The sequence below is a fragment of the Bos mutus genome, chromosome 7 (assembly GCF_027580195.1).
Source record: "Bos mutus isolate GX-2022 chromosome 7, NWIPB_WYAK_1.1, whole genome shotgun sequence".
In the NCBI taxonomy this organism is placed as follows: domain Eukaryota; kingdom Metazoa; phylum Chordata; class Mammalia; order Artiodactyla; family Bovidae; genus Bos; species Bos mutus.
In genome coordinates, this window is record NC_091623.1 from 80,685,542 (window position 1) to 80,829,720 (window position 144,179).

General features: G+C 37.8%; 5 protein-coding genes across 5 annotated transcripts; all 5 read left to right on the forward strand.

The window, feature by feature from the left end:
- The first annotated feature begins 16,635 nt into the window (after nucleotides 1-16,635).
- GCSAML (germinal center associated signaling and motility like) lies at nucleotides 16,636-73,528 on the forward strand. Its single transcript, XM_070374203.1, has 5 exons — nucleotides 16,636-16,754; nucleotides 43,046-43,105; nucleotides 46,532-46,581; nucleotides 65,931-65,959; nucleotides 66,926-73,528. Exons 1-5 carry the CDS (start codon nucleotides 16,726-16,728, stop codon nucleotides 67,157-67,159), a joined length of 402 nt encoding a protein of 133 aa, XP_070230304.1. The 5' UTR covers nucleotides 16,636-16,725; the 3' UTR covers nucleotides 67,160-73,528.
- Nucleotides 73,529-90,704: 17,176 nt separating this feature from the next.
- On the forward strand, nucleotides 90,705-91,634 carry LOC102267108 (olfactory receptor 2G2). The gene has a single exon (XM_005891113.2). The coding sequence runs from the start codon at nucleotides 90,705-90,707 to the stop codon at nucleotides 91,632-91,634; it is 930 nt and encodes a 309-aa protein (XP_005891175.2).
- Nucleotides 91,635-105,816: 14,182 nt separating this feature from the next.
- Nucleotides 105,817-106,770, forward strand: LOC102267382 (olfactory receptor 2G2). Its single transcript, XM_005891114.2, has one exon. It carries the CDS (start codon nucleotides 105,817-105,819, stop codon nucleotides 106,768-106,770), a length of 954 nt encoding a protein of 317 aa, XP_005891176.2.
- Nucleotides 106,771-119,034: 12,264 nt separating this feature from the next.
- LOC102267669 (olfactory receptor 2G3) lies at nucleotides 119,035-119,979 on the forward strand. The gene has a single exon (XM_005891115.2). The coding sequence runs from the start codon at nucleotides 119,035-119,037 to the stop codon at nucleotides 119,977-119,979; it is 945 nt and encodes a 314-aa protein (XP_005891177.1).
- A 14,903-nt stretch (nucleotides 119,980-134,882) lies between these two features.
- LOC102267949 (olfactory receptor 8U3-like) lies at nucleotides 134,883-135,806 on the forward strand. Its single transcript, XM_014476787.2, has one exon. It carries the CDS (start codon nucleotides 134,883-134,885, stop codon nucleotides 135,804-135,806), a length of 924 nt encoding a protein of 307 aa, XP_014332273.2.
- Nucleotides 135,807-144,179: the final 8,373 nt, after the last annotated feature.

Consider the following 144,179-nt stretch of genomic DNA (forward strand, 5'->3'; position numbering starts at 1 on the left):
AGGAGAGCATCCAAGGGATTTGGAAGCCTTAAAAATATTGGAAATCTTCATGTCATTGGTGGCAGGTGTACTAAATTCTATTCTAATGCATGTGTAAGCACACAGTCTTAATTTTTAAATTAGAATAAGTTTAAATTACAGAGAAGCACTGATATTTTCCCTAAGAAAGTGGTTAGCAAAAATAATGAGGATAATTCACAGTATCTTCAGAACAAGAAATATATGCCAACCCCCAAAGGACCAAATATGTCATAAAACTCTTAAAATCACAAGACATTCATGCTATTGCCAGAGCATTCAGGAATGAGACAGAGGGTGGTTACATCAGGGGAGTGAAGTTGGAACAGAAGAAGCTTTGGGATTTTTTTCCCTATTGAATAATTACAATTCTATTATAATTTCTGTACACACAGAATTGATAATGTGTGTACAGAGTAATATTTTGAATGTTATTTCAATGTTATTTTAGGTTTCTATACTGCCAAACATTGATTGCAGAACATAAGATTTGTGTGTCTACACAAAGGTGTTTTCATGTAGTGGAGGAGACAGCCTGAAATATTTGTTCACTACAGTAATTTTGGTACATGTCCTACAGATTTAAAAAAAAATCTAATTATCCTACTCTGAGTGTACAATACAGTAATAAACTAATACTTTTCTTGATGGAACAAGCTTATTTTTACTGTAGTAAATATGTAACACATTTGGTAATGTACATATTTCAATGCCATTCTCTCAAATCATCCCACCCTTGCCTTCCCCCACTGAGTCCAAAAGTCTGTTCTTTACATCTGTGTCTCCTTTGCTGCCCTGCATGTGGAACCGTCAGTACTGTCTTTCTAAATTCCATATATATGCATTAATACACAGTATTTGTCTTTCTCTTTCTGACATATTTCACTCTGTATAATAGGCTCCAAGTTCATCCACCTCATAAATTTGCCACTGTAATGATTTTAAAGTGTACAAATCAATTGAATTAAACTCATTCACACAATAGTACAACAATCACCAATATCTTGGAGAAGGAAATGGCAACCCATTCCAGGATTCTTGTCTGGAAAATCCCATGGACAGAGGAGCCTGGTGGGCTACAGTCCATGGGGTTTCAAAGAGTCAGACACAACTGAGCGCAGAACACTTATACTTTCACTTCACACCTTTTATAAATTAATTTTAATTGGAGAATAGTGATTTTACAATGCTGAATTAATTTATTGCTCTACAGCAAAGTGAATCAGTCATACATACACGAATACTGACTCTTTTTTAGATTTCCTTCCCGTTCAGGTCACCAGGGAGCACTGAGTAGAGTTCCCTGTTCTATATGGTAGGTTATAAGTAGTAATTTTTTAAATACATAGTACAGTATATATATCAGTCCAATTTCCCAATTTATCCCACTCTCCATTCCTCCCTTGGTAACCAAAAGTTTGTTCTCCACATCTGTGACTCTGTTTGTGCTTTACATATGAATTCATCTCTACCATTTTTTTCTAGATTCCACATATAAGTGATATTGTGTGATACTCATTTTTCTCATTCAGACTTACTTCACTCTGACAATCTCTAGGACCATCCACCTCTGCAAATAGTAGTAATCTGTTCCTTCTTTTGGCTAAGTAATATTCCATTGTATATACACACCACATTAAAAAAAAAGTTTTTAATTGAAGGAAAATAGCTTGGCAATGTTATGTTGGTTTCTGCTATACAACAACATGAATCTGTCATGCATGCTTAGTCGCTCAGTCATGTCCAACTCTTTGGGACACCATGGACTGTAGCCTGCCAGGCCCCTATGTCTATGCGATTCTCCAGGCCAGAATACTGGAGTGGGTAGCCATTCTCTTCTCCAGTGGATCTTCCTGACCCAGGGATGGAACCAGGGTCTCCTGTATTGCAGGCAGATTCTTTACCATCTGAACCACCAGGAAAGCCATAAGTATATATTTATCCCTTTCCTCTTGAGTCTTCCTCCCATTCCCTTCCATCCGTCCTTCTATGTTGTCACAATGGGCTGTGTGAATACTCCACGAGAAGAAAGTGTAGTCTGCCATTTTCAGATGGAATGTCCTATAAACAGCAATTATTAAATAAGTCTATACAGTGGTCATGTATGGATGTGAGAGTTGGACTGTGAAGAAGGCTGAGCACCAAAGAATTGATGCTTTTGAACTGCGGTGTTGGAGAAGACTCTTGAGAGTCCCTTGGACTGCAAGGAGATCCAACCAGTCCATTCTGAAGGAGATCAGCCCTGGGATTTCTTTGGAAGGAATGATGCTAAAGCTGAAACTCCAGTACTTTGGCCACCTCATGCGAAGAGTTGACTCATTGGAAAAGACTCTGACGCTAGGAGGGATTGGGGGCAGGAGGAGAAGGGGACGACAGAGGATGAGATGGCTGGATGGCATCACTGACTCGATGGATGTGAGTCTGAGTGAACTCTGGGAGTTGGTGATGGACAGGGAGGCCTTGCGTGCTGCGATTCATGGGGTCGCAGAGAGTCGGACACGACTGAGCGACTGAACTGAACCGAACTGAACCGATACATTCTAATGTATCATTTAATGATTATGTTTTCTTTTTAATTTTCTATCTGGATGACCTCCCTGTGTTATAAAGCAACTTCCCACCATCTATTTTACAAATGGTAATGTATATGTTTCAATGCTACGGTCTCAATCCATCCCACTCTCTCCTCCCTCTGCTGTGTCCAAAAGTCAGTTCTCTTATAGTTGTATGTCTATTCTTGCCCTGCAAATAGGTTCAACAGTACCATTTTTCTACATTCCATACATACGCATTAACACAAAATTTTTTTTTCCTTCTGACTCACTTTACTCTGTGTAACAAGCTCTGGGTTCATCAACCTCAGTTTAACTGACTCAAAGTCGTTCCTTTTTATGAGAGTAATGTTCCATTGCATATATGTACCACAACTTCTTTATCCATTCATCTGTTGATGAATATCAAGGCTGTTTCTGTGTCTTGACTATTGCAAACAGTGTTGCAAGGACTATCCAGCTGCAAGCATCATTTTGAATGATGGTTTTCTCCAGTTATATGCGTAGGAGGGGGATTGATTGGTCATGCGATAGCTTTATTTTTAGTTTTTTCAAGTACAGATCTTTTGCCTCCTTCAGATCAGATCAGTCGCTCAGTCATGTCCGACTCTTTGCGACCCCATGAATCGCAGCACGCCAGGCCTCCCTGTCCATCACCAACTCCCGGAGTTCACTCAGACTCACATCCATCGATTCAGTGATGCCATCCAGCCATCTCATCCTCTGTCGTCCCCTTCTCCTCCTGCCCCCAATCCCTCCTAGCGTCAGAGTCTTTTCCAATGAGTCAACTCTTCGCATGAGGTGGCCAAAGTACTGGAGTTTCAGCTTTAGCATCATTCCTTCCAAAGAAATCCCAGGGCTGATCTCCTTCAGAATGGACTGTTTGGATCTCCTTGCAGTCCAAGGGACTCTCAAGAGTCTTCTCCAACACCATCTACAAATCTCCCTACCTCTGCATATCCTATTGGCTCTCTTTCTCTGAGAACCCTGACTAATACAGTTTCTATCAGTACTTTCCAAAAATCTTATATAAAATTAAGTATGTCTCAGTTAACCTTTGCATAAGCTTTATGTAATTTTCAAACCCTAAATTCTTTAGGTTTTTACCCAATTTCATGTTTTCCCCGCATATTCAAATAGCTGTTTATTCAGACAAGATAAAATTTGTCTTTTTGTTTTTTTGCTCAGATTTTCTCTTTGAATTGTCATAAGTTAAAAAATTGTGGGTACTGCAGAAAATAAAGAGGACAAGTGAGCCTACGTCTACAGTACTATTTTTATTTTTTGATTTCTCCACCATCCTCTTGTTGAGAATTTTTGCGTCTATGTTTGTTCATCAGTAATATTGGCCTGTGATTTTGTGTGTGTGTATGTGTGTGTGTGATATTTTGTCATGTTTAATATCACGGTGATGGGCTCATAGAATGAGTTTGGGAATGTTTCTCCCTCTGCAATTCTTTGGAATAGCTTCAGAGGGATAGTTGTTAGCTCTTTAGCTGTTTGATAGAATACACTGTCAAGCCATTTAGCCCTTGACTTTTGACTTTTGGAAGATTTTTGATCACAGTTTTGATTTCAGCTTGTGATTCAGTTCAGTTCAGTCGCTCAGTTGTGTCCGACACTTTGCGACTCCATGAATCGCAGCACGCCAGGCCTCCCAGTCCATCACCAACTCCTGGAGTTCACCCAAACCCATGTTCATTGAGTCGGTAATGCCATCCAACCATCTCATCCTCTGTTGTCCCCTTCTCCTGCCCTCAATCTTTCCCAGCATCAGGGTCTTTTCCAATGAGTCAGCTCTTCGCATCAGGTGGCCAGAGTATTGGCGTTTCAGCATTAATATCAGCCCTTCCAATGAACACCCAGCGCCGATCTCCTTTAAGATGGACTGTTTGGATCTCCTTGCAGTCCAAGGGACTCTCAAGAGTCTTCTCCAACACCACAGTTCAAAAGCATCAATTCTTCGTCCTCAGCTTTCTTTATAGTCCAACTTTCACATCCATACATGATCACTGAAAAAACCATAGCCTTCACTAGACGGACCTTTGTTTGCAAAGTAATGTCTCTGATTTTTAATATGCTGTCTAGGTTGGTCATAACTTTCCTTCCAAGGAGTAAGCATCTTTTAATTTCATGGCTGCAATCACCATCTGCAGTGATTTTGGAGCCCCCCAAAATAAAGTCTGACACTGTTTCCCCATCTACTTGCCATGAAGTGATGGGACCGGATGCCATGATCTTCGTTTTATGAATGTTAAGCTTTAAGCCAACTTTTTTCACTCTCCTCTTTCACTTTCATCAAGAGGCTCTTTAGTTCTTCACTTTCTGCCATTAGGGTGGTGTCATCTGCATATCTGAGGTTATTGATATTTCTTCTGACAATCTTGATTCCAGCTTGTGCTTTCTCCAGTGCAGGGTTTCTCATGATGTACTCTGCCTATAAGTTAAATAAACAGGGTGACAATATACAGCCTTGACGTACTCTTTTTCCTATTTGGAACCAGTCTGTTGTTCCATGTCCAGTTCTAACTGTTGCTTCCTGACCTGCATACAGGTATCTTAAGAGGCAGGTCAGGTGGTCTGGTATTCCCATCTCTTTCAGAATTTTCCACAGTTTATTGTGATCCACACAGTCCAAGGCTTTAGCATAATCAATAAAGCAGAAATAGATGTTTTTTAGTCTGTTATATTTTCTATTTCTTCCTGGTTTAATCTTGAAAGGCTGTGCTTTTCTAAAAGTTTCATTTTCATTTCTTCAAGGTTGTCAAATTTATCGGCATTTAGTTGCTCATAGTAGTCTCTTTTTATCCTTTGTAGTTCTGCATTGTCTGTTGCAACTTCTCCATTTTTGTTTCTAATTTTATTGATTTGAGTCTCCTTTTCTTCCCTCAATGACTCTGGCTAATGGTGTATCAATTTTGTTTATATTCTTAAAGAACCAGCTTTAAGTTTATTGATCTTTGTTCTTGTTTTCTTAGTATTTTTTGTTTATTAATATTTCTTACCTGATTTTGTGAGTCCTTTCTTTCTACTAACTTTGGGGTTTTTGTTTTCTTTTTCCACTTGTTTTAGGTGTAAGTTTAGATTGTTTATTTGATTTTTTTTTTCATTTCTTGAAGTAGGCTTTTATTCCTTTAAACTTCCCTCGTAGAAATTTTCCTGTATCCCATGGGTTGTGAGTCATCATGTTTTTATTGTCATTTGTTAGTAGGTATTTTTTTTTTTAATTTTCCTTTTGATTTCTTCAGTGACCTCTTGATTTTTAGAAATGTACTGTTTAGCCTCCATGTGTTTGTGTTTTTACACTTTTTCCCCCTGTAATTGATACATAATCTCATAGTGTTGTGGCTCAGAAAAGATGCTTGATACAGTTTCAATTTTCTTACATTTACTGAGAGTTGATTTGTGACCCAAGATGTGAACTATCCTGGAGAATGTTCCACGTGCACTTGAGAAAAATGTGTATTTTGCTGTTTATGGATGGAATGTCCTGAAGATATCAATTAGGCCCATCTGATCTAATATGTCATTTAAGGCTTGTGTTTCCCTTATTAATTATCTGCCTGGATCATCTGTTCATTGGTCTATGTAGGGTGTTAGTATTCTTGCCTGGAGAATCCCATGGACTGAGGGCCTGGTGGGCTGTAGTCCATGGGGTTGCTAAGAGTTGGACACGACTGAGCGACTTCACTTTCATTTTTCACTTTAATGCATTGGAGAAGGAAATGGCAACCCATTCCAGTATTCTTGCCTGGAAAATCCCAGGGATGGGGGAGCCTCATGGCCCGCCGTCTATGGGGTCGCACAGAGTCGGACATGACTGAAGCGACTTAGGAGCAGGGTGTTAAAGACCCCTGTTATTATTGTGCTACTGTTGTTTCCATATTTATGGTTGTTAGCATTTTACTAATGTATTGAGGTGCACCTCTGAAAGTGAAAGTGAAGTCGCTCAGTCGTGTCGGACTTTTTGCGACCCCGTGGACTGTAGCCCACCAGGGCTACAGGAATCCTCCGTCCATGGGATTCTCCAGGCAAGAATACTGGAGTGGTTGCCATTTCCTTCTCCAGGGGATCTTCACAACCCAGGGTTGAACCCAGGTCTCCTGCATTGCAGGCAGAGCTTTAACCTCTGAGCCACCAGGGAAGCCCATAAATATTTATAACTGTAATTTCTTCTTGGATTGATCCCTTTTTCATTATGCAGTGTCCTTCTTTATCTCTTGTAAGAGTTTTTACTTTAAGTCTGTTTTATTCCAGCTTTCTTTTGATTTCCATTTGCATGGAATATCTTTTTATATCCCCTCATTTTCAGTCTGTATGTGTCTTTAGGTCTTAAGTGGGTCTCTTGTAAGCAGCAGGTATATGGTTCTTATTTCTGTATTCATACATCCAGTCTGTGTGTTTTGATAGGGGCATTTAACTCATTTACATTTGAGGTCATTATCAATATGTATGTTCCTATTGCCATTTTCTTAATTATTCTGGGCTTGATTTTGTGTGTCTTTTTCATTTCTTGTGTTTCTTGCCTAGAGAAGATTTTTTTAGCATTTGTTGTAATGATGGTTTGGTGGTGCTGAATTCTCTTAGCTTTTGCTTGTCTGTAAAGTTTTTGATTTCTCCATCAAATCTGAGTGAGATCCTTGCTGGGTAGAGTCATTTTAGTTGTAGGGTTTTTCTCTGATCACTTTTAATATATCCTGACACTTCCTTCTGGCCTACAGAATTTCTGGTTCTTTTATATGTTATGTTTTGCTTTTACATTGCTACTTTTCCTCCTTATATTTAGTTTTTGTTAGTTTGATTAATATGTATCTTGGTATCTTTCTCCTAGGATTTATCCTGTTTAGGACTCTCTGTGCTTCCTGTACTTGGGGAGCTATTTCCTGTCAGATGTTAGGGAAATTTTCAACTATTATCTCTTCACATATTTTCACAGACTCTTTCTCTTCTTCTTCTGAGACTTTATAATTCAAAAAAAGAAAGTAGCAGAATGACAAAAAAGAGTAATAAATGTAATACATTTAGAATGCTAACAGATATGCTATAAAAATATGAATTTGTTTGAAACAGGCACTGTAGCTTAAAACCAAACTCCAAAAACAAAGAAGAAAAAAAATAATAAAAACAAAAGGGAGCAGAACAGGAACAAAGAATAAAAATAAAATGGACTTAGAAAATCAACAGATATATTAGAAAAAACAATACTATTATTGATGAAACAATCCCTGGAGGGTAAAGCTGTACTCCAATAGAAAAGAGAGAGAGAGAGAAAAGTATACATATATGTATGTTGCTGTTTAGTTACTAAGTTGTGTCTAACTCTATTACCCCATGGACTGTAGTCTGCCAGGCTCCTCTGTCCATGGGATTTCCCAGGCAAGCATACTGAAGTGGGTTGCCTTTCCTTTTCCAGGGGGTTTTCTGGGCCTAGGATTTGAAACCATGTCTCCTACATTGAAAGTAGCTTTTTGATCACTGAACCACTTGGGAAGCCTCTCTCTCTCTCTCTCTCTCTAAATCTTAAATGTTCTCATCATGAAAAAAAAGAAAGAAATGGTAATTATGTAATATGATGTGCTGACTATGTCAACAATGTTAAGTATGGTGGTACTTATATTTAATACATGAATGTATCAAATCAATACAACTTAGATTTACATGTTATGTGTAAATTATATCTTGATAAAAAGAAAAAAAAATCCTAACAAAGCATCTGGCATGTTTAAAACAAAATGAGAGAGAAATGCTTCATACATGGGGGATTTAACCTATAAACCAGATAATTGTCTTCAGTATGGTGTGTCTCTCAATTAGAAATACATAATAAGAAAGGATGTTTTAAGTTGTTATTGAGCATGGTTCAAAGTGCATTTGAATAATAGAGATTTTTATAGTTATTCCAGAAACAATGCTAAAATTAAGATTAAACTATATATGCTTAACCTTCTACTTTAAACAATCCAAACCATCTGCTTCTCTGCCAACTGACAATCTATCATGACATCAGTTTCTGCAACTTAACCTCTAATCTTACTAGGTTGTAAAAATATCAGAACTTCTAATATTTGCTAATTCTTAGTGCCAGTGCCTGTCAGGTCATTCAAGAAATCTGATTTTAGTAACTGCTAGGTAAAGGACCATAAACAACAACAAAAGGACCTTATGTTAGGAGAAAATGTGCCATGCAACTTGTTGAAGGAATACTTTCTGGTCGGTGATAGGGCACTCATGATGATTATGCTAATGAAAGGTTGAATATTTGCATTCTGGATGGAGAGAATGAGACCACAGATCTGTACACAGATTGTTAAGCCAAATTACATCATTCATTGTTCAGGAAAATGTTTTCAATTAGGTCTTGAATCTAAAAGAGATGTAAACAAGACCTCCTTAAGTTCTTACACTGTTAGCTTTGGCTATTGTATCCTTCAGTGTTCCTGATTATTTCTGGACAGCAGCACTGGAGGAAAAACACTGAGTTGTAAATAAGTTGTAATTTATAGCTCAACATTCAGAAAACTAAGGTCATGGCATCTAGTCCCATGACTTCATGGCAAATAGATGAGGGAACAGTAGAAACAGTGGCAGACTTTATTTTGGGGAGCTCCAAATTCACTGCAGATGGTGAGTACAGTCATGAAATTAAAAGATGCTTACTCTTTGGAAGAAAAGTTATGACCAACCTGGACAACATATTAAAAAGCAGAGACATTACTTTTCCAACAAAGGTCCATTTAATCAAGGTTTTGGTGTTTCTAGTAGTTATGTATGGATGTGAGAGTTGGACTATAAAGAAAGCTGAGTGCTGAAGAATCGATGCTTTTGAACTGTGGTGTTGGAGAAGACTCTTGAGAGTCCCTTGGACTGCAAGGAGATCCAACCAGTGCATCCTAAAGGAAATCAGTCCTGGGTGTTCATTGGAAGGACTGGTGCTGAAGCTGAAACTCCAATACTCTGGCCACTTGATGTGAAGAACTGACTCATTTGAAAAGACCATGATGCTGGGAAAGATTGAAGGCAGGAGAAGAAGGGGACGACAGAGGATGAGATGGTTGGATGGCATCACCAACTAAATGGACATGAGTTTGAGTAAACTCTGGGAGTTGGTGATGGACAGGGAGGCCTGGCGCGCTACAGTTCTTGGGGTTGCAAAGGGTTGGACACGACTGAGTGACTGAACTGAACTGTAATATAGATATTTAGGCAAATGATGTCATAAAGGGAAATTTTCCTTCTATTATTGAAAATATGTTGTAGCAACAAAGGTAAACTTCCTACAAGTTTCAGATGAGGATCAGTTAAGATAATTATAGCTTTCTTGAAATTATCATCATCATCACCATCATAAGGGAGGAAATCTTTCCATCTGTCTCTTTCTACTTAAGCTTAGTGACTGAGGCCCTATAAACTGACAATAGATTGAGAGAAGGAAAGATATGCAAATTTATTAAATTTTAATTTTATATCCATGGGGGGCATTTTTTGGAAAGTGAATATTCAAAGGAAAAGTGAGATATGAGAGCATACATAAAGGGAGAGAACAAACACTACTTCAGTCAGTTCAGTTCAATCACTCAGTCGTGTCCTACTTTTTGCAACCCCATGAATTGCAGCATGCCAGGCCTCCCTGTCCATCACCAACTCCCAGAGTTCACTCAAATTCACATCCATCAAGTCGGTGATGCCATCCAGCCATCTCATCCTCTGTCATCCCCTTCTCCTCCTGCCCCCAATCCCTCCCAGCATCAGAGTCTTCTCCAATGAGTCAGCTCTTCGCCAAAGTATTGGCATTTCAGCTTTAGCATCAGTCCTTCCAATGAACACCCAGGACCGATCTCCTTTAGAATGGACTGGTTGGATCTCCTTGCAGTCCAAGGGACTCTCAAGAGTCTTCTCCAACACTACAGTTCAAAAGCATCATTCTTCAGCGCTCAGCTTTCTTCACAGTCCAACTTTCACATCCATACATGACCAGTGGCAAAACCATAGCCTTGACTAGGACCTTTGTTGGCAAAGTAATGTTTCTGCTTTTGAATATGCTGTCTAGGTTGGTCATAACTTTCCTTCCAAGGAGTAAGCGTTTTTTAATTTCATGGCTGCAATCACCATCTGCAGTGATTTTGGAGCCCCCCAAAATAAAGTCTGACACTGTTTCCCCATCTATTTGCCATGAAGTGATGGGACCGGATGCCATGATCTTCTTTTTATGAATGTTGAGTTTTAAGCCAACTTTTTTCACTCTCCTCTTTCACTTTCATCAAGAGGCTCTTTAGTTCTTCACTTTCTGCCATTAGGGTGGTGTCATCTGCATATCTGAGGTTATTGATATTTCTCCTAGCAATCTTGATTCCAGCTTGTGCTTCTTCCAGCCCAGTGTTTCTCATGATGTACTCTGCATAGAAGTTAAATAAACAGGGTGACAATATACAGCCTTGACGTATTCCTTTTCCTATTTGGAACCAGTCTGTTGTTCCATGTCCAGTTCTAACTGTTGCTTCCTGACCTGCACACAGGTTTCTTAAGAGGCAGGTCAGGTGGTCTGGTATTTCCATCTCTTTCAGAATTTCCCACAGTTTATTGTGATCCACACAGTCCAAGGCTTTGGCATAGTCAATAAAGCAGAAATAGATGTTTTACTGGAGCTCTCTTCCTTTTTCCATAATCCAGTGCATGTTGGCAATTTGATCTCTTGTTTCCCTGCCTTTACTAAAATCAGCTTGAACATCTGGAAGTTCATGGTTCACATATTGCTGAAGCCTGGCTTGGAGAATTTTGAGCATTACTTTACTAGCGTGTGAGATGAGTGCAATTGTGCAGTAGTTTGAGCATTCTTTGGCATTGCCTTTCTTTGGGATTGGAATGAAAACTGACCTTTTCCAGTCCTGTGGCCACTGCTGAGTTTTCCAAATTTGCTGGCATATTGAGTGCAGCACTTTCACAGCATCATCTTTCAGGATTTGGATTAGCTCAACTGGAATTCCATCACCTCCACTAGCTTTGTTTGTAGTGATGCTTTCTAAGGCCTACTTGACTTCACGTTACAGGATGTCTGCCTCTAGGTGAGTGATCACACCATCATGATTATATTGGTCGTGAAGATCTATTTTGTACAGTTCTTCTGTGTATTCTTGCCACCTCTTCTTATTATCTTCTGCTTCTGTTAGGTCCATACCATTTCTGTTCTTTATCGAGCCCATCTTTGCATGAAATGTCCCCTTGGTATCTCTAATTTTCTTGAAGAGATCTCTAGTCTTTCCCATTCTGTTGTTTTCCTCTATTTCTTTGCATTGATCACTGAGGAAGGCTTTCTTATCTCTCCTTGCTATTCTTTGGAACTCTGCATTCAGATGCCTATATCTTTCCTTTTCTCCTTTGCTTTTTACTTCTCTTCTTTTCACAGCTATTTGTAAGGCCTCCCCAGACAGCCATTTTGCTTTTTTTGGCATTTCCTTTCCATGGGGATGGTCTTGATCTCTGTCTCCTGTACAATATCACAAACTTCCATCCATAGTTCATCAGGCACTCTGTCTATCAGATCTAGTCCCTTAAATCTATTTCTCACTTCCACTGTATAATCATAAGGGATTTGATTTAGGTCATACATGAATGGTCTAGTGGTTTTCCCTACTTTCTTCAGTTTGATTCTGAATTTGGCAATAAGGAGTTCATGATCTGAGCCACAGTCAGCTCCCGGTCTTGGTTTTGCTGACTCTATAGAGCTTCTCCATCTTTGGAGATCTTCATAGAACCATTCAACTTCAGCTTCTTCAGCATTACTGGTTGGGGTATAGACTTACCAGACAGCAAATGAATTTTAGGTTCTTAGGAGAATAATGGGGGGTATGGTAGATGATGATGATATCTGTTTGAATGTGATGGTGACTTCCTATCTCCTTTCCTGTGATGATTCAATCTTCCCTGTGATAAAACTCCCAGGGAAGGGATTTACTACAATTGAATTCTTTCTTTGAAGAAATTCTTTCTTTGTGTTTAAGTAGATAAGGGGAGCTCAAAGAAAGCTTTTTCCTGCATTTATTGATTATAAAATGTCTTCATTACACCAAAGTGGCATACTGTGATTTCCTATACAATCATTATTTTACCTTTTCTCAAACTTGAGATAACTTTGTTCCATATAATAAATATAACAAAATTTAAATCTAGTCAAGTAATGACATTAAAAACATTTTAAACCAAGTATCTGGTTTGTTGACCTGTTAACTTTTCCAGTAGTAAATTTTTATCTTATTGGTCTGTCCTTCCACATAAAGTAATTGAGTTAGATTTGAGAGTCAGTTTCCTTGCCCAGGGCTTGGGTAAGGATCCATTTTGGTTCCAGTATTATCTACAAATAAGCAGAAACTAGCTGTTAACAGATAAGAATCTTCTTTCACCTCACATGCGTGGTCTAGCTCCAAGCTTTACGGAAGTAACTGATAACAAATCTCCCACACGGATGGCTGATGTAATTTAATGTTACAAATATCACTATTTTTGTGGAGGGAAATTTCCAGTTAAAATTAGAAATTTTAAACAAACATTATCAATAATGTAAAGATTTATTTATGTAAAACATGCTAATTTTTTAGCTAATTGTAGCATTGTTATAATAGAAATACTGAAGTAACCGAGAGAGAGAGAGAGAGAGAGAGAAGACCAAAAAACAATCATTACATGATTATATAATGGGGTACTTTGTATCATTAGTGGTGATATTATGAAAATATAATAACAGTCATCTACAAAAGAACTTTACACAGAAAATTACAAGATACTGAAGAAAGAAATCAAATATGACATAAATAGATGGAGAGATAGTCCATGTTCCTCGGTAGGAAGAATCAATATTGTGAAAATGACTATACTACCAAAGGCAATCTATAGAGTCAATGCAATCCCTATCAAATTACTAATGAAATTTTTCACAGAGCTAGAACAAAAATTTCAAAATACATATGTAAATACAAATATACGAGCAGCCAAAGCAGTCTTCAGAAAGAAGAATCCAGGTGGAGGAATCAACCTTCCTGACTTCAAATTATACTACAAAGCTAGTCATCAAGACAGTATGGTATGGGCACAAAAACACAAGTATAGACCAATGGAATAAGATAGAAAACTCAGAAAAAAATCCATGCACCTATAGGTACCTTATTTTTGACAAAGGAGGCAAGAATATACAATGGGGCAATGATAGCTTCTTCAATAAATGGTGCTGGGAAAACTGGACAGCTACATGTAAAAGAATGAAATTAGAACACTTCCTAACACCATACACAAAGATAAACTCAAAATGGATTAAAGACCTAAATGTAAGACCAGAAACTATAAAACTCTTAGAGGAAAATATAGGCAGAACACTCAATGACATAAATCAGAGCAAGGTCTTCTATGATCCACCTCCTAGAGTAAAGGAAATAAAAATAAAAGTAAACAAGTGGGACCTGATTAAACTTAAAAGCTTTTGCACAGCAAAGGAAACTATAAACAAGGTGAAAAGACAACCTTTAGAATGGGAGAAAGTAATAGCAAATGAAACAACTGACAAAGGATTAATTTCCAAAATACACAAGTAGCTCATACAACTCAATGCTAGAAAAACAAGCAACCCAATCGAAAAGTGGGGAAAAGACCTAAAGAGACTTTTCTCCAAAGAAGACATACAGATGGCTAACAAACAAATGAAAAGATGCTCAACATCACTCATTATTAGAGAAATGCAAATCAAAACCACAATGAGATATCACCTCAAACCAGTCAGAATGGCCATCACCAAAAAGTCTACAAACAGTAAATGCTGGAGGGGGTGTGGATAAAAGGGAACACTTTTGCACTGTTGGTGGGAATGTAAATTGATATAGCCACTATGGAAGATGGTATGGAGAGTCCTTAAAAAAACTAGGAATAAAACCACCATATGATTCAGCAATCCCACTCCTAGGTATATACCCTGACGAAACCAGTGTTTCATTGCAGCACTATTTACAATAGCTAGAATATGGAAGCAACCTAGATGTCCATCGACAAATGAATGGATACCGAAGTTGTGGTTCATATACACAATAGAATATTACTCAGCCATAAAAGGAACGCATTTGAGTCAGTTCTGATAAGGTAGATGAACCTTGAACCTATTATACAGAGTGAAATGAGTCAGAAAGAGAAAGATAAATATTGTATTCTAATGCATATATGGAGAAGGAAATGGCAGCCCACTCCAGTATTCTTGCCTGGAGAACCCCAGGGACGGGGATTACAATAGCTAGAATTCAATTGAACCTGCATCTTCTGTGTCTCCTACATTGCAGGTGGATTCTTTACCCTTTAAATCCTTATCTTTTTCCTGATAGACTCATGCTAGTGTGAGCAGAGGGGACCTTAAAGAGGCTGAAGAAATTGGAGACCTTGGGTGTTACTACATCTTCATCACTGAGTGTCTGGTTCCCAGTGGGGACCTACTCAAGCATTTAGGGACTGATGAGTTTATTTGTGAGTAATAAATGGTTTATGGCACTGGTTCTCAAATCTCAGCAGGCAGTAGGAGGAACACATCCCAAGAGTCTCTGATTCAGCAGGTGTGAGCTGGGGCCCCAAAATATGTATCTCTAACAAGTTCTCAGGTGACATGGATGCTCTTGGTCTGGAACCATGCTTTGAGAATCCCTGGTGGGATCAGCACGAGTGGCATCTACCCAAGAGTTTGTTAGAAAGGCAGATTGTTGACCCCAGCTTGACAATCAGAATCTGCATTTACAAGATCATCAGATGATTATTATAGATGTGAAAGTTTGGGAAGCAGGGCTTTAGTACACGTGTTCTCAAATATGAGTTGGGTAAACCATAAATGCAGAATGGGATGTGTGACAATCTTGTTGCAGATATATTTTTATCACAATTGTGACTGAAACATAAACTAGAATTTAGAAATTTCTGAACCAGAATTTGGGCTTTCCCAGTGACTCAATGCAGGATCTGCCTACGATGCAGGAGCCACAGGAGACATGGGCTCGATCCCAGGATTGGGAAGATCCCCTGGAGGAGGAAATGGCAACCCACTCCAGTATCTTTGCCTGGAGAATCCCATGGACAGAGAAGCCTGATGGGCTATAGTCCACAGGGTCACAAAGAATCAGACACAACTGAAGCGACTTTGCACGCACATACAGGGCCTGATACTTCCTGAGCTCTGCCGATGGCTAAGTTAAAACATCCTCAGTCCTGGTACTTTCAGAAAAAAAGAATTGGAACATATGAGTGTATAGTTTCTGAATTCAGCAGATCAATTTCATGTTGGATGAGAACTGAAGAAAAGTGGCTACTTGTTCTCTACTCTATTGCGTGAGAACTATAACAAAAAAACTGTTTCACTCTCCCAGCAACAATGGCTCAGAGTCAGCAGTCAGCTCATTGCTGCCTTGAAATTATCACTGTGGCCAGCTTGTGCTTTGTGGCTCTGATGGGTGATGTAGGGGAGGAAGTGGGGGACCAGATGGTGGAGATTGTATGTTCGGCCCTTTCACCTTCCCCCTTGTAATGTTAGTCTTGAAAAAACAACAGGAGGAAAAATTTCTTTTTACTTATCTTGAATAATGTCCAGTCTTTTCTATTTTTCTTACTCTTTCTCTGCAGTCTTGTCTTCTGAAGTATCAGATCACTAAGGAAAGGCATTTACATTTAATTTTATTTTTATCAACGGAAGAACAAACAGACGTTTGTTCTGTTTTTAACTTTATTTCTTTTCCTTATAGGAGGGTTTCTTTTTGTGTGTTTGGAAGAGGACAAAATATTAAGAATCTTGAAATCTAAAATTTGTGAGAAATAGGGATAGTCCCTGCCCTATCTGACTCTGAAATCCTGAAATTTTCTTGAAAGTAAAATGAACCCAGAGTGTTAGATTTATTCTTTCATGTTTCAGCCTGATTTTTCCACACCACACACACACACACACTCACTCACACTCATATCTCTTCCTTTTCCCCTCCCCTGCCTTCTCTACCATGCCTATGCCCATCCTCTGGCAACTTGTCATTGGTGAAAGCATGAATCAGTGGTCAGATGTAACATCCTGTCCCGTTTTTTGGCCACTGTTACTTTGGTCAAGACACCCCAAGTGGAATTAAACTCAGGATCTGAGAAACAGAGTCACAGTGAGAGGATGGGAAATAATCTCATGAGAGAAATCAGGTGAGTCCTGACTCTGGGCACAGCCCTTCTTGGGAGAAGAGACAGGAAGAGGGAGGTGGGGTGTGTGCATTTGGAATGGTGGATCAGTTGTGCTTTAAGAAGGTTGAACTTAAGGACAGCATCTCCTAAGAACATACAGGAACCTTCCAATCCACTTTCTCTTGGCTTACTTTGGAATTGTGGTAGGTTTCCAGATTTAGAAAATAAAAATACAAGATGCCAGTTAGATCGGAATTTCACATAAATACATGCATTTTTTTTTTTCAGTATAAGTATCCCTCGTGCAATATCTGGAGCACTATTGCACAGATCATGCTCTGTGCATGGGTCATTCTTAAACTGAAAAAGTTGTTTATCTGAAATTCAAATTTAACTGTGCATCCTGTCTTTTATCCAGCAACCTGGGTCTGTGATCACTTGAATCTTCCTACAACTCTTTCTTCATCTGGGTAGAGGGCTTATCTTGCCATTCATTGACTTCATGGGATCAGTGTGAAAATAAACACTCAGGTTTTTACAAATTGTGGAAGCAAAATAATTCACTCAAGTGTTTTTAATTTAAGTAGTGCCTTTTGTGGGTGATTTTTTTGTTTGTTTTCATTTTATTTATTATTTTTTATGAGTTTTTTAAAATTTTATTTTATTTTTAAACTTTACAATATTGTATTGGTTTTGCCAAATATTGAAATGAATCTGCCACAGGTATACATGTGTTCCTCATCCTGAACCCTCCTCCCTTCTCCCTTCCCATACCATCCCTCTGGGTCGTCCCAGTACACCAGCCCCAAGCATCCAGTATCGTGCATCGAACCTGGACTGGTGACTCGTTTCATACATGATATTATACATGTTTCAATGTCATTCTCCCAGATCTTCCCACCCTCTTCCTCTCCCACAGAGTTCATAAGACTGTTCTATACATCAGTGTCTCTTTTGCTGTCTCGTATACAGGGTTATTGTTAGCATCTTTCTAAATTCCATATATATGCGTTAGTATACTGTATTGGTGTTTTTCCTTCCGGCTTACTTCACTCTGTATAATAGGCTCCAGTTTCATCCACCTCATTAGAACTGATTCAAATGTATTCTTTTTAGTGGCTGAGTAATACTCCATTGTGTATATGCACCATAGCTTTCTTATCCATTCATCTGCTGATGGACATCTAGGTTGCTTCCATGTCCTGGCTATTATAAACAGTGCTGTGATGAACATTGGGGTACATGTGTCTCTTTCCCTTCTGGTTTCCTCAGTGTGTATGCCCAGCAGTGGGATTCTGGATCATAAGGCAGTTCTATTTCCAGTTTTTTAAAGAATCTCCACACTGTTCTCCATAGTGGCTGTACTAGTTTGCATTCCCACCAACAGTGTAAGAGGGTTCCCTTTTCTCCACACTGTGGGTGATTTTTTATCCCTATCCTCATCAAACACTTCCCTCTTATAGGTAAATAATTTTTTCTTTGCCTAAGATATATAGACATTTTTTTGTTGTTGTTGGAATGACTTTTATTTTATTCTTTATTGAAATATAATTGCTTTAAAAGACACAACTTTTTTATCCATTCATCTGTGGTCTTAGATTGTTTCCAAACAAGATATATCAAGAGTTGGCAAGGGTGTAGAGAAAAAGAAAGACTTGTATACTGCTGGTGGTTCAGTCACTGTGGAAAACAATTTAAATAATTAAAAAATGCAACAATCATATGATCTAGCATTCTTGCTTATTGGTACATATGCAAAAGAAATGAAAATAGGATCCTCCTATGTTTGTTGTAGCATTATTTACAACAGCCAAGACATAAAAATAACCTAAGTATTGAGCAATAGATCAATGGATAAAGATTATTTTTTCTTTTTTCTCTTGTTTTTCTTGATAATAGCCATACTAATGAGGTGATATCTCATTGTGGTTTTGATTGATTTGTATTTCCCTGATAGTTAATGATTGTTGTTTTTCAGTCTCTAAGTTGTGTCTGACTCTTTGTGACCCCATTCACTGCAGCATGCCAGACTTCCCTGTCCTTCACTGTCTCCTGGAGTTTGCTCAGACTCACATCCATTGAGTTGATGAACCATCCAACCATCTCATCCTCTGTTGCCCTCTTTTCCTCTTGCCTTCAATTTTCCCCGGCATCAGGGTCTTTTCCAGAGAGTAGTTGGTGGCCATTTGGATGTGATCTGTAATACAGGTAGATTGATCTGGCCTTCCAACACTCAACATATTGCTCCTGTGTTCCAATGAATATATCCATTTCCCACTAGCTAACATCTAAACTGTGGAACATTTGTTTTAGAATTTAAAGTCCTATATATTGTTTTAATCACTCCCTCCTTGTTCTCTTCTCCCTTTGGGCATTGCCTCACTGTCTTGCTTAGCAACCAGCCTCTAATTAAGTAATTTCTACTTACTAATGGAGTCTCTCCAAAGCAATTTTTACTTTGAATGTATCTTTACAGCCCCTATAACTGTCTAGAATGTAGAACAAAATAGAAATCTAAAGAATGTGTACTTAGTTAAATATATCTTTTTTCCCCCTTTCTGTCATAAATATGTTGTATGGATTTTGTCAGTTTGGTCTCTTGGCCCATTTGAGTTCAAGTGTGCCTTGGCTGTCAGAATGCTTGCTCCAAGGTTCATTTTCAACCATTTCTTATTTGTCAAACCATAATATTCATTCTACAGTGCTGTGGCCAGATATTACATCTTCCTGGTCTTTGCCAGAAATTATTCTTTCACTATTCAATGACTTGTAAATGGTTCATACACACTGATGACACTAAACGCATCTTGCTCTGTCATGGTTATATGGGTGTAAGACTTTTAGATAATGTATTCTCTGACCATGAGGATAGTACTCTTAAACTCTGAAAATCCCTGAAATTCTTGCTAATGATCTGCAGAAAGAAGGCTCTCAATAAATGTTTTCTGGCTAGTATGAAGAAGCACGTGCACTCATTGGAGGAGGGCAGAGGGTACAATTTTCCTCTTCAGATTACTGAGACTTAAAAGGAGCTTTCCATTTTTAGCTGTCTTCCTTTCTGTATTGATTTTTGAAATATCCAATTTTATCTGTTACCATGTTCTGATAAGGTTGGTGGTCTCTTTCAAAACAGCCATTAATTTTGCTTACTTTACAAACATGAAAGCATCATGAAGATGCTGATTCAGTTCAACCATGTTGTAAATGAAGCCAGTTAGACTCAGAGAGATGAAAGTGTCTTGGTTTTCTTACACTTGTCATTGCAAAACCCCCTTTTTATTCTCTTCATGGGATCGCAAAGAGTCAGACACAACTGAGCAATTAACACACACACACACATATTCTACTCTCTAGCCATTGCTCTCTGCTTAGGATCCTAGTCCCATCTTCTGGAGAAGCCTATCAGCTAGATTTCTGCTGCTACTGCTGCTGCTAAGTCGCTTCAGTCGTATCCGACTCTGTGAGACCCCATAGACGGCAGCCCACCAGGCTCCCCCTTCCCTGGGATTCTCCAGGCAAGATCACTGGAGTGGGTTGCCATTTCCTTCTCCAATGCATGAAAATGTAAAGTGAAAGTAGGAAGTCACTTGGTCATGTCCAACTCTCAGTGACCCCTTGGACTGCAGCCCACCAGGCTCCTCCGTCCATAGGATTTTCCAGGCAAGAGTACTGGAGTGGGGTGCCAAAGTCCAGGAAGATGTGAAGAGGAAGTAGACAAATGTTGTCTTAGGATTTCTCATGGTTGTCATCTGTGAATGATGCCTCCACAGTAAGAGAATATTCTAGGTCCTCCTGAATGCCCACAAACTTCAAGGCAACCAGATTCTATAGTACTCAAGGAACTCACAGGACTGAGTGAAGTATTCAACTTTCATTTATAGTAGGGACTAATAATTATCTCAGGCTTGCTCTCTGCTCTATACACTATTCAGAAGTTCATAAGATTATCTCATTATTTTTCCATACCAAGTGGTTATTTTTATCCTTATGTATGGTTTCATTGGAAAAATGCAATACTATATATAAAAGTGTTGGATTTTTGAATACATTTATAAATTGGTGATGGGAGATTATTTTATTTCCAGTAAGTAAAATACGGGTAATTTCTGTCTAGAGTATTCTTTGTCTTGGTGAACTTCAGAAGGCAGGTTAGCAGCACTGTTTGCAGTTCATACAACTGGATAAAGGAGGAAAGAATAATTTCTAATAAATAATTCACCTGAAAAATCATGAAGCTAGATTAAGCTTATATTTGATAATTGTCCTGTTTTTCTTGTGATCCTGGATAAGCTCCTTGGTTTCTATGATTGCATAACTGTATGTGCACTGTGAGGGTAATAATATTGCCAGATTAAGTTTTAGTCACAACTAGATTTAGTTGTGACAATAAAATGAAACAATGTATATGTGTTAGTGGGCTTCCCTGATAGCTCAGTTGGTAAAGAATCTGCCTCCAATGCAGGAAACTCCAGTTTTGATTCCTGGGTGGGGAAGATCCCCTGGAAAAGGGATAGGCTACCCACTCCAGTATTCTTGGACTTCCCTTGTGGATCAGCTGGTAAAGAATTCACCTGCAACGCAAGAGACCTGGGTTCAATCCCTGGGCTGGGAAGATCCCATGGAGAAGTGAAAGGCTACCCGCTCCATTATTCTTTCCTGGAGAATTCCATGGACTGTACAGTTCATGGGGTCTCAAAGAGTCGGACATGACTGAGCAACTTTCACTTTTCATATATGTTAGCAGGAACATCAGTTCAGTTTAGTCTCTCAGTTGTGTCCAACTCTTTTTAGCAGGAACATAGTAGCTGATTAATGAATGATACCTATTATTTAATTCCATTAGTACTGAAATCAACTTTATTTTCAGATTCTTGAGTTACAGTGCATTTTGCCTCAGTGAATTACTTATAGAAATTATTTAGTTCACAACGAACCCCATTCAATGTACTGCTGATATGATTGAGAACAAGATGGAAAAAAAAATTCTACCTCATGGAACTTGTTCTAGCAGGAGAAATGGGTTACAATGATACAAATTGTGCACTTCAGGGAGTTATAACAACTATGAATGAAATATAGCAAAGGGAGGGGTATGATGTCATGGAGAGCTAATATTAGAGTGACATGGGTATTTGGGAATAAGAAGATTAGGCAAAAATCTGTGGGATTAGCTTCCAGACAGAGAGACCATGTGTAAAGGCCCCAAGGAGAGTCAGAGTATGGTGTGTAATGGGATGAGGAGGGCAGAGGACATGAGGTTAATAGGGTTACCTCTTGGCCACTCCACATTTTATAACTGCTTGTCCTCGGTTTTTTTCTCTAAGTGTTATTGAGATATAGTTGTTATGCAAAATTCATATATTTAAAGTATGTATTTTTAAATTGATACATATTTACACTTCTGTGATATCATCACCACAGTTAAGGTACTAATATCTTAATTAGTGGAGATAATTAAGAGTGAAATAGAGGAGAGTGAAAAAGCTGGCTTAAAACTCAACCTTCAGAAAACGAAGATCATGGCATCTGGTCCCATCACTTCGTGACAAACTGATGGGGAAACAATGGAAACAATGAGAGACTAGTTTTTTTGGGCTCCAAAATCACTGCAGATGGTGACTGCAGCCATGAAATTAAAAGACGCTTGCCCCTTGGAAGAAAAATTATGAACAACGTAGACAGCATATTAAGAAGAAGAGACATTACCTTGCCAACAAAGGTCCTCCTAGTCAAAGCTAAGGTTTTTCCAGTAGTCATGTATGGATGTTAGAGTTGGAGAATCGATGCTTTTGAACTGTGGTGTTGGAGAAGACTCTTGACAGTCCCTTGGACTGCAAGGAGATCCAACAAGTCAATCCTAAAGGAAATCAGTCCTGAATATTGATTGACTGGAAGGACTGATGGTGAAGCTGAAACTCCAATACTTTGCCCAACTGATGCAGAGAACTGACTCATTTGAAAAGACCCTGATGTATGCGAGACAGCAAAAGAGACACAGATGTATAGAACAGTCTTTTGGACTCTGTGGGAGAGGGAGTGGGGGATGATTTGGGAGAATGGCATTAAAACATGTATAATATCATATAAGAAATGAATCGCCAGTCCAGGTTCAATGCAGGATACAGGAAGCTTGGGGCTGGTGCACTGGGATGACCCAGAGGGATGGTATGGGGAGGGAGGTGGGAGGGAGGTTCAGGATGGGGAACACGTGTACACCCATGGCGGATGCATGTTGATGTATGGCAAAACCAATACAATATTGTAAAGTAAAAAAAAATAAATAAAAAAAGAAAAAAAAAAGACTGAAGGCAAGAGGAGAAGGGGATAACAGAGGATGAGATGGTTGGATGGCATCACTGACTCAATGGACATGAGTTTGAGCAAGCTGCAGCAATTAGTGATGGACAGGGAGGCCTGGCATTCTGCAGTCCATGGGTCACAAAAAGTTGGACACAACTGAGCGACTGAACTGACTGAATCATCACCTCTAGTTTCTTTGTTTTGCCTGTGTGTATGTGTTTTGTGTCTGAGTTAAGAACACTTAACATGAGATCTTAATATATTTTAACATGCACAATAACTTATTATTAACTATAGGAACTATGTTGTGCTGCATATTCTGGAACTAATTTATATGGTATAACAGAAACATGATATTATTGAGCAGCAATTCTCCCTTTCCCTTTCTCCCCAGCCCTTTGCAACAACCACTCTACTTTCTGCTTCTATGAGTTCAACTATTTTCTTTTTTTAAAAAAATTAAAACTTGCTTAGTTTTCATTGAAGAATAATTGCTTCACAATATTGGTTTGATATCTGCCATAAATGAAGTAGCCATAGGTGTACATATGCCCCCTCCTTCTTGAACCACTCTCCTACCTCCCGCCCTTTCCCACCCCTCTAGGTTGTTACAGAGCCCCAGATAGAGCCTTGAGTCATAAAGCAAATTTTCATTTGCTATCTATTTGACATACGGTAGTTTATATGCTTCCATGCTACAATTATTTTCAGTTTCACATATAATTGAAGTCGTGCAGTATTCGTTCTTCTGTGACTGGATTATTTTACTTAAGCATAATATACTCAAGATTCATCCATGTTGTTGTAAAAGGTAGAATACTTTCTTTCTATGGCTAAATAATTTTAGATAGTATGTATATGCTACATGCCACATTTTCTTTATTCATCTGTGAATGGATTTGTGTTGTTTCCATATCTTATTTATTGTGAATAATGCTGCAGTAAAGATGGGAAGGCAGATATCTCTTTGAGACCCTGATTTTGATTTCTTTGGACATATATTCAGAAGTAAAAGAATATATGTATACTCAGAAATAACTAGTTTGTTTTTAATTTTTTGAGAAGTCATCATACTGTTTTCCACAGTGCGTGCATAATTTGCCTACATACCAACAATGCACAAAGTTTCTAATTTCTCCACACCATTGCCAATATCTGCATATATACATACATATATATATATATGTATATATATATTGGCTTCCCTGGTAGCTCAGCTGGTAACAAATCCACCTGCAATGCAGGAGACCCCAGTTCAATTCCTGGGTTGGGACAATCCACTGGAGAAGGGACAGGCTACCCATTCCAATATTCTTGGGCTTCCCTGGTGGTTCAGAGGGTAAAGAATTTGCCTGCATTGCGAGAGACCTGGTTTGATCCTTGGATTGGAAAGATCCCCTGGAGGAGGGCATGACAGCATACTCCAGTATTCTTGCCTGAAGAATCCCCACAGACTGAGAAGCCTGGAGGGCTACAGTCCATGGGGTCACAAAGAGTCAGATATGACTCAGCTATAAAACAACATACACACACACACTATATATTTTTTATAACAGCCATGCCATTTTAATAGGTGTGAGATGATATAACTCACTGTGATTTTGATCTGCACTTCACTGACAACTAGTGATGTTGAACATTTCCAGGCAGCTGTTGGCCATTGGTATGTCTTCTGTGGTGATGAAGGTGAAGTGAAACAGTTGTGCTCAAAGAGTTGAATTCACGTATGCCATGATGAAAAGTGTTTCCCTCTTTTAAGGTCAGTCAGACTTTATGGGAAGCCTATATGAGATAGCACTCTTGGCCTTAAGAAAATAATAACATAGAAGAGGGACTACAGTGGGTGCCGATTAAAAAGTTGATAAACCCCTTGAACAAATACTGTACCTAATGGCTGTTCTATACTTTAAAAAATTAGAAATTATATAGCTGAGAGATGATAAAAGATTTTCAAGGTCACTTCTGCTATAAAATGATGAAACTACAGTGTACAAATGATGATTTAACACATGTATATGTTGTGAAATGTTTACCAGGATATATCAGTAATTTCTGATATCAAGTCATGTGTCATTTCCACTATACCACAACAACCTTTTTTTTTTTTCCAGACAGGGCAGATGTTAACGTATTCTTCATAGAAGCCCAAATAGTGTGCTATAGAAACAACAGGAAGGGATGAATGGAATTCTAATTTGAACTGGCAGGGACGTAGGGCATGTTTGAATAATTGCAGCATGGATTGTTCTGCAAATGTTAGGCAGGCTGAACAAAGTGGAAAAGATTGCAAACTAAAGGGACAATGTGTGAAAACATATAAGAGTTTGAAGTACATGGTGTTTCAGGAACTACAGTTGTCAAAAGTTAGAGCATATTGCTCAAGGATAATCCCTATGGGGAAGAATTTGAAAATGAGATTTGGCATTTGATGATTAAAAAGTCTTCAAAGGCATCCAGGAAGTGATAATGCAATGAACATGAGTGGAGAAAGATGTAATGTGGCTTATATGTTAAGAGAATTGTCTGTCCTCAGTGTGTAAGGTGAAATGGAGAAAAATGGACAAAGTTAAGAAGTTCTAAAAAATAGATGAATTAAAAGGAAATGAAGAGCTAAAATTCAGCAGGACAACCAAAATGGAAAAAAAAGAGGTTTGGTGAAAATAAATGCACTTCACTTTGGTGTTTGTCAGTCATTTACATCACAAATGTGGCATGAGAGAAGGAAAAAATTATCCCCCCGAATGACATATAAGTCTCTTCCTGGCCTCTCCTGGGGACCTCTCCATTATTAGAGACTCTTGGGATATGCTGCACATATTTGGAGATGAAGGAGACACAGAAACAGAGAGAGCAGTGACGAATCTTAGGCGAGGTGGTACTTCCCAACTTCCTCCCGTAACTGTCAAATAAATCCCCATCAAATCTGCCAGACAGAGGAAACAGAAATGATAAGAATCAGACTCAGCTCTCCCCCTTTCCTTTGTCTTTGATAACACTTTTTTATTCTCCAGACTCAGCCATTACCCCATGCCTCTGTGTGGTCATTCATGGAATGAAAGAGCCATGAGACTTGTGCCAAAGATTTTCCAGCTTTCACTCTCAGACACTCTAATCCAATGGCATTGAGGGGAAAGGGAGATAACATTTAACAAGCAACTGAACAAGTGCTGAAATATTGTATAGTTGAGCTAAATCATTACAATGATACCACAAAGGAGATATTGTTATCCCCATTTTTATATGTTTTGAAATTAAGACTGCAAGGGTTTCAGTCTCTCAGTTAGAAGGGGTGGGTTTTTTTTTTAATTTAATTTTATTTTTAAACTTTACAAATTGTATTAGTTTTGCCAAATATCAAAATGAATCCGCCACAGGTATACATGTGTTCCTCATCCTGAACCCTCCTCCCTCCTCCCTCCCCATACCATCCCTCTGGGTCGTCCCAGTGCACCAGCCCCAAGCATCCAGTATCGTGCATGGAACCTGGACTGGCGACTCGTTTCATATATGATATTATACATGTTTCAATGTCATTCTCCCAAATCTTCCCACCCTCTCCCTCTGCAACAGAGTCCATAATACTGTTCTATACATCAGTGTCTCTTTTGCTGTCTCGTACACAGGGTTATTGTTAGCATCTTTCTAAATTCCATATATATGCGTTAGTATACTGTATTGGTGTTTTTCTTTCTGGCTTACTTCACTCTGTATAATAGGCTCCAGTTTCATCCACCTCATTAGAACTGATTCAAATGTATTCTTTTTAATGGCTGAGTAATACTCCATTGTGTATATGTACCACTGCTTTCTTATCCATTCATCTGCTGATGGACATCTAGGTTGCTTCCATGTCCTGGCTATTATAAACAGTGCTGCGATGAACATTGGGGTACACATGTCTCTTTCCCTTCTGGTTTCCTCAGTGTGTATGCCCAGCAGTGGGATTGCTGGATCATAAGGCAGTTCTATTTCCAGTTTTTTAAGGAATCTCCACACTGTTCTCCACAGTGGCTGTACTAGTTTGCATTCCCACCAACAGTGTAAGAGAGTTCCCTTTTCTCCACACCCTCTCCAGCATTTATTGCTTGTAGACTTTTGGATCGCAGCCATTCTGACTGGTGTGAAATGGTACCTCATAGTGGGGTGGTTTAAGTCATCAAACATGTAGCTAGCAAGACTCCAAAGCCCACGATCTTCGTTTGATTACTTGAGAGAGGTTTTCTATAAGACTTCTCTTCTTTCCAAGAAGAGGGTACTTTGGACCTTCTGGAACATGGGAAGGTGGGAAGCCTGCTGGTGGTTCTCAGAGGTGTATGAGGGGATGACATGAAGCCCTCTGCCTGTAGCTTGTCTATTGTTCAGCATTAAATGGATAAAAAGAACTGTTTCCTTCTTCTGGAAATCTATAGCTGACACATACATTATATTGAGAAAGTGTGAATCTTCTCTTCATCTGTCCAATGATAGGGTTCAGGATGTACTACCCTAAAATATGGTGCCTTGGTATATTGACTATCTCAAGCTGAAGGAATTCAAGGACAGCAGAAGCAGGATGGTTGTTCTGACTTCCCAAAACTTGCCTTTCTTCCCTGAAAGCAGGAGATGAATCTCTTATGTGAAAGGGAAGAGAGAAATTCCTATCACCAGAGACAAGGAATTTAAGGTCAAAAAGCTATGTTAACAAAACTTGTTACACCTTTGTCATTTATTAGCTCTAGCTCAATCCCTCTGCCTTGTCAATGTTTTACAAGCTTATTGTGCCTTTGTCTACAAGATATACAAGCTTCCTGCCCTGGTCACTTCTTCTGGTTTTCTTTCTTAAGTGAAGGCTCTCATATGCATGTAAAAATTAAATAAAATTTGTATGTTTTTCTCCTGTTAGTCTGCCTCATGTCAGTTTAATTTTTAGGCCCAGCTGGAGACCTAAAGAAATTAGAGGGAGACTTTTTCTCCTCTACATCATCTATCTACTTCAAGTTTGTATCTATATATGTACACAGCATGCAAACAGGCCCATATTGACTAAAAATAATAAAATTTCTGAACAGTGCAAGAAAACTTTAAAATTATAAGATTAATAGTTTTATTGTTCTTTATCATCTTAAATATTTTATGATCTCTGTATGATGCAGTCTTTCAAAGATGATAGTTTAAAGGAAAATTCAATAACGGAGAATCTATATTGCCTCTAGTGGAATTAGACCCAGTCCATATTTCCTCAGGCAACATGGATTTATAACTTACATTTTGGACAGAATTTTATAACCAGATCTCCACAATTGTTTATGAAGAATTTTACATTCCTGCTAGAGCTAAAGTAACTAAATTAAAAGCTTGGATATTCCCCAGAGAATAAGACTTTAGTATGCTTCTGTGTTCAGAAAGGGGAAGTAGTAAATTGACTAAAGAAAAGGAAAATGTACCTTAAGAGGAAATTCATTTACCATCTCATCATTCTGCTCTTACTTTTAAAATTGTGTTCTGGGTCAAGTGCTTAGCCAGGCATCAGAGACTGAAGTACCTGACTTTGAAGCAGATGAATTTTTCATGTGTAGATGATCATGTTTTTTTTTTTTTTCTCTTTATCCTCATTAGTTAGTAATTAAGTGTAGAATTTGATGACTCTTGGTGATGCTTTTCTGCTTTCCAAAAAGTAGAAAGAATGTGTTAAAGATTTTCAAAACAAACTACTCTTTGTGACCATTGAAAAGTATTTTGCATTGTTATCTTCATCTAGGTTCTAATAAAGTGGCAGGTGCTTTAAAAGCAGAGAAAGGAACAAAAGAATCACCACTAACAGGAAGACTGAGTAGAAGGCAATAGCACCCTACTCCAGTACTCTTGCCTGGAAAATCCCATGGATGGAGGAGCCTGGAAGGCTGCAGTCCATGAGGTTGCTGAGGGTTGGACACAACTGAGTGACTTCCCTTTCATTTTCACTTTCATGCATTGGAGAAGGAAATGGCAACCCACTCCAGTGTTCTTGCCTGGTGAATCCCAGGGACGGCAGAGCCTGGTGGGCTGCTATCTATGAGGTCACAGAGTCGGACACGACTGAAGTGAATTAGTAGTAGTAGTAGTAGTATTAAGGGGTGGTATCTTGTTGTTGTTGTTTAGTCACTAAGTGGTGTCTGACTGCTTTTTGACTTTGTGGACTGTAGCTTGCCAGTCTCCTCTGTTCTTGAGATTTCCCAGGCAAGAATATTGGGGTGAGTTGTCCTTCCTTTTCCAGGGGATCTTCCCAACTTGAGACTCAAATCCACATCTCCTACATTGACAGGCAGAGTCTTTACCACTGAGCCACCTATGTAAGACCATTTTCATCATGTTTTCTCTTTCCTCCCTAATTAATTTATGTCATCTGTAGCCTTAGAGTGTTTGGATCTGAGTCTTTGAAATGTTAATAGATGCAAACAATAACAATATCAACTTAGTCTGTTTTCTTCTATACTCATCAATATCTTTGAGATCTATATTTATTAGAGTGAGTGTATCTGCCTTGTAACTTTGTATCTGCACTTGCTTCACACCATCCATTCATTGCCAACCCGCTTACCAAAGTCCTGCTGTGGATATCTAAAACATACCTCTTATATCCCTTTGGAAGGAGTGACCTGGAATATACACCATTTCTTTACCAGAAGGCTACACCTTCTACTCTCCCTTTCTGGAGTTTTTGGATCTTCACATCTGTTCCTATACTTGAAAAATGCATGTTTTCTAATTTTGCCATATATTTTAAATGTAAATTTGTAACCAATTGTTATTTTAATTTTCATTTCTCTGGTTGTTTATTGGTGATTTTGTGTATCTATTCAGGTGCTTCTTAGGCTCTGAAGCTTCTTTTAAATGTTTACTATCCAAAGCCTCTGCTCCCAGAGCAGCAAACTGAGTTCCCTGTGCTACATAGCTGCTTCCCACTAGCTAGGTTTTTTACACAGGGTGCTCTGTGATGACCTAGAGGGCTGGGAATTGAGGAGTTGGGTGGGAGGGAGGCTCAGCAGGGAGAGGATATATGTATACTCATGGCTTATTCACGTTGTTGTACAGCAGAAATCAACACATTATTGTAAAGCTATTGTCCTCCAATCAGAAATAAATTAAAGCAAAATAAAATACCCAAACAAACAGAAACTTTTTTGCTCATCTTTTTCCCCCTCTTTGGTTTCTTGAATTCTTGTGGATTAACAAACACCTTTTGAATATTATAGACTCACCTCTTGAGTGTTAGCCAGGTTAAAGAAAAAAGTAATGACACTTGTTGAAGATGGCAAGGAAGACTTGATTTTATAGCTGGGGAGAGAGATGGGGCTGAAAGAATTTACAGTCAAGGAACAGGGTATGGGTCAGTGGATGACAATTTACTAAGAGGAAATAGGGTTAAAAGTGGTTCTGGCTCAACCGACCTAACAGAACTCCTGTTGAAGACAGGCCATGATGATCAGAAATCTCTTGGTGGATGGTGGAGGATGAGGAGCTTGGTGGGGTTCTGGTTAGAGCATCTTGGCAGGATTTTTACTAAAATTGGATTTTATAGGGAAGTGCACAGATAGGACTAGGAAGAGGTTCAGGAAACTGATTCAAGTTTGTTAGCCATAACAAGTATCTAATCTTACCAGGCATCTATCTACTTGCTTCATTTTTATTTATTAATGCCTGAAGTCCTAAATGTTGATGTAATAAAATTTGTCAAGTTTTTGCCTCATGGTTTGTGGTTTGGTTCTTTTAAGATAATTTTCCTTTAATTGATTTCTGTATTAAGGCAAAATTTGCATATGGCAAAATGAGCAAATTTTAAGTGTAACACTTGTTGAGTTTTACAAATGTGTATACCTATGGAACGTGGTATATATCTATAGAACATGTGTATAGTCATAGAACATGTGTATACCTATAGAATACCCCAATCATGACATATAATTTTTCATCATCACAGAAATTGTCCTCATGCCTCTTCTCAATCACCTCAAAGTACTCTTCTATTCCCATTTTTGTTTTTTTTACAAATGAGCTCATAAAATATGTACTTTTTTTGTGTTTGCTTTTCAGTCAACATTAATGAAGAGACTCATCCGTACTGCTGCATGTGACAAAAGTTCATTCTTTTTTGTTACTGAATATTCCAGAGTCTGTTTAGGTGCAAATACACAAGAGTATGATTATACATTCTTCTATTCATAGTATTTGAGTTACTTTCTATTTTGGGCTATAATGAATAAAGCTACTATAAATATTCATATTTAAATGCTTTTGTGGATATATGTTTTCTTTTCTCTTGGGTAATTCCTTAGGAAGAAGTTTTCTCCCATTTTTATGTAGCAAAGCTATTACTCTGAATTTTCTTGTACTGATTTTCTTCATTAGATCTTTGATCTCTATTAGTATATGGGTTAAGTTAAGGATTTTGCTTTTTTTCTCTCAAAAAAAATGACCCAGATTTTGCAACTTCAATTACTAGAAGATCTATTCTTTTCCCATTGAACTCTAATTACTTCTATATTATATATGAAGTGTCTACATATGATTGGTTTATGTCTTGTATTCCTTTACTAGCAGCATATAGATTTTATTATGATGACTTTGTAGTATGACTTGATATCTGGTATGATGTTATTCTCTATAACATCACAAAGGTTTGAGGTAATAAATACAAACCATAGCAGAATGATTTTAGTAGGATAGGTTTTAATGTAAAGAATTTGGTACCTACGAAATCCTTGGAATGGCTGCTCTAGTTGTGGCTTTCAGTCTGGGCCTCTTTATAAACATACTTTTACCCTACAAAATTGACCAAGCTACCCTGTCTAAGAGGTTTCTAGGGTGATTCTACATTAAAAATTTCCCCACCGGTACTGTCTATGAGGCTTGAGAATGGACACCAGAAAGCTGATGCACAAAAACTTCTTGTCTGTGAACCTGACTTTTGGAGGAAGAGCCACAAAAAGGCCTCTTCACACTTTGAGCAGCATATAATTTGCAGCTTCAATATTGGTGGCAAATGATTCTGAAGAAGGCAGTCATCACTTTCCTTTTTGCAGAAAGAAGATGGAATAGATATTAACAATGCCCATTAACTATGCTCAGAACATGCCCGCTTTGTTCTTCACTTCAAAATTGATATAACTTTTTGAGGACTTTTACCTCTCATATTTATTAAAAACTAAGTTGAGTTAATCAAAAGTGTCAGCTTGAATTTTGATTGGGAGAACATTGGCTATATAGATTAATTTCAGGACAAAAAGCTATGTTAATGCAACCACTATTACAGTCAAAACAGTTGTGTGTAACTTTAATCAAAATTTTAGTGTATTCTAAAAGAGTTGTAATTTTTGTTTTTCTTGCATTCTTTGTTTAGGTTGATTTCTAGGTACTATTTATAATATCAGATAAAGTACATTCTACTCTAGCCTAGTGTTGTTAAAATGCTATTGAATTTTGTAAGATAGTTTTGTGTCTACCAGCCTCGCTAACTTTGTCATTTAATAGTTTGTTAAGTTAATGCTACTGGGTTTTACATAGAGTTAATATGTAAACTACAAAAAAGACTTCTACTTCTTTTCATTTTTTACAACTCCTGCCTTTTTCTTGTTTTGTTTTCATTAACTTTGCTGTATGCTTTTGATATATTGCTTTTATCAAAATAAAGAAGTTCCAACTTATAATACATTTTATGAGAATTTTTATTATTAATGTGGCTAAATAGTATCAAATGAATTTTTGAAATTGTTGAGATAACCTTTAAATTTTTTGGTTAGATTTCTAAGATGGTAAATATGTTAATAGTTTTCTTTCATTTTTTTTTTAAAATTAATGGCTTAGAGTTCTGATAGCAATCAGTGTTTGATAAACAGAGATGGTAGTGAGAAAGCAATCAAATAATGAACATAAAATCCATTATCAATTCAGAACTGTATTAAGTTACTGACTTTACCGTCCTGTCTTAGCAGTGTCTAAGTAAACTTTAGGCTTGTGAATAAGAGAGATTGTTAACAGTAATAGGAAATGATTAGGAAAGGTTTTTCTCCTTGTCTTTTTTTTTCTCTATTATGTGAATTGGAAACACTGTCAGTTGCATGACCCATGTCCATTCCTCAAGACTCCTTACTAATACAATTTTGATTTTATTTATTTTAGCAATATAATCAGATTTATTATCCCTTGTAGGTAGGCATATCATTAGATGTTCAATGAGATGACCTGGAGCTTCCTATGAAATCTTTTTCTTTTCTAATAAATATGTTCAGTATAAATGGCATCTACTTTCCCTTTTATAGTTACTTTGAACATGGACATGATGTCTGAGGTTGTGATAATAACAAGACAAGCATGATAGTGACACCAAAAATGTAGGCATGGCAAAAGTAACAAGCGTGTCTGCCAGATAACACCCCTGAATGTCTCAACCCAATATCTGTAAATGTATCTGTCTCTAATTATTTTCAGAAAAATGGACAAATAATGGACAAACAAAAATCTATTTGCTTAAACTTATAATTTTTCTGTTAGCAAATTAATACAAGCTAAGTGAAAAATATAGTACAAGTCAATAATGGCATTGAAGTTCAAATAGTTGATAATACAGTTCTTTTTTTAAACTTTTAATTTTAATTTGAAGTTGATTAGCAATATCGTATTAGTTGTAGGTGTACAGCAAGGTGATTCAATTATACATATTCATGTAACTATTCTTTTTCAAAGGATTTTCCCATGTCAGCTCAGTTCAGGTCAGTTGCTCAGTCGTGTCTGACTCTTTGCAACCCCATGAATTGCAGCATGCCAGACCTCCCTGTCCATCACCAACTCCTGGAGTCCACCCAAACCCATGTCCATTGAGTCTGTGATGCCATCCAATCGTCTCATCCTCTGTCATCCCCTTCTCCTCCTGCCCTCAATCTTTCCCAGCATCAGAGTCTTTTCCAATGAGTCAGCTCTTCGCATCAGGTGGCCAAAGTATTGGAGTTTCAGCTTTAGCATTAATCCTTCCATTGAACACCCAGGACTGATTTCCTTTAGGATGGACTGGTTGGATCTCCTTGCAGTCCAAGGGACTCTCAAGAGTCTTCTCCAACACCACATTTCAAAAGCATCACTTCTTCGGTGCTCAGCTTTCTTTATAGACCAACTCTCACATCCATACATGACCATTGGAAAAACCATAGCCTTGACTAGACAGACCTTTGTTGACAAAATGATGTCTCTGCTTTTTATATGCTGTCTAGGTTGGTCATAACTTTCCTTCCAAGGAGTAAAGGTCTTTTAATTTCATGGCTGAAATCACCATCTACAGTGATTTTAGAGCCCAGAAAAATAAAGTCAGCCAGTGTTTCCATTGTTTCCCCATCTATTTGCCATGAAGTGATGGGACCAGATGCCATGATCTTCGTTTTCTGAATGTTGAGTTTTAAGCCAACTTTTTGACTCTCCTCTTTCCTATGTAGGTTTTTACATAACATTGGGTAGAGTTCCCTTTGCTATACAGTAGGTCCTTGTTGGTTATCCATTTAAAATACAGCAATGTGTACATGTCAGTCCCAAACTCTTAATCAGTCCCTCCCCTAGACCCTTTCCTTCTGCTAACCATAAGTTTGCTCTGTAGGTCTGGGAATCTGTTTTTGTCTTCTAAGAACATTTGTATCATTTTATTTAGATTCTCTATATAAACAATATCATACAATATTTGTCTTCACTCAGGATAACAATCTGTATATCCATCTATGTTGCTGCAAATGACATTATTTTTAGTGGCTGAGTAATATTTCATTGAATATATGTACTGCATCTTCTTTATCCATTCATTTGTCGAGGTACATTTAGGTTGCTTCCATGTCTTGGTTATTTGTATTGATAACCTACCCCGTCTGGGATAACACCTAGTTGATTGTCATGTGCTTTTTTTGATTTTTTAAACTTTATTATTTTTATTTAATTATATTTGACTTCCAATACTTTATTAATTTCAAGTGTACAGCATACTGATTCAGTATTTTTACAGATTATACTCTATCTAAAGTTGTTACAGGAAAATGGCTATAATTCCAGTGCTCTACAGTATCTTCTTGTTGGTTATCTATTTATAATAGTAGTTTTTCTCTCTTAATCCCATATCTCTAATATGCCCTTCCTTCTTTTTCTCTCCCTTTTGGGAAACACTAGTTTGTTTTCTATATCTGTGAATATCTTTTGCATATATTCATTTGCATTATATTTTAGATTCCATATATAAGTGATATAAACATTATTTCTTTGTCTGACTTACTTTGTTGTTGTTCAGTTGCTCAGTCATGTCTGACTCTCTGCAACCCTGTGGACCGCTTGCAGCTTTGCGACCCCATGGACCCCCAGCAGCATACCAGGCTTCCCTGTCCTTCATCATCTCCTGGAGTGTGCTCAAACTCATGTGCATTGAGTTGATGGTGCCATCTAACCATTTAATCCTCTGTCATCCCCTTCTCCTGCCTTCAATCTTTCTCAGCATTAGGGTCTTTTCCAATAGTTGGCTCTTCCCATCAGGTGGCCAAAGTATTGGAGCTTCAGTTTCATCATCAGCATCAGTCCTTCCAATGAATAGTCAGGGTTGTTTTCCTTTAGGGTTGTTTTCCTTGATTTGATCTCCTTGCTGTCCAAGGGACTCTCAAGAGTCTCCTCCAGCACAGTTCAAAGGCATCAATGCTTCGGCGACCAGTCTTTTTCATTGTCCAGCTTTCACATCTGTACATGACTACTGGAAAAACCATAGCTTTGATTACACAGACCTTTATAGGCAAAGTAATGTCTCTGCTTTTTAATATGCTGTCTCGGTTTGTCATTGCTTTCCTTCCAAGGAGCAAGCATCTTTTAATTTCATGGCTGCAGTCACCATCCACAGTGATTTTAGAGCCCAAGAAAATAAAGTCTGTCGCTATTTCCATTGTTTCTGTAGATCCATCTATGTAGTAGCAAATTCAGTCTTTATTAAAGACTGAATAATATTAATATTGTGTATTATGCACACACATCTCATGTCTTCTATATCCATTTATTTGTTGATGAATACTTAGGTTGTTTCCATATCTTGGCTATTGTAAATAGTGATATTGTATGTACACAGCATACAGCATCTTGTGTCTTTTGCATACAAGTTCTTGTGTCTTTTGCACACATGTTCTTGTTTTCTCCAGATGTAATACCAAGGAGTGGAACTTCTGGATCACATGTAGTTCTATTTTTAGTTTTTTGAGGAATCTTTATACTGTTTTTCATAGTGATTGTACCAATTTGCATTTCTACCAACAGTGTGCAAGGGTCCACTTTTCTCCACATCCTTTCCAACTTTTGTTATTTGCAGTTTTTTTGATAATGGTCATTTGACAGGTGTAAGATGATACCTCAATGCTGTTTTGATTTATGTTTATTTAATAATTTATGATGTTGAGCATCTTTTCATTTATCTGTTAGCCATCTGTATGTCTTTGAAGAAATGTCTGTTCAGGCGCATTTTTTGGTTGGGTTGTTTGTTTTTATGATACTGAATTGTATGAAGTATTTATATATTTTGGATATATGAGCCTTTAGTTGAGCTCATCTTTTGCAAATATTTTATCCCATTCTTTAGGTTGTATTTCCATTTTATAAATGATTTCCTTTGTTGTGCAAAATGTTTAAGTTTAATCAGATCAAATTTGTTTATTTTGCTTTTATTTATTTTGGCAAAAAATGTTGCTGTAACATGTCAAAGAGTGTTTGCCTATATATTTTTTTAGAAATTTATGGTTACAAATCTTACAATTAGGTCTTTAAATCATTTTGAGTTTATTTTTGTGTACAATGTGAGAAATTTTTCTAATATCATTGTTTTACATGAAATGTCCTTTTTTATCAGGAAAATTTGTTGAAAAGACTGTTTTATCAATTGGTATATTCTTGCCAAGGATTAGCTGGGTATAGATATATGAATTTATTTCTAGATTCTCTTTTCTGTTTGACCTATGTGTCTGTTTTTTGGTGCCAGGACCAACCCGTTTTGATTACTGTATGTAAGTAGTATACTCTGAAGTCTGGGAGAGTGATACTTCCTGCTTTGTTCTTTTTTCTCAAGAAAGCTTTAGAAATTCTGGGTCTTTTATGGTTCCATATAAATTTTAGGATTATTTGTTTTAGTTGTGTGAAAAAAGTCATGGGTATTTTGATAGAGATTGCATTAAATCTGTAGATTGCTTTGATTAGAATGCTCATTTTAACAATATTAATTATTCTAATACAAAATCACAGTATAGATTTCAATTTCTTTGTATCATCTTCAATTTCTTTCATCAATGTATAATTTTCTTAGTATACATCTTTCACCATCTTGATTAAATTTATTCCCAGATATTTTAATTCTTTTTGATGCAATTTTAAACAAGATAGTTTTTTTTTTTTAAACTTTCTCTTTTGAGAATAGGTATTAGTGTACAGAAACACAAAAGATTTCTGAATATTAATCTTATATCCTGCAATTGTGAGGAATTTGTTTATTTTAATAGACATTTTGGTGACATTAGGGTTTTCTATATAAAGTATTGCAAATAGGAACAGTTTTACTTCTTCTCATCTAATATAGATGTATTTTATTTCTTTTTCTTACCTAATTGCTTTGGTTAGAATTTCCAATACTATGTTAAATAGAAGTGGCAAGAATGAGCATTCTTTCCTTGTTCCTAAATTTAGAGAAATGGCTTTCATCTTTTCACCATTGAGTATGATGCTAGCCGTGGATTTCTCATAAATGTCCTTTTTTATGTTCACTTATATTCCATCAGGGATCTTAGTTTTCTGAATGCTGAGCTTTAAGCCAACTTTTTCACTGTCCTCTTTCACTTTCATCAAGAAGCTCTTTAGTTCTTCTTCACTTTCTGCCATAAGGGTGGTGTCATCTGCATATCTGAGGTTATTGATATTTCTCCTGGCAGTCTTGATTCCAGCTTGTGTTTCATCTAGCCTGGCATTTTGCATGATGTACTCTGCATATAGGTTAAATAAGCAGGGTGACAAAATACAGCCTTGATGTACTCCTTTCCCAATTTGGAACCAGTCTCTTGTTCTATGTCTAATTCTGACTGTTGCTTCCTGACCTGCATACAGGGTTCTCAGGAGGCCTGTCAGGTGGTCTGGTATTCCCACCTCTTTCAGAATTTTCCAGTTTGTTGTGATCCACATAGTCAAAGGCTTTGCCATAGTCAATATAGCAGAAATATATGATTTTCTGGAATTCTGACAGTCTACAGTTCTTGAGGTTGCAAAGAGTTGGACACGTCTGAGCATGCACATACACTCATGAAAAATACTGTCCAGCACCTAAGATATTCTATTCAATTAGAATAGAAGGTGAGATAAAATTATCTCAGACAAGCAAAGCTAAAAGTTTTCATCAGTAACAAACCTACGCTAAATGAAATTTTGAAGAGTCTTCTTGAGGTGGAAAGAAGAACTTATGGAAAATAAAAAATCTCAAATTGGATGGAGAAATATTGTACAAATTATTGAGTTTTGGTGTTTATTTAGATTTCTTTTGTGAAGCTACGATGTATTAAGAAGTTAAAGTCATACATTTGGGACATTTTTAAAAAGAAAGAAAAAAGCACAGAAAATATGGAAAAATCAGCCCTTGTCTCAGGACTTTGGCCAGCATACATTTTAAGCTTAATACATGGTTTTTAAATGATAGAAAATTGACAATTTATTAATTCGTTCAACAAATCTTTGTATGTCATCAATGCCTGATGGTATCTGAATTCTGTTTGATTAAAACAAAATCTTTTACTTTATGTATGACAATTCATAAATGCCTATTTATGTACGGTAATTCTAATGACATGGAATTCTAACTAAGTGCCTTCTAAATTAGGAACTTTATGACCCTGTTTTTTTAATTTTGAAATACAAACAGCCTTTAAAAGGGTAAATTAGAGAATCATTGAAAACCTCAAGGAGAATCTTCATTGATCAGATTGGAAAAATAAAATCATGAGAAACTGGATTCTGGAGAAACAGAAAAAGAACAGAAGATAGAGGACACCAAAATTTTTTCCTGATTCACAATCTATACTACTAAGTAATTATAACTTCCAAATTTCAATGACATTCTCCCAAAAGCCTCTAATTAAAATAAATAAATTTAAACTTAACTTCCAAACTTGACAGTTTTTGAATATTATCCAGAAATCTCTACATCAGAATCAAAAGAAAAGGTTCCCTTCTTCTGCAAATCTGATTTACTTTGTATTTAACAAGTTCTACTCTTTGCTTAGTAGTCCTGTATGTCAATATCTAACAATGTTTCTTGAACTTAAAACACTAATACTGAAGAAATGACTTCTCTCAATAACGTCAGTAACAACTATGAGGCTCATAGTCTGAGGTATTTTACATGAACCCTTATATAGAAACAAGAGAATACACTATTTTTGAGGATTTGATACTAGTGGGAAAAGACCATTCCAAGAAATGATATGTTTGTACAATGCACATAGTGAAAAATTTGATTAACGGAATCACAGGCTTTGGTCTATGATGAATTATTCTGTAACCATTATATAATCATGCAAGTTGCTGGTTTCTCCCATTGTAGCTTCATCATTCAATGTTTGCTTGATTCTCATAATAATGATTTTAATGAGAATAAACATAAGAATAATATGCACAACATACACTTCTCTGAATGTAGGTGAGGATTACGTTGCTCTACATGTACATGAATGGCAAAACAGAAGGCTTTAGAGAATCTTACTCTGGCTCAGAAGGCCAGGATCAGTAGTCCTAGTACTCCACATAGACACATATAGCATGCTTATGCTACCTGGACTCACTGGAGAGGCTGCACCTTTCCATTGTAAGGTGCTTTCAACCTTCTTGGCACCTCCTATCTCTTCTGGAGAACTCAGGAAATTTGCATGCCAGATCATGATCAGTCCAAGCCCTGGAACTTTCCTGATTATAAAAATTAAACTGAGAGAATCAAGGATCAGATTATAGAATTTTGTTCCATCATAAGTCTGGCTTCTGGTCAATTTCCAAATTGCATTCTGTATCTATGACTGTCAATTTCAAAGGAAAAGAAGTTTAACAAAAAGGAAAAGCAGGCTTCTTTTTAATAGTAAGAGAAGTGTACTCACTCTTTAGTCCACCATCACTGTGATAAAAACCAGGTATCATGAAAAAGAAAATTACAGACCTATATCACTGAGAAACACAAATGCAAATGCTCAACAAAATACTAGTAAACAGAATCCAACAACACATTAAAAAGATTATATACCATGATCAAGTGGGGTTTATCCCAGGGATGCAAGGGTTTTTCAGTATATACAAATCAATGAATGTAATACACCATGTTAATACATTAAAGAATAAAAACTATATGAACATCTCATAGGTGCAATAAAAACTTTTGACAAAATTCGACACCCATTTGTGATTAAAAAACAAATACCCAGAAAATGGGCATAGAGGGAACCTATCTCAACATAACAAAGGCTATATAATGCAAACCCACAGCAAACATCATTCTCACTAGTGAAAAACCTGAAAGCATTTCCTCTAAGATCAGGAACAAGATAAGGATGTCCACTCTCACCACTGTTATTCAATATAATTTTGGAAGAGCTAGCCATGGCAATATGAAAAGAAAAACAAATAAAAGGAATTCATGTTGGAAAAGAAGAAGTAAAACTGTTACTGTTTGCGGATGACATGATACCCAACATAAAAAAAATCCTAAAGATGCCACCAGAAAACTACTAGAGCTAATTGATGAATTTGGTAGCTACAAGATACAAAATTAATGCACAGACATCTCTTGAATTCCTATACATTAACAATGAAAGATCAGAAAGAGAAATTAAGGAAGCAATGTCATTTATCATTGCAACAAAAAAGAGTGAAATACCTAGGAATAAACTCACCTAAGGAGGTGAAAGCTGGAGTAAGAAATGGCAAGCCACTTCAGTATTCTTAGCTGGAAAATTTCATGGACAGAGGAGCCTGGTGGGCTACAGTCCATGGGGTTGCAAAGAGTTGAATAGGACTAATTAACTGAGCACAAGGAGGCAAAAGACCTGTATTTATAAATCAATAAGACAACATGGTGATGAAAGAAATAGAAGATAACCCTAACAAATGGAAAAATATATCACATTCTTGGGCTGGAAGAATCAATATTGTGAAAAATGATTGTGCTACATAAAGCAACCTACAGATTCAATGTAATCCCTATCAAATTACCAACAACACTTTTTAGAGAATTAGGACAAAAAATGTTGCAATGTATATGGAAAGGTGAAAGACCCCAAATGTCCAAAGTAATCTTGAGAAAGAAAAATGGAGCTACAGGAATAAAGCTTCCTGACTTCAGCTGTTGTTCAGTCACTCAGTCATGTCCCACTCTTTGCAACCCCATGGGACTGCAGCACGCCAGACTTCCCTGTCCTTCACTGTCTCCTGGGGTCTGCTTAAGCTACTACACTACAAAGCTGCAGTAATTAAAACAGTAAAATACTTGCACAAAACAGAAATACAGATCAATGGAACAGGATAGAAAGTCCAGAGGTAAACCCATCACCTATGGGTACCAAATCTACGACAAAGGAAGCAAGAATATACAGTGGACAAAAGACAGTCTCGTCAACAAGTGGTGCCTGGAAACCTTGACTGCTACATGTAAAAGAATGAAATTAGAACCTTATACCACACACAAAAGTAAACTCAAAATAGACTAAAAACTGAAACATAAGACCAGACGCTATGCAATTCTTAGAGGAAAACATAGGGAGAACACTCTTTGACATAAATCACAACAAGATCATTTCTGACCATCTCCTAGAGTAATGAAAATAAAAACAAAAATAAACAAGTGAGACCTAATTAAACTTAAAAGCTTTTGCACAGCAAAGAAAACCATAAATGAGGTGAAAAGACAATCCTGAGAACAGGGGAAAAGAAAATGCTTGCAAAAGAAGCAACTGACAAGGGATTAATCTCCAAAATATACAAACAGCTCAACAACAACAACAACAACAACAAACCCCAATTGGTGGAAGACCTAAATAGACATTTCTCCAAGAAAGACGTACAGATGACCAAGAGCCATATGAAAAATTGCTCAATATCACTAATTATTAGAGAAATGTATTTTAAAAATACAATGAGGTATCACCTCACACCAATCAGAATGGCCATTTCAAAAAATCTACACACAACAAATGCTGCAGAGAGTGTGGAGAAAAGGGAACCTTCTTGCACTATTGATGGGAAGGTAAACGGATATATGGAAAACATATGGAAAACCGTACAGAGTTTCCTTAAAAAACTAAAAATAGAACTATTATATAACCCAGCAATCCCACTCTTGGGCATATACTCTGAAAAACCATAGTTCAAACACATGCCCCTCAGTGTTCATTATAGTACTATTTACTATTCCCAGGATATGGAAGCAACCTAAATCCAGATGAGTGGATAAAGAATATGTCATACATATATACAATGAAACATTTTTCAGTCATAAAAAGGAACAAAGTTGGGTCATTTATACAGATGTGAATGGACATAGGGTCTATCAGACACAGTGAATTGGTCAGAGAAAAACACATACCATGCATTAACATGTATGTGTGGAATCTAGAAAAATGGTATAGATGAACCTTTTTGTAGGGCAGGAATACAGATGCAGATATAGAGAATGGACCTGTGGACATGTACGGGGTGAAGTGGGATGAGATTGACATATAAATACCATGATGTGTAAAAGAGATAGTGAGAACCTGCTGTATAGTAGAGGGTGCTCAGCTCAATGCTCTATGATGACCTAGATAGATGGGATACAGGCTGGGGGAAGATCCAACTGAAGCAGCTGATTCAGTTCACTGTGCAGCAAAAATTAACACAAGTTGTAAGGCAACTATACCCCATTTTTTGAAAAATGTTAAGGAAAGCTAAAAAAGGAGACAAAAAGATTTGGAAAGAGGTAACAATCTCTTTTTTTCTTGTGTGTTTTTTAGTTGCTTGAAAGACAATCAAAAGGAGCTTGGGAAGGTAAGCCCAGACGTGAAAAGAAAAAGGTAAGAACACAGCATTTCAGAGTATTTTCTCCAGTGATTTACTTCCAGAATCTCTGTACCGTGACAGCTAATGTCCTATCTTAGACCTCTTACAACCACAATGATAAAATTCTTTGGCAATTGCCTCTAAGACTTGGTAGAATGTTAGATGGAGACTCTAAACATTAAAACTGGCTCATTAGTACACATATTTTGTTTCTTAATAGTTATATAATGCAAATGCATGAATGAATAGCTGATATAAAGGATATTTGTTTCTGGTTGGTTATTTGGAATGACCACACTTCCAACTTATTCCACATACTTAGAATAATTTGGGGAAATATAAATCTAATCATGCCTTTCCCTTAAAACCCATCAATGTTTTTCTATTACACCCAGAATAAAATCCAAACTTCATCACGGACTAAAATTCAATATAGATTGACTCCTGTGTATGTCTCCAATATCATTCCTCACCCTGCATGCTCACCCGTTTTCTCCCAGGAAGTCATATCCTTCATGCCACTAATCTTCTTCACCTCAGGGCCCTGGCGCATGCTGCTTTGCTAGTGCACATGGGTTTCATTTTCCTTGTTTGTGATAGAAAATATCTCTTCTGGAGATGCTGGCTCTTATGATTTCTATGAGCTCCTTGACTAGACTATGTAAGAATGCTGTTTCCATACCACGTTGATTTTCTACACTGCCCCTCTCTTTATATTTTGTTATTGTTCAGTTGCTCAGTTGTGTCCGACTCCTTGTGACCCCAGGGTAGCATGCCAGGCTTCCCTATCCTTCACTATCCCTGGAGTTTGCTCAAACTCAAGTCCATTGAGTCGATGATGCCATCCAACCTCTGTCGCCCCCATCTCCTCCTGCCCTCCATCTTTCCCAGCATCAGGGTCTTTTCCAATGAGTTGGCTCTTTGCATCAAGTGACCAAAGTATTAGAGCTTCAGCTTCAGTGTCAGTCCTTCCAATGAAAATGCAAGATTTACTTCCTTTGGGCTTGACTGGTTTGATATCCTTGCAGTCCAAGGGACTCTCAAGAGTCTTCTCCAGCACCACTATTTGAAAGCATCGATTCATATTTTTCTAATGCCTTTCTTTTAACTTGTAACTTTATATTGTTAGTTTGGCTTTTTACATTCCATCTTCCTCTATAGACCAAGTGCATGTGAAGGCTCTAACCTTTGCTTGAACTTGTTAGTGCCTATCAGTTACCCAACCCTGACAAGACACTCATGGAAAAAAAAAAGGCAGTGAAAAAGCAGTCTATATCTGGACACTCTTATCTTGCCACTGCTTAGATTAACAGAAACGCCATGACTTGTTTGTCAGTCATGAGCTTTTCATATCTTTGCACTCAACCCCTTTCCTAATCATTTCATCTCAAGGTCTGTTTTTCTGTCTCTGAGATGACCCTTTCTAGTCTTACAAAGTGTGAAGGTATGGGGGATGGAGAGGAAGACCTTGATGTTTGTTGGTGACAGGAAATAATTTTTGAGGAATCAGTCATTTCCTAAGTTTCAGCTATGCTTTCTCTGCACAAAGGAAAATGTAGAAATAATGGAGTGGCTATGCCTTCACTGTGACTCTTTGCAACTCCTCTTTACATTTTGTAGCTGGAGAAGAGGTAGAAAATATCTTGTGATGTTTCTGAACTAATGTTCTGATTGCATTCTATATCTGTAACGTTTTCTCATGGATATTCCAGGATTCATTATTCTTGAAGTTCAGAAGCTGTTACACATCAATGTTCCCTATGATTTGTGTTTTTTTCACCCATAAAATCAATTTTAAGATTCAAGTCTTTATTTCAGGAGTTATTTTTTAAAAATGTCTTTGGATATTTTTGTTTTAATTGTTTGGTTCTCATGTCTTGAAATAGCAATTATGTGATATTAAGATTTCTTTTTTGTCATAATTATCATTATATTTCTAACCACTCTACCTCTTTATTTTCTACCATTTACTTTTTAGTCTCAAGTATTTTTTTATGGTACTGCTTTTTTTTTTTTTTTTTTACTTTGCCGTGCTTTTACTAGTATTTTACTTTCTCTAAAAGCTTTGAGCTTTGCCATTTCTTTCAATTTCCCCCCCCTTGATTTATGCTAACCCACTTTCCTGCTCCATGTATTTTATATATATATATATAATTCAGTCCATGTGTGCAACTTTGTGCTTAGGACCTTGCTGTGCAAGCAGGTCATTTGTGAGATAAAGTAGTGTGTGTGTTTGTCCATTGGTTTAGCAAGAGTGCTTCTCTGGAGGCTCAGGCGGTAAAGGATCTGCCTAGAACGCAGGAGACACGGGTTTGATCCCTGGGTTGGGAATATCCCCTGGAGAAGAGAATAGCTCCCCACTCTAGTATTCTTGCCCAGAGAATTCCGTGGACAGAGGAACCTGGTGGGCTATAGTCCACAGGGTCACAAAGTGTCGAACATGATTGAGCATCTAACACTTTTACTTTTTGGGAGAGGAGAGATAATCTAAGACTCAGGCTTTGATTTTAGTATGTTGTCTCAGATTGCCTCCTCACCAAATATTTTCTTCCCTCTGCTCTGAGCACATCTCTGTTTTGCATGCATTACCCTCTTTGAGTTGGGAATATCATTATAGGTTGTATCCTTTGTCACTTCCATTTTGTCCTTCAAGTTTAAGAGTCTGGGAAAAGGAAACAAAAGTTGTGTTGGCAACTTCACCCCCTCTTTGTCTCTTCTTTGTTATGTGGTGTGGAATTGTGTGGCTGTAGAGATAATCTCTATTTCTTTCATCACTAGCCCATACTTTTTAATGTCTGTCACTGCAAGTTTGTAATTATAATTTCTAGAACTTATGATTTATCTTTAAAGATAAAGCAGAGAAATAAATTGAATTTTAGTATTATCCTTTGGGTCATTCCTAGTTTCACTATATTGCACATATGCTTTTCATATATATGATAATATACAATATATGTGGTCTAAACAATTTACTAATTCCTAAGTACGATAAATTCATAAAATACTTTGTTGGCATTTGTGGAATTTGTTCTCTACTTTTCTTTCTTTTCTTAGATTTGTGTAGCTTTCCTTTTTTCACCTTTATTGAAGTATAATTAAAAAATAAAATTTTAAGACAAAGTTTTAAGATAATTAGAGAGTACTTGATGATTTATGTATATGTTTTGAAAGGATTGCCCCACTGATGTAATTAAAACATCCATCATCTCACATATTTATCTTTTAAAGATGTGAGAGCCTATTTCAATTATACAATACAGCATTAACTATATTTCATGGTTTTTCTGAAAGGAGAGTAAGCAAGTATTTAATTTTATTTAACCTTTGAACTATAAATTTAGCAATAAGCTTAAGTTAAGGGCAATGAAATGTTTCTTTCAAGTGCAACTTTGGCTTCAGAGAATTGGAGTGTCTCATGTTATTATCTTTTTCCTTTGTAGGCAGGAAGTGACTACACTTGAGATAGAAAATCAAGGTCAAGATAAGAAAAGTAAGTCATTGCTTCATAATATTTTTCATACTAGGGATGTCGTAAACATACAAATTAGCTGATGTTCTGATACTATGGTCCAGTTGGAGGAAATTCTGCTTGGAGTCCTTATAGGGATGTGATGGTCCTTTACTTGTTTTTGTCTCACAAAACTGATCTCTTTATTCTTTATATTACAGTAGTATTTGAACATGATTTATTTCTGGCAGCATTTTATATATTTCTAGGGGAAGGAATTAACCAAACTATGCCAATTTTAATTTATATATTGAAGTTTTAAAATAGGTTCATATTATCTGGTGTTGAGTGTTTTTTTTTTTTTTTTTTAAAGCATTTACTCCATTTAATATAGTATCTAGGTGTTGTCGCTTAGTTGCTTGGTTGTATTGACTCCTTGTGACCCCAAGGACTATAACCCACTAGGCTCCTCTGTCCATGGGATTTCCCAGGCAAGAATATTACAGTGGGTTGCCATTTCCTTCTCCAGCGGATCCGTCCAATCCAGGGATTGACACTGCATCTCCTGCATTTGCAGGCACATTCTTTACCACTGTAGTAATCATGCAATTACTCAAAATGAACAATTATGAAGAAAACTCACATTTTCTTATCACTATTGCTTCAACTGTCCTCTCATCTTACAGTCAAACTTCTTGAAAGAATTGTATGGCCTCATTATTTGGGACTTTGCATTTCCCAGTCTAAGCTCAGAGTAGTTTACTTCTGGTACTACTGTTCCATTAAGCATGTTCAGTGGACTATGAAACAACATATTTTACCAGACTGCATCACAGCCATAATTAGAATAACATGCTTAAAGAGCATCATAGTGCACTGCACATATAGTTGTTACATGAGAATTATTTTTATTTTATATATGTATATGGTTATACTGAACCAGGATATAAAATATACTTTTAAGTATGGATCACATTAAAAAAAAGTTGAATGTCTCTGTTCAGATGTAACTACAGACTCTAAAGGACAACATTCAAACTTAATCTCCATCACTGTATTTCTAGCACTTGAAAATGTTTCTCAGCATCTCCCTCCTGAAATTCTTCCTTCCTTCATTTATTTGACACCACACTCTACTCTTTGGATCCTCAATTGTTGACCATTGCTCTATTGTCTGATGCTATCCTGTTTCAATACATCTGGAATGCTGGTGTTTGACCCAGATTTGGAAACTTTCTACTCTTTTGAGGAGCTTCTGTATGACAGATTTTATTTTATTTTGTCTAATCTTTGGTAGAATTTTCTAGTGAAAAGTATCTGAGGAAAATGTTTATTGTAAGCAATTTTTTCACTTCTAGACGCAAATGCTTTTGTAGTTATAGATTATTCACATTTTCTGTTTCATCTTGCCAGTTTTGCAAGTTAAATTTCTCATCAAACTTATCCTTTTTAATTAAAATTCTGAGGTCCTAAACTTAAAATTTTAAGTATTTAATGTTTACGGGATCTATAGTGATGCCCTCTTGCTATTCCTTTGAGCCCAACTCCAACGCAAATCCTGAGATTCACCAAATATTGTGCTACTTTTATTTACAGGAAAAGTAGATGCAAATTGATTGGGGTGGCTGCTGCTGCTGCTGCTAAGTCACTTCAGTTGTGTCTGACTCTGTACGACTCCATAGAAGGCAGCCCACCAGGCTCCCCCTTCCCTGGGATTCTTCAGGCAAGAACACTAGAGTGGGTTGCCATTTCCTTCTTCAATGCACTAAAGTGAAAAGTGAAAGTGAAGTCGCTCAGTCGTGTCCGACTCTTAGCAACCCCATGGACTGCAGCCTACCAGGCTTCTCCAGGCGAAAGAGTACTGGAGTGGGGTGCCATTGCCTTCTCTGGATTGAGGTGGGGCTATCCTGAAATAATTCAGGCTACTACCCCCCACCCTCGCCCCCCAAAACTTCACCAAGGTGAAGGTTCCTTCATTTTCCTATGGCAAACTATATATCTAAAGTATTCTAGGGTACTTGTCCCTTTATGTTCACCAGGATCTATCAGCCTTATGTCCTCTATATAGTAGATTATTTTTATGTCCTGCAGATATATGAAATGATCAATGTTCCTGCAAAGCAGATATTGACAGAGAGACAGAAATTGATAAAGCCCTGAAATACACCAATGAAGTAGCACTGGTGTCTCTTCATGAAAGCAAATGTATCTAAATATATGCCAATGCACTGCTTTAGTGAATTAACAGACCTCGTCTGCAACAGTAAATGCCACTGAAGTTATCTAATTAAGTTTGTGAAAATGTCCAAGACCCAGCCACATTTACTGAGGCCAAAAAGGGAAATTAAGTGAAAAAGTTATCAAAATTACCACCTCTGCATCTTTTTTTTTAAATTTAAATTTATTTATTTTAATTAGAGTCTAATTACTTTACAATATTGTATTGGTTCTGCATCTTTTTGATATTAAAGTCAATAATTATTTTATTGCTTTTTTTAGTTAGTTTACATTCCATTTGGACCAGAGCCATTTGGGGAGAATCTATACAATGCTACTGCAAATTGGTCAGCATATCTGCTTTCACCCTTGTTTTAAAGTCATGGTAATTAATATTCATTGGATATATTTATGGACCCCTTCAACACACTATGACATAGACATAGGAAAAAATTCCCTTCTCTTATTAGTGGGCTAAGGTAAAATAAGATTTTTTTAAGGAGGTTTCCTTGGTCCTTTAATCAGCTCTTGAACCACAAATTTAAAGTATCATATTCTCTGTTTATGTGCTCCAAAAACAATCAGATAATCAGTTAGTCTTTATAGTTCTCATTCTTTCCCTAAAGGTCTGTTAGAGCAGTCATTTAGGCTAGGCTTTTCCACCCAAGTGACCATTTTAATAAGTCTTTTGCCATTTGTACTGTGGACTACTTGTGTCTCATTTTTAAAAAAATACTGATGGCATCTGCTCTGCCTCTAAACCTAATCAGCTGATGTAACTAAGCCCAGATTCTCATACCTTTGAGATTCTTCCTTTGGAAGTTTCTTACTTCAACCATTCCTGGTTTCAATAATTACATATCAGTCATAATTATTGGGTTGAACTGCAGGAAAGATGTGGCAGTCTATTAATGATGTATGAATCATAACAGAGCCAGAAGACTTACCAAAATACAAACAGCAAGACAAATTTGCAATTTAGAAAGCACTGTGATGGTTACCATGTGTTATCTCATGGACATACGGAAAGGAAGGTTATCTTTGCCATTTTCTGAGATGTTGGGGCAAGGATGAGAAGGTTATAGCAGTAAATTCATTTAAATATTCTTACATTCCTAAATCTTTAGATATTTTCCTTTTTTGGCTTTATAACAAGGAATATATGGGTAGTAGGTAGAATAAGGGGCTTCCCAGGTGGTTTAGCAGTAAAGAATTTTCCTGCGAATACAAGAGATGTGGGTTCAATCCCTGAGTTGGGAAGATCCCCTGGAGGAGGAAATGACAACCCTTTCCAGTATTCTTGCTTGGAAAATCCCATGGACAGAGGAGCCTGGTGGACTACAGCTCATGGGGTCACAACGAGTTGGACAGGACTGAGCTACTGAGCATGCAAACAGGTATTAACAGAATAAAGGCCCCCAAAGATATCCAAGTTTGACTATATTTTTAAATGTCAAAGGGGACTTTGCATATGTGATTCAAGGTTTCTAGGTGGGGAGATGAACAAATGCTCTTAAAATGTAGAAGAGAGAAGCAGAAGTGATGCAGCACAGTGTCAGAGTGATGCAGCATAAGAAAAACTCAAACAGCTATTGCTTGTTTGTAGCAGTGGGAGGGGACAATGATCCAAGGAATGAGTTTAGCCTCCAGAAGCTGGAAAAGGCAAAGAAACTGAGTCTTCTTTAGAATCTCCAGAAAGGAATGCAGCTATGTCAACATCTTGATTTTGGCCCCGTGAGACTCAGAATTCTAGTATCTAAAACTGTAAGATATTAGTAATAAACTTGCATTATTTTAAGCCATCAGGTTTGTGATAATTTGTTACAGCAGTTTTTGTTCAGTCACTCAGTCATGTCTGACTCTGCGACTCCATGGATGGCAGCAGGCCAGGCTTCCCTGTCCTTAACTCCCAGAGTTTGCTCAAGCTCATGTCCATTAAGTTGATGATACCATCCAACCATCTCATCCTCCTTTTCCCCCTTCTCCTCCTGCCCTCAATCTTTCCCAGCATCAGGGTCTTTCCAATGAGTCAGCTCTTTGCATCTGTTTTGCAGAAAGTTTTCACTTTCATCTCAGGTTCACAGGATTTGTTAACAAAATAAGCCACTTGTTATATACAAATAAATAATACAGATATTAGAGAATTATCTAGCTTACTTTCAATATACTAACATTAAAAGAAAGGAGAAATAGAAAGAGCAAAAGATACATCACCATATTGGATTTTGACCAACATTCAGACTCAGCTCTGGGAAGTCCCATGTCACAGGACATCTAGAGTTCCAATTGGAAAAGGGTCTCAGGCAGCGTGTCCACTCCATGGATGAGACTTCAAAGACTGCAATTTGGGTCTCCCATTTATAATCCCAGGACAGATGCAAACTGATATCATCATCAGTCTGTGACCAAATTGCAAGCCTCAGTTCAGACAGTCGCTCAGTCGTGTCTGACTCTGAGACCCCATGAATCACAAAATGCCAGGCCTCCCTGTCTGTCACAAACTCCTGGAGTTTACTCAAACTCATGTCCATCGAGTTGGTGATGTCATCCAGCCATCGCATCCTCTGTCGTCCCCTTCTCCTCCTGCCCCCAGTCCCTCCCAGCATGAGGGTCTTTTCCAATGAATCAATTCTTTGCATGAGGTAGCCAAAGTATTGGAGTTTCAGCTTTAGCATCATTCCTTCCAAAGAAATCCCAGGGCTGATCTCCTTCAAAATGGACTGGTTGGATCTCCTTGCAGTCCAAGGGACTCTCAAGAGTCTTCTCCAACACCACAGTTCAAAAGCATCAATTCTTCGGTGCTCCGCTTTCTTCACAGTCCAACTCTCACACCCGTACGTGACCACTGGAAAAACCATAGCCTTGACTAGACGGACCTTTGTTGCCAAAGTTATGTCTCTGCTTTTGAATATGGTATCTAGGTTGGGCATAACTTTCCTTCCAAGGAGTGTCTTTTAATTTCATGGCTGCAGTCACCATCTGCAGTGATTTTGGAGCCCAGAAAAATAAAGTCTGACACTGTTTCCCCATCTATTTGCCATGAAGTAATGGGACTGGATGCCATAATCTTCGTTTTCTGAATGTTGAGCTTTAAGCCAACTTTTTCACTCTCCTCTTTCACTTTCATCAAGAGGCTTTTTAGTTCCTCTTCACTTTCTGCCATAAGGGTGGTGTCATCTGCATATCTGAGGTTATTGCTATTTCTCCCGGCAATCTTGATTCCAGCTTGTGCTTCTTCCAGCCCAGCGTTTCTCATGATGTACTCTGCATAGAAGTTAAATAAGCAGGGTGACAATATACAGCCTTGACATACTCCTTTTCCTATTTGGAACCAGTCTGTTGTTCCATGTCCAGTTCTAACTGTTGCTTCCTGACCTGCATACAGGTTTCTCAAGAGGCAGGTCAGGTGGTCTGGTATTCCCATCTCTTGAAGAATTTTCCACAGTTTATTGTGATCTACACAGTCAAAGGCTTTGGCATAGTCAATAAAGCAGAAATAGATATTTTTCTGGAACTCTCTTGCTTTTTCCATGATCCAGCGGATGTTGGCAATTTGATCTCTGGTTCCTCTGCCTTTTCTAAAACCAGCTTGAACATCTGGAAGTTCATGGTTCATGTATTGCTGAAGCCTGGCTTGGAGAATTTTGAGCATTACTTTACTAGCGTGTGAGATGAGTGCAATTGTGTGGTTGTTTGAGCATTCTTTGGCATTGCCTTTCTTTGGGATTGGAATGAAAACTGACCTTTTCCAGTCCTGTGGCCACTGCTGAGTTTTCCAAATTTGCTGGCATATTGAGCACAGCACTTTCACAGCATCATCTTTCAGGATTTGAAATAGCTCAACTGGAGTTCCATCACCTCCACTAGCTTTGTTCATAGTGATGCTTTCTAAGGCCCACTTGACTTCACATTCCAGGATGTCTGGCTCTAGGTGAGTGATCACAGCATCGTGATTATCTGGGTCATGAAGATCTTTTTTGTACAGTTCTTCTGTGTATCTTGCCACTTCTTCTTAATATCTATTGCGAGCCTAGTTTCATGCTAATTCTGTTTGTTTTGTCTTGTAAAACTTGGAATGTTGTTAAGCCTGGGGCTTGGTTGGCCAGGTCCCCTTCAGGGGCTCAACAATTTCAAGACTTTTCCCCCATTTTATGTAAGGTACTGAACGTCTTGCACTCACGGCATGCAGTCACTCCCAGTCACTTCCAGTCAGGGCAGTTTCCAGGCAGGTTAGAAGCAAAGTCAGACGCCTGCTCTGCTTTGTCTCTGAAGCCTAAGTAAGACTGTGTGTGTATGTGAGTGTGTGTGTGTGTGTGTGTGCGCGTGCTCTTGCTTAATCTCTCAGTCGTGTCTGACTGTTGCAACGCCATAAACTGTAACCTGCCAGGCTCCTTTGTCCATGGGATTCTCCAGGTAAGAAAACTGGAGTGGGTTGCCATTTCCTTCTCCAGGGGATCTTCCTGACCCAGGAATGGAATCCAGTTCTCCTGCACTGGAGGCAGACTACTGACTGAGCTACAAGGGAAGTTTAATTTCCCTAACAGCATCAGGTAGCCAAAGTATTGAAGCTTCAGTATCAGTCCTTCCAATGAGTATTCAGGGTCTATTTTCTTTGGGATTGACTGGTTTGATCTCCTTGCTGTCCAAGGGACTCTCTAAATCTTCATAAGCACCGCAGTTCAAAAGCATCAATTCTTTGGCACTCAGCCTTCAGTACGGTCCGGCTCTCGCAACCGTAGCACTACTGGAAAAACCATATCTTTGACTATACAGACTTTTGTCAGCAAAGTGATGTCTCTATTTTTTAGTACTCTATGTTTGTTATAGCTTTTTTTCCAGGGTGTAAGTGTCTTTTAATTCCATGGCAGCAGTAATAGGAGACAATTACAACCTGAAGCAGTAATGCCTTTTTATACAGGCCTTTACTGAGATTAATTCCTAGGCAGCCACTCTAGTTAATAATTAGATGTGCCTCTCAACTCTGTGAATTGCAGTATTGAGTCCAGACTTCCTGGTAAGTGCATCAGTATCTAGACATTCATTCTGTTCCATACCATATGTGTGCTTTCTTTCACAATCTAGGACTCACAGAATCAATTCAATAACAACAGAGTGTTGCTGAATTCACACTTTTGTTTGTTTTATTTGGGCAGGTTGTGAATACATATTAAGAGCATAAATAAAAAGGAAAATATCCTCTTTCTTTTTAAAAAATTTATTTATTTTAATTGGAGGCTAATTACTTTGCAATATTGTAGTGGTTTTTCCCATACATTGACATGATTCAGCCATGGGTTTATTTGTGTTCTCCATCCTGAACCCCTCTCTTAACTCCCTCCCCATCCCATCCCTCAGGATCATCCCAGTGCACCAGCCCTGAGCACCCTGTCTCATGTATAGAACCTGGACTGGCGATCTGTTTCATATATGATAATATACATGTTTCAATGCTATTCTCTCAAATCATCCCACCCTCGCCTTCTCCCACAGAGTCCAATAGACTGTTCTATACATTTGTGTCTCCTTTGCTGTCTCACATATAGGGTCATCGTTACCATCTTTCTAAATTCCATATATATGCATTAATATACTGTATTGGTGTTTTTCTTTCTGACTTACTTCACTCTGTATAATAGGCTCCAGTTTCATCCACCTCATTAGAACTGATTCAAATGCATTCTTTTTAACGGCTGAGTAATATTCCATTGTGTATATGTACCACATCTTTTTTATCCATTCATCTGCCGATGGACATCTAGGTTGCTTCATGTCCTGGCTATTATAAACAGTGCTACAATGAACATTGGGGTACACGTGTCTCTTTCACTTCTGGTTTCCTTGGTGTGTATGTCCCACAGTGGGATTAGTGGGTCATAAGGCAGTTCTATTTCCAGTTTTTTAAGGAATCTCACACTGTTCTCCATAGTGGCTCTACCAGTTTGCATTCCCACCAACAGTGTAAGAGGGTTTCCTTAATTTCTCCACATGCTGTCCAGCATTTATTTGTAGACTTTTTGATAGCAGCCATTCTGACTGGCATGAGATGGTACCTCATTGTGGTTTTGATTTGCATTTCTCTGATAATGAGTGATGTTGAACATCTTTTCATATGTTTGTTAGCCATCTTTATGTCTTCTTTGGAGAAATATCTGTTTAGTTCTTCAGTCCATTTTTTGATTGGGTTGTTAATTTTTCTGGAATTGAGCTACAGGAATTGCCTATATATTTTTGAGATTAATTCTTTGTCAGTTGCTTTGTTTGCTATGATTTTCTCTCATTCTGAAGGCTGTTTTATCACCTTGCTTATAGTTTCCTTCATTGTGCAAAAGCTTTTAAGTTTAATTAGGTCCCACTTGTTTATTTTTGCCTTTTTTCCATTACTCTGGGAGGTGGGTATAGAGGATCCTACTGTGATTTATGTCAGAGTGTTTTGCCCAAATTTTCCACTAGAAGTTTTATAATTTCTGGTCTTATGTTTAGATCTTTAATCCATTTTGAGTTTATTTTTGTGTATGGTGTTAGAAAGTGTTCTAGTTTCATTCCTTTACAAGTGGTTGACCAGTTTTCCCAACACCACTTGTTAAAGAGATAGTCTTTCTCCATTATATATTCTTGCCTCCTTTGTCAAAGATAAGGTCTCCATAGGTGTGTGGATTTATCTCTGGACTTTCTATTTTGTCCCATTGATCTATATTTCTGTCTTTGTGCCAGTACCATACTGTCTTGATGACTGTAGCTTTGTAGTGTAGCCTGAAGTCAGGCAGGTTGATTCCTCCAGTTCCATTCTTCTTTCTCAAGATTGCTTTGGCTATTAGAGGTTTTTTGTATTTCCATACAAATTGTGAAATTATTTGTTCTAGTTCTCTGTAAAATACCGTTGGTAGCTTGATAGCGATTGTGTTTAATCTATAGATTACTTTTGATAGTATACTCATTTTCACTATATTGATTCTTCCAGTCCATGAACATGGTATATTTCTCCATCTATTTGTGTCATCTTTGATTTCTTTCATCAGTGTTTATAGTTCTTTTTTCTTTTATTTTATTTTTAAACTTTACATAATTGTATTAGTTTTGCCAAATATCAAAATGAATCCGGTCTTTTGTTTCTTTACGTAGATTTATTCCTAAGTATTTTATTTTTTTGTTGTTGCAATGGTGAATGGAATTGTTTCCTTAATTTCTCTTTTTGTTTTCTCATTGTTAGTGTATAGGAATGCAAGGGATTTCTGTGTGTTGATTTTATATACTGCAGCTTTCCTATATTCATTGATTAGCTCTAGTAATTTTCTAGTAATCTTTAGGGTTTTCTATGTAGAGGATCATGTCATCTGCAAACAGTGAGAGTTTTACTTCTTCTTTTCCAATCTGGATTCCTTTTATTTCTTTTTCTTCTCTGATTGCTGTGGCTAAAACTTCCAAAACTATGTTGAATAGTAGTGGTGAGAGTGGGCACCCTTGTCTTCTTCCTGACTTTAGGGGAAACATTTTCAATTTTTCACCATTGAGGATGCTGTTTGCTGTGGGTTTATCATATATAGCTTTTATTATGTTGAGCTATGTTCCTTCTATGCCTGCTTTCTGGAGGGTTTTTATCATAAATGGATGTTGAGTTTTGTCAAAGGCTTTCTCTGCATCTATTGAGATAATCATATGGTTTTTACCTTTCAATTTGCTAATGTGGTGTATTACATTGATTGATTTGCAGGTATTAAAGAATCCTTGCATCCCTGGGATAAAGCCCACTTGGTCATGATGGATGATCTCTTTAATATGTTGTTGGATTCTGTTTGCTAGGATTTTGTTAAGGAGTTTTGCATCTATGTTCATCAGTGATATTGGCCTGTGGTTTTCTTTTTTTGTGGCATCTTTGTCTGGTTTTGGTATTAGGGTGATGGTGGCCTCATAGAATGAGTTTGGACGTTTACCTTCCTCTGCAATTTTCTGGAAGAGTTTGAGCAGGATAGGTGTTAGCTCTTCTCTAAATTTTTGTAGAATTCAGCTGTGAAGCCGTCTGGTCCTGGGCTTTTGTTTGCTGGAAGATTTCTAACTACAGTTTTGATTTCCATGCTTGTGATGGGTCTGTTAAGATTTTCTATTTCTTCCTGGTTCAGTTTTGGAAAGTTATACTTTTCTAGGAATTTGTCCATTTCTTCTGAGTTGTCCATTTTATTGGCATATACTTGCTGATAGTAGTCTCTTATGATCCTTTGTATTTCTGTGTTATCTGTTGTGATCTCTGCATTTTCATTTCTAATTTTGTTGATTTGGTTCTTGTCCCTTTGTTTCTTGATGAGTCTCGCTAATGGTTTGTCTATTTTATTTATCTTCTCAAAGAACCAGCTTTTAGCTTTGTTGATTTTTGCTATGGTCTCTTTTGTTTCTTTTGCATTTATTTCTGCCCTAATTTTAAAGATTTCTTTCCTTTTACTAACCCTGGGGTTGTTCATTTCTTCCTTTTCTAGTTGATTTAGGTGTAGAGTTAGGTTATTTATTTGACTTTTTTCTTGTTTCTTGAGGTAAGCCTGTATTGCTATGAATCTTCCCCTTAGCACTGTTTTACAGTGTCCCATAGGTTTTGGGTTGTCGTGTTTTCATTTTTATTTATTTTTATGCATATTTTGATTTCTTTTTTTATTTATTCTGTGATTTGTTGGTTATTCAGAAGCGTGTTGTTTAGCCTCCATATGATGGAATTTTTAATAGTTTTTTTCTTGTAGTTGACATCTAATTTTACTGCATTGTGGTCAGAAAAGATGCTTGGAATGATTTCAATTTTTTTGAATTTACCAAGGCTAGATTTATGGCCCAGGATGTGATCTATCCTGGAGAAGGTTCCATGTGCACTTGAGAAAAAGGTGAAATTCATTGTCTTGGGGTGAAATGTCTTATAGATATCAATTAGGTCTAATTGGTCCGTTGTATCATTTAAAGTTTGTGTTACCTTGCTAATTTTCTGTTTAGTTGATCTATCCATAGGTGTGAGTGTGGTATTAAAGTCTCCCACTATTATTGTATTATTGTTAATTTCCCCTTTCACACATGTTAGCATTTGCCTTACATATTGTGGTGCTCCTATGTTGGGTGAATATATATTTATAATTGTTGTATTTTCTTCTTGGAATGATCCTTTGGTCATTATGCAGTGTCCTTCTTTGTCTCTTTTTATGGCCTTTATTTCAAAGTCTATTTTATCTGATATGAGTATTGCTACTCCTACTTTCTTTTGGTCTCCATTTGCATGAAATATCTTTTTCCAGTCTTTCACTTTCAGTCTGTGTGTCCTTTGTTTTGAGGTGGGTCTCTTGTAGACAGAATATATAGGGGTCTTGTTTTTGTATCCATTCAGCCAGTCTTTGTCTTTTGGTTGGGGCAGTTAACCCATTTACATTTTTAAATTATTGATAAATATGTTCCCATTGCCATTTACTTTGTTGTTTTGGGTCCGAGTTTATACACCTTTTCTGTGTTTCCTGTCTAGAGAAGATCCTTTAGCATTTGTTGAACAGCTGGTTTCAGTTCAGTTCAGTTTAGTCGCTCAGTCGTGTCTGACTCTTTGAGACCCCATGCAGCACGCCAGGCCTCCCTGTCCACCACCAATTCCCGGAGTTCACTCAGACTCAGGTCCATTGAGTCAGTGATGCCATCCAGCCTTCTCATCCTCTGTTGTCCCCTTCTCCTCCTACCCCCAATCCCTCCCAGCATCAGAGTCTTTTCCAATGAGTCAACTCTTCACATGAGGTGGCCAAAGTACTGGAGTTTCAGCTTTAGTATCATTCCTTCCAAAGAAATCCCAGGGCTGATCTCCTTCAAAATGGACTGGTTGGATCTCCCTGCAGTCCAAGGGACTCTCAAGAGTCTTCTCCAACACCACAGTTCAAAAGCATCAACTCTTTGGTGCTCTGCTTTCTTCACAGTCCAACTCTCACATTTATACATGACCACTGGAAAAACCATAGCCTTGACTAGATGGACCTTTGTTGGCAAAGTAATGTCTTTGCTTTTCAATATGGTATCTAGGTTGGACATAACTTTCCTTCCAAGGAGTAAGCGTCTTTTAATTTCATGGCTGCAGTCACCATCTGCAGTGATTTTGGAGCCCCCCAAAATAAAGTCTGACACTGTTTCCCCTGTTTCCCTATCTATTTCCCATGAAGTGATGGGACCAGATGCCATGATCTTTATTTTCTGAATGTTGAGCTTTAAGCCAACTTTTTCACTCTACTCTTTCAATTTCATCAAGAGGCTCTTTAGTTTCTCTTCATTTTCTGTCATAAGGGTGGTGTCATCTGCATATCTGAGGTTTCTGATATTTCTCCCAGCGATCTTGATTCCAACTTGTGCTTCTTCCTGTCCATTATTTCTCATCATGTATTCTGCATAGAAGTTAAATAAGCAGGGAGACAATATACAGCCTTGACATACTCCTTTTCCTATTTAGAACCAGTCTGTAGTTCCATGTCCAGTTCTAACTGTTGCTTCCTGACCTGCATATAGGTTTCTCAAGAGGCAGGTCAGGTGGTCTGGTATTCCCATCTCTTGAAGAATTTTCCACAGTTTATTGTGATCCACACAGTCAAAGGCTTTGGCTTAGTCAATAAAGCAGAAATAGATGTTTTTCTGAACTCTCTTGCTTTTTCCATGATCCAGTGGATATTGGCAATTTGATCTCTGGTTCCTCTGCCTTTTCTAAAACCAGCTTGAACATCTGGAAGTTTATGGTTCATGTATTGCTGAAGCCTGGCTTGGAGAATTTTGAGCATTACTTTACTAGCGTGTGAGATGAGTGCAATTGTGTGGTAGTTTGAGCATTCTTTGGCATTGTCTTTCTTTGGGATTGGAATGAAAACTAACCTTTTCCAGTCCTGGGGCCAGTGATGAGTTTTCCAAATTTGCTAGCATATTAAGTGCATCACTTTCACAGCATCATCTTTCAGATTTGAAATAGCTCAACTGGAATTCCATCACCTCCACTAGCTTTGTTCGTAGTGATGCTTTCTAAGGCCCACTTGACTTCACATTCCAGGATGTCTGGCTCTAGGTGAGTGATCACAGCATCGTGATTATCTGGGTTGTGAAGATATTTTTTGTACAGTTCTTCTGTGTATCCCTGCCATGTCTTCTTAAAATCTACTGCTTCTGTTAGGTTCATACTATTTCTGTCCTCCAAGTCTATGCCCCAACCAGTAATGCTGAAGAAGCTGAAGTTGAACGGTTCTAAGAAGACCTACAAGACCTTTTAGTACTAACACCCAAAAAAGATGTCCTTTTCTTTATAGGGGACTGGAATGCAAAAGTAGGAAGTCAAGAAACACCTGGTAACAGGCAAATTTGGACTTGGAATATGGAATGAAGCAGGGCAAAGACTAATAGAGTTTTGCCAAGAAAATGCACTTGGCATAGCATTTGGTCATAGTTTGGTCATAGCAAACACCCTCTTCCAACAACACAAGAGAAGACTCTACACATGGACATCACCAGATGGTCAACACTGAAATCAGATTGATTATATTCTTTGCAGCCAAAGGGGAAGCTCTATACAGTCAACAAAAACAAGACTGGGAGCTGACTGTGGCTCAGATCATGAACTGCTTATTGCCAAATTCAGACTTGAATTGAAGAAAGTAGGGAAAAACACTAGACCATTGAGGTATGACCTAAATCAAATCCCTTATGATTATACAGTGGAAGTGAGAAATAGATTTAAGGGACTAGATCTGATAGATAGAGTGCTTGATGAACTATTGACGGAGGTTTGTGACATTGTACAGGAGACAGGGATCGAGATGATACCCATGGAAAAAGAAATGCAAGAAAGCAAAATGGCTGTCTGAGGAGGCCTTACAAATACCTGTGAAAAGAAGAGAAGTGAAAAGCAAAGGAGAAAAGGAAAGATATAAGCATCTGAATGCAGAGTTCCAAAGAATAGAAAGAAGAGATACGAAAGCCTTCTTCAGTGACCAATGCAAAGAAATAGAGGAAAACAACAGAATGGGAAAGACTAGAGATGTCTTCAAGAAAATTAGAGATACCAAGGGAACATTTCATGCAAATATGGGCTCGATAAAGGACAGAAATGATATGGACCTAACAGAGCTGATTTGGTGGTGCTGAATTCTCTCGGCTTTTGCTTGTCTGTAAAGCTTTTGCTTTCTCCTTCAGATCTGAATGAGATCCTTGCTGGGTATAGTAATCTGGGTTGTACGTTTTTCTTTTTCATCACTTTAAGTATGTCCTATCATTTCCTTCTGGCTTGAAGAGTTTCTGTTGAAAGATCAGCTGGTATCCTTATGGGAATCCCCTTGTGTGTTATTTGTTGTTTTTCCCTTGCTGCTTTTAATATTTGTTCTTTGTGTTTGATCTTTTTAAATTTGATTAATATGTGTCTTGGGGTGTTTCACCTTGGGTTTATCCTGTTTGGAACTCTCTGGGTTTCTTGGTTTGGGGTGACTATTTCCTTCCCCATTTTAGGGGAATTTTCAACTATTATCCCCTTAAGTATTTTCTCATGGCCTTTCTTTTTTGTCTTCTTCTTCTGGGACTCCTATTTTTAGAATGTTGGGGCGTTTGACATTGTCCCAGAGGTCTCTGAGGTTGTCTCATTTCTTTTAATTCTTTTTTCTTTTTTCCTCTCTGCTTCGTTTATTTCCACCATTCTATCTTCAACCTCACTTACCCTAACTTCTGCCTCTGTTATTCTACTGTTGGTTCCCTCCAGAGTGTTTTTGATTTCATTTATTGCATTATTCATTATTGATTGACTCTTTTTCATTTCTTCTAGGTCCTTGTTAAACATTTTTTGCGTCTTCTCAATCCTTGTCTCCAGGCTATTTATCTGTAACTCCATTTTATTTTTAAGATTTTGGATCATTTTTAGTATCATTATTCTGAATTCTTTTTCAGGTAGACTCCCTATCTCCTCCTCTTTTGTTTGGTTTGGTGGGCATTTATCATGTTCCTTTATCTGCTGAGTATTTTTCTGCCTTTTCATCTTGTTTAGATTGCTGTGTTTGGGGTGGCCTTTCTGTATTTTGGCAGTTTGTGCTTCCTCTTAATATAGAGGTTCCTCCCTGTGGGTTGGGTTGGATGAGTGGCTTGTTATGGTTTCCTGGTTAGGGAAGCTTGTGTCAGTGTTTTGGTGGGTGGAGCTGGATTTATACTCTCTGGAGTGCAATGAAGTGTTCAGTAATGAGTTTTGAGATGTCAGTGGGTTTGGTGTGACTTTGGGCAGCCTGTATATTAAGGCTCAGGGCTATATTCCTGTGTTCCTGGAGAATTTGTGTGGTATGTCTTGCTCTGGAACTTGTTCGCTCTTGGGTAGAGCTTGGTTTCAGTGTGGATATGGAGGCTTTTGGATGACCTCTTTATTTATTAATGTTCCCTTGAGTCAGGGGTTCTCTGTTGTTCTCAGGTTTTGGATTTAAGCCTCCTGCCTCTGGTTTTCACTCTTATTCTTACAGTAGCCTTAGGACTTCTCCATCCATATGGCACAAATGATAAAACATCTAGGTTAATGGAGAAAAGATTCTCCACAATGAGGGACACCCAGAAACGTTAGCTGAGTTACATGGAGAAGAGAAGAGGGAGGAAGGAGATAAAGGTGACCACGAGGAGAAGAGGGGGAATCAAAAGGGAGAGAGCAATCTAGCCAGTAATGAAATCCCTATGTGCTCTCCACAGCCTGAAACACCCAGAGAGGTTCATGGAGTTACAAAGAGAAGAAAAGAGAGAGGAAAGAGATAGAGGTGACCCTGAGAAGAAGAGGGGGGTCAAAAGGAGAGAGACAGATCTAACCAGTAATCAGATCCCTAAGTGTTCTCCACAGCCTAGAATACCCAAAGAGATTCATAGAGTTGGGTAGAGAAGTGAAGGGGGAGGGAGGAGACAGAGGTGACCTAGGGGAGAAAAAGGAGAGTCAAAAAGGGGAGAGGGCAATCAAGCCAGTAATCACACTCCTAAGTAAAAATGGGTACTAAAGATTGGATTCTTAAAGGTACAAAATTGATAACAAATACCAAAAAGCAAAGATTATAAATCTAGAGTAGACGTTAGACTCTCAAAAATACAATATTAAAGAAGCAAAACAAAATCACAAAAATTATTAAAAAATATATGAAGTTTGCTTTAAAAATAGGGTTTTTTGTTTTTGCAATAGTAGATTATAAAAATGAAAATTAAAGGAGTAAGAGGACTTAAAAAGAAAATAAAAAAATTTTTTTAAATAGTAAAATTGTAAGTCGGAATTTCTCTGGAGCTGTTGAGGGCAGTGTGGGGTCAGCTCGGTTTCAAATAGTTCCTTGTTCCAGCTTATACTTCTCAAGATCTATAGGCCCCTCCCAATGTAATCGGTGCTAACTACAGGGTTTTAATCTGTTGCACCTGTCACTTCCAAAGTTGTTCCCTCTGTTTATTTTGGCTTCTTCTGTTTGCAAGTCTCTTCAGTGTCTAATTTCCACCCTGACACAACGGGGTGAAGGTGGTCACTTATTTAGGCTCGTTTGTTCAGTCGTGGTGTGGGGAGAGAGTAACACTGCAAATGAATATCACTGGTGTGTGTGGGGAGTGCTTGCAGTGTTTTGGCCACACTGGGTTTGCCCCCGCGCACAGCGTGTGTGCTTTCACAGTCTACACTGCTCAGGCTCCAGGTTGCTCTGCAGGGGAACTGTCTAAAGCAGGCCCTGGGTTGAGTGCACTTCCCAGGTCTAAGCTGCTCAGGTTCAGTTTCTCGGGTACTCCACAAAGGTGCAGACTCGGTTGGGCCTGTGATTTGTGCCCTTCCCAGGTCTGAGCAGCTCAAATGACCAGGTGCTTGGCGAGCACACACTCCCCAGGTGTGGTGCGTCTTATCGCCTCCCCCGTCCCAGCCACTCAGTTTCCTGGGTGTGTAGTGGGAGTGCCATCTCAGGTGTGCCCTGTGTCTCTTCTGGGGAGCTGATCTCTGGCTGCAATCCTGATGGATGTCAACCATCCAGGATCCCAGGAAAACTTGGTTAGCAACTGGGAGCATGCTTGCAGCTTGATAGAGGATGCCATCTCTGGGGCCAAGATTGCCCCTTTCTGGCTCTGGCTGTTGCCCGCCTGCTTCTCTGCCTCCAGCGGGGGATGGGCTGGTCCACTGCTGGCTAGCTCTCCTCTGGTATTCAGTCAGTCCTTTGTTCTGTGAGCAGGCCGGCAGTGCCTAAGGCGGGAAAGTTTTCTCTCTCTCTCTCTCTCTCTCTGGGTATCCCTCAGTTTGAGTTGGTATCTCTCATTAGCTCCCTCATATTGCCCTCAGGGCATTTAAGCCTGGTCTTTACCCTAAACAATGCAGCATGTGCCTCCCTGTTCAGCCCCCACATGCTGGTGGTGAAAGCAAGCATCTGGGCTACTTTTCCAACGCAAGCATCTGGGCTACTTTTCCACTGGGAGTTGCCATTAGGCACGTAATCTGTGCGTTTTATTTATTTATTTTTCCACCTGGTTATGTTGCCCTCTGAGATTCCAAGATTCCCCACAGACCCGCTGGTGAGAGGGTTTCCTGGTGTTTGGAACTTCTCCTCTTTTACGACTCCCTCCCAGGACTGGTGTCCATCCCTAACTCTTTTGTCTCTCTTTTTATCTTTTATATTTTGTCCTACCTCCTTTCGAAGACAATGAGCTGCCTTTCTGGGTGTCTGGTGTCCTCTGCCAGTGTTCAGAAGTTGTTTTGTGGAATTTGCTCAGTGTTCAAATGTTCTTTTGATGAATTTGTGGGGGAGAATGTGGTCTCCTCGTCTTATCTCTCTTTCTTTTATAATCTGCTTTATGTCAAGGGTATGCTTGGATCTGATTTTTATCTTCAGTATGAATAAGAATGTATTCTTGGTAAGAGATACTGGCTGGTCTTCCTTTGCAAGATAAATTTCAGGGTTTTCAAAACGAAAGAGGAGTCCCACTCTCTAAGACCAGCGGGAACACCTCATGTGACACAATGATCTTTCTTGGAGTTTGGAATTCAGGTTAATTGCAGTCATCAGAAATTTTCTCAGATATTTCCATTCTGGTTCTAAGCCTCATATATATATTTTTCAATGTTCTAACTTCAAGTAAGAAGTCTATTCTGGATATGCATTTAGCTGAACTTTAGCACAATGATGGGCATGTTTCACATCTTTAACCTTAGAATAAATATGCTTGTTCTTAAATATGTTAACATTTTCAGCACCAAAAGCTGTAACCACTTCACTCACTGGTGTATGATGTTTTTCATGTCTTTCATACTTGTGCTTGGTTCTCCAAATTGTCACTAATGCTACCACTGAATTGTGCTCAAGCTACATAATTCCCTCAGCTTCTGATTATAAAACAATACTAATTTTAAAACATATTTGGTTAATTGATTTGTTACATACTGTGATATTTATAAAGATATATTATTATATGGATAAATATAATATTTCATATTTGAAATCAGTGCATTGAATGTGACTTTTCTGTGAAGAACAATGAGGTGTTAAAAGTTACTAGCATACTGTTGTTATATAGAATCTATTTAACATATTCTATGATTTTGCTCACAATCACTTTCAAGCCTATTAGGTTGTAGATTTAAGAATCATTCAATGTCCCTTTTACAAATTGAGACTTTACTATATTTAGTAGTCTAAATATAGTAACCTATAGTTCTAACATATTTATTAAAAATATTAGCAGTGAATCTTAGATTAACAAATGTGTAAATCAGTATTTATAGCTGTAATCAAATTGAATCTGTATTTAATTTGATATAGTTACTTTTGTTATGTCAGTACCTATCTCTATAATGACTATTCATCTTAAGAGTTGTATGATTTTCCTATGATAACTTTATAACATTTATATCTTAATTTTATAGCAATAATTATTTTTTATTTATACTTGCCATTCTGTATTGTCATAGCATATTTATGGACAAAATTTTATTATCCAGCTTCAAAATTTACATTTAGTCACCAACTTTGGTATGTATCATTTACACAGAAAGATAGTATTGTTGTTGCCCCAAAAGATGTGTCCTTCCTTAAGAACCTCAATAATAACATGGAATCATGACATGTTTAGACAGTGGACCTCTTTGAAGTTTCATCATTTTTTTCTACCCTTTCATTATCTCCTTACCCTCAATTTGTGATGTCCCAAAACTCTTAGATTGCTTTCTTTTTATTTTTACCCTCCAGGTAAAGGTGTTCCATCCACTTCTAATCAGGTAATACAATCATTGTTACATTTGTGTGATAAATGCAAAATATAGACAACTTCATATAAACCTACTTGTAGATCTTCCTTAACATGCAATTTCTGAATGGATTTATCAAAGACTTTCATAGTTTAAATATTATTCCTGGAAATTATAATGCAAAAATAGAAAGAAATAAAAAAATAAAAATATTTGAACAAATTTAGGTGATTAGTAAGTTTGTATTGTTTTCTCAAGTCTATCAAAGTCTAATATTTTAATTTTCAAAGCTACTATAACAAAAGTAAATCAAATTCACAACTACAATCTGACCACCATAAAACATATATTATTTTTTAGCTTTCCACATTCCCTTTTTAATCTTTATGTCCAGGACTTAGCTTTTATATTTATAAACATGGTAAATATCAATCAACATGATTGATGAATGAATGAAAAAATGAATGAAAAAACACTTTTTAATATTATATGAATGAATGAAAAAATGAATGAAAAAACACTTTTTAATATTATATCACAAACATTTTATTGATTTAATTAGTAGTATTTTAATTTTTCTTTCATGGTCCATACAATTGAAAATGTATTTAGATTCTCAATTACATTAATTAAATTTTATCCTATGAAGAATTGTTATGCAATTTGATTAATTACTTATAGATCTGTGATTCTGATTGTTGCATATATTATACCTCAGTATGTGTGACATAAAGTATACAACTACTTTTCTCTAGATGTTCAGGGAGATAACAGTGTCTTGTTATTCTCTTTTATTATTTGTAGTGAAATGAAAACAGAATTGGTGGCAGTTTGAAGCAAAGGATATGTTGCTAAAATGAAGTCTTTAAGACATCAGGGCTTGGAGAAAGGGCCTTGAATACCTGAGGTGCAAGATCATCATTAGACAAGAAAAAAGGAGTTCAAGTCTGATGATTGATTCTAGATCCTTGATTTCTTTTTTCTTTGTACTTGCAGGGATGTGAGAATGTCAGTGGTTGTGAAGAAGTATGTTACACTGTCATTAATCATAGGCCCTATCGGAGACCCTCCCTGAACTCCAACGATGATGGTTATGAGAACATCGCAAAGAGAGTGAGACCATTAAAAGAAAGGCCAGAAACAGAATATGCCCTTCTCAGGAGACCTTGCAGTATTACGTCTTCTTCCTGTGCAGCTGAGAATGATTACGAAATTGTGCTTCCTCACTAGAATACTCCTGCCTCATCATCTTCCAGTAATAAAGATGAGCAAATGGTGACCTCCAGGGGAGTCTTTCTCTTTCAGCAGTACATGAAATTTTATTTCTGGCCAGACTTTATAAATGATATTCTTTCACTGTACCACATTAAGAAACTGAAACATCTCGTCAATGTGGTTTGGGTAAAGCCACATAAATTGATATAATGATATAGAGTATTTGACCTCTTTTTGTTTGTAAAATTTGAGGATGTGGAAATTGTAGGGGGGATCCTCCCTAGAACAATAAACATCTATACATATGTGACTTAGAATATCCAACTCCAATTCTACATTCCAAATTTCAAAGGCCAGCATTCACAGTCCTAATTATCTATTTCATTTTTGAGGTGTAATCTACTCAATAAATTCTTAACATAATAAGACTAGTGACCAGAACCTTTGCTAACTGAATATTTACTTCAATTTTGCCTTTTCCGCATACTGGAGATTCTTGCATGTAAATTTGTGGTAGCAGTTTAAGAATTAACAGGTTTTGATATTGGCCTTTCTAAGAGGAAAAGCTGAGAGTGCAATTTTAAAAAAGGAATGAGGTTTAGTGGCCCAGTGTCTTTCTTTCTGATAGTAAATCAGATAAATTTGTTCAAAGTTAACTAAAAACTGAAAGCATACTTGTATTTACAGTTTTATTCACAATATACTAGTTAATTTAAATACTAGTTATTTTTAATGAAGAAGGAAGAATAGTGTGTGGTTTCAAAATTCAGGCAAATTGGTAAACAACCCATTTATTTTTACTTTCATTCTCAAGGAGAGTCTAAACAACTTGCCAACTTCCCATTGAGGACATAAAGGACATAATGGACAAAACATCAATAATTACTTTTTATATAGCTACAATATACTGACCTTTTAGATTACTGGCAAGGATAAATCAATAGATAGATGTCAGATAACTTTCTGTTTTGTTTTTCATATTTTTTCATTAAAATGACATATGCTGTAGGAAGGAATCTGGTTTCTAGTTATTAGTTTAATACTAGGCTTAATCTAAAATAATGTCTGTTATTCTTCTATGCACATTAATCTCTAACAAAATGTAAACCGAGACACTTCTCTACACTGGAGCTCCTTTACTGCCTCCTCTATAGCACTCTCTACCTGGAAGAGAGTGGGTAGACAGAGAAAATGGACAAATTAACAGAATGTAATAGGTCATGTCAAAATATAACTTACCTTATTTATTAGGAATGATCTCATATAACAGAAGATACAGATAATTACCATTTATTGAGCATTTGCTGGGTTCTAGTTGTGTAACTTATTGGTTTTACACAAATTTTGACTCTCTATTCTTGGTAAATTCTTGTGTTCCTTTGAAGTGATTTGAATGTGTGGAAGGAGAACTTAACAGAAATCTTATAATTCTGGAAAAGTGACCTTGTCAGAAATATGTAGAAATATTGTATAAATCAGTCAACTTTAGGAGGTGACAAAACTAATTTTTTATTGTAGAAATCAGTCAACTTTCAGAAATGACAAACTTGTTTTTTCTTGTAGAAATTAGTCAACTTTGGGAAACGACAAAATTGTTTTACCTTGTAGAAATCAGTCAACTTTATGAAATGACAAAATTATTTTTTCTCTGTATGCTTTTGTAGTTGTTTTTCACATGTAATAAATACTATATTCAAGATAATGACTCATTTTAATATACTTAATAATCTGGAATTATAGGAGAAGGGGCAGTCAATAGGTTAATGAATATTACTGTATAGTAAAAGAAATATAGAAATCTAAAAGCATAGATGTGACCTGGTTGTAAATCATACCCCATTTCTTGTGGAGATTCAGTATTGTTTTTAATGTATAAGCTGTCTTTCATTCAGCATAATGAATGTTTCACCTTGTATTAGTAGTTGACATTTTTATAAGTATACTACTGAATGAATAACTCATAATTTTTAATCTAATTATTTGCTGATGGGTATGTGAGGCATTTACAGTTTTGACATTATAAATAAAGCTGCTTTACATTTACTTGAGTACTCAGACATGTTGGTTTGCTAGGGTTGCCAATGTGTCACTGTCTAGGTAGCTTCAATAACAAAATTTTATTTTTTCACAATTCTGGAGGCTGCAAAGTTCAAGATCAAATTGTAAGCCAGGGGTTTTCTCTTTTCCCAGAAAATCTGTTTTATGCCTCTCTCCTAGTTTCTGATGGCTTATTGGTAATCTTTGGGATTTGAAGACTTATCAGTAAGACCTTTATGTCTCAAGAGTAGGATATAAGTTTTACTAAAATTCAGTGATTTTCTATGTTAGTGAAATATCCAGGCATCTAGTGGTATGGGGGATGTTGAGATATTATTTCTGAGGTAAATAATAAATTGTTGCATCTGGCTACTACTGTAAACAAAAAAGAGATCCAATGCCTGTGGAATTTTGAAGGCACAATATTTGTGGATTTTGCTAATAACATACTCTTTATTTGGATTTGCAGCTCTTGTCTGTTTATGGAGTGACCTGAAAAGTTGCTAGTTTTTAGTGGGGCCCAAGACAAGTGACAGTTCTGCATCAGGTCCAGGCTGCTCTCCAAGTGCTCTGCCACTTGGACCTTATGATTCAGCAGATCCAGTGGTGCTTGAAGTGTCAGTGGCACATAAGGAAATTGTCTGGAGCTTTGGAAGGTAAATCACAGGGAAAGCCCTTAAAATTTTGGATCCATCCTCCAAAGATCATTACTATCCTTTTGAGAAATAGCTCTGAGACTAAAGGTTTAATCATGGTCACCAAGTTGCCTTGCACATCATCAACTGTGTCATTTGACCAAGCCATAGAACTGGGCACACATGATAACATTCCATCATATATACCACTGGAAGTGGTATATATAACTTTGGGCCAAGCAGGCCCTGAAGGCACAAATAAGTTACATGAAGAAGTGGCCCAAATGCCCCTGGTTCCCATTCCTGCACTTTCTTTCTCCCAACCTGTACCTATTGCTCCATGAGGAGTTTTCCACAATCAGCTGACAGGAAGAAAGACTCATCTGGATTATAGACGGTTTTGTACTTACACAGGTATTACACCTAAAATGAAAAGCTCTTGCTCTACTGTTCCTTTCTGGAACATCCCTGAAGAACAGTGCTGAAGGGAAATTCTCCTCCCTGGGCAGAACTTTAAGAAGTGCACCTGGTAATTCACTTTTCTTGGCAGAAAAAATGGCAAGATGTGCAACTGTGTACAGATTCATTTGCTAGGGCCAGAGGCTTAGTGAATGGTCAGATATTTGGAAGGAACATGATTGGAAAATTGGTAAAGAGGTCTGGGAAAAAGATACGTGGTTAGATCTCTCTTAACATGTTAAAAATATGAAGATATTTGTGTCCTATGAGAATGCTCACCAAAGTGTGACCTTAGCAGAGAAAGATATTAATAATCAAATGGATGGGATAACTTGTCAGCCTGTAAATACCTGTCAGCCTGTTTCCCCAGACCTATCATTGCTCAGTGGGCTTATAAACAAACTGATCATAGTGGCAGGGATAAGCTTTATGTTTGGGCTCAGCAACATGAACTTACACTCACCAAGGACTACCTTGTTATGGTCACTGCTGATGGGCCAAGTGTCAGCAGGAGAGTCCAACTCTGAATCCCTGATGTAACACTATTCCTGTGGTGATCAGACAGGTACCTGGCTGTTGTTATTCAGTAGCTAAGTCCTGGTGGACTCTTTATGACCCCATGGACTACAGCATGCCAGGCTCCTCTGCTATTCACTATCTTCTGCTATTTATAAACTCTCACTATTTGAATTTGCTCAAATTCATGTTCAGTTGATTCAATGATGTTATCTGACCATCTCATCCTCTTTCACACCATTCTCTTTTTGCCTTCAGTCTTTCCCAACATCAAGGTGTTTTGTATCACTCCCATTAAGGAAGGGCATTATTTTTGTTTTTAATGAAATAGGCACTTTTTCTGGGTGAGGTTTTCAATCCTTGAATGCAATGCTTCTGCCAAATGCACCAGTAGTAGTACCAGCAGTGGAATGCCTTACCCACTGTTCTGTTACTCTTCTATAAGAGCATTGCTTCTGATCAATGAACTTACTACACAGAGAAAGAAGCATGGAAATGAGCCCATGATTACGAAAATCATTGATCTTACCGTGTTCTCCTTAAGCAGAGGGCTTGATACAGGAGAATGATATTTTGAAGACTCAATTATAGCACCAGTTCTTTGGCAATATGTTGCTTAGTTGAGGCCAGGTTGTCCTTGGCTGTGTACGCTCTCAATCAGTGGCCACTATGTGGTGCTGTTTCACAGGTCCAGCAATCAAAGGGTGAACACGGGAGGGCACCACCCACTATTACTTCTAGTGACACATTAGCCGAATTTTTGCTTTTAGTCCTCAGAAACTTATGCTCTGCTTGCCTAGAGATCTTACTTCCAAAAGAAGTATATAGACCAAGAGAAACAATAAGGAACCAGAAGTTAAGACTGCTACCTAGCCATTTTGGGCTCATACCACCTGATCAACAGACAAAAGGAAATTACTATCCTAGTTGGGGTAATTGATATGAACAACCAAAGGGAAATAAATTGGACTGGTCGTCTACAACAGTGATAAGGAAGAATATGTCTGGAATCGAGGGTATCCCTTAAGGTTCTCTTAATGCTACCATGTCGTATGACTGAGGTCAATGGAAAATTACAACAACCTAATTCAGGTAGGACTACTAATGTCCCTGACACTTCAGGAATGGCTTGGATCACCCCACAAGGTAAAAAACCCACAACTATCTGAGGTACTTGCTGACGGCACAGGAAATATGCAATGTGTAATGAAAGATGATAATTATCCAGCTACAACCATGTGACCAATTACAGAAATGAGGATTGTAATTGTTATGAGTATTTCTTTTATGTTGCTATGCATATGTTTGTGTTTATGAATTATATCATATATATAGTCCCCCCACATATATATATATATAAAACCTGTAAATGTATAATATATATACATTTTACATATTACATGTACATGTACTTTTTTTTTTATATTAAGCCAATGTCTTTAAATTTTTTCTCTCATTTTCTTATCATGAAACATAAAATGTATTGACTTTCCTTATACATACATACATACACACACATATATACATATACATTTTAACTTTATATCATAGTATTTAAGTTATAGAATATCAAACAGGAGAGTGAATCTCATCTAAGGATTTTGCATTCTTTTTTGGGGAGAAGATTAGTATACATTTGGGTATACAAAAGATAAGCAGAGGGGCTTCCCTGGTGCCTCAGTGGTAAAGAATCCACCTGCCAATGCAGGAGACATGGGCTCAACCCCCAGTCTAGGAAGATCCCACATGCTGTGGAGTTGCTTAATTTGTGTGGAGCAACTAAGCCTGTGCGCCACAACTATTGATCCTGTGCTCTAGAGCCCAGGAGCCACAACTCCTGAGCTCACATGCTACAACTCCTAAAGCCCACGCCCTAGAGCCTGTGCTCCTCAACAAGAGAAGTCTGCAATGAGAAACCTGCATACCACATCTAGAGAGTAGCTCTGCTCAGCACAGCTAAAGAAAAGCCCATGCAGCAACAAAGACCCAGCACAGCCAAAAGTAAATAAATAAAATTTTAGAAAAAGATAAGAAAAGGTAGAATTATGTTCTCTTTTCTTTTTTTAAAAACAAATTTCTGAATTTGTGTCATTCACAAATTATATTTCATCCTTTCTTCTATAAAGTAAACATTTAAGATCATAAATTTTAAAGTACTGTTTAAGCTTTATTCTACATATCTGAAAACACATTTCGACAACTGTTCAGTTTTTAATATTTTCTGTTTTTATTACAATTTATTTTGGACCATAAGTTATTTAAAAGCACATTCTCAATTTCTACTATCAGTTTTTTTCTTTTTTCTTTTTGTTAATACTTTCTAATTATTGTTGTTGGAGAAGGATGTCTGTATAATACTAGTTCTCTGAAATTTGTCAAAATTTGTTTCATGATACAGTAAGTGGAAAAGTTTTGAAACTATATCATAGTAAGCTAAAAAATAATGTAACTTTGGTTCCATTGTGTATATACCAATTAGATATAACCAGTTAATCATGTGGTTTAAATAGTCTATCTTCATTTTTTTCCCTTTAAATGTGATAATTATCGAGAAAAAAATGTATTGAAAATATCCTACTGTGGTGGTAAATTTGTCAGTTTCCTTTATTTCTATACCATATTTAGTTATATATTTTGAAAGATGTTATTAACTTCACACAAAGCTTAGAATCGGCACCTCTCCTTGTTATCCTCTTATATATCCTCTTTACTAAGCTTTATTTTTTCTAATGTTAATAAAGCCATATCAATTTTGTTTTGGTTATTATTTGCATGATTCAATTATCTTTTTCCATCCTTTTTCCTCTCAACTTTTCCATGTCCTTGTATGTTAGATGCCTCTTTTAAATAGCTTAGCTTATAGTTAACTATTGTTTTTCTAGTCCAGTCAGTCTTTGACACTTTCTTATTTATTTAAATTGAGATATAACATTGTATTAGATGTATATATAGTTAACATCCATCATCACTCATAAGTACACATTGTTTTCTCATAAGAACTGTTAAGATTTATTCTCTTAGCAACTTCTAAAGATACAGTACAGTATTGTTAACTATAGTCACCATGCTATTATTACATCCCCATACCTATTTGTCTTTTAACTGGAATTTTGTACGTTTTAAGCACTTTTACCCATTCCACCCTGTTATTTTTTTATTTGCAGATTTAGTACCATTTAAGAAGATGTGTATGGATGCCACATAAGCAAAGGGTGGACTACAACTTGTCTAGGCTGGTTAAACAACCATCTAGATGTTGTTGTGATTTTTTTTTTTTTAGATGTGATTATCATTTAAGTGGGTAAATTTTTAGTAAAGTACATAACCCTTTATGGGCTTCCCTTATGGCTCAGCTGGTAAAGAATCTGCCTGTAATGCGGGAGACCTGGGTTCGATCCCTGGGTTGGGAAGGTACCCTGGAGAAGGGAAAGGCTACCCACTTCAGTATGCTGGGCTGGAGAATTCCACGGACAGTCCATGGGGTCACATAGAGTCGGACATGACTGAGTGACTTTCACTCAGTTCACTTAACCTTTTATAATGTTGTGTGGGCCTCATCCAATCAACTAAATGCCTTAATTAAGAAAGACTGATATAACCCAAGAAAGAAAGAATTCTTTCTAAGATTGCAGCATAGAAGTCTGGCCTAAATTTCCAGACTCCTGTCCTACAGAATTTAGACTCAAGATGCAGCTTCAATTCTTACCTGAATTTTCAGCTGTCAGGCCCACTTAGAAATTTCAGGCTTATCAATCATTACTTTTGTGTGAGAAAATTCTGTCTCTGTCTCTCTATGGATAGATAGATAGATGATAGACAGGTAGATAGCTATAGATATAGATGCATTTTTTGTATTGGTCTGTGTCTGTGGAAAACTCTGCCTAGTAATCATTATCTGTTCATCAATGTATCTTAGGTATTTGAGCATTTAAAAATAAATCTCAGAGACTTCCCTGGTGGTCCAGTGGTTAAGAATCCACCTTGTAATGCAGGGAACATGGGTTTCATCCCTGGTCAAGGAACTTAGATCCCACACACTGCACAGCAACTAAGTTTGTGTATCACAACTAGAGAATCTGTGCAGTGATGAAATGAAATTCATGTGAAAGGAATTCACAACTGCTGAACAACCATGAAAAAACCTATCAAAAAAAGATACCCCACATCCAAAGACAAAGAGGAAGCCAGAATGAATCAATAAAAGGGGTGTGGTCATAATAAAATCAAATCCCATACTCAGCAGGTAAGTGACCCACAAACTGAAAAATAATTATACCATAGAAGTTATTCCACAGGAGAATTCTGGGCCCCATGTCAAACTTCCCAGCTGGAGGTCAAGGAATGGGAGGAAGAGTCCCCAGAGAATCTGGCTTTGAAGACCACTGGGGTCTGATTGCAGGACTTCCACAACAATGGAGAAAACAGAAGCTCCATTCTTGGAGGGCACACACAAAGTCTTGTGCACACTAGGACCCAGAGAGGGAAAAATAGTAAACCCATAAGAGACTAGGCAAGATCTGCTTGGTAATATTGAAAGGTCTTCTGCAGAGTTCGGGGTGGCTGTGGCTCAATCCAGCGATGAAGACACTGGAAGGATCAGTTCTGGGAAGTACTCACTGGAGTCAGCCCTTCCAGAAATAGCCACTAGCACCACCAAACAGTTTGTAGGCTCCAGTGCTTTGTCACCTCAGGCCAAACAACAAAGAGGTTGGGAACACAGCCCCATCAATCAGCAGACTAAACTATTACTGAGTGCAAGACTGACCACCAGAGGGACAATACCCAGCTCTACCCACCACTAGTCCCTCCCCTCAGAAAGCTTGAAAAAATCCTCTTAGATAGTCTCATACATTAGCGGGCAGATAACAGAAGCAAGAACTACAACCTTGCAACCTGCAGAAAGAAAACCATAATCACAGATTCAACAAAGTGAATCAGTAGAGGAATATGTACCAGACGAAAGAACAAGATAAAGCCCCAGAAAAACAATTAAGTGAAGTGGTGATAGGCAACCTCTCAGGAAAAAAAATGTCAGAATAATGATAGCAAAGAAGATACAGGATCTCAGAAAAAAAAATTCTTTTATTTAAAAATTAGATATGTTTGACACATGGCGTGCATGTTCTTAGTCATTCAGTTGTATCTGACTCTTTGCAGCCCCATGGACTGTAGTCACCAGCCTCCTCTGTCCATGGAATTTTCCAGGCAAGAATACTAGAGCAGCTTGCTGTTTTCAACTTTAGGGGATCTTCCTGACACAGAGATCAAACCTATATCTCTTGCATCTCCTGCATTGGCAGGCAGCTTCTTTAACCATTGCAAAATATTGAAGTGAAGTGAAGTGAACTCGCTCAGTCGTGTCTGACTCTTTGCAACCCCATAGACTGTAGCCTACCAGGCTCCTCTGTCCATGGGATTTTCCATGCAATAGTACTGGAGTGGATTGCCATTTCCTTCTCCAGGGGATCTTCCCAAGCCAGGGCTTGAACCAAGGTCTCCCGCACTGTAGACAGACGCTTTACCATCTGAGCCACCAGGGAAGTCCGCGCAATATTGAAGGAGTCCCAAAAAGAGAAAAAAGGGAGAAAGGGGATGAGAACATATTGAAGACATATTAGGTAAAACTTTCCCCAATCTGGGAAAGGAAACAGACATTCAGTATAGGAAGTACAGAGAATACAAAACAGAAAGTCTCAAAGTCTCACTTTGTCTCAAGACAAAGTGTAATGTAAGTATACAATATTGTAAAGTAAAAAAAAAAAAAAAAATTGTTCCAAAATTACATATACACCATATACTTAATGGATTAAAACCTAGCTCCGATATGCAAATAAAAATGAACTGAACTTAAAAAAAAGTGGCAAAAATTAAAGATAAAGATAGAACAATATAAGCAGCAAGTGGAAAGCAACAGGTTATGAACAAGTGAGCTCTCATTATACTATCAGCTGACTTTTCAGCAGAAGCTCTGTAGGCAAAAAGAGAGTAATGCTTTATATTGAGAATGATGAAAGCAAAAAACCTATAGCCAAGAATAATCCATATGGAAAGGCTTTTACTCAGATGTGATAAAGAGATAAAAAATTTCACAGGCAAGCAAAATTGAAAAGATTTAGCTCCATGAGACCAGCTCTACAATAAATGTTAAATAGACATCACTAAATGGAAAAGAAAAGGCCACAATTTAGAAATTAAAAAGCTATAAAAGAAAAAAGTCTAATGGAAAAAAGCAAGTATGCAATAAAGGCAGTATAAATGTTTTATAAAACTAGTAGAAAGATTAAAAGACAAATGTAATAAGATCATCTATAATAAAATTAGCTAAGGGACACATAAAAGAAAAATATAAATATGGATGTCAAAAACAGTAAACATAATGGGAGAAAGTAAAAATTCAAGGTCATTTAAAATGCATTAAACTAAGATATCAGAAACAAAAGTTACATATATATGTGTACACACATATTTTATATATTGCTATATATAAGCCTCGTGATAATCACAAAGCCTAAAATTTGTAATAGATAAAAACACAACAAAGAAAAAATCCAAACATAACGTAAGTTAGTCATCGATCACACAGAAGGGAAGGAAAAAAGAAGAAAGAAACACAAAGAACTACAAAAACAATCTTGAAACAATGAGAAGAATGGCAATATGTACATATTAATACTTATCTGCAATTTATTGATTTACTTTTAAAAATTTACTTTTATTTTATATTGGGGTATAGTTTATTTACAAGATTGCATTAGTTTCAGGTGCACAGCAAAGTGATTCAGTTCCACACATACATATATCCATTTTTCAGACTATTGTCCTGAATAATCCTTAATAATTTTTTTCCTGAATAATAGGTTATTATAAAATATTGAGTAGAGTTCCCTGTGCTATACCTTAATCTTGCTGATTATCTATTTTATATATTTTAGGGTATACATGTTATTCCTAATTTATCCTGCCTTTCCACCTTTCTCCTTTGGTAACCATAAGTTTCTTTTTGAAGTCTGTGAGTCTGTTTCTGTTTTGTAAATAAGTTTGCTTTTATCACATTTTTTTTTTAGCTTCTGCATGTAAATGACATCACATGATATTTGTTTTTCTCTGTTTGACTTATTTCATTTAGTATGCTAATCTCCAGATCCATTATGTTGTCGTAAAAGTCATTATTTCATTTTTAATGGCTGATTCCATAGGATATGTGTACCATGTGGACATTCAGGTTGCTTCTATATGTTGACTATTGTAAATAGTGCTGAACATTGGGGTGCATGTTTCTTTTGGAATTGTTTTTTCTAGATATATGCCCAGAATTGGAATGCTGGGTCATATGGTAGTTTTATTTTTAGTTTTTTAAAGGAATATTCATAGTATTCTCCATAGTGGTTGTACCAATTTACATTGTCACCAACAAGGTAAGAGGGTTCTCTTTTTCTCCACACCCTTTCCAGCATTTATTGTTTGTAGACATTAATGATGATGACCATTCTGACTACTATGAAGTGATACCCCATTGTAGTCTTGACATGCATTTTTCTAGTAATTAGCAATGTTGAGCATCTTTTCACATGCTTTTTGGTCACCTGTATGTCTTCTTTGGAGAAATGTCTATTTAGATATTTTACCTATTTGTTTATTGATTATTATTATTATTTTTAATATATTGAGCTTCATGAGCTGTTTGTATATTTTGGAGAATAATCCCTTGTCTGTCACGTTGTTTGCAAACATTTTTTACCATTCTATGGATTGTCTTTTTGTTTTGCTTATGGTTTACTTTGCTGTATAAAAGCTTTTAATTTTAATTAGGTCACATTTATGTATTTTTGTTTTTGTTTTCATTACTCTAGGATGTGGATCTGAAGAGATCTTGTAGCAATTTATTTCAAAGAGTGTTCTGCCTCTGTTTTCCTCTAAAAGTTTTATAGTATCTGCACTTTCATTTGGGCCTTTAATCCATTTTATGTTTGCTTTTGTGTATGGTGTAGAGAATGTTCTAATTTCATTCTTTTACATGAAGTTGCCCAGGTTTCCCAGCACCATTTACTAAAGAGACTGTCTTTTCTCCTATTTTCTTGCCTTCTTTGTTGTACAGCACTGACCATAAGTGTGTGTTGGTTTATTTCTGAGCTTCCTATTGAGCTCCACTGATTAATATGTCTTTTTTTTTTTTTTTGCCAGTACTATACTGTTTTGATGACTGTAGCTTTGTTTTAATAGTATAGTCCAAAATCACAGAAACTATTTCTTCCAACTTTATTTCTTTATTCTTAAGATTTCTTTGGTATTTGGGATCTTTTGTGTCACCATACAAATTAAAAAAAGTTTATTCTATTTTTGTGAAAAATGCCATTGGCAATTTAATAGGACTTCATTGAATCTGCTTTGGGATAACAGTCATTTTCACAATGGTGATTCTTCCAATTTGAGAATATCTTTACATATGTTTGTTTAATCTACATTTACTTTCATCAGCATCTTACAGATTTAAGTGTATAGGTCTTTTGTTTTCTTAGGTCATTTTTTCCCCTAGCATTCTTATTCTTTTTGATGTGATATTAACTAGAATTGCTTCCTTAGTTTCTCTTTCTGAATTTTCATTGTCAGTGTATAGAAAAGCAACAGATTTCCACGTATTAATTTTGTATCCTGTGACTTTACCAAATTCATTGATGAACTGTGGTAGTGTTCTGGTAGCATTTTTAGTTTTTTCTATGTACAGTATCATGTCACCTGCAAACAATGACAGCATTACTTCTTTTCCAATGTGAATTACTCTTATTTATATTTTTCATCTCTGTTGCCATGGTTAGGAATTCCAAAACTACATGGAATAAAAGTGGTAAGGGCAGACATACTTGTCTTGTTCCAGCTCTTAGAGGAAATGTTTACAGCTTTTCTCTGTTGAGTGTGATGTTAGCTATGGTTTGTCATATATGGTTTTTATTATGTTGTGGTATGTTCCCTTTATGTTCATTATTCAAGTCCCTTATAATTATTCAGTAGAAGTGATAAATATATTCAAGGGATTAGACCTGTAGACAGAGTGCCTGAAGAACTATGACAGAAGTTCATAATATTGTAAGGAAGCTGTGATCAAAACCATCCCCAAGAAAAAGAAATGCAAAAAGGCAAAATGGTTGTCTGAGGGGGTCTTACAAACAGCTGAGAAAGGAAGAGAAGTGAAAGGCAAAGGAGAAAAGGAAAGATATAGGCATCTGAATGCAAAGTTCCAAAGAACATCAAGGAGAGATAAGAAAGCCTTCCTAAGTGAACAATGCAAAGAAATAGAGGGAAAAAACAGAATGGGAAAGACTAGAGATTTCTTCAAGAAAATTAGAGATAGCGAGGGAATATTTCATGCAAAGATGGGCACAACAAAGGACAGAAATGGTATGGACCTAACAGAAGCAGAAGATATTAAGAAGAAGTGGCAAGAATACGCAGGAAAACTATACAAAAAGACCTCTTAATGACCCAGATAACAACAATGGTGTGATCACTTCACCTAGAGCCAAGCATACCATAGCGTGAAGTCAAATTGTCCTTAGGAAGCATCACTATGAACAAAGCTAGTGGAGGTGATGAAATTCCAGTTGAGCTATTTCAAATCCTAAAAGATGATGCTGTGAAAATGCTGCATTCAGTATGCCAGCATATTTGGAAAACTCAGCAGTGGCCACAGGACTGGAAAACTTCAGCTTTCATTCCAATCCCAAAGAAAGGCAATGCCAAATGTTGTTCAAACAAGATTAAGAGCTATAAACTTCCAGTTGCAGAATAAATGAATCACATGTATGAAATGCACAGTGTGGGAAATATAGTCAATAATTATATAATACCTTTTTTTTGGTGACAGATTATAGCAAAACTTATAGTGGTGATCATTTTGAAATGTATAGAAATATCGACTAGAACTGAACGAAAAAACAACAAACTGGTTCCAAATCGGGAAAGGAGTACATCAAGGCTTGATATTGTTACCCTGTTTATTTAACATCTATGCAGAGTACATCATGAGAAATGCTGGGTTCGATGAAGCACAAGCTGGAATCAAGATTGCTGGGAGAAATATCGATAACCTCAGATGACACCACCCTTATGGCAGAAAACAAAGAAAAACTAAAAAGCCTCTTGATGAAAGTGAAAGAGGAGAGTGAAAAATTTGGCTTAAAATTCAACATTCAGAAAACTAAGATCATGGCATCTGGTCCATCATTTCATGGTAAATAGATGGGTAAACAGTGGAAAAAGGGACAGACTATTTTTGGGGGCTCCAAAATCACTGCAGATGGTGACAGCAGCCATGAAATTAAAAGATGCTTGGTCCTTGGAAGAAAAACTATGACCAACCTAGACAGCATATTAAACAGCAGAGACCTTTGTCAACAAAGGTCCATCTAATCAAAACTATGGTTTTTTCAGTAGTCATGTATGGGTATGAGTTGGACTATAAAGAAAGCTGAGCTCTGAAGAATTGATGCTTTTGAACTGTGTTGTTGGAGAAGACTCTTGAGAGTCCCTTGGACTGCAAGGAGATCCAACAAGTCCATCCTAAAGGAAATCAGTCCTGAATATTCATTGGAAAGATTGATGCTGAAGCTGAAATGCCAATACTTTGGCCACCTGATGTGAAGAACTGACTCATGTGAAAAAACCCTGATACTGGGAAAGATTGAAGGCGGGAGGAGAAGGGGACGACTGAGAATGAGATGGTTGGATGATCACCAACTCGAGGGATATGAGTTTAAGTAGGTTTCCGGAGTTGTTAATAGACAGGGAAGCCTGATGTGCTGCAGTCCATGGGGTCGCAAAGAGTCAGACATGACTGAGGGACTGAAATGAACTGAACTGTGTTGTCTAACAGGAACTAACACAGAATTGCAGGTCATTTCTACAGAGGGAGAGGGTGGGATGATTTGGGAGAATAGCATTGAAACATGTATAATATCTTATATGAAACGAGTCACCCGTCCAGGTTCGATGCATGATACTGGGTGCTTGGGGCTGGTGCACTGGGACGACCCAGAGGGATGGTATGCGGAGGGAGGAGGGAGGAGGATTCAGGATGGGGAACACATGTATACCTGTGGTGGATTCATTTTGATATATGGCAAAACCAATACAATATTGTAAAGTTAAAAAACCAAACAAACAAAGAAGTAAATAAAAAAAAAATACTTGTAGAAGAGAATATTGGAATTGTGATTGCCAGAGGAAGAGGGTGTTGTGAAACGGAACTGAATCAAGGTAGTCAAAATGTATAAACTTCCAGTTGTAAGATAAATAACTACTTGGATGTAATGTACAAAATGATTGAATTACAGTGCTGTATGTTATATATGAAAGCTGTTAAGAGAGTAAATCCTAAGAAATCTCATCACAAGGAAACAAATTTCTATTTCTTATATTTGTATGTCTTAGCAGTAGCAGCAGCAGCAGAGATGACGAATATTCACTAAACTTATAATGATAATCATTTCATGATATATAATTCATATCATTATACTCTACACCTTAAACTTATACTACAGTGCTGGGTGTCAATTATATTTCAATTATATTGGAAGAAAACAAACAAAATGATTTAAGGTCACAGCAAAACACATGACACAAAACTGTATGGTTTGCTAGTAGACTGTAGGTTTCCTATAGCTTAAACTATACCAGTAACTGTAAGCTGCTAACTAGCAACAATTTTGATTTCTTTTATGTATTAATTGAAATCTATGATACTTGTATTTAAAGTAAAAAGCCATGAAAAAAAATAAAGTAAAGCCATGAATTAAAATATAGGTTTAAATTTATGCTGCTGCTGCTGCTGCTAAGTCGCTTCAGTCATGTCCGACTCTGTGCGACCCCATAGATGGTAGCCCACCAGGCTCTCCTGTCCCTGGGATTCTCCAGGCAAGAACACTGGAGTGGGTTGCCATTTCCTTCTCCAGTGCATGAAAGTGAAAAGTGAAAGGGAAGTCGCTCAGTCATGTCCAACTCCTAGCGACCCCATGGACTACAGCCCACCAGGCTCCTCCGTCCATGGGATTTGCCAGGCAAGATCTGGGAGTGGGTTGGAGTGGGTTGCCATTGCCTATATAAAACTTTCCAAAGCAGAAGCCTTCGGGCTCACGTACTCAGTAATTGATTCTATCAAACCTTAAAGAATAAATGGTAGTCATTATCTCCAGAGATACTATTGAAATTTTCTAGGCTATTAAAAATGTTTCAAATGACCAAAAATGACTTTAGGGATTACAATGAATTGTTCTCCTTGGCCATCTTTTGTTAATAAGTATTTCCTGGTGGGGCACAGTATCCCAGAGGACAAATGCATGATCTCTCTCTGTAGTATGCAAAGCATCCACACTTCAGGAAAATTGACAACTTCATAATAAATTGTGTTTATTCTCTGAACACCATGTGAGGCAGAACATCTTTACATACTCCAAAGGTTGTGCTACTCTAAATATGCATTATTATTAAGATAACATGCTTTTTAAGTAGCTAATATTTCCTCAAAATTTAAATGTTACAACATCTGGAAGGATAACTGCTAAATATGTTTCATAGAATTCTGTTTGAACTATCATGCTGACCAAAGAAGAATGCCCATGCTTTAAGAGTTGGATAAAGTAAGGGAGTTCATTTAATTGCTACCAAATTATAATCATAAGTTTACTACTTCAGAGAGATTTCTAAAGCATTTATAGTAGCTTCTTTTAAGAGGCATAAATTTGGTTATAGTCTATTGACTTAAAAATCTTTTAAAATTTAAACTTAAAAAGTATTTTAATCTTTCTTTAAAGCATAGAGATATTTTAATTTTCATTCCTTTTTACAGAAGTGGCAACAGAAACATATAGAGATGAAATCATGAGTTCAAGGAACTTTAATGAGTTGGCAGCAGATAATTTTGGACTAACATCACCACTAAGCGGGGAAAAGGTAACTGGGTAGTTCAATTCAGTTTAGTCACTCAGTCGTGTCCGACTCTTTGCGACCCCATGAACTGCAGCATGCCAGGCCTCCCTGTCCATTACCAACTCTGGGTAATACATTTCTAAAGAAGAGATGTCAATGAGTTTGTAAGAGATAGACTATTGTGCGGCTTCCAAAAGTTCATTGGTTTGGTGTATTCATGAAAATACAGTGTTCTTTCCCTGCTTTGAGGGCTTAAGTTATATTTCTTTAATAGTTGATATTCAGCATTAAAATTATATAGCAGCAAAGTCTTCCTCTCCTGGACAATACTTAAATTGGGGTTATAATAAGAATTAAATTTGTGTAACCCAGCCCCTTCACAGTTCAATTTTTCTCCATTCTTTCATTTCACTTTAGGGAAAAGGGGAAATTAGTAAAAAGGGGAAAATGACCTACTAAGATCAAACCAAATGAATAATGCAGGAATGGTACAAGTCTCCTGTGATGGAATGGTCAGCTATGAACTCCACACTAGGCATCTCAGAAGCAATTATACATAAAGCCTTTGTATCAGCAACTTTATGGGTAAGTTTTGTAACATTTTCCCAATACCCTTTACTCTCGTAAGCAACATTTAAACATTTCACAATATCTAATCAGATAACCCCAATACACATTGACTTCAGTAAGCTATGCTTAGATCTACTGGTTTAGGGTTCACTCAACTGAACAGTAGAAACATCTGTACTGCTACCTCTTTCCCTACATTCATGTGTGGTGTGTACTTCTGAACCAGAAAATATCACCATAAGATTAAACTCTCAACATTGGCTTCATTCATGCTCGGTTTTGCTCATCTGACTACGTGAATATCCCTAGCTCCAAAAGCTGCAAAGATATATAATATCTGCCAGTTTCCCCACAATTGTATTTCTTTTACTCCTCATCTTCTTTCCCAGTGTTACTCTCTGTCTCTATTATTTGTCAGAATGCCACCTGCCACTGACTCTGTCTATATGTTCTTAATAAATTTTCCTTCCTCTCTTCACCTCAGAGCAGAACATGCAGATATGTATATATGAAATAGGTTTTGGTATACCGCCATTGTGACACTGCTTCCCATCCGTGATCTTGGAGTGTTTGAATGTAAATATCTGAGAGCTCTCAAAGTATTAGCACAGCCTGGAAGGCTTGAAGCTAAAACTCAAAACAGGGCAGTTTTCACCAAAATAAATCTCTTAACAGAAAGAGTTAATGAATGAGACACTAAAGAGATGACTTAGAAGGTAGTGGTAGTTGCACAGCCATTACACATATGTCCATTTCTTGCATCTTAGCAAGAACCCAGGAGGCCAGCACAGTGTGAGGAGTTTGGGAGTACAATCTGGGCTCAGATTCCAGCTTTGCCACTAAAGTCTCCTTGAACATGTTACTTCTCCACTCTCAGCATCAATTTTCTCATCTTTGTTGATATGAATAGTAAAAACCACTAGTCTTATAGAGAGAATTAAACAGATTCACAGAATGCACATAACTCAGAACAGCATTTGGTGTATGAGTCCTCTGTGTCTCATTCATTTTAATTCCTCATGCTAATATACCTTAGATGCATGGAAAAAAACTGATGGTAATATCCTAACTTTATATATAAAGACACTTAATTCTAGGGACATAAAACCGTTTCCCAAAGTTAACCAGGTAGTCAGTGATCACTCTTAGAGCAAGTGCAAAATCTCATGTTTTATCTAGTGAATTCCTAGGCAACTACACAGATTGCAGTCCTGTCCTGGCATCCTCGCAGAATCAATGCAACATAAACAGCCAAGACATTTTCTCTGTTTCAAAAATGGTAAGAGCAGGCAGAACTTTCTGCAGCAAAGTATTGAGACCAGGTCATACATTTTCTTTTCTAAGTGAAAAGCAGCTTCCAAACTCAACTATGAGAGGTGCGGTTCTCTGTATATCATGTAACAAACATTTGTAGATAAAGAGAAAACCCATTTGGAATTCTCTTATCAGAATGGCCTGTTCAGTAGTACCATGAGATAAGTTTGTTTTTATTTTCAAAGACATGAATTGGATCAGAGACAGTGGAAGGTAAAAGTAGAGGTCAGCAGACACTTACCTTTTCCTTCTTGCTGTTTTAGATCCCATTCCTATCACCTAGCCTCTGCTGAAGTCTTCAGAATAATTGCTTGACATTTCCATACATAAAATTACCCACATGGTTGTCATAGTTTATAAAAACGCTGTATGGATTTCTAGTACCTAAACAGTCTAAGATCAATCAACTGCTGGTTGCAGCTTCTCTATCCCCGCTCTTTCCAGCTCTTGCACTTTAAGCTCCAGGCAATAATTTTCAGCTTGACTGATGATACCAGCTTATTTCAAGTCTGTTTTTTTTTTTTTAACTCATCAGACTGCTGCTGCTTCTTGAAATAAACTTGGGCAACTCAAGAGCGCTCTATAATCTTAAAAGCTCAACTCAAATACACTTTCTGAAATCTTTCTTTTATCTCCATTTTTTCTCCCCTCTGTTAGTTATTATAGAATAGAATAAGATTTGCTAAGCAACTATACCTAAAACTTCTCATTGTGCCTACTTCTTGAGTATGCTTGTGCTTCTACTAGCCAGCAAAATTTCTGATACAAAATTCATGCTTTTTAAAATTTAATATTCCCCTTATATAGCATAGAACCCAGTATATATACAATAAATTTTGGTGGATACATTAGCTGATACAATGTCCAAGAGAAATAGTTAATTTGTAGTTATTCACTTAACATGTATAAATACTTTAATACATGCTGTTAAAAGGATAAGAAAACTGGTCCTCAATGTGTTTATGGCTGAATAGAGAAGAGTATAAAAATTAAGTATATATAGATTTGATATTGATGAAAAAGAGATGAAAACCTCAATCTTGATTCATTTTAAGTTGTTTTGTTTTCAAGGTAGATGGAAAATCTCTGATCAATAGACCAGGTAACATGGGATAATTGATGATATTACACGCTGGTATTCTCTATTTTAGCCCCTTCCCTTTATTACAAAGTCTTCTTTCTGAATATTTAGATCTTTTTCTTTGTCATTTAATATATTAAAATGTAGTATTTGAATATGTATTATTCATTATTATAGATCATCTTTTATTTCATATATAATGAAGCATAATATATAATTATATATAATGGAATAAATAATAAAAGTATATTACTATATAAATATGTAAAATATTTCATATATTAAATGATAAAAGATAAATATATTATTAGATAAACCACAAGCTCTTCTTTTAAAATTTTATTTGAAAGTGTTAGTTGCTCAGTCATGTTTGACTCTTTGTGACCCTGTGGACAATAGCCTCTGTCCATGGAATACTCTAGGCAAGAACACTGGAGTGGGTTGCCATTCCCATCTTTAGGAGATCTTCCCAACCCAGGGATCAAACCTGGGTCTTTTATGTAGAAGGCAGATTGTTTACCATCGGAGCCACCAGGGAAGCCCAAGTTTTATTTCTTCCCGACCTAGGAATCAAACCTGGTTCTCCCGCATTGCAGGCAGATGCTTTACCGTCTGAGCCACCAGGGAAGCCTTAAGTTTTATTTATACATATTTATATATTGATTTTGACTTCACAATCATTGTTTTGGAAACTGTGCTAGATATGAAGGACATCAAGATAATAGACATCACATTCAGTACTCTTTAGTGCTAATAATGTATAAGTTTAGAAATACAGAGTTGTAGAAATGAATTGCAAAAGTGACTTCTGTAAAGATTTGCCAAAATGCTGATTAAATTGAGTCTTAAAGAATGTAAAAATATCTAAGCAGATGATGAGTATGAGTATGTAGTATGTGTATGAGTGAATACTATTAAAAATACAGTATGCAGTAAAACTTAACAATGGAAAACCACATTCTAAGTTTGGAGAACTGAAAGTGTTTCCTTCTGAGGCTTGGAAGGAGTTGTCAAAAGCCACCATGGCTTAGGCATGATTATTGAGGGGCTAGTAAACTACATGAAGGACTTTTGACCTTGTGTTTTAACACTCTCACCCATACATGAAATACAATATTTGTTTACACCTTTATCCCCAACCAAAGCACTGCCATTCTAGATCCACTACCTCAAACAGTTCTTACATTATCACTGTAAATTAGAACTATTCATCATCTCCATGTTGCAGTCAAGTAAACCAAGGCCCAGTGATATCTAGAGATTTATTCAAGATATACAACTAAGATGTGAAAGACCAAGACTTAAACCTTATCTGCCTCCAAAATCCTTGACTTTTCATCATGCTCCATAGACTTCCATTAACACAAGGAGAAGCAATGATTGCATGTGTGTCTAAGCACAATAAATATGACTTTGGTGGTGTCTTGGTGGATTTTAACGACACAAAAGAGAAATTTTGAAAACTTGTGCTAAGACAACATACTTAGTGGTAAAAGAGATATAGTTTAAAAATCAAAAACTTGACAGGATTGTTTTTAAATAAAAACTTCAGGACAAAAATTTAAGGTCTTAAAGTGTTACCCTTTTCAGCTACATTTGTATTTTAAAAGAGACTTGGGGAGTGATAATGATTAATTTGCCATAAGTTCTTCAAACATCCAGAGTTTTGACAGTTGGCTGGGGATAGTGCTTATATTCATTTAGTTGTCATAATCATATTATTATGCAATTGCCACAATCATAAAAGTTATATATATGATTTATGTGTGGCACCCCACTCCAGTACTCTTGCCTGGAAAATCCCATGAACGGAGGAGCCTGGTAGGCTGCAGTCCATGGGGTCGCTAAGAGTCGGACATGACTGAGTGACTTCACTTTCACTTTTCACTTTCATGCATTGGAGAAGGAAATGGCAACCCATTCCACTGTTCTTGCCTGGAGAATCCCAGGGATGGGGGAGCCTGGTGGGCTGCCGTCTATGGGGTCACACAGAGTTGGACACGACTGAAGTGACTTAGCATAGCATAGCATAGGATCTTAATTATGACTAGGTGTCAAATGAGTAGCTGGTAACAATATGTCATAGGTTGGGCAGGACTCTAGGTCAAAGTCTTCATGATAAGAAAGGCATCAAAACAGTGGTTTTTAATTTTGTCCTTGAACATTGTAGAAATGATCAGTCTGATTTTTCCAGGCATCAATTGACTTGGAACTGAATTGATACACACTGTTCTTAACTACTCAATCTTCTTATTTCATTATGTGCAAAACTTCAATAATTTTAACTTCTTCCTAGTCATTGGCTCAATATCCCAATGGTAGTTAAATCCTAATAATTTTCACTTCATGCACTGAAGCATTTCTTGCATCCTATTGATATCAACTTCACTGTCTCTAATTGTGATTGTCTACACTGTTATGTTATGGACTTCCCAGGTAATGCTAGTGGTAAAGAACCCACCTGCCAATGCAGGAGACACAAGAAATGTAGATTTGATCTCTGGGTCAGGAAGATCCCCTGGAGGAGGGCATGGCAACCCACTCCAGTTTTCTTGTCTGGAAAATCCCATGGACAGAGGAGCCCGGTGGGCTCCTTATGAACCTTATGTGTCAATAAGGTCACAAAGAGTTGGACACTACTGAAGTGACTTAGCATGACACTGTTATTATTAGCTGCCTACATAGTTTCTGGACTAGGCTATCTTCTGTTTTAAATGATTCTACACTGTGCAGGCATATTTATTTAGCAAAGGAAAATTTAAAGCAAACCAAAACCCTCCTACAAAGCCTAGGCTATGCAGATAATATGTATTGATATTGGTATCCTTGAAAAAGTGAGTCAAATTTACCTTGTATCCTATTCTGTTATGTGGCATAGTCAATAAGCAATAATCATGCTTCAAATTTAGTTCCTTTTTCCTATGACATCCTATAATGTACTCTCCATTCCTATATTCATTTCTTTTTTAAAAATAATTTTATTTATTTTTGACTATGTTCAGTCTTTGTTACTGTGTGAGCTTTACTCTAGTTATGGAGAGTGGGGGCTATTCTCTAGTTGCAGTGCCACGTGGGCTCAGTAGCTGCCGCTCCTGGGCACTAGAGCACAGGCTCAATAGTTGTGGCGCTTGGGCTCAGTTGCTCCATGGCATGTGGGATCATCCTGGATCAGGGATCGAATCCATATCTCCTATATTGGCTGGTGGATTATTTACCACTGAGTCACTAGGGAAGCCCTCTATATTTATATCTTACCATCAAGACATGGTTTATTCTTTGATTGTTCTCATCTTTTTGAGAGCACAGTTGATTCAATCTAAGCCTTGTCCTCTGTAGATTCTTCTCCCTACTCTACATTCTCATAAATGCACTGCTTACACAGATAATAAGATGCATATTTCACATGTTTCATCATGGTCCTACCTTACTTAATCTATTTGGTAGATTCTGATAAGGCACATTGATGTTTATAATTCCTACATTTCCTACAAAATTCCATTACTTTTATATCGAAAAAAATGATATTGAAAAGGTGTTGAGAATTTCAACCTTGATGCATTTTAAAACTTTTGTTTTATCCTCAAGATAAATGGAAAACCTGTGATCAACAGATCAGGCATGCCACTTCACAAGATAACCAATGATATACTCCAGTATCCTCTACTTTTGCCCTTTCTCTTTACCTATATCCAAAGTCTTATTTCTCAATATCTAGATCTTAATTCCCTGGTGGCTCAGACGGTAAAAGCGACTGCCTACAATGTGGGAGACCCAGGTTCGATTCCTGGGTCAGGGAGACCCCCTGGAGAAGGAAATGGCAACCCACTCCTGTGTTCTTGGAAAATCCCATAAACAGAGGAGCCTGGTAGGCTACAGTCCATGGGGTTGCAAAGAGTCAGACAGGACTGAGTGACTTCATTTTCTTTCTTTCTTTCTAGATCTTAATTGCCAAGGGAATTGCTATAAAATTCTTTCAGTTTCTGTTTAATGTGACTTCATCACTCTGGAGTGAATAGTCAAAGCAAGAGTAATGCAGTGGACCAATGGCAGCAGACTCCTTGGGTTCATCCTGGTAGGTTTTTCTGACCGACCTCAATTAGAGCTCATTCTCTTTGGGGTAATCCTGTTTCTTTACTTCATGACGCTCCTCGGCAACTCTACCATCATCCTCGTATCCCTCTTGGATTCTAAACTCCATAATCCCATGTACTTTTTCCTCTCCCATCTCTCCTTCCTGGACCTCTGCTGTAGCAGCAGTATTACTCCTCAGATTTTAGTCAACCTGGGGAGTTCCAATAAGTCTATCACATATGGTGGCTGTGTGGTTCAGCTCTATGTCTCCCTTGCCCTGGGATCCACGGAGTGTGTCCTTCTGGCTGTAATGTCCTATGACCGCTATGTTGCAGTCTGCCGTCCTCTACATTATGCCTTTGTCATGCACCCTCGGTTCTGTAACATCCTGGCCTCTATGGCGTGGCTCAGTGGGGTGACGACCACCCTTATACAGTCCACCCTCACCCTACAACTCCCCTTTTGTGGGAATCGCAAAGTGGATCATTTCTTCTGTGAAGTTCCTGTGCTCATCAAGTTGGCTTGTGTGGACACCACTTTCAACCAGGCAGAACTCTTTGTGGCCAGTGTCTTATTCTTGGTGGTGCCGTTGTCACTCATCTTGCTGTCCTATGGGAACATTGCTCAAGCGGTTCTGAAGATAAAGTCAGCCATTGGACGACGTAAAGCATTTAGGACCTGCTCTTCCCACTTGATGGTTGTCATCATCTTCTATGGAACCATTATCTTCATGTATCTCCAGCCAGCCAAGAGTAGATCCAAGGACCAGGGAAAGTTTGTGTCTCTCTTCTACACTGTGGTGACGCCCATGCTTAACCCCCTTATTTATACCCTGAGAAATAAGGAAGTCAAAGCAGCACTGAAAAAATTTATGGGGAAAACTTTATGATTTAGTGAGGCATGATTGTCAAAGTATATTCAAAAGAGCAGTATTAGGACAGTAATTTAATGGATGATGACAACAAATAATTCAGTTATGTTCATAACCCTATAAGTAAGTTTCCATAGAAAAATTTTAAACAGAGCTTGAAATTCTAAGTTGGACAAACTTGAGTTTGAATGCCCGTTTCATGACAGAACAGCTGGGTGACCTGAACAATTTGCATAATCTTTACATCAGCTATAAATATAAGCTGGAATGAATGATATTGAGCAGCTTAAATTAAAGTTAGATTATTCTAGGTATTTTATTGCTTATGAAGTTTATTCACAAATTTAATTTATTAGTCATAACTACATGAGTATTATACTTTTTCTCTTGCATGGATTGAAATATTTTGACCAATTACTCATGTCAGAAAGAACAAATCCTAAACATCCACACTATTATTCTTTCAGCTCACCATGGATTCCTGAACCCCTCAGGTTGTGATCCCATTATACACCAAGCTCATTATTGCTGTGCTTTCCTCCTGTTTGACAATTTTCTGACTTTTTAGTGTTTCTCTCCCTAGTAGATGTTTAAGAATGGCAATGATGCTATGACCGGATCAAAGTTTAAAGTAAAATCTGTACAAAGGTGACTCCCAGATTTGTGCTTCAATATAGGTATTTACTGTCTATATTTTCATGTTCAATTATGTATTTCACTTCTACACCTGGGTTATTAAAACAACCTCAGAATTAGTACATCAAAGCTAAGTCAAAAGCTCTCTGGTTTTTTGGTTATTTTTTACTATTCTCAATATCACAAAATGGAACATACATCATCCCAACTCTGTCTCCTATTTCATTTGCTGTTTGTAACTTATATACAGTCTTGTGGATTTTACCTTTTAGTTATCTCTCTAGTCTATCCACTTCTTCCCATTTTAATTTTCTACCACAAGTGCGCTTCTAAGATGGCCTCCTTACTAAGCAGAAGATATTTATTTAATGAACTAATCATGTTTTCCATTATATATGTTACTAGGTACATGCAATTTTTAACTCCTCATGAAACTTTTATTTGTCTTATCTCCTTTATGAGGTACATTTGTTTATTAACAATTATTCAGGCATTGAGAACACAGATGTGAACAGAACAGCATCCACACTTGTAAAGGGTTTATATGCTAATCGTCCAACTCAGATGATTGATAGATTTTCACTGTGTGATGGTATCTCTTGTCAAACAAAAGAAGTCAATGTTAGATGGAGAAAAACCTCACTTTCATCAAATTGATTGTAAAATCAAATTTATCTCAATATAATATTAATGGCTACGTGTTTTTATTTTATTTGGATTTTTTATATTAAGCTGATACGGTTGCAAAGCAACATTACCTAGGCAGCAGCACCTCACCTTGAAGAAGGAAGAATGAGTTTATACTGTTATTTGCTAAATCACAATTATTTTAATATGTGTGTAAGAAAGGAAAGAATTTATGGGTAAATTTTAAAGGGTCTGACAGCTTATAGTAGCCAAATAGTCTTCAAGTGGAATGTTTTTGGTGACAGAGAGGACATTTTTCTTTAAAATGATTAGAAGACTTACATGATATATGCACAGATATAGCAAGATATAACTGAAAATAAAATGTTTTCCCCTATATTGAGGAGGGTGCAAGCATCTCTGAAATCCAAGTAAACTGGAGCTTAATAATAGAAAAATGAAAAGGAAAACAAGCTTATGCAGCATAAGCTCTGACAGGTTTCTTTCTTTTATTTTTTTTTTTTGTAACATAAATGCCTGACTTAGGGTTTGATTGCTGAGAGACCCATTTCAGTGGTGAATCCATAACAGACGGCTATCTGACAAATTGTTGGCCACCTTACTTGATAAAGAGACAGGCCACCTCCACCCAATAAGGCTCTTTTGTTTTAGAGATCATAGATCACTTCAACAACTGACCTTTTGGTCTGATGAGGACTTTTTTCTCTTTTGGCTTTCTTCCTTTCTTTGAAGCATATTAATTCTCTCTCTCTCTCTCTTTTTATACACACACACACACACACATGTATGTATATATTTGAATATTTCTCTTTTATAAATAAATTCATGTGTATCCTTTTATTTCAGATTTCACATATAAGCAATATCATATATTTGTCTTTCTCTGGTTAGGGCACTTTAAATTTCTGCTATTGTGTTTTAAGTTCACCTACAAAGAATGAACTTAAGAAATCCTAGGTTCCTACCATGATTTCAATAAAGTCAGAACCCCAAGTCCACTACTCTTCTCCCCAACCCCATGTGGCCCCATGTGTGCTGGGTAATTATTAAATCTTGTAAATAATAAAGCTTTATATTTCAAAGTTTCCTGAATTATTGCTGAAGGGTGTTTTGCAAGTATATAAGAACTGCAATTGTGTCCAGTCACAACATTGATTATTGATAGTCTGACATCAGCACAAAACAGCTTAATAGGCAGGATGTAGAATTTGGAGATTGTTGGTAAGCATGATCAGACTTAGACAATCAAGGAAAAATGGGGACTCTTTGGTTTTGAATAAAAACAAAGCAGCAATTAATTTTTCTTCTGCGGAACAACTAAAGTATTATATGAATAGACAAGAGAAATAAGAATAGAATTATTAACTTATCTGCTCAAAAATGTAAAGTGGCATTTTACACTAGTGAGAACAGAGCGGTGTAATAACGCTTGACATTTGCTGTTCAATTGTAACTCATTCTATAGCTACCTCAATACTGTGGGCCAATTACTTAGATCTATTCTTGAGGTTATTTTTCTGAGTTGCTGTAATTTTTCTGAATTCTCTGTAATGGCCAAATTAGTATTTTTCTATTGTCCAAGCAAGCATTATAAAAGGGTTCAGTTCAGTTCAGTCACTCAGTCATGTCCGACTCTTTGCGACCCCATGAACCACAGCACGCCAGGCCTCCCTGTCCATCACCAACTCCCAGAGTCCACCCAAACCCATGTCCATTGAGTCAGTGATGCCATCCAATCATCTCATCCTCTGTTGCCCCCTTTTCCTCCTGCCCTCAATCTTTCCCAGCATCAGAGTCTTTTCAAATGAGTCAACTGTTTGCATCAGGTGGCCAAAGATTTGGAGTTTCAGCTTCCAACATCAGTCCTTCCAATGAACACACAGGACTGATCTCCTTTAGGATAGACTGGTTGGATCTCCTTGCAGTCCAAGGGACTCTCAAGAGTCTTCTCCAACACCACAGTTCAAAAGCATCAATTCTTTGGTGCTCAGCTTTCTTTATAGTCCAACTCTCACATCCATACATGACCACTGGAAAAACCATAGCCTTGACTAGATGGACCTTGTTAACAAAGTAATGTCTCTGCTTTTTAATATGCTGTCTAGGTTGGTCATAACTTTCCTTCCAAGGAGTAAGCGTCTTTTAATTTCATGGCTTCAATCACCATCTGCAGTGATTTTGGAGCCCAGAAAAATAAAGTCTGACACTGTTTCCACTGTTTCCCCATCTATTTCCCATGAACTGATAGGACCAGATGCCATGATCTTAGTTTTCTGAATGTTAAGTTTTAAGCCAAATTTTTCACTCTCCTCTTTCACTTTCAAAAGGCTCTTTAGTTCTTCTTCACTTTCTGCCATAAGGGTGGTCTTATCTGCATATCTGAGGTTATTGATATTTCTCCTGCAGTCTTGATTCCAGCTTGTTCTTCATCCAACCCAGCGTTTCTCATGATGTACTCTGCATATAAGTTAAATAAGCAGGGTGACAGTATACAGCCTTGACATACTCCTTTTCTTATTTGGAACCAGTCTGTTGTTCCATGTCTAGTTCTAACTGTTGTTTCCTAACCTGTATACAGGTTTCTCAAGAGGCAGGTCAGGTGGTCTGGTATTACCATCTCTTGAAGAATTTTCCACAGTTTATTGTGATCCACACAGTCTAAGGCTTTAGCATAGTCAATAAAGCAGAAATAGATGTTTTTCTGAACTCTCTTGCTTCTCGATGATGCAGTGAATGTTGGCAATTTGATCTCTGGTTCCTCTGCCTTTTCTAAATCCAGGTTTAACATCTGGAAGTTCACGGTTCACGTATTGCTGAAGCCTGGCTTGGAGAATTTTGAGCATTACTTTACTAGTGTGTGAGATGAGTGTAATTTTGCAGTAGTTTGCACATTCTTTGGCATTGCCTTTCTTTGGGATTGGAATGAAAACTGACCTTTTCCAGTCCTGTGGCCACTGCTGAGTTTTCCAGATTTGCTCGCAAATTGACTGTAGCACTTACACAGCAACATCTTTGAGGATTTGAAGTAGCTCAACTGGAATTCCATCACCTCCACTAGCTTTGTTCATATTGATGCTTTCTAAGGCCCACTTGATTTCACATTCCAGGATGTCTGGCTCTAGGTGAGTGTCAGTGATCACACCATTGTGATTATCTGGGTCCTGAAGATCTTTTTTGTACAGTTCTTCTGTTTATTCTTGCCACCTCTTCTTAATATCTTCTGCTTCTGTTAGGTCCATACCATTTCTGTCCTTTATTGAGCCCATCTTTTATGAACTGTTCCCTTGGTATCTCTAATTTTCTTGAAGAGATCTCTAGTCTTTCACATTCTATTGTTTTCCTCTCTTTCTTTCCATTGATCACTGAGGAAGGCTTTCTTATCTCTCCTTGCTATTTTTTGGAACTCTGCATTCAAATGGGTATATCTTTCCTTTTCTCCTTTGCTTTTCACTTCTCTTCTTTCCACAGCTATTTAGGATAAATTTAATTGGCACATGTTCTGGAAAGTGTCAAGGTAAGTTCCTGGTGTTCGTGTTAGTTGCTCAGTTGTGAACTACTCTTTGTGACCCCATGGAATATAGCCCGCCAGGCTCCTCTGTCCGTGGAATTCTCCAGGCAAGAATACTGGAGTGGGTAGCCATTTCCTTCTCCAAGGGATCTTCCCAACCCAGGGACTGAACCTGGGTCTCCCACTTTGCAGGCACATTCTTTACCTCTGAGCCATCAGGGAAGTTCCTGGTATCTTACCACACAAACCCTTAGGTGATATTAACAAATGATGATCACAGGACATTTTTTTCATGATCATATCCTGGGATCTTCTGTTATGGACATTTTAATGAGCAACATATTTTCCGAAGAGGGAATATGGTAATTTTCTTATCCTTTGGGAACTTTCTAAGGCCATTTTAACAGTCTTTTTTTTTCCCTAGTATAAACCAACTCCTAAAGGAGGAAATGTCACTGGGGTTTTACCCTTTCAAGTTCATTCTTTTCAGAATTGGCATCACCGGGGATCACTCATTTTCTTCTGGCATGTTTCTATGCAAACTCCAGCATTTAGTTTAGAAACTATTTATTTTTTCATTATTTGCAACTGGCATTTCCATATTGTACCACAGACTGCATGAGCAGGCACAACATCTTTCTGAGCTGCTGCAGAGAGATTCAGTTCCAGAGAAGTAGCTTTCTAGCCATTGTGATATTTCTTACTCATAACTGAGGGTCAAAATTCATTCGTGTAGTAAATTCTCAAAGATAGTTTCAGTATTCTTGCATACTCTTCCAGGTAAGGAAGAAAGATTAGGTATTAATCTTTGTGGGCATACCGATATTAGTTTAGTTGGTAGTCAGTGACAGGACTTTACAACAGCCTGAATGTTTCCTTTTCTCAAAACCTCACATTTGGTTCCTAGCTTGCACTGTCTTGAACAGTTCCTGTGGCTCTGGGACCTTAATCAGGAATACCTTTATATTTCCTCTCAAGACACAGGTCACCTGGAAATACTGTGAACAAAGAAGGAACTCCTGAAGCTAGAATGCATGTTCTCAGCCTGAAACAGGTATGTTGACAGATGGTACCTGCTGTGGTCATCATAGTCTGGTTGTATGTTTTAGTGCATGTAAAGCAAGCTATGAAATCAAAGAAATTCATGTGGCTCAGATGGTAAAGAATCTGCCTGCAATGCAGGAGACCTGGATTCACTCCCTGGGTTGGCAAGATCCCCTACAGCAGGGAATTGTAACCCACTCCAGTATTCTTGCCTGGAGAATTCCATGGCAGAGGAGGGCCTGGTGGGCTACAGTCCATGAGATGCAAAGAGTCAGACAAGATTCAGCAACTAACACTTTCACTTTCTTTTCAGAATTGAGAAGTCTCTGGATTTCTAATAGTAATTTCATGTTGTATTTGACTATTTTAAAACATTTTTCCTTATAAAATTGACTGGAATTCTTCCTTCCTTCCTGGCTCCTTTCCGTCCTTCCTCCCCCGCCCCTTTTTTTTGATGCTCAATATCACCTCTGCTCAAAGGCAGCAAGAAATGAGTTAAAAATTGATCATTCCTGATCTTTCTATATTCTTCAAAATGAAAAAAAAATGACCTTTTGACCCAAATATTTTTGCATCTGATACACATTTGTGAAGCATCTTGTCAAAATATAGAGACAGTCTCATTGACTTAAAAGGGAATTAAGTCAGTATACACACTATCTGCTTAACCAACTGATACTACTTGTAAGTACAAATACATTTCCAGAAATTCATTTCTGAAAGATTAATATGTGCCTCACTTCTTCACTTACCACCCTGCTGCCCCTTTATTTAACAGCAATCTCAGTCTCCTAATTTCCTCTGGATTGACCCCATAGACAATTAAAATGCTTGTTTTTTATATTAGAATACTGCCCTCTCTCAGGATACATCCCATATCTCTTCTTTCTGTTGAAAGGACATTTGAACCCAATTTTTAAAAAGGATTTTAGTTAGTGGACAATATTTGTGATGTGTAAGCTAGAGTTATTCCTATCTTTTGTGGATGAGAACATTTTGTTTAGTATATTTACATATAAAATTTAATTTTTGTTTTTTTGTTGTTGGATTTTAGAAATGTAAAAAGAGTTTACCAAAATTGAGTAGAAGATTGAATGATTCATAGCAACTTTTATATATTGGAAAGTATTTTAAGGAGAATAATAGTTCATGGGCTAAAACGTATGACAGAATTTGAATTCATACTCTATAATCACAGAGTGAAATAATGGATGCCACACTACTTTCAAAGAGAAAAAAATCTTTCAGTGTTAGAGAAGAACAATATGAGAGTTTAAAACATTTGTTAGTACAGGTGGTATTTCTAATGACTCAGTCAAGAGAAACAAATTGGGGATATACACTAGAGATGAAGTCTCAGCAGACAGCAGATTCTTGAGGGATGGAGGAGCTCCAGGTACATGTGAGGTGCTATGTGTATGTCCAGCACAAGCAAGAGGAGGAGCTCTCTCCATGCTTATGTTACAGTCAGAATAGACTCCCTGTGATATGAAAACATCCAGAAGTTTTCTATACTTTAGTTATCCTGGAGGCACACCTCCAGTGAATTATGAATATCTCATTTCCTGAGAATGAAAATACCCTGCAGATGGTTGTGTAAGGCAGATGGGTTGGGCTACAGGTGACAACATTGATTGGGTGACAATTTAAGACAACATTGATTATGTCATTCTCTGAGGGTAGCACAGATAATCAGTGGTCTTAAAGGTGGTAGTATCTGTTGGAATACAAGAGGGCATTATCTTCAAGGGTTTAGAGAACTGTCCCATGGGATGTTCCTTGTCACAGTGGATTGGTTCAAAACAAAGAGACCAAGAGTGCCCATGTTAGGAGGCAGCTATCAAAGCCAAAAGTTAGTTTCATACAATGATTTAAGGTCCACAACAGAGCATGTGGGGAGCCCAAGGATGAGTGTGTTGCACAGAAAGAAGAAACATAATTGCAGATTAGACAGTCAACATTTGCAGGGGGAGCTGGAGAGGAAGTCTGGCTGAAACTTGAGAGATACTCCTTAGGTATTGATGGAAGGAATGATTATTCAGTTCAGTCACTCAGTCATGTCCGACTCTTTGTGACCCCATGAATCGCAGCACACCAGGCCTCCCTGTCAATCACCAACTCCCCTCATGTGCATCGAGTCGGTGATGCCATCCAGCCATCTCATCCTCTGTCGTCCCCTTCTCCTCCTGCCCCAATCCCTTCCATCATCAGAGTCTTTTAGCATGATTTATTTAGTCTCAATTACACAGCATGGTTCTTCACATGATACTGCTTGCATGCTCAGTCATGTCCTATTCCTTGTGACCCCATGTACTGTAGCCTGCTAGGCTCCTTTGTCCATGGAATTTTTCAGGTAAAAATACTGGAGTGGGTTGCCATTTTCTACTCCAGGGGACCTTCCCGAGCCAGGGACTGAACCTACGTCTTCTATGTCTCCTGCATTGGCAGGCAGATTCTTTACCACTGTGTCACCTGGGAATCAGAAATGTGTCTTCCACTTTAATTAAAAGTTTTAATGATGGTATTTTGCACAACAGATGATTGGCAGTTTTATAATAAAGCGTAAAAATTGTTTACAATCTAGCCTCAATTTGCTGTTTTGTATGAAAATTTCTTTGTGAAATATAATTTAGGCAGTAACCATTATACATTTTCCTGATGTTTTTCACATGATTCAGCCAGTCCCTCTTTTAAAAACTACTGTTGATTCGAATCATTTGTTTTTGTAGCTACAGGTTGTCTTATATTCTTAGAGAGTGAGGAGGAGTACATTTTACTTCCTAAACATTTACCTTGTTTCTTGGAGAAATTCTTCTTCAAGTATATACGTTCTTCATCTAACTTTTGTTTCTTAGAGATCTTTACTTCATTGTTTTTCTTTGTCTTTGATTTTTGTGGTTGTTGTTGCATTTTATTTTGAAAAACATAAATCTTAGGCTTCCCTGGTAGCTCAGCTGGTAAAGAAGGCACCCGCAATGCAGGAGATCCCAGTCTATTCCTGGGTCTGGAAGATCTGCTGGTGAAGGGATAGGCTACCCACTCCAGTATTCTTGGGTTTACCTGGTGGCTCAATTGGTAAAGAATCAGCCTGCAATGTGGGAGACCTGGGTTCGATCCCTGAGTTGGGAAGATCTCCTGGAGAAGGGAACGGCTACTCAATCCAGTATTCTGGCCTGGAGAATTTCATGGACTGTAGAATTGATGGTGGAGAAGGAAATGGCAACCCTCTCCAGTATTTTTGCCTAGAGAATCCCATGGACAGAGGAGCCTGGTGGGCTGCTGTCCATAGGGTTACATAGAGTTGGACATGACTGAAGTGACTTAGCATGCATGCATGCATTGGAGAAGGAAATAGCAACCCACTCCAGTGTTCTTGTCTGGAGAATCCCAGGGACAGAGGAGCCTGGTGGGCTGCTGTCCATAGGGTTACATAGAGTTGGACATGACTGAAGTGACTTAGCATGCATGCATGCATTGGAGAAGGAAATAGCAACCCACTCCAGTGTTCTTGTCTGGAGAATCCCAGGGACAGAGGAGCCTGGTGGGCTGCCATCTATGGGGTCACACAGAGTTGGACACAACTGAAGCGACTTACAGCAGCAGCAGCAGAGTCCATGGGGTTGCAAAGAGTCCAACTTGACTGAACAGCTTTCTCTTTCAAACACTAGGTTCAGTGTTTTATGCTTTTTACATATCTATTATCTTTTGATGTATACAGTGATCTAGACTTGTTTTTCCCAAATACAGCAGAATCATTTTGTCTTGTATTTTCCATCTTTCTACCCCAGCCCCCGGTGCTATTTTAGTGGTATTTTTAGAATATGAGAGGGAGAATTAAATGTTGGTAATTTAGAATTTGTGTTCTGTCCTTCAATCATTTGATGGAAAAGTACAGGGGCATCTTGAATGTTCACTCAAGATAGGTAGTTTTCAATCATTTCTTCCCTTAATGAAATCTCTACTCTGGAACATGCCCAGCTCAACTTGATATTTGACCCTGTCACTCAATTATTAAACTAGCTAATCTTCCCAGCTATGGAGCCATCCCTTATATGGGCTATACTTTCAGTACAATATATGTTTTCATGGCCCTCTATATTTTATACTTTTTTTGTCCAAGACGAGACCTATATAGAATGGTGCTTAGTGAAGAGAGTTTCACTCTCTGTTCATGTGATTTTGTTAAATTTTAACATATCAGGCACATAATATGTGGAATATATAATATAGGCTTATAAGCATTCCATAGCTTTTAGAACTGTTCCTGCTTAGAATAGTATTCACTTTCTATTTTCTGCCATTTGTGTTTAAGCTATTAGTTTTAAAGACAGAAGTGGAAATACTGCATTCACTGTCAATATTTACATCTTAAAAATGTTTTTCACAACTTGTTTTAAAACTTTCATGCTTAGTAATGCATAATGTGTTCTTAATGAGCAATAAAGATATTTTACTTGCTCAGAAAAATACTGTTACTTAATGAGTCCAAGTTAATGATATCTATAATTGAAATTAATTGCTTCCTGTGAACTTAGCAATGTATGTTTGGAAGGTGTTTGGACACTGCTGCTGTTTCCTGTAAGTCCATTCATTCATGTTTATTGTGAGGTTTTTAAAGGTTCAGATGAAAGAAAATGTAAACTGAAGTAGTAATTGTTTACTATGCAAATAAAAAGTCAATGAATTGGAATATTGCCAGTGAAGTGGAAGGTAGACATTTTGCAGGGCAATGATCTGAAGTGATAGAGAACTAATAATAATTAATACTGCATGCTGCTGCTGCTGCTGCTAAGTCACTTCAGTCATGTCTGACTCTGCGCGACCCCATAGATGGCAGCCCACCAGGCTCCCCCGTCCCTGGGATTCTCCAGGCAAGAACACTGGAGTGGGTTGCCATTTCCTTCTCCAATGCATGAAAGTGAAAAGTGAAAGTGAAGCCACTCAGTCGTGTCTGACTCTTAGCGACCCCATGGACTGCAGCCTACCAGGCTCCTCCATCCATGGGATTTTCCAGGCAAGAGTACTGGAGTGGGGTGCCATTGCCTTCTCCAATATTGCATAATATCTACTAAAAATATTTGAAAAGGGATCATTTGCTTTAGTAATAAACAAAGTTTATGGTATTTCCTACTGAGAAAGGATGAGAAAAAGATGAAATAATGAGGATGTGTCAGAGTATTTCAATTTTGTAGTTACAAGACTGGGATAGAGTTCATAAAAATCAAGAAGAGGGCCATGTGTGGATTTGACCCCTAGTTATGACATTACAAGTCCATGTTCTCAGCCTCATGCTTTTGATTAAGCGATGTTCAAATAGATAGCAGAGCCATATATGTTTGAGACATCTCTAATTTGAGGGAAGGTTGGTAAGTTCTGATCATTCATTTGGTAGTGATATCTACTATCTACTATTTGACTAGAGATATGTTAGTTTCCCTAGGGAAAAAGAAAGAGGTATAATATGGTGGATATAATATGAGTGAACTGCTGAATAATTTTTGAAAGGCTACTTTGTGCTGACCACTCTAAGGGTTAGAGACAGAGAAGTCATATCTTATATGACTCCTGGCCTCATGAATCTCACAATCTGTTGTGAGTAGACACATATACAACTTAGTCAAATGCAAAAATATATTTATCCATTATCAAGGTTCCCAGATAGTTAAGAACAAAGATTTTTTTGGAGTGTATGGTAGTAAAGTATGCTTACTATCATAAGGATAATAAAGAATGTTTTATTTACCCTTAATAACTTGCTTTAAAAATATGAATTACATTTTGCACTCACACTTTGAGTTGATAACAAATATGCAAATGATTACAGGAAAAAGAAATAAAAAATCATTTGGCTAGCATTTTATTTCCTAAAGACTTTTTGGAGCCTGGAGGATCCTGGGTCTCTGAAAAAAAGAGAATGAGCAATTTTTCAAAAGCACATAAACAAACACTAAGGGAAAGAAAAAGAAAGATAGGTAAGAGTATAGAATTAACTGGTTGATCATAAGAAATAGATTCAAATGTTGCCTTAAATTCTAAATATGTATGCACCTTTGACTGAACATATACCTTTGAGTAGTTGATTTTTAACTACTACCAGTCTCATCTGGTATATTTAAAAATTACATAATGTTACAACTAATTTCTACTCTTTTGGGGGTGATGAAAAATGGTCTTATTCTCACTTTATTGAAAGTTGCTTAAATAAACCTGTTTTTTTCTCTAGTTGAAATTAGCTGAGTTTTCCCTTCATGTGACTAGAAAGACATCAATATAAAGGGGTACATTTGGTTGGATGGAAATGATAATAAAATTAATTTTCTAAAACAGATGACAGTGCTTCTTTTTTACAGCTTTATTGAGGTAGAACTAATATATAAATAAATTCACAATTTATTTAACATATATAAGTCCTTGTGTCCGGACATATGTGTGGACCCATGATACAGTCACCACAATCTAGGTAATACATTTATATGTCTTCTCCAAAAGTTTCCTTGTGTTCTTTTGCTTTTTGTATGAATGTGTGGTAGGAACACACAACATGATTTACCATGGTACCAAATGTTAAGTACATAATATAATATTGTTAATTATAAGCAATATGTTGGACAGCAGCTCTCTAGAACTTATATTGTATAGCTGCAATTTTTTAACCATTGAGCACTTCCTTGTTTCCTCCTCCTCCCATCCTCTGGCCATCACCATTTTATGTTTCTATAAGGCTGACTGTTTTACATATTACATATAAGAGATGTGTTTGTCCATTTGTATCTGACCTATTTTACATAGTATACCATCCTCAAAGTACATCCATGTTGTTGCACATTGTAAGACTTGTTTCCTTTTTAAGGCTAAATAATATTTCATCAATATTCTAATAATACTCCATTAATTAAAGTTGACTAAAATACCATAAGGGGTTTCCCAGGTGGCACTAGTGGTAAAGAACCTGTCTGCCAGTGCAGGAGGTATAAGAAACACAGGTTTGATCTCTGGGTCAGGAAGCTCCCCTGGAGGAGGGCGTGGCAACCCCTCCAGCATTCTTGCCTGGAGAATTCCCAAGGACAGAGGAGCCTGGCAGGCTACAGTCCATAGGGTCACACAGAGTCGGACACAACTGAAAGGACTTAGCACGCATTCACGGAATATACTGTATCTTCTTTATTTATTTATAATATTTTATCAATATGCTAACAACACTCCATTAGTTAAAGTGGAATAGTATATCTTTTTATTTGACCATTATTAGATGGACACTTAGGTTGGCTGTTGTGAATAATGCTGTAATAAATACAGGAATGAAATTATCACTTAAAGATCCCAATTTCGATTCTTTTGGGTGTATACCCATAAGTGGGAATGTTGGACCGTATGATAGTTATAATATTTTGAGGAACATTGATTCTGTTTTTCATTCCCACTAATACTGTACAAGGATTTTAATTTCTCCATAATCTTTCCAACATTTGCTGTCATCTGTTTTTTGTTTTTTTTTTTACAACAGCCATCCTTACAGGTATGAGGTGATATCTCGTTGTGGGTTTATTTGCATTACCCAGATGATTAGTGGTGTTGAACACTTTTTCATATGCCTACTGGACATTTGTATGTCTTGTTTTGAGAAATGTCTGTTCAAGTTCTTTATTCACTTTTTAATTGGGTCATCTCTTTTATTGTTGTTGTAGACATTTGAATCTCTTACATATCTTGGATGTTATATATAATTTTGTATATTTTCTCCCCTTCCATAGATTTTTGCTTTTGTTGCCCATGGTTTGGTCTTATATCTTTAAAATCATCGCCAAGACCAACACCATGAAGGTTTTCCTCTATGTTTCTTCTAGGAGTTTCAGTTTCAGATTTTACATTCAAATCTTTAATCTAAGTTGATTTATGTGTATGGTGTAAGCTAGAGGTTCAATTTTATTATTTTGCATGTGGATATTCAGTTTTCCCCAAACTGTTTATTGAAGAGACTGCCCTTTCTACATTGTGTATTCTTGGTCTCTTTGTTGAAGATGACTTGTTTATATGCAAGCGTTTATCTCTCGGTTCTCTATCCTGCTCCATCGATCTATACGTTTACCTTTATGCCAATACAATACTGTTTTAATCACTATAGTTTGATTATTTAAAAAAATCTGTTCTTTTCTATCTTGCAGAGCATCAGAAGACACCTATGCCATTGAGAGAATGCACACTGTATTTATTTAGAATGCACATAATAGGAAAATAGATACAAGTTATGAGGTCTAAGCATTTAGCATATAACTTTGGGGAGAGATGACATTGTCATTTAACTGACTTTATGTAATATATAATCTTTCTCAGCTATGACTCAACTTTCTGGAACATACTTTGCACATGGGGATGGTGAAGAGCACCAATGAGGGAAACATAACAGGTTTTATCCTGTTAGGGTTTTCTGATTACCCTCAGTTACAGATGGCTCTCTTTGTGGTCATCTTGATCTTATATTTACTAACCATTTTAGGGAACACCACCATCATTCTGATATCTCATCTGGAACCCAAACTTAATACACCAATGTATTTTTTCCTTTCTCATCTCTCTTTCCTGGACCTCTGCTTTACTAGCAGTGTTATTCCTCAGCTCCTGGTAAACTTGCAGGATCCCATGAAAACCATTACCTATGGTGGCTGCGTGGTTCAGCTCTACGTCTCTCTTGCTCTAGGATCTACTGAGTGTGTCCTTCTGGCTGTAATGTCCTATGATCGCTATATGGCCATCTGCCGTCCCCTCCACTATGCTCTCCTAATGCATCCTCATCTCTGCATGGCCCTGACATCTTTAGCATGGCTTAGTGGGGTGGCCACCACCCTGGTACAGTCCACTCTCACCCTGCAGCTACCTTTATGTGGGCATCACCAAGTGGATCATTTTATCTGCGAAATCCCTGTACTTATCAAGTTGGCTTGTGTGGATACCACTTTCAATGAGGCTGAGCTCTTTGTGGCTAGTATCCTCTTCCTTGTTGTGCCTATCTCCTTCATACTAGTCTCCTATGGTTACATTACCAAGGCAGTTTTGAAGATCAAATCAGCTACTGGAAGAAAGAAAGTTTTTGGGATCTGTTCCTCCCATGTGACAGTTGTCATCATGTTCTATGGAACCATCATGTTCATGTATCTGCAGTCAGCCAAAAGTACATACAAAGATCAGGGAAAGTTTGTCTCTCTCTTCTACACGGTGGTGACCCCCATGCTTAATCCTCTTATTTATACTCTGAGGAACAAAGAGGTCAAGGAAGCACTAAGAAAAGTTCTAGGGAAGATTTTGGTAATAAAGTTTACATGATTGTCAAAAAATGGTTTAAAGCACTACTATGATAAATACCTAATTTTTGTGGTTAAAGAAAATCACATAATGTTTTAAAACTTTTTTTCCCCATTTCCTTTTGATTAATTTCTTATAAAACATTCTGTAATATACTATGGAATGTATGTGTCTAGTCCCAACCTTACAATTACACAGTGGTAACATAAATCCTTTGGTTCATGTCTTTTCTCCAAAATATATTATATATGCAGCATTTGAGGTTTATTTTAATTAAATATTTTATAAGATGAAGAAAAATATGAAAATATTCAAGAAATATTTTAAATTAGCCATTTAACAATTTTTGAATAATATATTTAGTCTCTTACCCTTTATGTTTCTCTAGATGGATTTATGGCTTATTTTTTGCAAGGATGTATGTAGGATGGATGAACCATGGGCAAGCTGTTGTAAAGCAAATTATTTTACTTCACCCTATACTCTATCCACTTAACATGTGGTAGACATAGAGAGAGTTGCATAAACAGCATGAAGACAAAAGCCACACATTAAAGGTGGAGAATAAAGCAGAATCAGAAACTTGATTTTATTATTTTGTAGTTGAACCAATTGAACCACTTTGAACTAACATCAGACTCTGATTCCTAAGAAAAAGCATAGCCACGGACTATTCTATAGCTTGCAAAGCCATATAAAGAAAAACACTATTGTTGTTAGTATAACCATGCACTTCTTAATGTTATGTTGATTATTTCACTTTAAAAAATATACAATAATATACTCTTTTTTTCTTTTACATTTAGGTCTATATATATAAACATATTTTTATAATTTGGAAATTCACTTTCCAGATGAAAGCTTAATAAAACTCCTTTTATTATTTATGCTACAACACTGATATTTTACCTATAACTTCATTCTGAAGATCTTTGCTTATAACATTCCTTTTCTGAAAATTAAGACTTTTGCACCTTGATTCTGAAAAATTTTGTACAAACACATAGTATTAAAATCTCTATTTCACTGCATTGTAGCAAACATTAGGTTGTACAGCCTGTAGCTGGCAAAAATACTCTACATTCCATAGATTTTTGAAAACTGTGTCTCCATTTTTATTGCCTCAAGGTATTTTTAAAATTTCCTCTTTAGTTTCTTTGCTGATCCATTAATTGTTTAGTAGAATGTTGTTTACTGTTCACATGTTCATGTTTTTTTCCGGTTTTATTTTCAAAATTATTTCTAGTTTCATAGTGTTGTGGTCAGAAAAGATGTTTGATGTAATTTTAATCTTAAATTTATTGAGACTTGTTTTGTGGCCTAACATGTAATCTACTATACAGTTTTAAGGTAAACTATTTTGTATATATTTATTAAGACAATGTGGTTAATATATCACTTAAAGTCAATATTTTCTTATTGATCTTCCCTTTGGATGATTAATTGATTGATGTAGGTACGGTATTAATGTCCCCTATTATTATTGCTTCCTTGGTCGCTAAAGAATAAGAATTCATCTACAGTGTGGGAGACCTGGGTTGGGAAGATCCCCTGGAGAAGGGAATGGCAGTATTCTTGCCTGGAAAATCCCCATGGGCAAAGAAGCCTGGTGGGCTATAGTCCATGGGGTCACAAAGAGTCAGACATTACTGAGTGACTGCTGCTGCTGCTGCTGCTAAGTCATTTCAGTTGTGTCCGACTCTGTGCGACCACGTAGATGGCAGCCCACCAGGCTCCCCTGTCCCTGGGATTCTCCAGGCAAGAACACTGGAGTTGGTTGCCAGTTTCTTCTCCAATGCATGAAAGTGAAAAGTGAAAGTGAAGTCGCTCAATCATGTCTGACTCTTTGCGACCATATGGACAGCAGCCTACCAAGCTCCTCTGCCTGTGGGTTTTTCCAGTCAAGAGTACTGGAGTGGGGCGCCATTACCTTCTTCTTAAGCACACACAAACACTATTACTGCAAACTCTCAACTTCTCCTTTTATATCCATTAATATTTCTTTGCTTTATGTATTTAGGTGCTTCTGTATTGGGAGAAACAGTATTTATGAACATCATATCCTTTTTTCAGATAGACCTCTTTCAGTTCAGTTCAGTCACTCAGTCATGTCAGACTCTTTGAGATCCCATGAATTGCAGCATGCCAAGCCTCCCTGTCCATCACCAACTCCTAGAGTTCACTCAAACTCATGTCCATCGAGTCAGTGATGCTATCCAGCCATCTCATCCTCTGTGGTTCCCTTCTCCTCCTGTCCTCAATCTCACCCAGCATTAGAGTCTTTTCCAGTGAGTCAACTCTTCACATGAGGTGGCCAAATATTGGAGTTTCAGTTTTAGCATCAGTCCTTCCAAAGAACAACCAGGACTGATCTCCTTTAGAATGGACTGGTTAGATCTCCTTGCAGTCCAAGGGACTCTCAAGAGTTTTTTCCAACACCACAGTTCAAAAGCATAAATTCTTCAGTGCTTAGCTTTCTTCACAGTCCAACTCTCACATCCATATATGACCACTGGAAAAACCATAGCCTTGACTAGATGGACCTTTGTTGGCAAAGTAATGTCTCTGCTTTTCAATATACTATCTAGGTTGGTCATAACTTTCCTTCCAAGGAGTAAGTGTCTTTTAATTTCATGGCTGCAGTCACCAACTGCAGTGATTTTGGAGCCCAGAAAAATAAAGTATGATGCTGTTTCCACTGTTTCCCCATCTGTTTCCCTTGAAGTGATGGGACCAGATGCCATAATCTTCGTTTTCTGAATGTTGAGCTTTAAGCCAACTTTTTCACTCTCCACTTTCACTTTCATCAAGAGGCTTTTTAGTTCCTCTTCACTTTCTGCCATAAGGGTGGTGTCACATGCATATCTGAGGTTATTGATATTTCTCCCGGCAATCTTGATTCCAGCTTGTGCTTCTTCCAGCCCAGCATTTCTCATGATGTACTCTGAATATAAGTTAAATAAGCAGGGTGACATTATACAGCCTTGACGTATTCCTTTTCCTATTTGGAACCAGTCTGTTGTTCCATGTCCAGTTCTAACTGTTGCTTCATGACCTGCATATAGGTTTCTCAAGAGGCAGGTCAGGTGGTGTGGTATTCCCATCTCTTTCAGAATTTCCCACAGTTTATTGTGATCCACACAGTCAAAGGCTTTGGCATAGTCACTAAAGCAGAAATAGATGTTTTCTGGAACTCTCTTCCTTTTCCCATGATCCAGCGGATGTTGGCAATTTGATCTCTGGTTCCTCTGCCTTTTCTAAAACCAGCTCAAACATCTGGAAGTTCACGGTTCACGTATTGCTGAAGCCTGGCTTGGAGAATTTTGAGCATTACTTTACTAGCGTGTGAGATGACTGCAATTGTGCAATAGTTTTAGCATTCTTTGGCATTGCCTTTCTTTGGGATTGGAATGAAAACTGATCTTTTCCAGTCCTGGGGCCACTGCTGAGTTTTCCAAATTTGCTAGCATATTGAGTGCAGCACTTTTACAGCATCATGTTTCAGGATTTGAAATAGCTCAACAGGAATTCCATCACCTCCACTAGCTTTGTTCGTAGTGATGCTTTCTAAGGCCCACTTGATTTCACATTCCAGGATGTCTGGCTCTAGGTGAGTGATCACACCACTGTGATTATCTTGGTAGTGAAGATCTTTTTTGTACAGTTCTTCTGTGTATTCTTGCCATCTCTTCTTAATATCTTCTGCTTCTGTTAGGTCCATACATTTCTGTCCTTTATCGAGCCCATCTTTGCATGAAATGTTCCCTTGGTATCTCTGATTTTCTTGAAGAGATCTCTAGTCTTTCCCATTCTGTTGTTTTCCTCTATTTCTTTGCATTGATCGCTGAGGAAGGCTTTCTTATCTCTCCTTGCTATTCTTGGAACTCTGCATTCAGATGCTTATATCTTTCCTTTTCTCCTTTGCTTTTCAGTTCTCTTCTTTTCACAGCTATTTGTAAGTCCTCCCCAGACAGCCATTTTGCTTTTTGCATTTCTTTTCCATGGGGATGGTCTTGATCCCTGTCTCCTGTACAGTGTCACGAACCTCCGTCCATAGTTCATCAGGCACTCTATCTATCAGATCTAGTCCCTTAAATCTATTTCTCACTTCCACTGTATAATCATAAGGGATTTGATTTAGGTCATACCTCAATGGTCTGGTGTTTTTCCCTACTTTCTTCAATTTTAGTCTGAATTTGGCAATAAGGAGTTCATGATCTGAACCACAGTCAGCTCCCAGTCTTGTTTTTTCTGACTCTATAGAGCTTCTCCATCTTTGGCTGCAAAGAATATACTCAATCTGATTTCAGTATTGACCATTTGGTGATGTCCATGTGTAGAGTCTTCTTTTGTGTTGTTGGAAGAGGGTGTTTGCTATGACCAGTGCATTTTCTTGGCAAAACTCTGTTAGCCTTGTCCTGCTTCATTTTGTACTCCAAGGCCAAATTTGCCTGTTACTCCAGGTATCTCTTGACTTCTACTTTTGCATTCCAGTCCCCTATGATGAAAAGGACATCTTTTATTGGTGTTAGTTCTAGAAGGTCTCATAGGTCTTCATAGAACTGCTCAACTTCAGCTTCTTTGGCATGGTTGGGCATAGACTTGGATTACTGTGATATTGAATGGTTTGCCTTGGAAACAAACAGAGATCATTCTGTCATTTTTGAGATTGCACCCAAGTACTGCATTTTGGACTCTTGTTGACTATAAGGGCTACTCCATTTCTTCTAAGGGATTCTTTCCCACAGTAGTAGATAAAATGGTCATCTGAATTAAACTTGCCCATTTTAGTCCATTTTAGTTCACTGATTCCAAAAACACTGATGCTCACTCTTGCCATCTCCTGTTTGACCACTTGCAATTTACCTTGATTCATGGACTAACATTTCAGGTTACTATGCAGTATTGTTCTTTACAGCATCCAACTTTACATCCATCACCAGTCACACCCACAACTGGGCGTTATTTTCTCTTTGGCTCTGTCTCTTCATTATTTCTGGAGTTATTTCTCCACTTTTCTCCAGCAGCATATTGGGCACCTACTGACCTGGGGAGTTCATCTTTCAGTGTCCTATCTTTTTGCCTCTTCATACTGTTCATGGGGTTCTCAAGGCAAGAATACTGAAGTGGTATTATACAGAAAATATAACTAATATTTTATAATAAAATTAAATTGAGTAATATATATATATAAACTTTGAATCATTAGTGATGTTGTATACCTGAAACTAATATGATAATGTAATTACTATACTTCAATTAAAAACAAATGTTTTGAGACTGAGATTTGAAAAATATATTAAAAAAAATGTCATAATCTCACAAAAATGTCAGATCTAGACATTTCTTCAGATGATTTTAAAGCTATTAATACTTTGCAAGTTATTTTTAAAGTTATTAATACCTAACAAGGACAGATGCTCAGATAAAAAGTTATATGGTTCATTGAACCCCCTATTCAGGAAGAAAAAAATTGCCCTATTGATCTCTCTTGCAGTTGGGGGCTTCCCTCGTAGCTCAGTCGGTAAAGAATCTGCCTGCAATGCAGGAGACCTGGGTTCAATTCCTGGGTCTGGAAGACCCCCTGGAGAAGGAAATGGTAACCCACTCCAGTATTCTTGCCTAGAGAGTCTCATGGAGAGAGGAGCCTGACAGTCTACAGTTCATGGGGTCGCAAGAGGGGGACATAACTTAGTGACTAAACTGCCACCACTACCTCTTGTAATTGTAGTAAAGAAAGAAAAATATCCAGAAGTAGGCTATTTTTATTTATTTATTTTATACTGGGAAAGTCTGATAACTATTTCCTTAAGAAATTATAAGGTCCCAAAACAATATTCAAGGAAGAAAGGAAACTCTCACAGTTGGGAAGTAAGTGTATCCTGTCTCCCTGGATGATCCTCAGAATTAGTCAGTTCCTTGACTAATTGTCTGTTGGAGACACAGGTTTTCCCCAGAAGACTTTTAACTGTAAACAAGTCATGGCCTTTTGGTGATATTGCCAACTTCCCCTTTTTAGGATTTCCTTCTGTCATAATTCTCATTACCACTAAAAGTTTCCTTACAGTTGGCTTCTGTCGGAAATATGACTCTTTGATAGACACGATTTTGAAGCCTGTCATCTTGTGGTCAGGCTCTGGTTAGACGTGTAAACACACAACTAAGAACATGCTGCGTAATGAGCCTCCTGAGGATGTGAAAATTTCAAACAGAACAAAATAGCCATAATTGTAAGTAAGGATTGTCTGTTCAGTCTTAATTGAATATACTTGGATCTTGAAGGGGTTTATAAAAGTTCCTGAGGTAAGCAAGTCTTTGGTTTCTATTATTGCTGGATTTGATCTATCAGTTAAATAACAATGGTTTCTGATGAGACAGATAAGCTATCTGCACCCAGGTTTGCCTATCAAATAAGGGAATAGAGTAATTTATGCTATTCTTCATAGGTATAAACCATTGTAATTGACTTGTTTAGATGGCTAATATTTTTTGAGTTAATTGTGCTTTTACAGGAACACTATAGATGATTACGATGATAGACAACAGATAAATAGATACAGACACACTCAATTCCACATCAATACAACTCCATAGCTCAACTAGAGCACTTCAATTCAAGGTGATTCAGCTTTCTGTAAAAATTTACTCATGTGAATTATCATAAGGAAACTTTCATTAAATAGGGCACCACTACAAGCTTTTCAACTCTGGAGCTCTCTGCCATTTTCAAAAAATGGCTCTAGTGGTGAAGAATCTGCCTGCCAATGCAGGAGATCCCAGAATCACAAATTTGATCCCTGGTTTGGGGAGATCCCCTGGAGGAGGAAATAGCAACCCACTCCAGTATTCCTGCCTGGAGAATTCCATAGACAGAGAAGCCTGGCAGGCTACAGTCCATGGGGTCACAAAGAATCAGAGATGACTGAATGACTAAGCACACATAAACACACAATTTAACCAAAACAAGGGAGGGTTGGCTTTATTGATTGGATTTCATCAAGAAGAAATGTAATATTTTCTAGAGATCTATTCTTTCTTAATTCTAATGACATTATGGTCTCATTTTTTTTTTTTTTTTTTTGTTTTTCCTTATAGGACATAATTTATTTTACTGAAACTTGAAGGTCAGCAAGAATACAAATCTTCGTGGGCAGAGGGCACTTGATTACACCTTAGACCAGGAACTTCACTCAGGAGAGCACTTCCAATCTGTTTTTTAAACACACGAACTGAGAAATCTACAATCACTGAAACTGAATTTTCACCAATAGTGCTATGCTGTCAGTCACTCAGTCATGTCTGACTCTTTGCAACCCTGTGGACTGTAGCCCATCAGGCTCCTTTGTTCATGGGGATTCTCCAGGCAAGAATACCGGAGTGGGTTGCCATGCCCTCTTCCAAGGCATCTTCCAAATCCAGGGATTGAACCCAGTTCTCTCACACTGCAGGCAGATTCTTTACTGTCTGAGCCACCAGGGAAGCCCAATAGAGTAGCCATGAAGGAACACAGGATATGGAAAATATGCTAGATCAGAAAAACCTGTGTCTTACGCTGAATTTCTCCAAATGGAGACAGGACAGAATTATGATTTTTTAGGCTGTCCCAAAGCTTTCTACAAGCAGGCAATTGAGGTAATGAACAAAGGCTGAGTGGCACAATAGCACAGGTAAGAGAGGAGTTGATCCTGGCTATGTAATATTCCATTATGTATATGTACCACATCTTCTTTATCCATCCCTCTGTTGGTAGGTGTTCTTCTTCAACCCTGACTTTAGGCAGTTACAAAAACTTTGCCTAGCAGGCTTCATGGGAAAACCTGCCACCTCCACATGAGACTTGCTGCATAGCCAATGCACTGCAATCTCTGAAAGGTTGCAGTCAGACTCAAGCTCCTGTGGCTAGTCATGTCCTTAGACACATTGGTATTTATGTCCTGGGCATATGTCCTGGGCATCTTCATTGCTAGGTCTGTTTGTCTGAAGCTTTGGAAAGAGGCTTTCCTCATGTGGCCTCCCTTGTGGCTCAGTGGTAAAGAGTCTGCCTACCAATGCGGGAGGCACAGGAGATGCTGATTCTATCCCCAGGTTGGGAAGTTCCCCTGGAGAAGGAAATGGCAATCCACCCCAGTATTCTTGCCTGGAAAATCCCATAGACACAGGAGCCTGATGGACTATGGTCTGTAGGGTCACAAAGAGTCAGACAGGACTGAGCAGCTGAGTACTTCTTCAGGTACTTCTGCCAAAGCCTCCTGGTAGGGGAAGAAAGGGAAAACTTTAAGACTTCTTCCACTCTGATTCAGTGCTCTATTTTTCCATACCTTGTCCTTTTCTTCTCTCTCTTCCCTTGGTTTTAGGATCATGAAATTGCAGGAGCTACTTTTTTTAGGGCACCCTTAACAGTGATGCCATTCCATAAAGGGACAAGAAACATGGAGTAGGTGCTTTCTCCAGCTTTAGACTCATGATATCACTGTAAGTGGTTAATGGCTTCCCTGTCACTTTGTTTTGGCTCATTGTTTTTTTTTTTTTTTTTAATTTCCTATATATGCAGTTCAGCTCTCCCTCTCAGCTCAGCTTATCTGACCATAACTTATTTTTCTTATATTTTCTGTACAGATTTTTTTTTTTTTTTCAAGAATCAGACTGTGGGAAACAAGACACTCGAAAATGCATTCATTTCTTCATCAAGCTGTTATTGAATTATTATGCCTCAGACATCATAAAAATTACATTAAATATCAGTAAAGCATGACCCTTCAGTTTAAGAAGTAGCTTATGATTGGGTAGGACTAAAATTAGGTCAGTAGAGTTGAAAGGTTGTTGTTGAATCACACGAAGACACTGGGATGCTTGGCCCCCAGAGGAGGAGAATTCAATCTGGGGCCAGAGATGAGGCTTGATTGCTCAGAGCTTTTGTGTAATAAAGTTTTATTAAAGTATAAAGGAGATAGAGAAAGCTTCTGACATAGGCATCAGAAGGGGGCAGAAAGAGTACCCGCTTGCTAGTGTTAGCAATGAAGTTATATACTCTCCAATGAATCCAAAGAATGTCTGGAGGTTGTAAAGACCTCACCAGACCTACTCCCACAATTTACATTTTAAGATAACAGAAGGTTTAATCCAGAGACTGTCCTTAATCCAGAGACTGTCCTCAGGCAGGATACATTATTGTTAAATAATTCTAAGGAATGTAGAGAAGGAAAAAAAGTTTGTCCTTTCTTCCTCCTTGAGAATTCCAGACCCCTCTCTCTTTGGGGACCCCTAGACTCCTTATCAACCTGCCTAGGAAATGACTCTCTCAGAGTCTTATAGTTTCTATTAATATGATAGAAATACATTTAGAGTATAACAGTGACACAAAATAAATCTTGTCAGCATGGAGAGTGGAGGTAAGTCAGAGTCAAGGGGGAGTTTGTATGTTAGACATCAGTGCTGAATTTTGAAAACTGTGTAGATGCTTTTCAGGTGATGGATGTTGGAGAGAATATTCTGGTAGAGGAATAAGAAAAGATATAGTTAACTGAAGACAGGAGATTGCAAATTGCTCAGCATGGCAGGGTAATGAGTCAGCTTGTGGGGGCAGAGGCAGAGGCTAGGTAGGGCATGGACCAGCAGAAGGAGGACCTTGAGTGCTTTGTGTGTGGTATCCATCCCTCTGGTTGGTGGTTCATGCTTAGTTTGAATGAGAATTAAAGGCAAAGATCATGACACCCAGCTACACCTCATTTATCGATTCTTGTATCTGCTTATCACTTTTTTTTTTTTTACCCAATCAATTCTACACAGTTAGATAAGATATTTTAAAACAGTCTTATTCAAAACCATCAACATTTCTAGTCTCTTCGTCTGGATTTCAAAGTCTTTCACAATCTCAACTATAGAATACAATTTTTATTATTTCTCCTTTCATCCATATGCAATAGCTTAATTGTTACTTTAAGAAAATACAAGGAGAACCCCCCATTTTAAGATCTCTTGCACAATTTGGCCCTGCTTCCAACTTCTTTCTTGCTTTTTATGTTTTTCTTAAAAATAGCTTGTTTCCGCCTGATTCTTGTATTAATATCTATATTTTCCATATTGTATTCTTTTGTCATGTTTAGCATAACAATTTTCAATTATAGAGACAAACAGACATTAGAAACTTCTATAAAAGTCATCATGAGCTGACATTGAAAAATATTTTCTCTACGTCTTTTGGACTGAAGAAAAACACATCTGGCTCACACCTGGCTTGGTGTATATAAATAAACACACTAGAAACAATCACCTCATTTTAAGACTCCTACTAAAATTTCACAATCAGTCAAGAAGAACTTTGACCAAAAGCATGGTAGTGGAGAATGGAATGAAACATGTTTTGAAATGGGAGTCTTGGTAAGTTGGGCAAAAATCTATCAGAATGGGAAATACAGTCTGCCATTTTATACTTCTTCAGTTTTCTCATTCTGAAAGCAAATTATCATAGAATCATCTTATAATCCTTCTCTTATCCCCCTTTCCATAACAAAATCACTATTTAATTAATTTTGACATTTTCATTCAATTAATTTTCCTCCAACTAATTTTTATTAAACTGCTGTCAAATTTTATTGAACTGCTGTCATTTCCAAGAGTTTTCAGTCCATTTGCATTACAAGGCCACTAGTTTATATGATAACTATCAAAATGTTCCTCACTGAACTCCCTGACAATAATTTTTCCACATCCATCTATAAATCATTACCAGGCCAATATTTCCAAAACAGAAATAGATAATATCATTCTCCTGTGTGCTCATAAGCCTCCAAAGACATTTCATTGTTTGAACAATGAAGTTAATAACTACCTTGCTCAGAAATTTCTACAATTTGGCTTCAAATACTTTTTTTATAGGCAAAACTTTAACACTCACTTTTTTGCTTCTTATAAAGGCAACTGAATTATCCACACAGTTCTACCAGTGTTTACCAAGTGATCTTGAAATTTCTTCACCTTTCACATAAGCTCTTTTCATTTTTTCTTGTAATCTGTTTTATGGTTTTATCATGTTGAATGTTTAGGAGTTTTTCAAACAAACTACATTTATAGAGCTAATATATTTAGCTCTTCATTAATAATGTATATTCTCTTGAGTATAATATTTTCTGCATTGAATATTAGGAAATTTTAGCCAGCTTATTTATATAATGTTGCTTCAAAATATAACTAAAAATAATTTTTATTTTTGGCACTTCAATCATTGAATGAACATATATAATTTGATTTATATTATATAACTTGGCTCCTCAAACATACCCTTTTCATTCCTTCCTAGTTATTTCCAATGTTTTCCCACATGCAAAAGTTGATCTTATATCCCTTCCCATCCTAGTATTACCTATCTTTAAACATATTATTTTAGTTAGTTTTATACATAAATACTTTCCTAGACTTCATATTTCAAAATGATATTTTTTCAACTATTATTTTGCAAAATCTATTTGAAAATTACTTACTTAGATCATACTTTTAAATTTATTTTAAAATTTGAATTATCACTTAACTATTCAATTTTGCTTTGTCTGTCTAGATATACAATGAAATGCATGACTATCTTACTTTCCTCTGTTTAGGCAGTGACTAGAGATGAGAGTTTAAGAGTGCGTGTATGTAGGGGGAAGATGCAAAGAAATTTCCCATTTCCATTTGTGCCTATGATAAAACCTGAATATCATATTTTGCATACAAATTTTGTCAACAGTTAAAAACCATGATATGCTGTTCACTTTATTTTGAGAGACACTTGATTTCAGAAGTAAGTAGATCACTTCACATTTCTTGATATGCACACAAATATCCACCTTGAGTGACTTTAATAATCAGTTTCCAGATAACCCCAACACTGAAAGCATTTATGATTTTTAAAGAAGAGTCATTGGACTGGAATGAAGTAACATGGATTAATGTTCTAAGTCAGTAACACATTGCTCATTTGCTTCAGTCGTGTCTGACTCTTTGCGACACCATAGACCATAGCTTGCCAAGCTTCTCTGTCCATAAGATTTTCCTGACAAGAACACTGGAGTGGGTTGCCATTTCCTTCTCCATGGGATCTTCCCAACCCAGGGATCCAATCCAAGTCTCCTGCACTGTAGATGGATTCTTTACCACTGAGCCACTAGGGAAGCCCAGTAACACATTAGGGATGAAAAATCAACAGGTTGGACAAGTCAGTCTTCTTGACCCCTCAGCTCATACATTCTGTGATTCTGGGATGAGCTGTTTCAAATGTTCTCTTTTAGCAGGTACAGTTCCCTCTAGAGGATGGAAAAAGCCAATGAGAGTTCTCCGATTGGTTTTGTCCTTCTAGGATTTTCAGACCACCCTCACCTAGAGGCTGTGCTCTTTGTATTTGTCCTTTTGTTCTACCTCCTGACCCTTGTGGGAAATATCACCATTATCATCATCTCATACCTGGATCCTCCTCTTCATACCCCTATGTACTTCTTCCTCGGCAACCTCTCCTTTCTGGACATCTGCTTCACTACTAGCCTTGCACCTCAGACCCTAGTTAACCTGCGAGGACCAGAGAAAACCATCACTTATGGTGGTTGTGTGGTACAGCTCTATATTTCTCTAGCACTGGGCTCAACCGAGTGTATCCTCCTGGTTGTGATGGCCTTGGATCGCTATGTTGCTGTTTGCAAACCTCTTCACTATGTGGTCATCATGAACCCACGGCTATGCCAGCAGCTGGCATTTATCTCCTGGCTCAGTGGTTTGGCCAATTCCTTGATTCATGCAACCTTTACTTTGCAGTTGCCCTTTTGTGGCAACCACAGGCTGGATCATTTTATTTGTGAAGTACCAGCTCTCCTTAAGTTGGCTTGTGTGGATACCACCATCAATGAGTTGGTCCTTTTTGTTGTTAGTATCCTGTTTCTCCTAATCCCCCCAGCACTCATCCTTATCTCCTATGGCTTCATAACTCAAGCAGTGCTGAGGCTCAAGTCAGTGGAGGCAAGGCGCAAAGCCTTCAGCACCTGCTCCTCCCACCTTACGGTGGTGATCATTTTCTATGGCACCATAATTTACATGTACCTGCAACCAAGCAACAGTTATGCTCAGGACCAAGGCAAGTTCATCTCACTTTTCTATACCATGGTGACCCCCACCTTAAATCCTATTATTTACACATTAAGAAACAAGGATGTGAAAGATGCTCTGAAGAAGCTTCTCACGGGAAAACTGTGCTTTCTACAGACATGATGTGCAAGGAAGTGATCGTAAGTCATGTAGTTACTCAGTTTCTACTTAGCCAAAACACTGTTCTCAATTTTACACAAATTAAATTATTGTTTACTTGTTTTATCTACATAAGGAATCTTCTCTTCTTTTATGTGTAAATAACAAAATGTATATATCTTTATTTGTTGAGAGCTTGAACCATGGGAAACAGAATTGTGCATGGGTATACATTGTGACCTCACCACAAAGTCTGTATTTTACTTCTGACACTTATTCCCAAGGATTCAAACAAACAAAAAAGTAAACCATTAAGTATTTACCAATTGTTCATTGAAAGTTAAGAAATTTTGATTGACTTTTCTAAGACCACTTTCAAATAAAATTTATAAAGATAATATAATACATTTTAGCACTTTATTCATAATGTATATTCTCTTGAGCATATTTTCTCTATTAAATATTAAGGACTTTTAGCCACCTTATCTAATTTGTTTTCAATTTTAGTGAATTGTCCAACTTTCTGTCAAATACATTATATTTATTTCCTACTGCTGCACTCATTAAAGCTTCACATTGGACAATAAATATTTTGTGTATGCACTTCCTCTACCCAAACAGAAAAAAAAAAAAACAAAACCCTCATAGTGTCAATTTATTACTCAGGAAGATATTGTATTAACTATTCTTTTACATAACCCATTTGTCATTTAAAAATACCTTTTAGGAAGAAGCAAGTGAAATAAAATATTATAAACATTATTTTGGATAACTTACTAAGTGCATCTCCTTTTGTGTTCTTAGGTCACGGCATGCAAAACTTTTAAGAGAAAAAGTAATTCAATAATTTTGTTCTAAATCATTTTCTAATCAGATAAGAATAATTACACTTCAAAATGCACCATTATTTTTAAAATAATTTTTATCACTTAAAGTAATAAAGAAGTCTCAGTCAAAGATTATCTAATGAATCTTAGTACATCAAGAAAACATTACAGTTATGAAAAGTTGGGTCACTTTTGGCATAATTTTTTTCTTTTTTGCATTGTAAACACACGTATTCCACTCCATATACAACATATGATTCTGTACAGGCTACAGTAGTAATTCTGTAAATATATGTGTGTTTAAGTGTGTGTATGTGTGTCTGTGTTACACTATTTGGAAAAGAATAGAGCAAATATGAAAGTATAATGATAAGTAGCAGGAAACAGATTATATTTGATTGATAATTAATTCATTGTTCCTAGTACATTGTCTCATAAAGAGGGCAATGGGTTATCAAAGCTTTTCTGTTGTGTCATTTTCAACAAAGCAGTAAAATTTCTGACAAATTTATTTTTTTTTTCAAAACAGGCATCAATGATGTGCAATACTATTCTACATTGAAATTTATAACTCTTCTAATTTTATGTGGAGAATAAATCATTCCCTATAGCAAAAATGGGTAAGCTACCCATTAGAAATGGAAGTTTCTATTAATATGAAACTTCTAAAACTAGATTTGAGGCTTTCCAAGTGGTGATGGTGGTGAAGAACCCACCTGCCAATGCAGGAGATGTAAGAGATGCAGGTTCGATCCCTGAGTTGGGAAGATCTCCTGGTGGAAGGCATGGCAACCCACTCCAATATTCTTTGCCTGGAGAAACCCATGGACAGAGGAAATGGCGGGTTATAGACCATAGGGTGGCAAAGAGTCGGATATGACTGAAAAGACATATCATCAAAACTAGATTTCAGAAATATAATATGAGCAATTTTTAACTAGATATAAAAAGATAATGTGGAACTTTGCACAATATCAGTAACTTAAAATATGGGGAAAAATGATTATAAAACTGAATACTGGCAGATAATTCAAAAGTAACTCTGTGCAGAGTAAATAACTCTTGATTATGTGTGGTATAAATAAGAAGTAGCTTCAATAAACATTTTCTTTACCATGGAAAATTTGGGTTACAGAGTAGTATTCCACTTTATTTCTTATTGAAGTTAAAGTTGGTGTTATCTGTTGAACATGGCAAAGACTGAACATGTTCCTTGGATAAGAGGTGGAGAATCAAAATTCACACAAATATTGTGTGTTGCAAGAAAATTAAATATGATATGCATAAAAGGATTTGAATTAATAATGCATGGTTAACGAACATTTATAAAGACAAGATTTTCAATACTACGATTGTGACTATGCTTCCAAACTAATGAAAATAACAAAGCTTCTGGATTTGATTAAACCAGTGTCACAGAATATTTGTCTTTAGAAAATTAAGTTAAAAAAGGAGGTTATATATTGACAGTACTTTTTTATTATATCAACTTTGCCTAGAGAAGAAAGGAAACAAAAAGGCATAGCTATGATCAAAAGTGTCCTAGCTCAGGGATAACTTAAATATTTAATTATATTTAGCCAGATAATATGACCCCAAATTTGTTGTTTTTTTTTTTTTTTCTCCCAAGACTGGCAGTCAGAGTATATCTAATACATCTCATCAGGAGATTTTTTTTTTTTTAATGGATTCAATTCTTTTTTTTTTTTTTTTAAATTTTATTTTATTTTTAAACTTTACAATATTGTATTAGTTTTGCCAAATATCGAAATGAATCCACCACAGGTATACCCGCGTTCCCCATCCTGAACCCTCCACCCTCCTCCCTCCCCTCCTCCCTCTGGATCGTCCCAGTGCACCAGCCCCAAGCATCCAGTACCGTGTATCAAACCTGGACTGGCGACTCGTTTCATACATGATATTATACATGTTTCAATGCTATTTTACCAAATCTCCCCACCCTCTCCCTCTCCCACAGAGTCCATAAGACTGATCTATACATCGGCGTCTCTTTTGCTGTCGTACACAGGGTTATTGTTTCCATCTTTCTAAATTCCATATATATGCATTAGTATACTGTATTGGTGTTTTTCTTTCTGGCTTACTTCACTCTGTATAATAGGCTCCAGTTTCATCCATCTCATTAGAACTGATTCAAATGTATTCTTTTTAACGGCTGAGTAATACTCCATTGTGTATATGTACCACAGCTTTCTCATCCATTCATCTGCTGATGGGCATCTAGGTTGCTTCCATGTCCTGGCTATTATAAACAGTGCTGTGATGAACATTGGGGTACACGTGTCTCTTTCCCTTCTGGTTTCCTCAGTGTGTATGCCCAGCAGTGGGATTGCTGGGTCATAAGGCAGTTCTATTTCTAGTTTTTTAAGGAATCTCCACACTGTTCTCCATAGTGGCTGTACTAGTTTGCATTCCCACCAACAGTGCAAGAGAGTTCCCTTCTCTCCACACCCTCTCCAGCATTTATTGCTTGTAGACTTATGGATTGCAGCCATTCTGACTGGCGTGAAATGGTACCTTATAGTGGTTTTGATTTGCGTTTCTCTGATAATGAGTGATGTTGAGCATCTTTTCATGTGTTTGTTAGCCATCTGTATGTCTTCTTTGGAGAAATGTCTATTTAGTTCTTTGGCCCATTTTTTGATTGGGTCATTTATTTTTCTGGAGTTGAGCTGTAGGAGTTGCTTGTATATTTTTGAGATTAGTTGTTTGTCAGTTGCTTCATTTTCTATTATTTTCTCCCATTCTGAAGGCTGCCTTTTCACCTTGTTAATAGTTTCCTTTGCTGTGCAGAAGCTTTTAAGTTTAATTAGGTATGACCCCAAATTTGAAAAATCACGTTTTAAGGTTGAGAATTTACCTTTTTATCAGATAATTAGCATGTGGTATAAATAGCTTGCTTTCTATGATTTAAAAAATAAGCCATATTTTGATAATAAAATATTTGACTATCTTATAAATATCATCCAAACAAAATTTAATCTTAGCATACTACAGAATATAAATAAGAACAACCAAATCAGTTTGCCAACATCTCTGAACAGAATATTTCCAACTTCAGGCATATGATTTAAATATTTTATTGATTTGTAATTTACGAAATAGAAATAATAGCCAATATTGGGAAATCTCTCCCTGTTTATGGATTTTTTGATCAATCTAAATAAAAAAATCATTAATACTTGTTTCCGTGTTCAGAAACCTATAGAGTAATTTTTTTAATTTAATGGGAAAAATATACAAAATGCTTAGCTTAAGCTATTTTTTAGCAGGATATTTTAATTATAATTTTATTGGAGTATAGTTGATTTACAATGATGTGTTCAAGTGCACAGCAAGGTGAGAGTTATACACATATATATACAACTCTATTTCTGGATTCTTTTCCCATATAGGCCATTAGAGAGCATTGATTTGGAGTTTCCTGTGCTATACACTAGGTTCTTATCAGTTATTTATTTTAAATACAGTACTGTATATATGTGTGTATATGTCAATACCAATCCCGCAGTTTATCAGTCCCCTCTTACCTCCTGGTAACCATAAGTTTTGTTTTCTACATCTACTCTGTTTTTTGTAGATAAGTTCATTTGTTACCCCCCTTTTTAAAAATTACACATGTACGCGATAACACGTGATATTTGTCATTTTCTGTCTGACATACTTCACTAAGCAGGACAATCTCTGTTACCACAAATGGCATTATTTCATTCTTTTTTATGACTGAGTAATATTCCATTGTATATATGTTCTACATCTTCTATATTCATCCTTATATTGATGGACATTTAGACTGATTCCATGTCCTTGCTATTGTAAATAGTGCTGCAGTGAACATTAGGGTGCATGTAGCTTTCCAAATTATGGTTTTCTCTGAATACATGCCTAGGAGTGGGATTGTGGGATCATATGATGGCTATATTTTTAGATTTTTAAGAAATTTCTATACTGTTCTCCACAGTGGCTGTAACTACTTACATTCCTCCAACAGTGTAGGAGGGTTTCCTTTTCTTCACACCGTCTCCAGAATTTACTGTTTGTAGATATTTTGATAATGGTCATTCTGGTTGGTGTGAAGTGATACATCACTGTACTTTTGATTTACATTTCTCTAATGATTAGTGATGTTGAGCATATTTTCATGTCCTTTTTAGTCATTTGTGTGTCTTCTTTGGAGATAAAACTATTTAGATTTTTTATCCATTTTTTTTTGGAGAAGGCAATGACACCCCACTCCAGTGTTCTTGCTTGGAGAATCCCAGGGACAGGGGAGCCTGGTAGACTGCCATCTATGGGGTCGCACAGAGTCAGACATGACTGAAGCAACTTAGCAGTAACAGCAGCATCCATTTTTTTATTGGGCTGTCTGTTTTGTATCCTGAATTGCATAATCTATTTGTATATTTTGGAGATTATTCCCTTATCAGTTGCTCTGTTTGCAAATATTTTCTTCCATTTTGAGGGTTGTTTTTTCATCTTGTTTATGGTTTACTTTGACTTTCCTGGTGGCTCACAGGGTAAAGTGTCTGCCTGCAATGCTGGAGATTTGGGTTCAATCCCTGGGTTGGGAAAATCCCCTAGAGAAGGAAATGGCAACCCATTCCAGTACTCTTGCCTGGAAAATCCCATGGACGGAGAAGCCTGGTAGACTACAGTCCATGGGGTCTCAAAGAGTAGGACACGCCTAAGGGACTTCACTTTCACTCATGGTTTACTTTGCTGTGCAAAGCTTTTAATTAGGTCCCATTTATTTTTGTTTTTATGACTCTGGGACTTCCCTGCTGGTTCAGATGGTAATGAATTGGCCTGGAGTGCAAGAGACCTGGGTTTTATCCCTGGGTCAGAAAGATCCCCTGGAGAAGGGAATGGCTACTCACTCCAGTATTCTTGCCTGGGAAATCCCATTGACAGAGAAGCCTGGTGGGGGTACAGTCCATGGGGATGCAAGAGTTGGACACGACTGAGTAACTAACCTTTCACTTTCACTTTTAACTGTTTTTATTTTTTTGCCAGTCTAGGCAGTGTATCCTAAAACATCTTGCTGTGATTTAAGTCAAAGAGTGCTCTGCCTATGTTTTCCTCAGTGTTTTATAGTGTGAGCCTTATATTTAGGTGTTTAATGCATTTTGAGTTTATTTTTGTGTTATGGTGCTAGAAAGTGTTCTAATTTCATTATTTTACATGGAGCTGTTCAATTTTTCCAGCATCACTTATTGAAGAGACTGTCTTTTCTCCATTGTGTATTTTTGCCTTCTTTGTCATAGATTAGGTGACCATAGGTATACGGGTTTATCTCTGGGCTTTCTATCTATTCCTTTGATCTATATTTGTTTTTGTGCCAGCACCATACTGTTTTGATGACTGTACACAGAAGTTTTGTGTAGCACAGGCAACAACACAAAGTAATACAGAGGCCTGTTCAATTAATGTTTCTGGGGTGACTAATTATTCTTTGGAAATAAACTAGAGCCATGTGCCCACACTTTGCCTAAAATTGACTGGCATTTAAATAGTTAAATGTAATAACTAAGAAAACACAATAGACAAAGTGTGTTTTGAGCATGGTCAGGGGCAACTTTATAACACATATGTTATTTAAAAAAATTCTATTATGTGCCTTCATCATATTTTATTATTTGTTTGGCCTTAGAGCATTCTTTTTTTTTTAAATAGCCATTGATCATCCTATTTATTTGGCTGTGTTGGGTCTTAATTGAGCATGTGGGGTCTTTCACTGAGGCACACAGACTCTCTAGTGGCATGTGGGCTCAGTAGATATAGCATGCGTGGTCTCTAGTTGTGGCTCATGGGCTTAGTTTCTCTGTGGCAAGTGGGATCTTAGTTCCCTGACTAGGGTTTGAATCCAAGTCTGCTGCATTTAACCACTGGACCATCAGGGAAGTCCCTCTTCATCATATTTTAATAATAAAGAGAAAAATCTTTACTTCCCTAGAGATGGGTTACTGTTTCAGTGTGTATATAATTAAATATCTCTGTATTTAAAAAATAATTTAGAGTAATTAAAAATAATGCTGCCATTAAGTTAGACACCTTTATTATTATTTTTTATTTAAATAGACTGTTAAAATGAAATTTTCAATTACTTTGTATATGTTTAAACAAGTTTATTTTACTTTGCCCTAAGTGATAATTATGGAACAACAGAAAGTAAATTCATAGAGCCTATGTCATAGACATGATATATATGCTATGTTCAAATTGTTCTTCAAGTGTGAATAAATTATGATCTAGATCGGTTCTTTGCTTTACCTAGGCACACACACATCAGACAAACCATGGGTTTTACAATATGCCCTCATGAAACCTTGCCCCGCAAAATACATTTGACTGATCAAACAAGTTGTAACAGTTCAAAACATCATACTGGCAGTCTAATTTTAAATTTTCTGTTAACAAGTTTGATGTCTTTTCTAAAAATAAATGGGCACTTAACATGGCTTCTTATGCATACAGGCTGAATGACTAATTCCTGGATAGTATGAGTTGCTTAATTTTTTGAGTTGCTGGAGATGTTGCCAGTAATTTAGCCCCAGGGAAATCTAAGCTATCCACTCTGGCTAGCCTAAGGTCTAGGGAATAAACTGTAGTCCACACTCTGGAATTGCAGATTTTTGGTATTCTACTGATTTTAGTAGCAGAGTTTAAATAATAAAAGATCCTGATATGAAAGAGATGGGTAATCTATTTATTCACATTGATATCAGATGAGAAAGAAAATTTTCAGAATTTTTCCTACAGCATCCAACAGCTGATTGGAAAGAATCCTTGTGTGTTCATCTAAGGTCATGGTCTACCAGCTTGAGGAGTCTGAGTGAGTTGATTGTGAGACTGATTTCTTATAGCTTTCATATAGAAGTCTTTGCTCCAACTCTGGTTTACGCCTCCAACTCCTGTTCATAATTAACTTTCATCCCCAGAAATTTTTTTTATCTGATCCATATCACCATCTTTGTCTCAGTACAGCTTTCTTCTTTGTTTTTGTTGTTATCTCTGATTATTTTATTCTTATGATTTCTTTCTCTATCTACATGATAAATCAATGCAATGATTAACCATCAGAATGAACCATTCAGGTAGTACACCTTTATTCATTTTAATGTATAAACTTGCAACTTTAAGATTTGGTGTACCATCTTTGGAGAGATTGTTGACATTTTGTGAGGAAGACACTTTAAACTTACTTATCTATGAAATCAAGTTTATTTTTAATTTTTTAAAACTATACTCTTTAAGAGTCTTTATTGAATATGTTACAATATTGATTTTGTTTTATGTTTTGGGTTTTTGGCCACGAGGCATGTGGAACCTCTGCTCCCTGACCAGGGATTGAACTTGTACATTCTGCACTGGAAGGCAAAATCTTAATCACTGGACCACCAGGGAAGTCCCAGAAATCAAGTTTAATAACATGTCTTTATTTACAGGTTGTTGTGATGAACACATGAGGTAACACATTGCAAAACATTTAGAATTCATTTATGTACTGTTTATATGATACTATTTCTTAATCAGTCATCCATTTTATTAGTTTTTTCAAAATAATTCTATAAATTTCTTAACCAAACTGATTTTACTGGGTTTTGGTATATGTTATATATAAAGAGAGTGGAGAAGAAGAGAACAAAGATACTAAAACACAGATACTAAACTAAATGTTTAGGATTTTTTAATGAAGTAAATATGGAAAATAATGATATTTTTCTTTTCATAAGTGAATGTATGGCGATATGTAAAAGATAAAAAGGTAAAATATTTAAAAATAGACTAAATTAGAAGCTGTATAAAAAATATAGAATAAGTGTGAGTAACACAAAGTGGAGTTTGAAATAAGACTAAAACTACAGATAATTGGAGTTGACAATTGGTGGACATTATGTCAAAAATTAAGCTAATGTAGCAACAATAAAAGCAGAAAATCTTTGGGCTTCCCAGGTGGTGCTAATGGTAAAGAACCTGTATGCCAATGCAGGAGATGCAAGAAACATGAGTTTGATCCTTGGGTCAGGAAGATCCCCTGGAGTAGGAAATGACAACACACTCCAACATTCTTGTCTGGAAAATTCCATGGACAGAGGAGCCTGGAGGGCGACAGTCCAGAGGCCGCAAAAAGCCAGACACAACTGAGCACAATGAATCTTTAGTTTTGTTAGACATATCTTCTAAACATCTCAAAATACAGATGTACTTCTTTCAGTAACTGGATAAATATTTTATTAAATATAGAAATAAGCACACCAAGAAACCAACTTTTGTGGAAGTTACATTAGGACCATTCTGGAGGGGAAGGGCAGATGATCGTTGATTTAGTTTAGTGAGTAGAAAAGTATGATTTTTTATTTTGCAATGTTATTCTGAAATGTATTCCCCTAAAGAGGACTGAATCTACATTTATAAAGCAAAAACTCACTGATTCAACTCCATCTTTATTCCAAATATTGGTTAAGCACTTCCCAAGGTGTGATTTTATCCAACTCTTCCATACAAACCTGTCAAGCATGTACTATTATTGTGTGATTCATATCTTTGAGAATTTGACTAGCACAATATTTTTTCAAAGAATGCTTTGTCTTCAGGAAAACACACACACACACACACACACAAATTAATGCTTTGAATTGGTGAAGTAATTCAAGTTTACTTTTGATCAAATTAAATTGGTTAATTACCAAGAGAACATTCAAGGCAAAAACTGATTGAAAAGTCATTTTTTCCCTCTTTTTAAATTAGTACAGTTAGTTTTCTAAATCATTATTAAATACATAATTGTGCCCCTAAACAAAGTAACTACTCTTCTCTTAGATGTATTATTCTTTTTTAAGTCTAACAGAAAATCTTCATAATAAAAAAATATTGTTTGAATATTCTTCTTTGGTTGAAACATTGAAGCTGCTTCTATAGATACTTACATAGTAGAAACCTGGAATTATGTAATCAAAATGTTATTTATGCAATTTTAACAAGTCATGGTAACTTGGGATTTCCTTTAATACTTTTATTCATCCACGGATTATACAAATGCTAACTTCACACATGTGTGTTATTTACTTTTCCATCTCCATAACCCTGCATCCTTCCTCCACCTGGAATCTGGATACTTTCATTCATTCAAAATTCTTCGATTCTTCATAAGGCAATTTAAAAATTTACTTCATCAACAACTCAGCTTAAAATTTTTTTTGGTATCTAAATTTCTGTAGGACCTGTATCTGACAACTACATCCACTATATAGGTAAATATAGAGGTGTGTGTTAGTGACTACCTATTTTCAAGCCTCACAATGTTTTTCAAAGACATATATAAAATAATAATATATAATACAGTATTCAGTTCAGTTCAGTTCAATTCAGTCGCTCAGTCATGTCCGACTCTTTGTGACCCCATGAATCGCAGCCCGCCAGGCCGCCCTGTCCATTACCACCTCCCGGAGTTCACTCAAACTCACGGCCATCAAGTCGGTGATGCCATCCAGCCATCTCATCCTCTGTCATCCCCTTTTCCTCCTACCCCCAATCCCTCCTACAATAACATAAAATATAACATTATATATTACATAATATATAATATCTGATAATATCTGATTATAATATGTAATATTATATAACCATATATTATATATAATAATATAATATATAATTACTTTATCCATACCTTTGTAAGTATATATACAGATATATGATATAATATTGGGTATTAATCATTAGATACATTTTATTCAATAATTGTATATACCTTTGTAAAAAACATTATGGGCACTTGAAAGGCAGAAATAATAATATATTTCTTTTTATACTCCATTGATGTTTACTAAATGTTTGAAATATTAAATATTTTTGTTCTTAAAATAAAAATTAAAAAGACACTATGGTCTTGCAGACTATCTCTTGCTCATATTTGACCTCAGGAATAATACTTTATTCACAATAAGCAAACTGCAGCATAAAAACAGATGCTAGCTGGGAGGGACTGGAGGCAAGAGGAGAAGGGGAAGACAGAGGATGAGATGGCTCGATGGTATCACTGACTCGACGGACGTGAGTCTCAGTGAACTCCGGGAGTTGGTGATGGACAGGGTGGCCTGGCATGCTGCGATTCATGGGGTCGCAAAGAGTCGGACACGACTGAGCGACTGATCTGATCTGATCTGATCTGATGAAGAAAATAAATAGGAAGGAATAGATTAGCAGAGATGATCATGCTAAGTGCCAAACATAGTTCCTGTCAAAGAGCAGAAACATATTAAGTTTGCAGAAATTAGTCAGTGAAAGATATGTTTTATACACAATTATAAATTCTTAATACCTAACATTACCTAATTGAGCTACTTATAATGAATAATGGGGGCAAGGTATATACACTATTTCTGCCTGATATGTGAAGAAATTTACAGAAAGGTGATGAAACTGGTCTAAAATAAGTTTACTATAAGTACAGAACAACTATTAGTTCTATTACCAGTGTGTGTTAGATTCTTTAGTGATTCTTCATATGGTTTGCAAAGCTCATCCAAAGCTTATTTCTTTGGATTCAACAACTAGCAAGATCAAAGTAAACCAGGTACAATAGTACACTCAGTATTTTGAGAAATAATTGACTTTAAACTTTACTGTATTGGTCTGATTCCACAGGGCATATTAGAGCCTGGTAACAACCATGCTATCTGCTAGTTTGCATGTACTGGTATTGGTATTGTCCCACGTGCTATGTGCTCAGTCACTCAGTCATTTCTGACTCTTTTGTGACCACACGGTCTATAGCCCACAAGGCTCCTCTCTGTCCATGGAATTTTCCAAGCAAGAATACTGGAGTACGTTGCCATTTCCTATTCCAGAGGATCTTCCTGGCCCAGGGATAGAACCAGAGTCTCCTGCATTGGCAGGTTTTCTACAGAACCATCAGGGAAACTCATTGTCTTGCACATAATGAAAACACTCATTCCAGTGTTATGCAAATACAAGGATTCACCAAATTTAATAAGGCCCCCTGGCCTGTCAGGAACAAGTTCATCTTATTTGATGAACCATAATTTAAGTCAATGCATTAATGCCTGAAAATGGCTAGAATAGAAGTAAGCATATTTCAATGATATGAAAATACTTAGTTTTAAATCCAGACGTCACTGGCCAAGAAAATGGCTTAATTATGCTGCGATGCGAGTGACTGACACCAGATTTCTATCACCTGGATGAGAGGTGATGGGAAGGACTGATGAGTCAGGCAGAGGTCCAAGTGAAGGAAGGAGTCAGCTCCAGCAGAGAGCACAGTGGAAGCAACCAGAAGTGCCAGAGGCAAGTTTTCTCTTTTCCTGTGGCTCCTCCTGGACATTCTGCTTGATTCTAACTCATTTAGAATCTGAGGCTATCATGTCAAAATGGAACCCCAATGTCATTGTGTCCAAACTCCTTAGGAAAATGAGGAAACATTGAGCTTGATCACACAACTTTACTGACTCTCAAGACAAACTTAGGACATAGGCATAATTTTCTTAAATGTTGAGAAAACTATGCTTAGTGTTTAAGTAATGTGAATATTATTAGCTGTGCTAAAACCAGCCACCCTAAGGCCACACTCCTAAGACATCCAAAGTACATTATTTCAATCACTCTCACTAAGTGGATATTAGAGTAAATAAGGAAAAGAAAAAAGTGACAGTGTTAGTTGCTCAGTCATGTCCAACTCTATGCAGATCCATGGACTGTAGCCCGTCAGGCTCCTCTGTCCAGGCAACAATATAGGAGTAGGTAGCCATTCCCTTTTCTAGGGGATCTTTCCAACCCAGGGATCGAACCTGAGTCTCCAGCATTGCAGATAGATTCTTTTACCTTCTGAGCCACCAGGGAAGCCCAAATCAGGAAAAGAACAACACTCTTACTCTAGCAACTCTTATAGCAAAGGTGGCTTGGATCATGCTGGAGGGCAGATAAAAGCTAATCTGAATAAGTCAGTCTTCTCTGTCTCTCTTTGAAAGACACTGTCACTTTCATGGAGACCAAGGAACCCTTCCTATACTTCTTGTCTTGGACCAGATGAGCAGTCCTTAGACATCCCAATCTTTCTTCCATAAAGATAAGTTGTAGTATGCTTTGTTTCTTATTGACTGTTTTAAGTTGAATTGTATCCCCTCCAAAATTCATATGTTGAAATCCTAACCCCAGTACTCCAATTGTGACTCAGTTTGGAGATTGGATCTTTAGAGACAATTGAGTTAAAATGAGGTTACTGTGGTGGGCTCTAATCCAATATAACTTCTGTTTTTATAAGAAGGGGAAATTTGGATACAAAAATACCCAGAAGAAAGTCCACTGACATTCTCCAAAATTTATTCTTTTTCTCCTTCATGTCTTTATATCATAATAAAAATATTAGAAAAGCAAAATTCTTAAATTTGTTCTTGAAATAACTTTTTTAAAATTTTATTTTATTTTTAAACTTTACAATATTATATTAGTTTTGCCAAATATCGAAATGAATCCATACATGAAATAACTTTTAAAATATTTTATTATTTAAAAAGTAAGATTATAATGGGCTTCCCAGGTGGCTGAATGATGCAGAATCCTTCTGCCAAATAGACACAGGTTTGATCCCTGGGTCTAGGAAATCCTTTGGAGAAGGAAATGGCAACCCACTCTAGTATTCTTGCCTGGGAAATCCCACAGACAGAGGAGCCTGGCGGCTGCAGTCCATGGGAGTCACAAAGAGTTGGAAACTACTTAGCAACCAAACAACGATAACAACAAAGATTATAATATTAATACCAATGTGTATTCATTCTAACTCATTCTAATGAGAAAAAAATTTCCTCATTACCAGAGATAACTACACTTATTTCATATATGTTAGAGGTTTTTCTTAGGTCCTAAAAATCTTTTATACTAAGTGACAAATTAAAAATTCATTTACTCTAATGACACAAAAATTATATTTTGAACAATAAAAGTTGTAGAGGTGACAGATTTACTCAAAAGAAAATTTAAATGGATGTTTAAAAAGTCAAATTTTAATGGGTCCCAGATGGTTTTTATAGCACTGCTATTGGTTAAATACAAATGTTTTGGGGGATCATTTCTTAGAGTAACTCTTTCCTTTTATTTGAACCATGTAGGCAAACAGGTTGTCTCTTCCTCAGTCAAAGCTTTTTGCTCCAGACTCACTTTCCTGTTCTTACTTAAAATGTTAGATCCTGTGAGGATACTGATGACACCTTCCAGATGCTGTGAGAGTGATGAACCATCAGACTCAAGTATCACAGACAAAGTCAATCTTCAGTACCGGTAGGTCCTAAAACAAGGCCAGTCGTGTGCCAATATTTCAGGGCACTGTCCCACATGCTTTTCCTGGAACATGACTTAAAATTGTGACTTTAAAGATCATAGGCTAGCAAGATTTCTACTGTAAGAGAAGACTCAGACTCAGGACACAGTCATGATTTAGCAGAGACCACTAGGTTAAATCCAGGCCACAGTTCTGTTTGGAACATTAGTAAATGTTATGCTAAACTCAAGTTTATTTCTACTAAAAGCTGTGAAAATTTGACATTACAGTAACTGAAATCTCATAGGGAAACCTGTAGCAATTTCATCACTACCAGCTCTTGACCTGCTAAGATGTTTATAGTATCTGCTCAACCTCTGTGAGTGGTTCTGTTACAGCCATTTCAGTGCCCCCCACCCCTGCCACAAGCTCACAAACTGCAATGTACCTAGTGCAGTACATTTATTAATATAATTTGTTGAGTGGATAATTGCTGAATGAATACGATTATTTCACCTTTTGCATTAGTTTTCACAACTTGTTATTATGCATGTATATAACCATAGTATCTGAACAGATACGCTTATTTGTTCATTTATAATCTGTTATTGCTCAGACTTACCAGAGAAAGAGCAAGAGAAAAAAGAAAAAGAAAAGTAAGGGGGATTCGTGAACTATGCAGAGAAACAGATTTACTTTTTACCATCTTTATGGACCAATTTGTGAGCCTGTGTTTTGCACTAACTATCACAAAGACCATATCCATCTTGAATATTCTCTATTGCTTTTCATGACTTGGGAAGGAAATGACAAATGAGACAATGGTAACTGAATTTATTCTAAAGGGCTTCTCAGACGTGCCTGAACTGAGGCTCATTAGCACCATCTTCTTCCTTTTCATCTATCTCTTTGCCCTCCTGGGGAACATCTCCATCATTGCAGCTGTGAGCAGAGACAGCCGCCTCCACATCCCCATGTATTTCTTCCTGAAGAATCTCTCTTTCTTGGACATGTGCTACACCACAGTCATCGTCCCCAAGGCACTGATTAATTCACTCATGGGTTCAGAAGTCATCTCCTTTTGGGAATGTGTGGCTCAGCTCTTCTTATTTGTAACGCTATGTGCTTCTGAGTGCTTCCTGCTCACCTCTATGGCATATGACCGTTGTTTGGCCATCTACAAGCCTCTCCTTTATGGTGTCATTATGAGCAGAAAACTATGTACAGAGCTTGTTATGGTGGCCTGGTTGAGCGGAGCTTTCTATGCCATCTTTCACACCATCAACACCTTCTCCCTCCAGTTCTGTGGGCCTAATGTCATTGACCACTTTTTCTGTGACAGTTCCCCTATCATGAGACTCTCCTGCAGTGACTCCCACACCAATGAGGAAATTGGATTTGTGGTGGGTGGGTGTACTATTCTTGGTGCCTTTGCCCTCACAATCATCTCATATGTTCTCATCATTGCTACCATTGCTCGGACCCAGTCTGCTGGTGGCCGCTGGAAGGCCTTTTCCACCTGTTCCTCTCATCTTACTACCATCATTCTGTTTTATGTCACTGGGAGCATTGCTTACTTGAGACCTACTTCTCACTACTTCCCCCTTCAAGGACGGCTAGTGTCTGTGTTTTACTCCATTCTAACACCTAGCCTTAATCCTGTTGTTTACTGTCTGAGAAACACAGACATGCAGGCGGCCCTAAAGAAACTATTTGTCCCATCCAAATAGGCATATTTTTCATATATTAAACATATTTCTCTGAACATTAACCTAGATAAAATAATTTCTTGAAACACATAATCTAGTAAAGTGAATAGTGAAGAAATAGAAAATGTAAACAGATTAATAACAAGTAAGGAGATTAAAGCAGTAATAAAAAAAGCTTCCAACAAAGAAAAGCCTTGTACCATTGATTTCATTGGTGAAGTGTACCAAACACTTTAAGAATTAATGCCAACACTTCTAAAACTCTTCTAAAAAACTGATTATGAAATACTTGCAAACTAACTTTATTGGGCCAGAATTATCTTCACACCAAGGCCAAAGACACTACAAGAAAATAAAACTGTATGAACTAGGATGAACATAGATGCAAAAATCTTCAACAAAATACTAGCAAACCTAACTCATCAGCACATTGAAGTGTCATACACCATGACCAAATGAGATTTATCCTGGGATTCCAAGCAGCATATGCAAACCAATAAACATACCGTATTGCGTTAATAGAAGTAAGAAAAACCGTATGATCATCTCTATAGATACAGGAAAAACATTTGACAAAATAAGATTTTCATGATAAAAACTCTCAATAAACTGGGTATAGAGGGAACATATGTGAACATAATAAAGCCCATATATTGCAAGCCCACAGCTAACATCATACTCAACGATGAAAACCTGACACCTTTTCTTCTATGATTAGAAACAAGACAAGGGTGCCCACTTTCATCCCTCTCCCTCTTATTAAACACAGCACTAGAACTCCACCCAGAGGAAATAGGCAAGAAAAAAATATTTTATGTATGCTGCTGCTAAGTCGGCTTCAGTCGTGTCTGACTCAGTCCGACCCCATAGACTGCAGCCCACCAGGCTCCCCCGTCCCTGGGATTCTCCAGGCAAGAACACTGGAGTGGGTTGCCATTTCCTTCTCCAATGCATGAAAGTGAAAAGTGAAAGTGAAGTCGCTCAGTCGTGTCCGACTGCCAGCGACCCCATGGACTGCAGTCTACCAGGCTCCTCTGTCCAAGGGATTTTCCAGGCAAGAGTACTGGAGTGGGGTGCCATTGCCTTCTCCAATTTTATGTATACTTCATTATAATAAATAAATACATGAAAGAAAAAAACAACTACAAGAATTATTGTGATTCCCAAAATAACCAATAGTTTCTGCTTCTCATGGATAATTTAAGCTATTTATGAATCTGAGATACTAATTATATATCCCCCACTCTCCCTTTGAAACTCTGTACAGGAAGGAAATAAGCAAATAATTGAATCAAGTTTACAGGAGAAAAATTCAGTTTTACAAGAGAATTGTGCTATAACTTTGTTTTGTTGGTTTTATTATAATGAAGTAAACTTTTGCAATAAGTTCTCTCCATTAGCTCTGTCATAATATAAGTAGGCATTTACTTCTAACATTCAGTTCAGTTCAGTCACTCAATTGTGTCCGACTCTTTGAGACCCCATGAACCGCAGCACACTAAGCCTCCCTGTCCATCATCAACTCCCAGAGTTTACCCAAACTCATGTCCATTGAGTCGGTGATGCCGTCCAACCATCTCATCCTCTGATGTCCCCTTCTCCTCTTGCCCTCAAACCTTCTCAGCTTCAGGGTCTTTTCAAATGAGCCAGCTCTTTACATCAGGTGGCCAAAGTATTGGAGTTTCAGCTTCAGCATCAGTCCTTCCAATGAACGCCCAGAATTGATCTCCTTTAGGATGATTGGATCTTTAGTACTGGTTGGATCTCCTTGCAGTCCAAGGGACTCTCAAGAGTCTTCTCCAACACCACAGTTCAAAAGCATCAATTCTTCAGTGTTCAGCTTTCTTTATAGTCCAACTCTCACATCCATACATGACTACTGGAAAAACCATAGCCTTGACTAGACGGACCTTTGTTGGCAAAGTAAAATGTCTCTGCTTTTGAATATGCTATCTAGGTTGGTCATAACTTTACTTCCAAGGAGTAAGTGTCATTTAATTTCATGGCTGCAATCACCATCAACAGTGATTTTTGGAGCCCCAAAAAACAAAGTCTGACACTGTTTCCCCATCTGTTTCCCATGAAGTGATGGGATCAGATGCCATGATCTTAGTTTTCTGAATGTTGAGCTTTAAGCCAACTTTTTCACTGGCCTCTTTCACTTTCCTCAAGGGGCTTTTTAGTTCTTCACTTTCTGCCATAAGGGTGGTGTCATCTGCATATTTGAGGTTATTGATATTTCTCCCAGCAATCTTGATTCCAGCTTGTGCTTCCTCCAGCTGAGAGTTTCTCATGATGTACTATGCATATAAGTTAAATAAAGTGAAGTGAAGTCACTCAGTCGTGCCCGACTCTATGCAACCCTGTGGACTGTAGCCTACCAGGCTTCTCTGTTCAAGGGATTCTCCAGGCAAGAATACTGGGGTGGGTTACCATTTCCTTCTCCAGGGGATCTTCCCGACCCAGGGATTGAACCTGGGTCTCCCACATTGGAGGCAGATGCTTTAACCTCTGAGCCAGCAGGGAAGCCCCAAGTTAAATAAGCAAGGTGACAATATACAGCCTTGACATACTCCTTTTTCTATTTGGAACCAGTCTGTTGTTCCCTGTCCAGTTCTAACTGTTGCTTCCTGACCTGCATATGGTTTTCTCAAAAGGCAGGTCAGGTGGTCTGGTATTCCCATTTCTTTCAGAATTTTCCACAGTTTATTGTGATCCATACAGTCAAAAGCTTTGGCATAGTCAATAAAGCAGAAATAGATGTTTTTCTGGAACTCTCTTGCTTTTTTGATGATCCAGCAGATGTTGTCAATTTGATCTCTGGTTCCTTTGCCTTTTCTAAATCCAGCTTGAACATCTGGAAATTCACGGTTCACGTATTGCTGAAGCCTAGCTTGGAGAATTTTGAGCATTACTTTACTAGCGAGTGAGATCAGTGCAATTGTGCAGTAGTTTAAGCATTCTTTGAAATTGCCTTTCTTTGGGATTGGAATGAAAACTGACCCTTTCCAGTCCTGTGGCCAATGCTGAATTTTCCAAATTTGCTGGCATATTGAGTGTAGCACTTTCACAGCATCATCTTTCAGGATTTGAAATAGCTCAACTGGAATTCCATCACCTCCACTAGCTTTGTTCATAGTGATGCTTCCTAATGCCCACTTGACTTCACATTCCAGAATGTCTGGCTCTAGGTGAGTGATCACATCATTGTGATTATCTGGGTGGTGAAGATCTTTTTTGTACAGTTATTCTGTGTATTCTTGCCACCTGTCTTAATATCGTCTGCTTCTGTTGGGTCCATACCATTTCTGTCCTTTATTGAGCCCATCTTTGCATGAAATATTCCTTTGGCACATGGTTATAGAGGTTGGTCCAGCTTCTGCTTGTACAAATATATCAAATAATACTTGCTATCAAAAGTAAGATAGGTTTAAGGATTTGACCTAAATTGGCAGAAGCTGTCTAAATGAAAATTTTGTGAAATCTTTAAGCTAAATCTATAATTCTACCCTAATGACTCAAACATGCACTTAACCATAATCAAAGGTGTTTACTAAAGTATTTTGTTGAAATAATGAGAACTGGAAAGACTTTATATGCTCATTCACATAAGTTTAAACAAATTATGGCTCAGCTATACTGTTGATAGTTGTGTTAGCCGCTCAGTTATATCCCACTCTTTGGGGACTCCGAGGATTGTAGCCTGCCAGGTCATCTGTCTACGGGATTCCGCAGGCAAGAATACTGGAGTGGGTTGCCCTTGCCTTCTACAGGGGATCTTCCAGACCCAGGAATCGAACCTAGGTCTCAAGAATTACAGGCAGACTCTTTACCATCTGAGCCACCAGGGAAGCTGGCCAACCGAGCACAGGGAGCTGGGTGTGCTGGGTGCAAGTCGCGGGCGACAGGGCGGCAGCAACCCACGAAGAGAAGAAGGGGGGAGGCGATCACTGGGGGCCGACTGACCCGCCTCACCGGCGGCAAGGAGGGCCCACTACCCACGCTTGGTTCAACTCGAGGCGCAGAGCATCGCCGCGGCGGCATGGAGGAACAAGGGGGCGTCCCCCGTCGCAGGTACCCCGCCCTGGCGGCCCGGGAGCGGGTTGGGGGACACCCGCCTGTCGCGTCGGGACCGACCGATGCGCTCTCCCTTTCTCCCGCACGGGGGCGGGCGGCGCGTGCACGCGGCCGGTCCACTACGGCTGGCAGGGACCCAACTCGCGCTCGGGCGAGCTGCCAGAGCGGGAGCTGCGGGGCATGGCGCTCCCCCTCGCCCAGCAGTAAACGACGTCGGCGGACAGACGTCGGCGTGCGGGCGTGGCCCTGGGGGTCGGTGGACGGACTGACGGAGAAAGGGACCCACGGGGTGCAGCCAGGTATGCCGGCGTCGAGAAGACGTGGCGGCGGCGGCGGCATAGAAGCGGCTGTTGGGTGGGGCTGCCGTGCGCCATCGCGAGGGGCCCTGGGACGTTCAAAACGAGTCGCCACCGCGAGTCGGCCGCCCGGGCACGCCACGGGGTCTCACCGCCACAGGCCTCCAACAGAGGGGCGGTCCCACGGCACCCAGGACGCCGACTGGCCTCCCTGGCCACCAGGGGAGCCCTTGCGGGTCTCTCGACCACCACCGCCAACATCCAAAGTCGCAGCCGGCGCAGGAGAATGCTCTCCGTACGCGTACCTGCGCCCCTACGCCCCTCACGCGCAACGCGGCGTGCCCAGCGTTCCCCCGGGGCGCCACAGGCGACGGAGGCCGGGGGACGACATCCAGGTGAGGCGTGGCCGGTTCGGTCCCAGACAGGGAAGGGGGCACGGGCGGTTACCCGTGCGGACAGAGCAAGGGCCAGCAGAGACAGGGAGGGGCGGCAGACACTCACAGCCAGGGCCGTGGCTCAGGGGCACAGGCCCTGTCCAGGGAACAGAAAGACCGAGACGCGGCCGGACCACCAGGAAAACTAGGGCGAGGTCCCACTGCCACACACACAAGGGCGCTTCCGTGAAGTCTGGTACGCAGGCTAGCCTCCGCCACCGCGGAGCTTCCCGCGACCGACTCCGCCGCCGGGGCCGTCTTACCTGCGGCCCTACCGCGTGCTGCCTAGGGGCCCCGTCCACGCAAATCATCCGTCCGTCCTCGGCAGATCCGTCTTCATCTAGTCCGACTCAAGACTCACGTCCTAGGGACCAGTTCTCCAGCGAGGCGGCCCAGCCCGTGCCCGCACACCAGCAGCGGCTGTGGCTTCTGGCGAAGGCAGGCTTGAGGGGCTCCTAACCGCCGCGCGACTGGGGAGCAAGGACCCGGCGTCCCCGTCCTGGGTTCACCATGGGGTTCGCTTACCGCAGACGGCACACGCGCGGTCTCACTTGCCAGACGCCCCGTGAACCCAGCGGGACCCTCTCCTAACTGGGAGTGGGGAGGCGCGGCCCCGAATATTGTTGACAGGTCTCTTAATTTAGGAATCACTTCATGGCAAATTTATTGACTATACCAAAGCCTTTGACTGTGTGGATCACAATAAACTGGAAAATTCTGAAAGAGACGGGAATACCAGACGACCTGATCTGCCTCTTGAGAAACTTATATGCAGGTCAGGAAGCAACAGTTAGAATTGGACAGGGAACAACAGACTGGTTCCAAATAGGAAAAGGAGTACGTCAAGGCTGTATATTGTCATCCTGCTTATTTAACTTATAGGCAGAGTACATCATGAGAAACGCTGGGCTGGAGGAAGCACAAGCTGGAATCAAGATTGCCGGGAGAAATATCAATAACCTCAGATATGCAGATGACACCACCCTTATGGCAGAAAGTGAAGAGGAACTAAAAAGCCTTTTGATGAAAGTGAAAGAGGAGAGTGAAAAAGCTGGCTTAAAACTCAACATTCAGAAAACGAAAATATGGCATCTGGTTCCATCACTTCATGGGAAATAGATGGGGAAACAGAGGAAACAGTGTCAGACTTTATTTTTTGGGGCTCCAAAATCACTGCAGATGGTGACTGCTGCTACTGCTAAGTCGCTTCAGTCGTGTCTGACTCTGTGCGACCCCATAGATGGCAGCCCACCAGGCTCCCCCGTCCCTGGGATTCTCTAGGCAAGAACACTGGAGTGGGTTGCCATTTCCTTCTCCAATGCATGTAAGTGAAAAGTGAAAGTGAAGTCGCTCAGTCGTGTCCGACTCCTAGCGACCCCATGGACTGCAGCCCACCAGGCCCCTCCATCCATGGGATTTTCCAGGCAAGAGTACTGGAGTGGGTTGCCATTGCCTTCTCCAGCAGATGGTGACTGCCACCACGAAATTAAAAGACGCTTACTCCTTGGAAGGAAAGTTATGACCAACCTAGATAGCATATTCAAAAGCAGAGACATTACTTTGCCAACAAAGGTCCGTCTAGTCAAGGCTATGGTTTTTCCAGTGGTCATGTATGGATGTGAGAGTTGGACTGTGCAGAAAGCTGAGCGCTGAAGAATTGATGCTTTTGAACTGTGGTATTGGAGAAGACTCTTGAGAGTCCCTTGGACTGCAAGGAGATCCAACCAGTCCATCCTAAAGGAGATCAGTCCTGGGTGTTCATTGCTAAAGCTGAAACTCCAATACTTTGGCCACCTCATGCGAAGAGTTGACTCATTGGGAAAGACTCTGATGCTGTGAGGAATTGGGGGCAGGAGGAGAAGGGGACAACAGAGGATGAGATGGCTGGATGGCATTATCGACTCGATGGACATGAGTTTGAGTAGATTCTGGGAGTTGGTGATGGACAGGGAGGCCTGGCGTGCTGTGATTCATGGGGTTGCAAAGAGTCGGACACGACTGAGTGACTGAACTGAAGTGAACTCATGGCAAATAAATGGGGAAAAAATGGAAACAGTGACAGACTTTATTTTCTTGGGCTCCAAAATCACTGCAGATGGCGACTGCAGCCATAAAGCTAAAAGATGCCTGCTCCTTGGAAGAAAAACTATGACCAGTCTATTAAAACATGGAAACATTACTTTGCTGACAGAGGTCCATCTAGTCAAAACTGTGCTTTTTCCAGTAGTCATGTATGAATGAGGAGAAGGCAATGGCCTCCCACTCAGTACTCTTGCCTGGAAAATTTCATGGACGGAAGAGCCTGGTAGGCTGCAGTCCATGGGGTCGCGAAGAGTCGGACATGACTGAGTGACTTCACTTTCATGCATTGGAGAAGGAAATGGCAACCCACCCCAGTGTTGTTGCCTGGAGAATCCCAGGGACGGGGGAGCCTGGTTGGCTGCCATCTATGGGGTCGCACAGAGTCAGACACAACTGAAGCGACTAGCAGCAGCAGCATGTATGGATGTGACAGTTGGACCATAAAGAAAACTGAGCACTGGAAGAATTAATGCTTTTGAACTGTGGTGTTGGAGAAGACTCTTGAGAGTCCCTTGGACTGCAAGAAGATCAAAGCAGTCAATCCTAATGGAAATCAGTCCTGACTATTCATTGGAAGGACTGATGATGAAGCTGAAGCTCCAATATTTTGGCCACCTGATGCAAAGAGCTGACCCATTATAGAAGACCCTGATGCTGGGAAAGATTGAAGGCAGGAGGAGAAGGGGAGAGGATGAGATGGTTGGAAGGCATCACCAACTCCATCGACATGAGTTTGAGCAAGGTCCTGGAGTTGGTGATGGACAGGGAAGCCTGGCTGCTGCTGTCCTTGGGGGTCGCAAAGAGTCAGACACAACTGAGTGACTCAACTGACTGACTGAATAGGCGTTTCCATATTATTTCTTAACAGACTATCCACCTCTGTTATTCAAAGTCTAAAAGATGAGGGTAACATATAAATCAACTTAGGTTAAAATTTATTTTGTAAAGTACAACAGAAACCATGCAAAGGTCTAAAAAGAGATTACAGACCTTCCAAATCCTCAGTAAACAAACTAAAGAAACAAAGGAAAAAGCAAACAGAGAAGTCCATGTAACCAAATTACTCTGAGTAAATGGGAAAAGTCTATCTCCAAAAGAAAGCAGCATAGAGCTAAAAGTAGTTGCTATTTCACAATAACAGAATGGTTGAGTAGGCATGTGAATATCAGGTTAGATGGCAAAACTGATTTTATCCTGTGTCATGTTTTATGTTTGTGCTTGATTTTCCCCCAACATTTTGTTTTGAAAAGTTACAAAGTTATACAAAAATTGAAATTTTGTATGATGAATGTACATTTATGATGAATTTTGTATGATGAACATCTGTATACCCCTCACCTGTATTCACTAAACACACATTGAAAATGAAAGTATGAGTTGCTCAGTTATGTTCGACTAGTGACCCCATGGACTGTAACCCTTCAGTCCATGGAATTCTCCAGGGAAGAATACTGGAGTGGATAGCCATTTCCTTCTCCAGAGAATCTTCCCCACCCAAGGATCTA

Bases quoted from the DNA above. Each gene is read 5' to 3' on its own strand.
- GCSAML (XM_070374203.1), top strand. From the start codon at position 16,726: ATGGGAAATAATCTCATGAGAGAAATCAG. The intron at 16,755-43,045 runs GTGAGTCCTGAC...TGTGTTTTTTAG, and splicing joins AATCTCATGAGAGAAATCAG to TTGCTTGAAAGACAATCAAA. The intron at 46,582-65,930 runs GTAAGTCATTGC...TTTACCCTCCAG, and splicing joins TCAAGGTCAAGATAAGAAAA to GTAAAGGTGTTCCATCCACT.
- LOC102267949 (XM_014476787.2), top strand. From the start codon at position 134,883: ATGACAAATGAGACAATGGTAACTGAATTTATTCTAAAGGGCTTCTCA.
- LOC102267382 (XM_005891114.2), top strand. From the start codon at position 105,817: ATGGGGATGGTGAAGAGCACCAATGAGGGAAACATAACAGGTTTTATC.
- LOC102267669 (XM_005891115.2), top strand. From the start codon at position 119,035: ATGGAAAAAGCCAATGAGAGTTCTCCGATTGGTTTTGTCCTTCTAGGA.
- LOC102267108 (XM_005891113.2), top strand. From the start codon at position 90,705: ATGCAGTGGACCAATGGCAGCAGACTCCTTGGGTTCATCCTGGTAGGT.